This window comes from Sorex araneus, chromosome X (assembly GCF_027595985.1).
Source record: "Sorex araneus isolate mSorAra2 chromosome X, mSorAra2.pri, whole genome shotgun sequence".
In the NCBI taxonomy this organism is placed as follows: domain Eukaryota; kingdom Metazoa; phylum Chordata; class Mammalia; order Eulipotyphla; family Soricidae; genus Sorex; species Sorex araneus.
In genome coordinates this window covers 121,855,595-121,999,773 of record NC_073313.1, presented here as the reverse complement: position 1 = coordinate 121,999,773, position 144,179 = coordinate 121,855,595, and the positions used below count along the sequence as shown (strand labels likewise).

The 144,179-nt window shown below is 40.9% G+C and overlaps 1 protein-coding gene across 3 annotated transcripts; it reads right to left on the bottom strand.

The window, feature by feature from the left end:
- Window positions 1-25,605: 25,605 nt before the first annotated feature.
- Window positions 25,606-115,068, bottom strand: LOC101554047 (nuclear RNA export factor 2-like). 3 transcript variants are annotated; one of them, XM_055122024.1, is made up of 22 exons: window positions 114,901-115,068; window positions 41,659-41,750; window positions 36,582-36,762; window positions 36,197-36,347; window positions 35,469-35,552; window positions 35,256-35,360; window positions 35,062-35,142; window positions 34,886-34,955; window positions 34,288-34,376; window positions 34,071-34,178; window positions 33,767-33,876; window positions 32,201-32,237; window positions 31,778-31,840; window positions 31,642-31,694; window positions 31,396-31,503; window positions 31,217-31,275; window positions 30,986-31,101; window positions 30,848-30,890; window positions 30,170-30,242; window positions 29,464-29,646; window positions 25,992-26,052; window positions 25,606-25,855 (listed from the first exon to the last, which is right to left on the bottom strand). In XM_055122024.1, the coding sequence occupies exons 2-22, from the start codon at window positions 41,723-41,725 to the stop codon at window positions 25,811-25,813; spliced, it is 1,887 nt and encodes a 628-aa protein (XP_054977999.1). In that variant the 5' UTR covers window positions 41,726-41,750; window positions 114,901-115,068; the 3' UTR covers window positions 25,606-25,810. The 3 variants fall into 3 exon arrangements, with proteins under 3 accessions (XP_054977999.1, XP_054977998.1, XP_054978000.1); XM_055122023.1 differs by lacking the exon at window positions 114,901-115,068 and adding an exon at window positions 84,339-84,395; XM_055122025.1 differs by lacking the exon at window positions 114,901-115,068 and adding an exon at window positions 66,097-66,175.
- Window positions 115,069-144,179: the final 29,111 nt, after the last annotated feature.

The following is a 144,179-nucleotide window of genomic DNA, read 5'->3' as shown; positions in this document are numbered from 1 at the left end:
AATAAAATTATGAATTTATGTCTATTATTGAGGCCCTTAATTCACTTTGAATAGACTTTTTGGTTCATGGTCTGAGGTAAGAGTTTGAGATCAGTTTTTTACATGTGACTGACCAGTTTTTCCTAACATATTGGTTGAAGAACCTTCTCTTTGCTCTTCAACTTTACAGTTTTAATTGAAGATTAGCTGTCCATATACCCGAATATTTGTCTCTGGGCTTTTAATTCTATTCCACTGATCTGGGAGTCTATCTTTTCCAGTATCACATTGTCTTGAGTATTATATCTTTGTAGTATAATTTGAAGTTGGGGAAAGAGAAGCCTCCCACCATCTATTTTTCCCTAGTATTGCTTTGACTGTTTGGAGGTTTTAATTACTCCACATAAATTTAAATACCATTTGTTCTACATCTGTAAAGTCTTTATGGGTATTTTTATAGAAATTGCACTAAATCTGTATTATAATTTGGGTAAGATTTTTGTTCTGAGAATACTTATCATTCTAATTCATAAAAAGGGATGAGTTTCCATTTTCTTCTGTCTTATTCCTTTCAAAAGTGTTTATAGCATTCTTTGTACAAGTCTTTAATTTCTTTTGTTAAGTAGATTCCAGGTAATTTATTTAAAAATAATTTTAACACCATGGTTTACAAAGTTGTTCATAATCCAGTTGCTTCAGGCATTCAATATTCCAACACCAATCCCACCACCAGTTTAATGTTCCCTCCACCATTGTCCCACGCTTCCCACTCACTTTTGAACCCTGCCCCCTTGGCAGTCACAACTTTACTTCGTATTGCTTGTTAAAACAAACAAAAATGGAATTATGAAAAATAGTTCAATAAAAGTCAATTTGTGATAATTGTTATATTTCACAGTGGTGTTATTAAAATCATTGTTTAAAGATTTACTGATCTACTTAGTGCAAGTTGAGCTTTCTTTGTTATTGTTTGCACTCACTGATCTTGGCAGGCTGTGCTCCTACTGGGATATCAGTACCATGAAATTTGGAAGTGTCATGCAGCCACATGTGCCATGTTCTCCTGGAACTGTAGAGCTGGAATGATTTGGTGGCTTGACAGTTTGATGAGGGTCAGTTTTGGAGCTGGGCAAGTTATATGCTGGAGGATGTCGGGTGTGGGTGTGGAGTGCTCGATCTTTCCAGCAGGAGGGGAATTTTTCCACCTTCATTTCAAGAATGCCCCAGAATTCTCAGCCAGATCAGTCTCTTTCCCTTGATTATTTGAGTTGCAATTGTGAATGCGGTTTTAGTAATTTATTTTCTATTTCATTATTTGCCACAGAAATTCCTGCAGGGTGCACTGAGCACAGCAGGATGAAGCCCAAAACTCAAATAAACTGTTTTTCCAAAGCTGAATTAAGAGGAAACAGTGCACCTGAACTAATCAAATATTTGCCAGGAAATTAAAGCAGTAACCAAAAGTCTCCCCTCAAAACAAAGGCCTCAGCGAAGATTTATGATTACAATACAAGTTTTCCAATCCTTTCAAGAATAACTGTTTCTAAACCTTCCTGGGCTCTTCCAGAAGTCAAAGACAGAGGAATTCTCTCAGTTACTATGAGACAAACATTAGACAGAGATATCACTTAAAAGAAAACTAAGAAAACTATAGATCTCTTATTTACATAAGACAAAAAGATCCTCAATAAAATTTTAGCAAACTGAATCCAACAATACATTAAAAAGTCATACAGCAGTCAGTTCACTTGCCTTAGGCAAACCCAGGTTTGATCTCTGGTATCCCATCTGGTCCAGCGAGCACTACCACGAGTGATCCCTGAGAGCAAAGCCAAGAGTAATCCCCAAGCACCACTGGGCATGACCTAAAAACCAATTAACAAGTGAACAAACTCATTTGGGACTGATAAATGTTGTATATTTTACTACCTGGTATAGAATTTTGACAGCAAATTCCATAAGTACATGCCTTCATGGGAAGCTGATAAAATGATGCCTGAGGCCAAGAAATAAATATTCTGTGTTTGGGGAAAGTGGGCATATTGGAAGTAAGCCCAGCTGTCCTCAGGGCTTAAACCTAGCTCTGTGATCAGGAATCACTCCTGGCGGTATCCAAGGACCAGAAGCAGTGCCAGGGATGGAACCCAAGTCAGTTGCATAAGGCAAGTGCCTTAATTCGATTACTATCTCTTAGGTCAAAAGATACATGTTCTTAATGTGAAAAGCCTCATGGGAGTAGCTCTGAACCCGCTGAATAGAGTAACTTGAGAACCAGGTCAGATATCAGTGCCTTAGCTCATATTTCAGATCCTCTAGACCTGCCATGTCTAATTCCTTTCTTTCTATTATAATCTGCCACCATACTGCCCACAAGCCTCTTGGGCATGGCTCCCTTCCTTGAACACACACACGTGCATGCGCACCCACCTACCCCCACATCACATCATTTTTTGAATAGCCTTTGTCACATGTAAAATTATTACCCATCATTACAAAAATGTCACACACGTCAACCAATAGGGATTTATCCCAGGGATGCAAAGATGGTAAGCATACATAAATCGGTCAACATAATATATAAAGACAAAGATGATAAAAATCATGACTATATTAATAGTTGCAGAGAAAAAATTTGACAAGATCAAGCACCCATTCATAATAAAAATCTTATACAATGAAGATAGAAGGAATTTTCCTCAATATAATTAAAGCTGTATACCACTAACCCACAGGCAGCATCATATTTAACGGTGAAAACTCAAAGTACTCTCCTTAAGACTAGGTACAAGACAAAATTTCCTACTCTCACCACTTTTATTCAACATAGTATTGGAAATTCTTGCCACAGGAATTAGAGGTAGAAGATATTAAGGAAATCCAGAAATCAAATTGTCATTATTTGCAGATGATGTAACACTATACGTAGAAAACATAAAGACTCTACAAAAATCTTCTAGAAATAATAAACTTGTACAGAAAGTTGCAGGCTGAGAAATCAACACACAGAAGTCTATGGCATTTCTTTTCATTAATTTTTTTCTTTGGAGGAACACACACAGCTGTACTCAGGGGTCACTTATGGTGGGCTCAGGGTACTCCATTGGGGTGCTAGGGATTGACTCTCGGTTAGCTTTGTGCAAGGCAATCACATTATCCTCTGTACTAACTCTTCTGGCCCTAAGACTTGGAGGGCTTTAACTGTCCAAAAATGTATCCACTTCTAGGTACTCCAGCTTTGTGGCATAATGATTTTCATTGCAATCCTTAATGATCCTTCAAATTATGAAGTATCTGATGATATATATCTGCTTTCATTTCTGATTCAGTTTACTAGATTTTTCTCTTTGTGAGTCTTGATAGTGGTTTGTCAATATTGTTTGTTTTTATTGAATCACCATGAGATACAGTTACAAAGCTTTCATGTTTGAGTTTCAATCACACAATGATCAAACACCCATCCCTCCACTGGTGCACATTCTCCACTACCAATGTCCCCAGTATATCCCCCCTTTTCAACTCTCCCCCTGCCTCCATTGTGGACAATTTCCCCCATACTCTCTCTACTTTGGAGCATTATAGTTTGCAATACAGATACCAAGAGGTTATTATTACATTTGGTCCTTTATCTTTCTACACACATCTCCCATCCCGAACGATTTCTCCAACCATCACTGTCTTTTTTTTTTTTTTGCTTTTTGGGTTACACCCGTCAATGCACAGGCATTATTCCTGGCTCATGCACTCAGGAATTACTCCTGCTGGTGCTCGGGGGACCATATGGGATGCTGGGAATCGAATCTGGGTAAGCCGGGTGCAAGGCAAACACGCCCTACTTGCTGAGCTATTACAAGTGTACTTGAGATGCCTGTCCTATGTTACTCCATTATTTCCCTTTCTCATAGTCTTCCTTCCCCTTTTGATTTCATTCTTTCTCTGTCCTCTCTATACTCTAGGGTCAAGGATGATCTAAGTATCCGCATTTTACTACATTGTCAATGCATATACTTTGCTGCAACTTCTGGTTCATTTATTTATTTACTAAGGACCAATTATTCACCATGTATCTGCAATACAGGCTGAAAATATTTTATATGCTTTATATACTTTACATAAAGTATGAACATACACTTTATACTTCCATATACTTTATACTTTAATTTTTATTGGACATGTTACCACATTCACCCACTTTCCTCCCCTTTGCTGTTATTGTTGTTGCCATGACAGGGTGGGGACTGGGTACACGTGTACACACTTGGTTATGGTGCTCACACATTTAATTATGGTCCTTGTATATTTTTTTACAAGTGTTTACACGTCCTTAGCTGTGGTACTCATGAATATTCTGGTTGTAGTGTTCCTAGTTGTGGTGTTTGTGTATCTTAAATTGTGCTTCTGAGGGCCTTGTGCTATACTTTCAGTGCTCTGGGGAATCACAAATCTGTTATGACACCCAGGCGATTGGCATATGTTAGCAGCATTGGGTATTTGGCTTGTGGCTTCACAATTGCACTGCAAAAGCTTTTGTTACTGAGCCACTCTCTGGGCCCTGTACTATGTATTTTTAAATTTTGCTATGTAAATAGTGGTTTTAACCATTAATATACCATATAGACGGATATCTATTTATTCGTTGTGTATTTACAATATATACATATATTTTGCATGATACACATGCTCAGACATGTATTCAGGCATATGATTATACATATATTTAAATAAAAATGTTAAGAAACAGAGCAAAAAAGAGTGATTTTTAAAAGAAACTGGATGGTTTCAGTAAGGAAAAAAAATGGAAGGAATACACTTATTTTATTGACTTCTTGCTCACACAACAGAGCAGAAGATATCGGCACTCCGTGTAATTCCAGATTTTGTGTTCCTGAACATTAATTTACAAGATTCTTTATCCTGGGGAAAGTTATCTAACATCTCATAAATCCTGTGACCTTACCTGGATGATGTTAACAATGAACATAAGATTGAATAGCTGTAAGAACTAAATTAAAGCATAACATATGACTGATTAAAGTCATTGTGCAAATTTCAATGACCTTTTCTCAGACAATCCTCCAGAGAGAAGCAGCTCTGCTTTTAATACAGTCTTGTTTTACACCTCAGGGATTGTCATGACTGTGTGGTGTCTACAGACTTCCTTATTGGAACAAGGTTTCTTCTCTAAAATCAGTTGAGTTACAGACCTGATGAACAATTTGGAAGTCTATCCTTGAAAAGGTAAACCATACATTGAAGACAAGGTAGGCAAAACCCTCCAGGATATTGGAGATAAAGGTATCTTCAAAGATGACACGGAACTAAGCAATCTAGTAAAAACAGAGATCAACAAATGGGACTACATTAAACTAAAAAGCTTCTGCACAGCAAAAGAAACAGCGACCAGAATACAAAGACTATCTACAGAATGGGAAAGGATATTTACACAATACACATCAGATAAGGGGTTGATATCAAGGGTATATAAAGCACTGGTTGAACTCTACAAGAAGAAAACATCCAACCCCATCAAAAAATGGGGCGAAGAAATGAACAGAAACTTTACCAAGGAAGAGATACGAATGGCCAAAAGACACATGAAAAAGTGCTCTACATCACTAATCATCAGAGAGATGCAGATCAAAACAACTTTGAGATACCACCTCACACCACAGAGGCTAGCACACATCCAAAAGAACAAAAGCAACCGCTGTTGGAGAGGATGTGGGGAGAAAGGGACCCTTCTACACTGCTGGTGGGAATGCCGGCTAGTTCAGCCCTTTTGGAAAACAGTATGGACAATTCTCAAAAAACTTGAGGTTGAGCTCCCATTTGACCCAGCAATACCGCTGCTGGGAATATATCCCAGAAAAGCCAAAAAGTATAGTCGAAGTGACATCTGCACTTATATGTTCATCGCAGCACTGTTTACAATAGCCAGAATCTGGAAAAAACCCGAGTGCCCTAGAACAGATGACTGGTTGAAGAAACTCTGGTACATATATACAATGGAATACTATGCAGCTGTTAGAAAAAATGAGGTCATGACGTTTGCATATAAGTGGATCTACATGGAAAGTATCATGCTAAGTGAAATGAGTCAGAAAGAGAGAGACAGACATAGAAAGATTGCACTCATCTGTGGAATATAGAATAATAGACTATAAGACGAACACCCAAGAATAGTAGAAATAAGTACCAGGAGGTTGTCACCATGGCTTGGAGGCTGTTCTCTCATCCTGGGCAACTCAGAGAAGGGAACAGCAAGTAAAATGTGGTTGTTGGTCATGTGGGGGAAAGATGATGCGGGCCAAATATAGACTAGAGACTGAACGCAATGGCCACTCAACACCTTTATTGCAAACCACAACACCTAATCAGAGAGAAAGAACAAAAGGGAATACCCTGCCATAGTGGCAGTGTGGGGTGGGGGGAGACGGGACTGGGAAGGGGGGGTGGGATGTTGGGTTTACTGGTGGTGGAGAATGGGCACTGGTGAAGGGATGGGTTATCAAACTTTGTAAGGGAGAAACATGAGCACAAAAATGTATAAATCTGTAACTGTACCCTCACGTTGACTCACTAATTAAAAATAAACTATAATAAAAAAAAAAAAAAAAAAAAAGAAAAGGTAAACCAATGCGTATATTGTGAGGAAAGAAAAAGAATTCCTTTATTTATTCTGATTTAATGCATGACCTTGGAAAATAGGGCATTCTGTGGCTTATTTTTAATCATCCATTAAGTAATAATAGTGATATAAATGTTCTGATCACAACCATTTCCTTTCCTTGAAAGATATGACTTTTATTTATTTATTTTCATATATTTTTTGCTTTTTGGGTCACACCCAGAGATTCATAGGGGTTACTCCTGGCTTTGCACTCAGGAATTACCCATGGCGGAACTTGGGGGACCATAAGGGATGCTGGGAATCAAATCTGGGTCAGCCATGTGCAAGGAAAACACCCTACCCACTGTACTATTGCTCCAGCCCTGAAAGAGATGACTTTTTGAAGAACATACTTGCCATAGTGAATAACCAAAAATATAGCCACGAAATACAGATATGAGCTCTAGTGTGATTTCTATGATATGGGATGAACTAAGCAAGGGATTTTGAGAAGGGGAAGAAAAATAATTTGGTATTATTACACGTGATTATTTACTTTTTCCTTTATCTTCTATTTTAATACTGGAGGAACAGTTTCCAACCAATTCCAAGAAAAAGAGAAAATATACGACAAAAGCAGCAAATGATCCATTGCACACTTAAACCACAGGGCATTGAATGAGACTGGTCCCTGGTTCTGACCACAGTCCTTACACACACACAGGCTCAATTAATTTTGGTATATATAGACACAATGGAATCTTATTTTTCACCATTGAGTATGACACTATCAGTGGGTTAGAGAGTTAGTAAATGGCTTTATATTGAGAAAATTTCCTTTTATCTCCACCTTATTAAGAATTTTTATTATGAATGGGTGCTGGATCTTGTCAAATGTTTTCTCTAGTCTATTGACATGAACATACAGTTTTTTTTTATTCCCTTGTATTTATGTAGCATATTATGTTGATTGGCTTCGGAATGTCAAACAATCCTTTCATCCTGTGATAAACTCTGCTTTCTCAGGGTTAGAATATTTTGATGTATTGTTGTATTAGGTTCCCTAATATTTTGTTGAGGATCTTTGCATCTATGTTCATCAGAGATCTAGGTCTATAGTTTTCTTTTTAGTGATATCTATGTCTGTTTTTGGTTTTAGGGAATGTTTGCCCCATAGTAACTGTGAGATTGCCTGTTTTTTCACCTTTCACTTCCATAAGAGACTGAGAAAGTTTGGAAGCAGGTCTTCTTGTTTTATTTTTTAAATATTTATTTATTTATTGGTTGGGGGGTCACACCAAGCAATGTTCAGGTGTTACTTTTGGCTTTGAACTGAGGGATTACTTTTGTCAGTCTTGGGAGACTATATAGGACACTGGAAATTGAACCTGGGAATCGATCCTGGGTTGGCCATGTACTATTTCTCCAGTCCCACAGGTCTTTAAAGGTATGGAAGAACTCTCTTGTAAACGTCCGTGAGCCCAGGTTCTGTTTGGAGGGAGACTTTTGCTTACCATTCCTTGATTTGTCCAAGCACTTTGTTTCCTCTTTGCATAGCCTTGGAAGGTTTAAGGCATCCAAAAATTTATCAGTTTCTCAAATTTCATAGCAAGATGATTAGATGTTGAACCCCAACAAGGTAATGAGAGAAAACCAGGCAGGTGGGATTGGGTTAGGGTGGGCCTTCTAGCCTGGACTGGGGGAGACAGACTAGAAGGTTTAAAAGCTGAAGACATGGGGATCCAGAGACTAGGAAGCAGAATTCTAGCACAATGTCTGGTGACCCTCTAACCTAGATAGGTCTTAAACATGGTGGGTGGTACAGAAGCCTAAATCGACAGAGTTCTGGGGGCAACTAGGTGACTGGGAAGGTGAGAAGAAATTAAGATTTCAAGGTTTAAATCTATGTGTAGATTTCTAACCTACACTGGCTGTTGGGTTTTCAAGTCAGAACTCAAGAAGATCCTAAGTTGATTCTATATCTTAACTATTGTACTGAATGCGGCAATAAATAATGGTGTGCTTATGTCCTTTTTCAGAGTGTTTTCATGTCCTGGGGATAGGCGCTAAAGATGCGGGTACGGCGTTTGCCTTGCATGTAGCCGACCCGGGTTCGATTCCTCTGTACCTCTCGGAGAGCCCGGCAAGCTACCAAGAGTATTCTGCCCACATGGCAGAGCCTAGCAAGCTACCCATGGTGTATTCGATATGCCCAAAACAATAACAACAAGTCTCACCATGGAGACGTTACTGGTGCCCGCTCAAGCAAATCGATGTACAATGGGACGACAGTGCTACAGTGTTACAGAATTCTATGTGTTGTGGAAAAGTTTTTCCCAAAGTGCCCAGACACGTTGCACACTGGGTCCAGGCAGACATGTGTCGAAGGATAACATGTGCACAGAGAAAGCATTCTGGGAAACAGCCAATGGCCATTCACTTTATTGCCAAATATACACAGAGGGTCTTCACTTATGAGGATGGTCCAATCACATAAAGTTTAGCATTACTGGCCTATCACCTTTCCAATTCTGCTTTTCCCCAGCCCAGTCCCAAATACCGCTAGATGCTGCAGTTAGGAATGACTTGCTAAGAGTAGGTGACAATTCTTGGGGGTTGGGTGAGACTGAAGGCCTGATACCTGGTGCTTGTAAAATGCGTGTAAAAAACTCTCTACTGGGTCACTATGAAGGGACAGGTCTTATCTGCTCTGGTGCCTGTTGACTCTCTCCACAACTATGCAGCTGCAAGCAACAACGAAATCATGCAATTTGTTGCAATCTGGTTGGAACTGTAAGAAAACATGTTGAGTGAAGTAAGCCAGAAAAAGAAAGACAAACAGGATGATCTTACTTATCTGTGGTATAACGAATTCTGGATGAGGACATGTACTGTAGTAAAATGGGAGTGCATAGATCACCCTTGATCCCAGCATTTAGAGAGGACAGAAAAGGAAATAAATCAAGGGGTAAGTAGAGAATAGGAGCAATGTGTGAACAGACATCAGGGATTCAGTTATACTGGTGATATGGGTGAGTGGTATAGTCATATATCCAAAACACAGACTCATGAACATTCAAAATATGAGATTTTAGCTACAACTACTGGAACGTTGTCATATGTGTCAAATTGACAGGAGAGGATGCTTATGGGGGTGAGGTGAAAGACTATATGCTAACACTGGTGGAGGAAAGTTGACACTGGTGGTAGGATTGGAGTTAAAATATTATGTACCTAAAACTCAACTATCAGCAAAAACCAAAAATGGCAGACATGTATCCAGACGCCTCGCCAGGCTTAACCTCATTTCCGGGGCACCCAGGTGGGAGCAGGACAGCCCAACACCAGCCCCAATAGAGCCCCAGAAGCCAAAAAACCTCCAGAACGCAATTGCCACTATGCTCACGACCGATTGCCACAGGCTCGGGATGAGCCCCTCACACATGAGAATGAATCTATTGAGAAAGTCAGGTATGTAGCTTTGGTGACCAAAATCTTCAGGCTCTTGAGAAGTTGGGAATGGTTGACCTCCCACCATTTCCCTGTCTTTCCAGGAGCCTGGCAGTCATGCCCACAAACTGACTCTGGTGCCATATGAGCTCATAAATGGCCATTACTCACAAATAAATCTCAGAAGAGAGTAACAAGCTGCAGAGATGCTTCTGCATCCCAAAGTCACCTCCAGTTGTATCACCCTATTTAAAATTTTAGAATCCCTAGAGCACGCGGCTGTTCATACTCTACTCCACTGATGTATCAAGAGTGGCACACTACATTTGTTAGCATTAAGGTAGAAGGTAATTGATCTCTATCCAAAAAAAAATATTAGAACACAAGGCTGAACATCTAGGGTGAGATACAACAATCTTCACACATTTTCCTCTAGAGAAACTTTTTTCGATCATTTTTAGTGCATTATTTATAACAAGCCATACAAAATAAATAATTTAGAACCTGGTTTGGGGGCAGGCTTGGATGGTGGTGAGAAAATTTGAAATAATGGTGGTGGGAAGGTGTTATGGTGGTGGGATTGGCGTTGGAATATTGAATTTAATAAATTATCTGAACAACTTTTAAAAAGAAAATAAAATTGGGGAGAATAAAGATAAAAATAGAAAGGAAAATCCTAGGACCTGAAGTCAGATGGAGATATGGGCCAAGCTCATGCTGGGCCTTCTAACTTGGACAAGACAAAAGCCTAGAAATCAGAAATGATGCACATACAGGGATCAAGAGGTCTCCAGGAAGTAAAGCTAGGATACAGTGGAGTTTTCATCCTGGATAGGTCCGACGTTTGGTGGGAAAATTTAGAAACATAGCTGATGAGGACCCTTGAACCACAAAGGAGCAGGGATAGTGGGCAAGGTCACCATGGGCACTCTACTTTAAAATTGTGAAGCCTAGTCGGAAGGTTTAGAAACCAAAACCAATTAATAAATGGACCAAGATGCAGACAGTGAGATGGAGAAAGGTCAGGATGCGTCCTTTATCATGGGTGGGATAGAAGAGTGGAAGAGATGTTTAGAAACCAGAACAATAGAGATCCAAGGACCAGGGAGCAGCTGGCAAGATGGGCGAAGGTGGAAATTGAATGGGGTAGAAGCCAGTTTAGAATCCTAACCAATGAAAATCTTGAGAACACAAGAAAGTAGGGGTGATGGGCAAGGTCACAGGGGACCCTCTAAACTGAATGGGACAAAAGCCTGACAAGTGGTTTTAGAAGCTGGAACCAACAGGGATACAGGGAACTAGTGGCATCCCAGGAGATAGGATGAGGTCATAGTGTAATCAGGAGATGAATGGATAGGTCCAAATGAATGGATGGGTCCAAATGAATGGATGGGGCCAAACTTCCAGTGCGCAAGGTCAGGGTGGGCCTTCTAACCTGGGCGGGGTCAAAATATGAAAGGTGGTTTTAGAAGTCAATATTGCCAGAGATCTATGAATCCTGAGGCAGCTAGAGAGACAGGGTCAGGTCAAAGTGGGCCCTCTACTCTGAATGGGGCGGGAGATTGGAAAGGGACTTTTAAAGCCAGAACCAGCAAAGACCTGGGAACCAGAGAGTAGCAGGTGGGCTAGGACATGGTCAAGGCTGAATCCTGGTGTGCACATTTAGAAACATTACTTACGAAGATCTGGGGACTATGAGGCATCAGTGTGGGTAAGCAAAATCATAGTGGGCCATCAAAACTTTTCAGAGCAGAAGCTCAACAGGCAATTTTTTTAAAATTTATTTATTTTTTAATTAATGAGTCACCGTGAGGGTACAGTTACAAATTTACACATTTTCGTGCTGGTGTTTCCCTCATACAATGTTCAAGAGCCCATCCCTCCACCAGTCTCCATTCTCCACCACCAATGGACCCAGTATCCCTCCCACAACCCGATCCCATCCCCCCACCCCACCCCGCCTCTGTGGCAATTTTTGAAGCAGGAGTTGATAAAGATCCAGGGATCATATGCGTCCTGGGAGATGGGCTTATGTCACGGTGGGCCCTCTAATAGGGATGGGGTCAAACTCCCGTGCGCAGAGTCAGAAGCTAAAATTTGGTGATTTGGGGAGCAGCAGGCAGTCACAGAAGTGGAGTGAGGTCATGGTGGACCTTCTAAACTGGATGGGGTAGAAATACAGGCATATTTAGAAGCTGGAAACAATAGAGACCAGGAACTAGGAGGCAGCTAGGGTGGAATAATTAGAAAAGATGGGCCCTCTAACCTGGATAGGGATGAAACCTTGCAAGCAGATTGAACAGACAGCTCCAAAGGATATCTGGGAACTAAGAGACATCCAGGGAAGTAGGCAAAGATCAGATTGGGCCCTCTAACATGGATGGGGCAGAAGCCCAGTGGGTAGGTTTAGAAGCTTGAAACCAAAAAAGATCCATGGACTACAAATCAGTCAGGGAGGTAGGGTGTAAAAACTAAAGCACGCCGAGTGGCGCGTGTACTCAGCACGTGTACTCTCGGGCTCTCAGGGGCGGCTCTGTCTCACCGCCCGCGTCCAGTGCTCCGGAACCGCTGTGTGTGCTGTCGGTCAAGGGCAGGCAACGGAAGGAAGAAGGCCAAACTGGTTGCTAGATCAGTTTATTTTGTTCTCTCTGCTTCTCCTGAGTCTGCCCCCCCCCCTTTGCCCCACAGTCTCAGTTTATATAGAAATTACATAGGGCGGTAGCAAAAAGGTGGGTTTAACATCAACAAATCAACAAAGTAAGGTAAGACCATTTCTTGAGGATTTTAACAAAATCTCATCTAAGGAAATCTCATCTAAGGAGATCCACTCAAGGGAGTGATTCCAAACAAGGGTGTGTCAGGGTGTGAGCTAGTAATCTGCTTAAATAGTTACAGTAAATCTACTTCTAATATTTCTAATATTTCTAGCAATGTCATTCTGTATGAGCACAGTAAAAGATATAAAGTTTGGTTCTTCCTGAGGACATCTCACTATACAGTCCTCAGGCCAGGTTAGTCTTCCTAACCCCAGCAGGGTCCTAGTCTCGTTGTTACCTTTGGATCATGACAGCATTGTCCATGATCATGCCCTCAAATTATAGTTGAGTATTGTGGCGCTTTGGCCTGGCCTATCTCATGCCAAGGTAGCACATAACTCACTGCTTGCCCTGGATCCATCCTGTCCCTCGTCGGGACTCTGCTTTTGGGGTGCTAGGAACTGAGGGCAACTGAGGCTTAAGTGGAGAAAGCAGATGCCCGGGAATGAATAATATTCAAAGCCAATTAAATCCCAAGTTACAAAAGCATAATATTGTCTTCTTGTGTCCATACAGAAAGGCCATTGCTTTAAGGTAAACTATGCAAAAGGCACTAATTTACAGGATCCTTAGAAGAATCTAATCTTACAGAATCTGATTAGGAAAAGGTGATTAACTGGTTGGGGAGGATGCAGAGAAGAGTTTACAGATAAACAAAGGAATGGGAGAGTCTCCAGAGCACTTAAACCTAAACTCCTTGTGGCAAGGAAGGAGGGACAAACCAATGTTATCCTACAGTAGGGCAAGGTCAGTGTGGGCCCTTTAAAATGGATGGGACTGACACCCAGCCTGCAGGTTAGAATTTTAACTGAGGAAGACCTAGGAACTGGGAATCAGATGGGATGTTGAGGCTGGGCCTAGATATACCTTTGAATCACAGTGAGGTTAAAGGGTCACTGAGATTAAAGGTTAGCAAACCTCTAATCCTCTCTGGATCTCTTCGGTTAGAAGCCTGAACCATAGAGATGCAGGGAGCAGGCCAGTGACCTTTGGTGAGGTCAATGTGAACCCTCTAAACTGATGGTGTAGAAGCTCAGCAGCAGCTATAAAAGCAGGAACCAGCTGAGATCCAAGGATCAGGGGAAAGCATGGCAGGTCAGGTGAGATGAAGATGGGGAACCTGGATGAAGCTGAAGCAGGTTGAAGAAGCCAGAACCTATGGAGATCTTGGGACCAGAAGGTATATGAGCCAGTTGAGTGAGGCTAAGGTGAGTACTCTAACCTGTCTGAGGCAGGAGCCTGGGGTTAGGTTTAGGAGCTGGGTCTGCTGGAGGCCTTGGGATTAGGATACAGGCAGCTGGGAAAGAGGGCCAAGGTCAGAGTGGAGCCTCTAGGACTGCACTCATTTGTGGAGTATAAAATAACATCACATGAGGCTGACACCCAAGGACAGTAGATACAAGGTCCAGGAGGATTGCCCCATAGCTGGAAGACTGCTTCATGAGCGGAGGGGAGAAGGCAGAAGGAATCACTAAGAAAATGATGGCTAGAGGAAGCAGTTGGGATGGGAGATGTTTGCCGAAAGTAGATAATGGAACAAACATGATGACCTCTCAGTGTCTGTGTTGCAAATCATAATGCCCAAAAGTAGAGAGAGAGTATGGGGAATATTGTCTGCCATGGAGGCAGGGGGAGGGTGGTAAAGAGGGGGGGTATACCCAGGATATTGGTGGTGGGGAATGTACACTGGTGGAGGGATGGATGTTTGATTATTGTGAGATTGTAACCCAAACATGAAAGCTTGTAACTATCCACGGTGATTCAATCAAATTTTTAAAAAATTTTTAAAAAGATTGGAGCCTCTCCTATTGAAGTGTGGTTTTAGTAAGTCATCTACAAAGAGACTAGCTTATTTCTGTGGAGAAGGGGGTTTGGGAGAAATAATAGGTTACTGAAGACTGACTCTCAATATGGGAATGACTGCATTATTTTGAATTGGGAAGATTAAATTTTATATTATTCACTGCCTCGAGGAGTTGATGGATAAATTAGATACAGTTAAGGAGAAAGGAAGAAAGTTACATTTTTTCGGGTGATATGACAGTTTAATTATTTTTAATAAAATACATTTTAAACACATTCATTATTTACAGGCTTTCTATAATGACTACTCTAAACAGTGAAAGGTAGTCTCAGAAGTTTTCTAATTTCTAGGGAAATATTTGCGAATTATACTTTAAAATCACTATTTAAAAAAATACTCATGTTCTGTGGCTGTGAATTTAATATCCACTACTTTTTTTTCTTAAACAGTTTTATTGTTCATAATTAACTGACATATACACATCGATGATTCTTAAATACTTCATTTGAAGATTATAGTGAAAAAACTTATTAAACAGCTCACAGAAAAAAAATGTCAATGGCAATACTTTCTACACTGAATTTTTATCAAATAATCTAATAAATTACTTGGATTTGTTAATATGTTCCTTCCAAATATCAAATATTATTAAATATTGAATTGAACCTTAATGAGTTACAACTACATAAATTAATGTCTCCAAATATGAATATTATAATGCAACTTATATTTATACAATAAAACCTGTAAAGTAATTGCTTTTTTTAAATAATTTATTTATTTTTAATTAGAGAATCACCGTGAGGGTACAGTTACAGATTTATACACTTTTGTGCTTATACTTCCCTCATACAAAGTTCGGGAACCCATTCCTTCACCAGTGCCCATTCTCCACCACCCGTAAACCCAGCGTCCCTCCCACCCTCCCAATCCCATCTCCCCCCCAACCCACCCTGCCACTGTGGCAGGGCATTCCCTTCTGTTCTCTCTCTCTAATTAGCTGTTGTGGTTTGCAATAAAGGTGTTCAGTGGCCGCTGTGCTCAGTCTCTAGCCCTCATTCAGCCCGCAACTCCCTTCCCCCACATGGCCTTCGACTACAATGTAGTTGGTGATCGCTTCTCTGAGTTGCCCTTTCCCCGGAACGTGAGGCCAGCCTCGAAGCCATGGGGTCAACCTCCTGGTACTTATTTCTACAGTTCTTGGGTATTAGTCTCCCACTCTGATATTCTATATACCATAGATGAGTGCAGTCTTTCTATGTCTGTCTCTCTCTTTCTGACTAATTTCACTCAGCATGAAACTTTTCATGCCCATCCACTTAACTACAAAATTCTTGACTTCCTTTTTTCTAACAGCTGCATAGTATTCCATTGTATAGATGTACCAAAGTTTCCTCAACCAGTCATCCGTTTTGGGGCATTCGGGTTTTTTCCAGATTCTGGCTATTGTAAACAGTGCTGCGATGAAAATACATGTGCAGATGTTGTTTCGATTGTACTTTTTTGCCTCTCTGGGAATATCCACTACTTTTGTGCAGAGAAGTTCACATGTCCTTATTTTATGTAAGAAAGTCTGTTATTGGACGGATTGCTGGCAGGATATCTTTATCCTCTCTGTCTTTGTCTCTTTCTCTCACTCTCACTTATGGGGTCTCTGAATTAGCTCCACCTCTGGTCCATGTATTCTTAATATTTGAGTCAATATGCTATATTTTTTTTCTTTTAGCAAATCATGCAAGTCTTGTATTTACAAGGGTGGTTGGTGGAAATAAGCCCTGTTTGGAATAACATTTTTTGGTGAGTAAGTTTGGAAGGGATTTTGAAAAATTTAAATTCTATTCACATTTCTCTACATAGGTGCTCAATTGTTTATGATGGTATATGTACAATTGTTTCTTAAACATTATTGAAAACTCTGTGCTTAATTATGTAAAGATTTGTAGTAAAATATTGGAAGCAATCTTAGTGTCTGTGGAGAAAAAAAGCATTAAATAAAATATGATACAGATGCAAAAAAAAAAAAAGATTGGAGCCTCTAACCTGGATGGGGCTGAACCAGGTGGGTTTCGAAGCCAGAACAGGTCTGGTTACCAGGAGGTAGTCAAGGATATAGGGCAAGTTCAGCCTTGGACATCTTACCTCTACAGGAAAAAAGATCAGTGGGAGAGTTTAGAAGCCAGAAACAATAGAAATGTGGTGTTGAGATGTTGTGTGAAGTTAGTGTGAGACCTCTAACATTGATGAAGGAAATAAATCCAATGATTGGGTTTAGAAGTAGAAACGGAAGAGATCCAAGACCAGTAGACAGCTGGTAGTCAGGGAGATATCAGGGTGGTTCTTCTAACATGGCCTGGCAGATTTGTTTAGAAGTTGGAACCTAAGGAGATCAATGGACCAGAAATCAGATGGGGAGTTTGGGTGAGATCAGAGTGAACCCTTTAGTCCTTTGAGATCTCAGCTGGTAGAGTGAGGGCTATAGAGGGACACAGAGTGAACCCTTTAACTTGGATGAAGCAGAAGAATTACTGGCAGTCCAGAAGCTTGAATAGAAGAGATCCTAGGATCAGTAGGCAGATGGGTAGGTTTAGTGAGGTCGGGCGGGTGGGGGGCTTCCAATCCGGAAGAGGCCGAAACTCTGTGGGAAGGTTCAGAAGCTGGAACACTTGGAGATGTGAGACTAACAGAGTGTCAGGGAACTGGGGCGAGACCAAGACTTGATGTCTAATCTGGACAGGGAAAGATGGGAGGGAGAATTTAAGAAGTAGATTTTTTTTTAATTTTTAAAATGTTATTGAATCACCGTGAGATAGTTACAAGCTTTCATGTTTGGGTTACAATCTCACAATGATCAAACACCCATCCCTCCACCAGTGCACATTCCCCACCACCAATATCCCCGGTATATCCCCCTTTGCCCACCCTCCTCCTGCCTCTATGGCAACAATATTCCCCATACTCTCTCTCTACTTTTGAGCAATATAACTTGCAACACAGACACTGAGAGGTCATCATGTTTGGTCCATTGTCTACTTTTGGCATGCATCTCCAATCTCAACTGGTTCCTTTAGCCATCATTTTCTTAGTGATCCCTTCTCTATTCCATCTGCCTTCTCCCCTCCACTCATGAAGCAGTTAAGAAGTAGAATAGCCTGAGTCCAGGGACCTAGAAATGTCAGGGGGTTGGGTTATTTCAGGTTGGTCCCTCTAACCTGGAAGAAGCCAAAGCCCAGTGAGCACATTTAGATGCCTTAAATAATGGAGATCCAGAGAAAAGAGGGCAGCTTGTAGATGGAGCAAAGTATGGGTAGGACCCTCTAACCTGCAAGGGATGGACACCAGGCAGGCAGGGTTTGAAGTCAGAACCAATGTAGATCTAGGTACCAGCCAGCAGCCAGGGAAGAGTCCAGGGTGGTCCCCTTATCATAAATGGGGCCAGCACCTGACTTGCTGATTTAAAATAATAACCCAAGACAGCTCAGGGATAGATAAGGAATCATCTGGGGAGATGTGTTAAAATATTGTGGACCCTTCAACGCGGATGAAACAGAAGCTGGTAGGCGGATTTAAAACCTAGAACTGAAAGATCCAGAGAAAAGTAGGCAGCTGATGAGGTGGGTTGATGTTTGGTGGGCCCGCTAAGCAGGATAAGACCAAACCTGGTGGGAAGGTTCAGAAGCAATAATTGTCAGAGATGCGTGGACTGTGAGGCAATCAAGGAGGTGGTGTGAAATCAGAATGGGCCCTCTAATTTGGCCTGAGCAGAACACTAATTGGAGGGCTTAGAAGCTGAACCTGATGGCTATCTGGGGTTCAAGTGGCAGTCTTCAAGGTCAGAGGAAGCAAAGTGGGTTTTCTAACCTGTACAGGTCTCAAAGAATGCAGACAATATCAAAGCCGGGGTTAATGGAGATCTGGGCAGGTTGTGATGAGCTATGGCAAAGTCAGACTGGGCCCTAAAGCCCAAGAAGGGCAGAAACCTGTTAGTCGATGTTTGAAGTTTGAACCAAAGAAGATCCTGGGACTAGACAGCAAGCTGAAAGGTGGGGGTAATGTCAGGTGTTGTACAAATATTCGTTCAGTAGGAGTTGATAAGACAAGGAACGCGAGAGAAATTATTTTTCACAGAGGACTCGTTCAGATTCTATGACAAAGGTAGAACGTCCTGAGATCTCCTATTATTACCATCTTACCATACACACCTCTAAAGGGCTTAATACAGTGACGTCATCAATAAAGAAGTTATAGGAAAAACATTGAGGCATTAAGGCTTACATTTATGTTCCCAAGCCAGTTAGTTTCAACCTCTGGAAAGAAATGCAAAGCCGAAAGCGTTCAGGTGCCACAAGCACCTGGGGTTTGCATATCAAAGACAAGCTGGGTCTTGGATCCACAAGAAGAGGAAGACTGACTTTCAGTATACTAAGATTTAGGTTATTTACTGAAGGCAGCTTAAAGTAAGAGATGTTCAGCCTCATCCAAACTAGTCTGGACACACAAGTCATGGTTCCCCATTTTCATGGGTCCCTGTGTTCCTGCCCGTTTGTGGGTCTGTCTCTACAGTCTCATCCTGACATTCTAGTCTGGTTCCAACACTCAGGATAGGCCATCTAATCAGGACAGAGCTGAAGCCTGGTCAACAGGTGAAATAGCAGGAACTGCAAAAAAAAAAAAAGATCTGGCATCAGAAGGCATCTAGGGATATGAGGTGAGGTAAGAGTAGATGCCTAACAAGAGTGGGGCTGAAGGCTGGTTTAGAAACAAAACTTAAGATCTAGGTGTCACAAGGGAGTGGAGGAGGTGGCAAGGTTACAGTGGACCCCCTAAATCTCACGGGTCAGAATGGCTTGTTAAATAGCTGGAACTTAAGGAAGTCTGATACCAGGAGGCAACCAAGGGATGGAGCGAGCCAGGGTAGACCCACTAATCTTAATGGGGCCAAATTCTTGTGGGCAGGTTTAGATCTGAAGAGGTCTGGGGACCAGTATGTAGTCATACTGGGTGAATACTTTAACCTGAATGGGACTGAAGCTCTGTGGCTGAGTTTAGAAACCAGAACCAACAGAGTTCCTGGGACTAGGAAGCATTCGGGGAGGTTGGTAAAGGTCAGATTAATACCTCTTACCTGATAAAGTAGAAATCCAGCAGGTGGGTTTAGAGTCAGGAACTAATGAGTTAAGGGATAAAGCGCTAGTTGGGGCAAGGTCAGTGTGGGCCTTCTAAGTTTGACTGGCCCAAACCTGGCAGATGGTGTTAGAAGCTGGCACTGACTGGAATTCAGAGACTAAGAGATGGGCAGGGAGTTAAGGAAAAGTCATACTGGGCCCCTCTCACGTTGAACAAGCCTGAAAAAAGGGGGAGGATTTAGAAGTTGAAACAAATGGGGAATTGAGACCAGGCATGTAGATAGGTGTTGTAACGGCATGATGGATCCTTAGGTTTAAAACTGTGTTCCAAGAAGATCCAGGTTTGACAAAACAGTAGGGCAGGTGGGGGAGGTGGAAGAAGGCCTTCTAATCTGGACAGTTTAGGAGTCCAGTGGAGGGGTTTAGAAGCAAACGATCAATGCAGATCCAGAGACCAGGAGACAGCTGGGAGAAGAAGAGGTCTGGTTGGCCCCTCTAATCTGCAAAGGGCTAAAGCCAGGTCAGAAGGTTTTGAAGCAAGAACCAGTGGATTCAGGTACCAAGAGGTGGCTTGGGAGACAGGACAAGGTCAAGGGGGGCCCTGCAATCTGGCCAAGACTAAGCCCAGTGAATGGGTTCATAAAATGGACCCAAAGTGATTCTAGGAGAAGTAGGCAGCTGAGTAGATTGCATGATGTGGGTTCACCTTCTACCCTGGACAGGGAGAATAGTAGAATGATTTAGAAGCCAAAACAGATGGAGAGCTGGGGACCAAGAGGGAGCGAGGGATGTGAGGCAATGTCAGGGTGGGGGCACATAAACTGAAAATAGTTGAAGCTTGGGTTTAGAAGCTGAAGAGATTAAAATCCTCTTGAGATCAGGAAGCAGCCAGGGTGTTAGGATGAATTCAGGTGGACCCTCTTACCTGAGCAGCACTTAATTCGTATTTTTAAGAATTCAGAACTTCCACTGACTTGAATCCCTAATATATGTATATAAACAACTTTGAAGAGGCCAGTGGTAGTAACTTGTGCTACTTGTAAAAAATGTAGGCATAATCATTTTGGCTAAAACTTCGTGATATTATTTGTAATAAAAAATTAACACTACTCGCCTTCTCCAAATGGAGCCCTGACGAAACTGAGCAGCAACTAACACGGCTCTGGGTTGCGGGACTGGAACACATCCGAGCCGCGGGGGGGGGGGGCACTGGAGTGGGGCAGCGCCAGCCCAAACTCCAAATGGCCCCGGCCGCCGGAAGTCACGCCCTCGACCCACCCTCGGCTCCATCTTGCCACATTGAACAGAGAAGAGGCCAGAGGTGAGCAACTCGGCCAGAGAAATGCTCCGGACCGGAATCCGGGCCAACAACACCAGGTATCCAGACGGAGGAGGTACAGCTGGGACGCCTTCTCCAAATGGAGCCCTGGCGACACTGAGCAGCAACTAAGTGGCCGCACGACCTTTTCTAAAAACTGAAAACATACAATCTTTTAATGGAAAACCAATTATCAAATGCTTCCTTAGTAAGGCTGTCTTTCTTGGGGGGGAACTCTAACAACAATAGTGAGTTTTGTTTTGCAATATGGAACATAATCAAGGTAAAGAGAAAATGAAGTGAAATTCATCAGTTATACAGTGGGGGGTGGGGGGCGGGGGGTATACTGGGGATTCTGGTGGTGGAATATGGGCACTGGTGAAGGGATGGTGTTTGAATATTGTATAACTGAGACATAAACCTGAAAACTGTGTATCTTTCCACATGGTGATATAATAAAAATTTTTTTAAAAAATTAACACAACTATTTTAATTTTAAAGTTCATGCCTGCTTGTTGTCTGAAGTGCAAGCATTGTGCTGAAGAGCTAATTCAACGGGCTGCACACATTTTTCATATGTTGGAGACCCGGGTGCAGTTCAGTATGGTCCATGAACACTGCCAAAAATCAGTGTAAGCGGCTCCTGGTTTTCTTCTCTCCCACGTCAGTGAATTGGACCCAGGCCACCATTTCTCCTGCGCCTGTGCTGCAGGCATCCTCTCTGACCCTGTGACGCTCAACCTCCCTCTCTGACCCTGAGCACCATCCCGTCTGCCCCTGCTCCATCCTCCAGGGTCGCTCCCGGTTTTCTCCCTCTCCCAGGTTTGTGGGCCCCCCCCACACCTGGCACCTCACCCACATCGTGATAGGGGACATGGCCTCCGCAGAAGTGGGCGTGCCCCTCCACCCCCGCAGCCACTCACGTGACCACAGTTATTTTCCCCTTTCCTGGCACTCTGGACTCACATCTTCATTTCCATCACCTAATTCTGTGGAGAATATCATGGCTATCTCAAAACCATTAGGCCAATAGTCCAGTAGCATATTCCAATTGCACCGTAATACTGGCATCACAAGAAGCTCTACAAATCCAATATAAAAGAACACATCCTCCGAAGCTTCACTAGAGACCTCACCTAAGCTGCTGTGGAGCACCTGAGAGGAAGGTGAAACTCTAGAATGGGGAAAAGGTGAACACCATCAACCGAGCTCATCCAGAATCCTTTCTCGCAACTAGAGGGGAATACTTATAATGAACTGGAAGCTTCCACCACCATACTACAACAAAACATTAAGAAACAACGAAAATCCCCACCATAAGGAGAAGATGATCAAAAGCGTCCAGACGCCTCAACAAGCATTACCCACAAATACGATCCCTCCAATAAAGAATTCAGAGATGAAATGTTGAAGATGTTCAATAAACTCAAAGAAATGGTTCAACAGATGTCCAGTAAATAAAAGGACATGAAAGAAACAGGACAGCTGAGAAAATACAGAAAGAAATGAGAGCAGAAATAAAAAACTACAAAAAGAAGTTTCATGAATAAAGGATTCTGTAGATGAAATTGAAAACTCAGTCGGTGCTCTCAATAGTAGAATGGCTGCAGCCGAAGACAGAATCAGCAAGCTTGAAGATGAGCTGCAGGAAGCTTACAGGCAACAACAAGCAATGGGAAAAGACCTCAAAATAGCTCATTGGCGAATCAGAGTCCTACGGGATGATTTCAAGAAGAATAACACTAGAATCATCGGAGTACCAGAAGGACAGGAAGACAACCCCAATGAAAAAGTCACAGTTAAAAATATCATTGCTGAAAAGTTCCCAGAGCTGTAGAATGCAGGCAACCAGATCCAAGGAGCCCAAATAGTGCCAGCTAGAAGAGGCCCTAGTAAAAAGACTCCAAGACATATCATAGAATATGATGCCATGGATAGAGACACAATATTGCAAACATTAAGGTCAAAGAAGGAAAGCACATACAAAGGATCACCCATTAGATTTATGGCAGACCTATCAAAGGAAACTCTCCAAGCCGGAAGACAATGGTGGGATATAGTGAAAAAACTCAATGAAATGAATGCCTCACCAAGAATATTTTATCTGGCTAAACTCTCACTCAAACTCGAAGGAACGATACACTATTTCATAGATAAACAACAGCTCAGGATCTTCATAGACTCAAAACCAAACTTAAAAGAGGACTAAAGGGGCTACTGTAAGACAAGAAAAAAAACCCACAAGCACAATAGACCCCTAAAGAAAGATGGCACAAAACCCAATGAGTATAATGTCTCTTAATGTCAATGGTCTAAATGCACCAATTAAGAGACACAAAGTGGCAAAATGGTTTAGGAAACCAAACCCAACATTCTGCTGCCTATAAGAAATATATCTCGGGGCTGGAGTGGTAGCAGAGCGGGTAGGGTGTTTGCCTTGCAAGCGGCCGACCCGGGTTCGATTCCCAGCATCCCATATGGTCCCCCAAGCACCGCCAGGAGTAATTCCTGAGTGCAAAAGACAGGAGTAACCCCTGAGCGTAGCCGGGTGTGACCCAAAAAGCAAAAAAAAAATAAATATATCTGAACAGTCAGAGAAAACAAAAACTCAAAGTCAAAGGATGGAAAACAATCCTGCAAACAAACAACTCCCTCAAAAAAAGTCGGGATGGCCATACTAGTATCCGACAACATAGATTTCAGGTTGAAAAATATTAGAAGGGACAGTGAAGGCAATTTTTTTATTAATCAAGGGATGTGTACAGCAGGAAGAAATAACACTCCTAAACATGTATGCATCTAATGAGGGACCAGCTAAATACTTAAGACAACTGCTAAGAGATGTTAACAAGGACATTGCTAGCAATACAATAGTAGTTGGAGACTTGGACACTGCCCTATCACCTCTAGGAAGATCAACAAGATTAAAACTCAACAAGGAAACACTGGCTTTGAAGAGATAGAAGAGAGAGGGCAAATAGATCTGTACAGGGCTTTGCATCCCCTCCCCAAAAAATACACATTTTTTTCAGTGCACATGGAATCTTTTCCAAAAATGACATCTGCACTTGTATGTTCATTGCAGTACTGTTTACAATAGCCCGAATCTGGAAAAAACCCGAATATCAAAAAAAAAAAAAACCGACTGGTTAAAGAAATTTTGGTATATCTACAGAATGGACTACTACGCAGCTGTTAGAAAAGATGAAGTCATGAAATTTGCATATAATAAACATGGGGATTATCATATTAAGTGAAATGAGTCAGAAAGAGATGGACAAACATAGAAAGATTATACTCATTTATGGAATATAAAGTAACAGAATGGGAGACTAACACCCAAGAACAGTAGAGATAAGTACCAGGAGGATTACTCCACAGCTTAGAAGCCGGCCTCAAATGCTGGGGGAAAAGGCAGCTCAGACAGAGAAGAGACCACCAAGTAAAGGGTTCTAGGAGGGCCCACTCAGGATGGTGGATGCGGGGTGAAAGTAGACTATAGACCAAACATGATGGCCACTTAATACCTCTACTGCAAACCACAACACCCAAAAGGAGAGAGAGCAAAAGGGAATATCCTGGCACAGAGGCGGGGTGGGGCAGAGGGGACAGGGTGGGGGTGGTGGGAGGGATGCTGGGACCATTGGTGGTGGAAAATGGGCACTGGTGGAGGGATGGGTACTCTACCATTGTATGACTGAAATGCAAGCACAAACGCTTGTAAGTCTGTAACTGTACCTCACAGTGATTCACTAATAAATTTTTTTAAAAAGTCAGTGTAAGCATCATAGAAGCATGGATAATAAATGGTGCAAGCGTTTCTTTCAGCTCTTGTCCACAATTCTGAATTGGATTTTTTCTTTTAGCAGTCATTGAAAACGGTACCAGAGAAGTGGCTGTAATGCAAGATTTCAAGTTACTGATATTTTGGAAATAAAAATTCATACCCCTCCAAGCACATAGAAGTGGAGTACAAAGTATCAGATTTCTGAAAAGTACAGGGGACAAACAAGCTGACTCGTCACTCAGGTGCTAACTTAAGAACCACCCCACATGACACCTTCACAAAAGGGTTGGGGTGAACTGTACAGGGAATGGATAAGAAGGCAAGATGAAGCATTATACTCTGAAAAATTATAAATTTGCTCAAAGTATGGCCTTTGAAAAAATTCAAATGACTGGAAATAAGAAGTAAAATAAGTGATTGTTCATCTTCCTTTATTCCACAGTTTGAACTTACTCCTATAGAAATCCCTGTTGTCCAGAACTTCAGTTATAATAAGATCGTACCACAATGTCTCCAATGGTCAGCCCTTGGAATCTGCGTATATAATTTCTTATCAGAATATATTGGGACACCCTACCCAAGAAGTCAAGCATGTGTTGTCTTCTAAATATTGTTGAATTAATGGGGATCTAGGGAGGGTCTTTAAACACTGAACCCACTGACTCCTACTTGGGGAAGGGTAAGAACAACCCAGTACACACAATTTACATCATGCAGCATCTCTTTATTTTGAAAATAAAACGTAAACATGTTTGGGGAAAAATACAGAGAAAAAAGCATTATTTCAGCTGTTATGCTACTTGGCTTATAAAATAACTCAGGCTTCTTGGTCAGTCAGACCTTCAACCCCAGGCATGGATTTGAGCAAAAGCTGGAGAAAATAAATCATATATGCTGTAGATAAAAATAACATCCAAAGGCTCCCGTTAGGGAGTTTCTTGAAAGGCCTCTTCTGGGATCTTTCCTTCATTCTGGAAAGAAGGAAATTATAAGTCAGAAAAGATAGATTCCTGGATTACATTCCCAGGCCTCTTGGCCTCTGTCTTCCTGCCCTTCTCAAAGACCCAAAAGCTTTCACTTTTAATCTACTTGGTTCTCAGGCCTCACCTTCATCCTAATGAAGTTCTGAAAAGCTATTCTGTAGTTCCAATTGTTGTCCTCAAGGCACCTGGAGTGGGAGGAGAAGAGGTAATCTCCATTAATACCACAATACTGACATGCTAACCATACAACATCATGTGACACACTAGCTGGGACACTGGTACCAGTATGAGCACTATGTGCAATGATGAAAGAAACTTTTATAATTAGCATCCATGCCCACTAACATTCAAAATAAAACTGTTCAAAAAACAAAGGCTACAACCAGAATGAGCACGCAAATCACAACTAATGGAGTGTGCCAAGCATGTGCAATCCCAAACATCACAATGATTATTATAGAAGAAAAGGAAAGGGGTTAAAAAGAACCAGGAAACAAAGTATACATTAATGAATGTGTTCAAGAAAATATACCAAATGAAAAGTTTAGGGGCTGGAGTGATAGCACAGCGGGAAGGGCGTTTGCCTTGCATGCGGCCAACCCAAGTTTGAGTCCCAGCATCCCATATGGTCCCCTGAGCACCACCAGAGTTAATTCCTGAGTGCAGAGCCAGGAATGACCTCTGTGCATCGCCAGGTATGACCCAAAAAGCAAAAAAAAAAAGTTTAGTACAATTTTTAATCCTTTGTATTGGTGTACTACCCATACCTTTGTGTGTGTATGTGTGTGTGTGTGTGTGTGTGTGTTGGGGGCAGAAGGGCACACTAGACAGTGCTTAGCGCTTACTCTTGGGTCTGTGCTCAGGGATTATTCCTGGAAGTGTTACACCAGGGACTGAAAATAGGTTGGCCCTGAAAATAGGTTGGCCACATGGAAAGCAAGTGCCCTACAAACTGTACTATTTCTCTGGTCCCTGCACTACCACTAGAAAGTGTACAACTGAGCACTTTTTGTATATTCACAAGATAGTGCAATGACTACAACTATATGTATCCAAAATATTTTTATTACCTCCCAAAGAAACTATTTGTGTTAGTTATCTCATCTACTCCTTCTCTCTCCCACTCCTTTTTTCTCCCATATCCAGAAAAATAACAATATGATTTTACTTCCAGTAGATTTACCTATTCTGGACATTTCAGAACAATAAAATCATGTAGCCAGTAGCTTTTTATTGCTGAATTATTTTTTAATTATTTTTACATTTTTATTAAATCACTGTGAGATAGACCCTTACAAAGCTGTTTATGATTTTATTTCAGTCATATAGTATTCCAACACACATCACTCCACCAGTGTACATTTCCCAGCAACAGTGTCCCCAGGTTCCCTCCCATCACCCCACCCTACCCCCTGCTTGCCTCTATGGCAGGCGCTTTTCTTCTTCTTCTTCTTCTTATTATTATTATTATCATTATTATTATTATTATTATTCTCTCTATGTCTCATATTGATACTGAAAGGTTATCAAGAATATCTCTTTACCTACTTTTAACACTCAGATCATGACTAGACATAATGTTCTCAAGTTTCATCCATGTCACTGTATATCAGATATTATTTTTGTGACTAAATACCCTAAAATGTATGAATTCATCATATTTATCAATTCATCGGGTAAAAAGCATTTGTTCCTACATTTTTACCATTATGAATAATGCTGCTATACATATTCATGTATAAGTTTTAGAATGAATATGCTTTTTTGGTATGTATGTAGGAATGGGACTAGGGTTAGGGTTACTGGCTCCTATGATAACTCCATGTTTAGCAATTTGAAAAATTGAAGAACATTTTTTATAGCCTCTGCTCCGTTTTACATTCAAATCTTTTATATGAGTTCTAATTTTTCCCTACCCTCACCTACATTTATCTTTCCATTTTATAAATTACTATCACATTTTTTTACTGGAGCGATAGCACAGCGGGTAGGGTGTTTGCCTTGCACACGGCCGACCCAGGTTCGATTTCCAAAATTGATAAAATTCACATCGAAATTCAGTTATGTATTAAGGTTCAAAATTAAATCTTTTTTGCATGTTGATATCAACATATCTCCCCACCATTTATTTAAAAGGCTTGTTCTTCTCCATTAACTTTTTTGGAAACAGTTGAAAATCAATTGATTATGCAGTTAAATGTGTATTTCTGTACTCTCTGTACTACTGAACTGATCTATACTGACCTGTATGTCTGTCTATATGTCTATATCATACACCAGTATTGATCATAATACTTTTGTAATGAGTCTTAAATTGTGAAGATGGGAGATTTTAAGTCCTTTACCTATTGTCTTGTCTTTCAATATTGTTTCACCTATTTTAAGTCCACTGAATTTCGATGTGAATTTTATCAATTTTGGAAATTTGATTCATCTGCTTTTAGAAAGGAGTCAGATGGAATTTTTTAAATTTTGAATCTATTGCTTTAAGCAGTATTAGCATCTTTACAATATTGTTTCTAGTCAACACAGCATGTCTTTCCACTATTTGTCTTCTTTATTTCAAAAACGTTCTGAAGATATTAAAATGCATTTTTAATTCTTTAGTCATATTGTTTCCTAAATATTTTTCTGATGCTATTGCAAATGGAATTACTTTCTTAATTTCAGTTTAGTAATATTAAATGTAAGTAGATGCAAATAATTTATGTATGCTAACTTGCACCCAGAAACATCGCTGAAATTGTTTACCTAGTCTAATAGTTTCTTAAGGGGTTACTTGAGGTTTTTCCAGGGATACTATCATGTTATATAAGCATTATTGGTTTTAAAAAATCTTTACATAAATCTTGAAAAAATTATATTACATGAAGTCATGAAATTTGCATATAAATGGATCAACATGGAAAGTATCATGTTGAGTGAAATGAGTCAGAAAGAAAAAGACAGACATAGAAAGATTGCACTCATATGTGGAATATAATGTAACTGAGAAGTACAAGTTGGCAACGATGCAACTTCTGGCAGATATCTCTCTGGACTTAGTTACTAAAATACTAAAATACAGAAACCCAAACCCGAGAGGCCGCTAAGTGTGGTCACTCGACTTCATACCTCTTCATCCTCAGCAATGGAAAACAAATTATCTAATGCTTCCTTTTCAGCAGGTCTGACTTTAGGGGAGAGACTCTCCAAACAATAATAGTGAGTTTTGTTGAAATATTGTATGCAATCAAAGTGAAAGTAAAGTGAAATTTATTAGTTACACAGGCGGGGGGCCTAAGGGTGGGGGGGCTAGGGGCGTGGGGGATTAGGGGTGTGGGGGTGCGGGGTGGAGCTATACTGGGATTCTTGGTGGTGGAATATGTGCACTGGTGAAGGGATGGGTATTCGAGCATTATATAACTGAGATTTAAACCTGAAAACTTTGTAACTTTCCACATGGTGACTCAATAAAAAATTTAAAACAAAATTATATTTTCATTGACTCTACTTTTTAGCTAGGTAAAATAATCATCTTTCCCAAATTTCCTGTGCATTCCAATTTTTCACTTCTCCAAACCACTAGCTCACAGCCATGGACATCTAAAACTCACTTATGAGACGACTGAACGTTCATCCCAGAGTGGATAGAGAATGTGCGAATCATATCCTTCTGGTCCTTGGATAAAATGGGCACAGAACTGGAGGAAAGTGTGTACAGTCGGATAGAAAATGCACTCTTGAGCAAACTCGGAGTGGAGATCCTCACAAAAAATTCATCATTCATGATGCACAGGCTGTAAGAAAATTGTATACTAAGACATTTTGTAGATGTATAATCCAAAACCCACAATAATCATCCTTCTTCCATTGCCACTTAGTAACCAGATTCCTGTCACTCTTGCTGTGCCTACCCCCCATATCCCTTGCATAGTATTTGCATCCACCCCCTTAAGAAATCCTTTGCCGAGAATGTCTGCCAATTCATTATACTTTTAGTTTTAATCTCATTGTGTTAATTTGTAAATCAGTTCAAGGTAATGGAGAGTCAAACCCCACTTTCCAGTAAGCACTGGAGTCACGGAGAGGTCATATGATTTAACTAGGGTCACATACCTAGCAAACGTTGGTTGGCATCAAGATGAGAAGTCAGTATTCAGATGCCAAAGCTCATGCTTTTAACACCTAGGCTACACTGCTCATTGAATCTAACTGTTGATCTTCCACAACGTTGAGAAAATCCCCAGGAATCACCTCCACACTTCTGCACTGCTGGCCCAAAACTGAGATGAGTGTGCACACCCACAAAACAGTACTCACCTGGGATTTCTGGCAGGGACAGTGATGAAGGTCCGGGTAAAGGTACAAAGAGAATCCTGATAGTTTTTGTCCACTTCAAAAATAAAAAAACAACAATACCGCTTTAGAGTCACATATGCTTTACATGCTCATACACTGTACCCGAATCAGGGTCTAACTTGCTATTCATGATAAATGGGACAACTGTTCTCTGGAAGTTAGAATGTCAGAAATGGGAAGGGCAATGATAGGACAATCTTCTTCCACTGATGGACCACACTAATGTGCCAGTCCCTAAACATCTTAGTTCCACTATATAAACCTCTTTACAAGTTAGATTTATTTCTTTGTGAAGTGACAACCATTTTACAAGCCTCTTTTATTTTTTCGTAGCTTCCCCAAAGATAGGTAGTATCAGCCCACTTTACAAATAAGGAAACTGAGAACTTAAATTACTGACCCATTTTCTCAGTAAGAATTTTGGTGAAAATCATCAAACCATACAGTCTATGTCCCTAACTCCCCAGCTGTATGAGGCAGACAGGCACATGCCAAGGGTGGTTTGGGGGTAGATATGGTGTAAGAACACAGATGGAAGGGAGAGAGAATGGAAGGGATGAGGGAAGCTGGGGATTGTGAGAGGGAGTTCAGCCAGGAGAAAACAGTGAGGGATCTTTGGATGAGGCTCTACATACTCACCTTCTCTGAACACCCCATGGACAGAAAAGCAGATCATGGTTCCCTGTAAGGGAAGAGTCCAGGTGCTCAATCACCACCTAAACGCCCTACACACCTTTGGTTTTCTAGGTATGCCTGAGGAAGGAAACAGGTGCTTACCGACTGCATCCACATGTCTATCATAATGCTATCGATGTCATGCTGTGTCTGAGGCAATACGCAGAGGAAACGCACAATGTCATGCTTTGTATGCTTTAGCAGCTGTGCCCGCAGATCTGGGTAGTGGTGGAGAGATACAATCATAAATCAGTGATTGCGACATCCTGAGCCCTATGAATTGACTCCATAACATCCCCCTTATCTGCCTCATCTTTCCCACAACACACTTACCAGGATCCTTGAGTATCTTCATATTCTTATTGTCCTTTAAATACTCACACAAGTGGCTTCTAAGATATAAAGAGGAACAGAAGGTGGTGGTCTGGCTAGCATGGGCATTTCCAGAAATTAACCTGTGTCTTCTGGTGAGCCACGAGGCTCAGGACTAGAAACTAAGCTGCTATACTCACGAAGATGGATCTTCATCGTTGAAGGGAATAGACAGAGAGAAGCAGGCATCATCATGGTAAGCATCCAGGAGACCCCGCCGGTCTCCACAATCATAGATCCAGTAATACCTGCAAGGAAGCAATGAAGACAGCTTGTGTAATATGAGCTGCATTCCAAACTTGAATATCTCTGTAAGCAGACCCGTGCTGATATGGCTCAGCATGTCCCAGTCTTCCCCTTTTTTGTGTGTTTCTAGGGGCACTTACTGCTTAAGGAAATGCATAATCATATTCTTCAGTGAGTGTGAGTCTTTCTTTTCCTGTAATTAAAAGACATTTGAGACTACATGGCAGGCAAAGCCATCTTGAAATATCATGGTTTCTTTTGATTTTTCTTCCTCACCTTGCAAAGGTTCATCGGGAGGGAAACATTGTCATTAACTGGCTGGCATAACTTCAGGCCATCCTGGGGAAATAAAGTAGTCAGTAGTAGGTAATAAGTTTGAACAACAAAAAGAATGGGTCCAGAAGCATATGATGGTCAGAGATAGGATGGGAAGTGCACTGGATATTACATGGACAAGATTACAATGGGCATCATTATCATGATGTCGTGAAATCTCTACCATTTAATTGCATCCCTGTGGATATTTGTGGGGGGTGAGGGATAAATTTTCCCAGACAGTATGTTCTAGGTGTCCATGTCCCCTAAAGTTGAACAAGAGTTTGAAGCAAGCATGTAAGGGAAGTAAGACCCAAAGGTTTAGAAAATAGGTAGGGAGGTTGAAAATGTTCAAAAGAGACAATGATGGGTACAGATACTTACCAGACACAATAATGTGGGAAAATAATCCTGGATAGCACTGTCCAAATCCAAACATAGAAAGAAGTTATCGAATGCTCAGGGTTTCAGAGACACTCTCACCATCTTTCCTCTCCTCTCTTTTCCTTCTGAGTAGCAGCATATACTTTCTATTGCTCCACGTCCCTTTTCCAGTGCCACAAGTGGCAGCAATTAGAACCCAGACTTAAGGGATTTCTCTGTCTCTGGCTACTCCACATAACCACCGAAGGCTCCAGAAAGAAGATGGTGTGAAGTGGAAATCCATGCCTTTGCTATGTAAAGGGTGTGGAGATTTTGCCAGGACCAAGATAAACCTAAGGGGCGGCCCCTGGAACCCCAGTAATGAATGAAACACATGCATCTGTTGGGATGTTGTTTGACCCTTGGCCACCTTGTGAGTTCAGTCTGAACTAGATTTCAGAAACAGAGAAGCCAGAAAAAGAAACAGAGAAGCCATGGGGACAAAAACCCTTCCCAAGAGGGAGTAAAGATAGGCCCTAGACCTCAGTTCCCTCACCTGATCAACACTTTCTCTCCTGATGACCTCACAGGGTTAATACAGAACCTGTGTCTGTATTAATTTGTTCCTGACCTGAGGAGTCGCATCTGTGTCAGGCAGGCTACCTGGAGCTACTCTGAAGAGTTTTGCGGATGATATGGCATGTGTATGGAGGAAGAAGTAGAGGCCCTGATGCGCCTGTTCTTTATTCCTCAAGTTCTGATCTGTATTCCATTCCTGCCTGATATAGTCCTTTTGCTCACAATCAGTGGTCCATTTTTAGCTCCTCTGTTTATGGAACCCAGTTTCTCCAATAGAGGTCCAAGTTCCTGGCTTAGGGCCAGAGTAAAAACATCCAGAGGGTCATTTAGGGCCTTGCCTCTCAGCATGGGGCAGGTAAGCCCCATGTTAACCTAGGTTTGAAGTGAGAACTAACTTTTGGAGGAAAAGACGGCTTCTCTCAGAACACCGAAGGAAATCCCAACCTAAGCATACTATATGAAGGAGGTCCTGAACTGGAGAACCCTTCTCAGTCTAGGGAAGCAGCATCTGGCCCAAGGATGGCCACATCTGATACTAGTTCTGAGAGGGATTCCTGATTCACGGAGCACAATTTTGGAGGGAACACTAGAGAAATCTGGATGCAGAATCAGCAAACAGACCATAGACTAGGGCAATAGATGACATGTCTGTGAAGGAAATATTTTCTTTTGGTCTTGGGGCTGCACCCTGATGTCCTCAAGGTTTATTTGTGGCTCTGTGCTCAAAGTTCACTCATGGCAGGGTTCAGAGGACTATATGTGGTGCCAGGGATCGAACGTGGGCAGAATTCGTGCAAGGAAAGCATCTTACCCACTGTACTATCTCTCTGACCCCTGAGGAAGAAAATTCTTTACAGGTGATGGACACAGAAATAAGAGACTTGGCACTATGCTCTTTCCAGGGGATCAGGGTCATAGCTTTGTGCATTCCATTCATTCTAATGGGAAAGATATCTCATGCTCTGAGAGGCAAGAGTCCCAGTAAGCATGACAGGAGATCACACTGACCTTATGTAGGAGGAACTGTCTGGAAAGGTTTCACACAGGGGGTTCCCTTTCAGGCACAACTCTTCAAGATTCAGTGTTTTGATCTTGCTCAGCTCCCACATCGACTTCAGCTAAGAAATATAGGGGAAAAACGTAAAACTAGTCCCAGAGAAAGAGAGATATCAGAGCATCTGCACCTCCAGTCCTTCCCCTCCCTTACATACACTTTTGTCTGCCTGCTGTAATTTCTCTGAAGGCACCATCCTCCTCCCCCTACACACTCACACACACCCAACCCTACTTAGAACTGGCTGCCTCTTCTCACTTCATTTTTGGAGAGGTCCAGGATTTTGATTGTAGTGACCTTCTGTGTAATATCAGACAAGCCATCAAGCTGGTGCAGTTTGTTGTTGCGCAAGTTCAAAGATAACAGCTTTTCGGAAGAAGTATTAGAGTAATGGTTACTATCAAGAATCTGAGAGAAAAATATGCCCTCCATCCCTTTAATTACCATTATAGTAGCCCTGCAAATAAGACCTCACCTCAGGGAAACTCCTTTCTATGATCTGCAGGACAGCAAACATGCAGTTTCTTCGATTCAGGACTATATCAATAGCATGGTTCACCAAGTCTTCAAGAAGACGAGAGAAAGGAATCAGAAGGCTGAGAAGGGTCCAGGGTAAGCAACAACCCCTCCCCAAGTTACCATCCCTATATCTTCCTCCTAAACAGATACTTTAAAAAAATTTTTATTTTTATAAAGTTGTTCATAATAATTGATTACATTTAATATTCAAACACCAATCTCGCCACTATTACATATTCCCACCACCATATTATGAATGTTTCCATCCCGAACCCCAAACCCTGCCCCCAAAGCAGAACCAAAGTAATTTAATTTGTATTGCTTGTTATGAATAATCTGCTAAAAATTATCCAAAAAGTTTTCTTAGAGGAAAGTGTGTGAAGATTGTTGTATTTCACCCAGGAGCCAGTGAGCCCTTCTATAAGAGATTAGTAACATGTTGTTAAAGGTTGAGTCTTGTGTGCAAATATATTAATAAATACATACATATATCCTAAACAGACACTTGTGTGCCTGTGCCCTTATTCACCCTAGATACACTGCTTCAACTTTACCTGGGTCATAGCGGAGCTTTTGGAGATCAAGAGATTTCTGGGAATCGTCGTACCTTTTTATCATGGTCAGCTGCAGAGAGAGATCGAGAGATAAGCACTATGGTTGTAGTGATGGAGAAATCTCGGTTGAGAAAGAAGCAGTACGTGATCCCATAGGTGCAATGAGTCTGCATTACCTCTAGCTGCTCCATTTCTTCTGGCTTCAATTTATTCCGCACAGAGAAGGGCTCAAAAGATTGACTGACAAAGATACAAATCTGCAGGAAAGAGAGGAGAGGTAAAGTAAGCCCCAGGAACTCAATTTACATAGAAACAATCATCCTCTTGGCTGTCCTCCTATCTTAGGACTTAGTGCAAGTAATGCCCTCACCTTTCGGTTCTCCTCATCAAGAATCTTACAGCTGACATCCCTCAATGCACAGGCAACACGAGGATCCTGGGTGAAAAACCTAGCCCGGCTCTTCACATAGTGAAACTGCAGAAGGGGAGAAACAATAATTTTAAAGGCAGTTTCCCTGCTCAATACGCTGAACATACCACCCTTCCTTGGTCCCACTCATCTGGCTTCACCATCTTCTCTTACATCCACTGGAGTAAAGGACACACTGCAATGGCTTTGGATGGTGGTGATGAGCCACATCTTGTCATACTTTCTCCCATAGGGAATCTAAGTGTGGAAAGAAAACATGGGTGAGATCAGAGAATACAGAATTAGGCGGATTAGGAGAGATATGACACAGTATTATTTCCCAACCCTCTGCTAAGATTAAAGAGCTTCTAATGAAAGCACTGTTGATGAATATTATATTTTGAAGCCAAATATGGATTCCTAAATACTTCTCTTTCATTCACAGTTCTCAAAATCATCAATTGCAGCTGTTAGTATGAGTTTCCGTTTACAAAGCTCCAGGAGATTCTACCTAGTACAAACTTTGCTTGCACTTCAGGCAAGATTCCCAAAGACAATTTGAACCGTATCTTCCACCCTCAGATTGAGTCAAATTGAGACATCCTGTGTGGAACTGTTCCATGGCATCAATTTCCACTTTTGCTTTTAGACAATCTCCCACATTCTCCACAAAAGAGGAGGCTGCAGCCATCCCTCGGACCATTATATTGCTTCTCTAAATTTGCCCTATTTGAATAATGATGTTAATTTAAGTAATAAAAAGAAACAACAAAACATCCATAATGAAATACCTAGTGTCTCTCCATGAGACCAAAACAACTTCTATTGAACTTTCTCTGCTGCAAATTTCACAAATTTTTGCCCCCCTCCCCAAGAAAAAAAAACACACCCAGGACACTCACTGTGATCTTGAACCATTTCCCCAGGCTTTCATTTTGTGAATTATCTCCTGTTCCAATTTCTGGAGATTTTTTATCTGCCCACACAGTAACACTGATATTGCCTTCGCATTGCCATCTCACTCTCCTCTTGTTTCTGACGGTGTAGGGTTTGCTACAGGGTGACATGGAGAGGAGGGTAGTCATAAATCCTAATAAAGTGTTTCACATGCTCATACCTCTCAGACACCACGGCTACAATTAGCATAGCTCAATTATAATTCCACTTGTTGTTTTCTTCAGTTTTCAAAAGAGAAGAAAAAGACCATGGAGACTGAAAGAGTTAAATAGTCCCACAATCACAGTCCTGTGGGTTTCTATCCACAAACAAAGATGCCTTGTCACTTACTATCTTACGCGGAAGTTCCTGTGGCTATTCTTCCGTTTCTTCTTTCTATTCTCCTTAAGTTGTGAAGGATTAGATTCATATTCATCATGATAATATTGACCAAGGTTTTTCTTCCAATAATTATCTTGGAAGGAACTCAAACCTTTTCTTCTTTGAGATGAGCTATAATCATCATCATATTCTGAAAAGGAAAAAATGTAAATTTGAGACAAAGTGACTTTTCATGTACCCAGTCTTAGGCTAACACTCTGACAGGGGGGATGCAAGTACCAATATGCCAATATGCCTACCAGGAAATATCTCTACCTGTCCAAAGAGGAAAATCTTCTCTGACAGATGGATCAGAGAAGAAAGCTTGAGAAAAGGGGGAAGGCAGGAAGAGGTAGTGCAAGAGTCCTGAAACACCTTTAAAAATGGAACTGGAGTGCTCAGATAGTATGGGGGTACAGCGCTTGCCTTGAACGTGGTCAACCCAGGTTTGATCCCTGGTATCCTATATGGTCTCCCAAGCACCGCCAGGAGTGATCCTTGAGTGCAGAGCCTTGGATTAAGTCCTGAGCACTGCCAGATGTGGCCCCCAAACACACAAAATGGCAAGCACTCTATCACATACATCTCCAGCCTTGTTTCTCTGCCTTTCCCTCCCCCTCGCTCCTTTCTTTGTTTCTTTTATTCTGTTACATCCTTATCCTTGTCTGTCTCTCTTTATTTCATTTCGGTCACACCCAACTATTTACAGGGCTTACTCCAGACTCTGTGAGGTACTGGGGATCAAACTTGGGCTCCCTAGCACGCCTTACCCACTGTACTCTTTCTCCAGTCCGAGTCTTATAAAAACCATTTGGTTCATAAAAACCATTACTTGTGATCATACAAGCGAGACAGTTTTTTTCGAGGACACGAGTGGGCCTTCTTCCAAGCTACCAGCATATTGCCAATAAAACTTTTTCTCAATCAATAAGTGTCTCTTTTCTTGTTGGCCCTTAAGAGGCAATAGAGCTAGACCGACAAGACTACAGGAATGAAGAATAATCCACTGAAATTTGAAGACTGTATATAAGCATAGCATAACCAAGCATGTCTTGATTTATATACCTCATCTAAAAAGACATCTTTTTATGAGTTTCCTTAGGATTAAATGAAATTACTTATATGACAGAGATTGATATATAATAGGAACTAACAAAATGGCAGCTGTGTAATCAAATATCACTGTATCACTGTCATCCCATTGCTCATCAATTTGCTCGAGCGGACACCAGTAACGTCTCTATTGTGAGACTTGTTGTTACTGTTTTTGGCATATCAAATGCGCCATGGGTAGTTTGCCAGGCTCTGCCATGTGGACGAGATACTCTCGGTACTTTGCCCGACTCTCCGAGAGGGGCAGAGGAATCAAGCCCGGATCGGCCGTGTGCAAGGCAAACGCCATACCCACTGTGCTATTGCTCCAGCCCCGTAATCAAATAATGAAAGCAATTGTTTTTTTAAGTGTGATTAATTGGTATTAATTAAAATGCAACACTAGGGATGTGGCTTATCTGTAGAATGTATACCTCAAGTATGTGAGGCCCTTGGTTTCAATCCTTAGCACCACAAAAACGAAAAAGAACAAATTACTCTAACTTCACATTCCCTCAAGCCCCAAGTAATGCTAAAAATGAAAGAGACTTAATTTTATGCTCATTTTTTTTTTACTTTTTGGGTCACACCTGGCGATGCACAGGGGTTACTCCTGGCTCTACACTCAGGAATCACCCCTGGCGGTGCTCAGGGGACCATATGGGATGCTGGGATTCGAACCTGGGTCGGCCGCGTGCAAGGCAAATGCCCTACCCGCTGTGCTATTCCTCTAGCCCCTTTTATGCTCATTCTTAAGGTAGTTTGTATACTGCTCTCCAAGCAAGGCACTTTATTTTCCCTGTAGGTAGGATTTCTTAATGACTATTACTTCTGCACTTATTTCTTACAATCATGCTATAAGATAAATAAATTGGTGGCACCTGTGAAGAACTAAAAGTGGAACATTTAAAACAAGAGAGGCTGATTAATAAAATAAGAAATAATAACAACATCTCTTAATGAGAATAGATTATAATTATTAGTAAACATACATTACATTGTTCTTAATAAACAAAAGTGCAATGTATTAATATGGATGAAATTTATCTTGACAATGGTTCTCAAAACAAAATAGTAGTCTCACAAATGATCTACAGAAAATGTTCCATTTCCATATAAATTAAGGATACTTTCTACAATATGATTGTTTATATTCCAACCTAATCTCCAGTGTGCTGCTTTACAAGGGAATTGAGAGGTACACCTTCATGAGCGGGATTAGGGCCATTATTAAAAAGAGAGCTTCCCAGAGACTATTCTTACCCTTCCTTTCCTCCATGTTAAGACAAAGCAAGAACACAGCTGTTTATGAATCAGGAGCAGGTTTTTCATCAGACATTTACCTTCCTGATAACTTGTATTTGGACCTCCCAATCTCCCAAACCGTGAGTAATAAATTTCTGTTGTTTATGCCACCCAGCCCCAAGGCATTCAGTTACAGTGGCCTGAAAGAAGAAAGATACTCTCTCTCTCTGTTTTGAGATGCAAGAGGGTGTTAAAATATCATCTAAAAAACAATCCAAAATGCTACAGCCAATTTAAAAATCTTCACAAAGACACTCAAGTTCTAATTAAAAGATGTCCTAATGTGAGAAATTATTTTCACACAAAACTTCAGATAAAGTGTTGATAACCAAGGTCTAAAAAGCATTCACAAAAATCACTATCAAAAATTCCAGTGACCCACCACAGAGACTAGCACACATCCAAAAGAACAAAAGCAACCGCTGTTGGAGAGGATGTGGGGAGAAAGGGACCCTTCTTCACTGCTGGTGGGAATGCCGACTGGTTCAGCCCTTCTGGAAAACAATTTGGACGACTCTCAAAAAATTAGATATTGAATTCCCATTTGACCCAGCAATACCACTGCTGGGAATATATCCCAGAGAGGCAAAAAAGTACAATCGAAACAACATCTGCACATGTATGTTCATCACAGCACTGTTTACAATAGCCAGAATCTGGAAAAAACCCGAATGCCCCAGAACGGATGACTGGTTGAGGAAACTTTGGTACATCTATACAATGGAATACTATGCAGCTGTTAGAAAAAAGGAGGTCAAGAATTTTGTAGTCAAGTGGATGGGCATGAAAAGTTTCATGCTGAGTGAAATGAGTCAGAAAGAGAGAGACAGACATAGAAAGATTGCACTCATCTATGGTATATAGAATAACAGAGTGGGAGACTAACACTCAAGAACTGTAGAAATAAGTACCAGGAGGTTGACTCCATGGCTTCGAGGCTGGCCTCACGTTCCGGGGAAAGGTCAACTCAGAGAAGCGATCACCAACTACATTGTAGTCGAAGGCCATGTGGGGGAAGGGAGTTGCGGGCTGAATGAGGGCTAGAGACTGAGCACAGCGGCCACTCAACACCTTTATTGCAAACCACAACAGCTAATTAGAGAGAGAAAACAGAAGGGAATGCCTTGCCACAGTGGCAGGGTGGGGTGGGGGGGAGATGGGATTGGGGAGGGTGGGAGGGACACTGGGTTTACGGGTGGTGGAGAATGGGCACTGGTGAAGGGATGGGTTCCAAACTTTGTATGAGGGAAGTATAAGCACAAAAGTGTATAAATCTGTAACTGTACCCTCACGGTGATTCTCTAATTAAAAATAAATAAATTTAAAATAAATAAATAAATAAATATTACATCTAAAAAAAAAAATTCCAGTGACCGGACGTTAGCTCCATAATTTGGAAGCTGGTCTCACATGCTGGGGGAAAAAGGCAGCTCAGATAGAGAAGGGAACACCAAGTAAAATGTGGTTGGAGATCCCGAGCGGGAAGGGAGATGCGTGCTGAAAGTAGACTAGGGACTGAACACAATGGCCACTCAATATCCCTATTGCAAACCACAACACCCAATTGGAGAGAGATCAAAAGGAAATGTCCTGCCACAGAGGCAGGGTGGGGTGGGGGGAGATAGGATTGGGGGGTGGGAGGGATACTGGGTTTATTGGTGGTGGAGAATGGCACTGGTGGAGGGATGTGTTTGCGAACATTGTATGAGGGAAAAACAAGCTTGAAAATGTGCAAATCTGTATCTGTACCCTCATGGTGACTCACTAATTAAAGAATAATTTTTTAATTAAAATATTCCAGTTACCCTATCTATAAATGGGGTAAGGGGATAAGCAGACATTTCCCCAAAGAAGACATGTGGATGTCCAACAGGCATATGTCCAAGTGCTCATCGTTAGTCATCATTAGAGAAATGAAAATCAAAACAATGAAATATCTCACACCTGTGAGAATGGCACATGCAAAAGTCTGGAAATAGCTACTGTTGGTGGAGTCGTGGTGAGAAAAGGTATATAGTCTGGGTCAGTTTCTATGGAAAGCAATGTGGAGATCTCTCAGAAAATAAGAAAAGAACTCCTATGTGACCCAGTGATACCAGTTCTTGGGCTCTATCTCCAAAATACAAAAACTATAATTTGCATGGGTATAAGTACACCTGTTTATTGATGCACTTAGCACAAAAGCCAAGATATGGAAACAACCCAAATGCCTAAATATGGATGAATAGATCAAGAAGATGTGGTATAGATACACAATGGAACAGTATGTGTCTCTAAGAAAAAACAATATTATACAATTTTCAGCAACTTGCAAGAACTAAAGAATATTATGCTGAATGAAGTCAGTCAGAAGGAAAGGGACAGACATAGCATTATATCTCTTATACATGGAACTTAAAGATACATAGGGAGGTAGCAACAAAGGTCCAAAGGCAATATAGTGGGAGAATTGATCCACACAATTCAGTTGGGTGAAATGAAAAGGACTGGTGTTAGAGTCCTCAGGGAAGGGAGATAGGTATAGTGGTTATGGGTATGGTGTTGGAATTATGTTCATGAGAAAGCATTATTAATAGTATCACAAACCACAGGATCTCAGTAAAAATTAAAATATAAAAATGAAAACAGTCTCAAATGAAAATTATTTCACCTTCATCTCCGCCTGTCCAGTAGTTATTGTAGGGCAGAACAAACTTTCCTTTTTTTCTCTCAGACATGTTTTGTAGAACAAACCTGGGAGTGCTGAAATGATAAAAAAAAAGAATAAAATGTATAAATAATCACTTCATATGGGAAGATAGTATGAAGGTTTGAAACACAAAAATATGGCAGATCCCAAATTTAATCCCTGGCCCACAAAGTCCTAAGTACTGTCAGATGTAGCCCTCGTGGATTCTGAGCACAACTGAGTGTGGCCCAGGTGGCATCCAGCAACTCTAGGTCCAAGAGCTTAGCATCACCTTCTTCTTGGAGCAGTGAAACTGCCAACGGTGTGCCACTATTCCTTGGAGTGGCTTCCCAGATACTGCTGGGGAAGACCCTAAAATATATATCACATGTTATATATGTGATTAAAAATCTCACTATAAATACAAACACTGCCCTTTGTCTGCTTACGTTTATTCATTCAGTAATTATTTTAAGGCATCACCTATAATTCTACCTAACATTTTCTTAAATTCTTTCATTAGCTTTTCCACAAAGAAAAGGAGATTGAAATGTAAACTGGTACAGTCATTTTGGGAACAATAAGGAGTCTCTTGAAGAAGGTAAACATAAAGCTATCATATGTGATCCAGCAATCCCAATTCTCAGAATCTATCTGAGTAATATTAAAAAGTTAACACAAAAACTTACAATTACATAGCTCAATTTTATTGCAGAATTATGTACATTAGCTAAGATAAGGAAACACCCTAAATGTCCACCTAAATGCGCAACCTAGGGGCTGGAGAGATAGTCCAGTTGTCTTAGTGCAAGCCTAGTCTGGAGGTGACTCAGGCACAGTGAGATCTCCAGAAGCACAGCTGGCTGCATTCACCTCCAAACAAAGCATCGGAATTTCTAGATTAGATAAAACTGACAAATCTTTAGGCAGATTAAAGAAAATGAAAGATTCATTTAAATTCGAAAGAGACTAACACCTGACATCAGAGAAATATAAAGGATCATAAGAGACTCCGAACAGTCACATAAAAAAAATTGGATAACTAAGAAGAAATGAGTTCTTAAAATCATAACCCACTAAGTCTGAATCCAGATAAAACAGAAAAATTTGAAGAGACCAAGATAAGCAGACTGAAATTAAAATCAAATTCTTCCAACAATAACTTCAAAACTACACGGGTTCATAGGGTCAAGCGATAATACAGTGGGTAGGGTATTTGCCTTGACTCAGGTTCGATCCTGAAACCCCATATGGTTTCTCAAGGCCACCAGGAGTGATCCCTGAGTGCAGACATAGGAATAAGCTCTGAGCACCATTGGTTGCATCCCCCAAATAAACGTACAAAAAACCCCAAACAACAGCCCCCCAAAAAAACCCCAAAACATAGATGGGTTCACTGGTGAGTTACACCAAGCATTTAAAAAGAATTAACACTGGCGCATATGCTGCCTGAGCCCATGTGCTGCTTGCGCCCACGTGGCCGAGCACATGTGTCGCCCGCATCTCCCCCCTTGAGATGTGTACTTTCATGCTTTTGTGTCCAGTGCTAGGATGTGTGTAGAGCTTCCTCCACCCTTGGAGAAGCCCGAGTTCTCTCTTGAGAGCGTTATTTTCACTATTCTCTCTCCCATTTATCCCTTCCTCCTTCCCTCAGAAACCTCTAAATAAAATCTACTTACTACAAAAAAATAAAATAAAAAGAATTAACACCAATCCTGGGGCTGGAGCAATAGCACAGCGGGTAGGGCATTTGCTTTGCACTCGGCTGACCCGGGTTCGAATCCCAGCATCCCATATGGCCCCCTGAGCACCGCCAGGGGGAATTCCTGAGTGCAGAGCCAGGAGTAACCCCTGTGCATCACCAGGTGTAACCCAAAAAGCCATAAAAAAGGGAAAAAAGAATTAACACCAATCCTGTAACAATTTAAAAAACTGAAGAGGAAACAACCACAAAGTCATTTTAAAGAGGCCAGAATTGAGACCCTCTGCTCGTACAGACTATGATTCAAGAGGTCTTCTAACCCATGTTGGCACCCAGAGCGGCTTACAGACATGCATCTAGACTGTGAACTGAACTAAAATACAAGAAATCCCAAACCAAAGCTCATAGAATCTTCATTCTCAGCAATGAAAAGAAATTATTAAATGATGCCTTTTCAGCAGACCTGACTGTTGGGGGAAAATTCCAAACAGTAATAGTGAGTTCTCTATTGAAATATTGAATATATTCAAAGTATAGAGAATAAAATGAAGATCATTAGCTACTTAGGTGGGGGCTGGGTGGGAGGGGGTATATTGGGGTTCTTGGTGGTGGAACATGTGTACTGGTGAAGGGATGAGGGTTCAATCATTTATGACTGAGACTTAAAAAAAAAGAAAGTAGATAATGGACCAAAAAAAAAAAGAAGCCAGAATTACCAAAGCCAGGTTAGGAAACTACAGGCAAATATCCCTGATATTAATGAAAACTTTGGCAAAATTCTAGTAAAATGAATTCAGCAGCACGTTAATTATCATCCATTATGATCAGGTGGGATTTATTCCTGAATTTCAATGATGGTTAAATATATGCAAACCAATAAATGTGACACACTATATTAATAGAATGAAAATTTAAAAATAACATACTCAGAAAATGAGTACAAATGTGCATTTTCAGCAAGTTTAAGAAGCAATGCTTAAAAACCAAGAAATGGTAGGAGAGCATTGTCTGGACAGAACTCCTGTAGTGCAAAGCCTGTAGTGGCCTGGAAACAGGAAAGAAAAGGGGGGAGAGGAGGGAACTAAAGGGAGAAACCAGAGGAGTATGAAGGAGCCATATTATATCCTCTAAGAGCTGTGTGGAGAATCTAGCATGGGCACTACTGGGTAGGTCCCCTCACCCATCACCTCCCCCCCTCACCCGCACCGCACCTCACAATCCGGCCAAAAAAATCAAGAGGAAAAAAAGATGCAAACACTGTCTGGACTAGATTACACCAAGGCGAATCCAAACACAAAAAGCTGATGGCATCACACTTCATGAATATGGAAAAACTGCCATTTTGTTGTTGTTGCTTTCTTTTTCATTCGGTTTTGGGTCACACGCGGTGGTGCTCAAGGCTTACTCCTGGCAGGGTTCTGGTGACCATATAGGATGAAGAGACTGAACTCAGGTTGACTGCGTGTAAGGCAAGTGCCCTACCCCCTGTCCTATCGCTCCACCCCCAAACTACTGAATTCTGAAGTAAACTTCAGAAATAAATCGTAAATCTTCACATGATAGCTACCTTCACACTTTCATATAAAAATTTCAAATAATTGAGGTTCAAAAGGAAGCAGAGGCTCCCGGAGTTCAATCCACAAGGCCCCCTAAAAGCAGCAGGGCGGAGGACCCATTACTGCCTGGCCTAAGCAGTACCACAGCGCCACCCCATAGAGGACAACTTCCTCACAGAAGACCGCTTCCTCACAGAAAGCAAACCTAGGACAGTGATTTCCCGCCATAATGGCAATTCGTCGCGATGCCAGGGCGCCACAGCGCTCTCCAAGATGGCACCAAGCAACGCCCTCCCACTAGTGCAAGCCCGTCACAGAATGCCCTCTCCACAGAACCTCCCTGACACAGCCCGGAGGGCCATGGCGCCTTCCCACCACACGGAAGCTGTGACCGCGAGCACCCAAGGACCCTCCCTGCACACCGCTTCAGAAGCCCGCTATTAAAAATGTTCAAAGTTCTTCAAAAAGAAGTTTCCGTTCCTCTTTCTACAGAAAAAAAAATAGGAGACAGAAAAGAGAGTTAGCATACGTAGACTCGAATTCTTCGTTTAATTTGCATAAAATTTCCTTTAATGTGTATGAAATCTATACCAATTTGCGTCTAAGAACTTTCTGGCTTCCTTGGGACGGATGAGGGGGCGAGAGCGATAGTACAGTAAGTAGGGCATTTGCCGTGAACACGGGGGGCCCGGGTTCCACCCCTGACACCCTGAAGCTTGCCAGTAGTGATCCCTGAGTAGAGAGAAAGGATTACGCTCTCAGCACTGCCAGCGTGACCCCAACCACTCTCCCGTTCCTCCCCTCAAAAAGACGGACGACGGCTAGGGACGGCCACCTTCCTGCAAACAGAAAAAACGGGGGGGGGGCAATTCTGAAAGGGGACAACTTTGGTCTAAGGAAACACGTAATGGAGGAGAACGCGGAGATGAATGTCCCCGCTCAGGGTTTACGAAGCCGCAAAGGGGCTCCGAAACCTTACCCTTAGGTCTTCGATTCTTTAAGGACAACTTTGTTCTAAGAAAACGCGCGTTGAAGGGGAACGTGGTGATGAGTTTCTCTCAGGGTTCACGAAACTGCAAAAGGGCTCTGAAACCTTACCCTTGGGTCTTCGATTCTCTGACTGAACTTCTAGTACACGCTTGTGCCCTCCCAATAGAACCACCCACAGAGGTTGGACCCCCCCCAAAAAAAAAGGCCAAATTTCTCAAAAATTGACCAAAAAAAATTGGGATCTGAGAGAATCTCTTCAATAACTTTTACTTCAGAACAGGACAACTAATTTCAAAGGTCTTTTTTTTTTTTTTTTGCTTTTTGGGTCACACCCGGCGATGCACAGGGGTTACTCCTGGCTCTGCACTCAGGAATTACCCCTGGCGGAGCTCAGGGGACCATATGGGATGCTGGGAGTCGAACCCGGGTCGGCCGTGTGAAAGACACACACCCTACCCGCTGTGCTATCGCTCCAGCCCCTCAAAGGTCTTCTGAAGCCATTAGTCCAATTCTGTTTTCTTTTCTTTTCTTTTGGCTTTTTTAGGTCACAAAAAAGCAGTGCTCAGGGGTAATTCCTCGCTCTGCACTCAGAAATTACTCCTGGCGGCCTGCGACGACAGGATGCCAAGATGGAGCCCTAGTTGGCGTCGAGCAAGGCAAATGCCCCACACACTGCACTATCGCTCTGGCCCCCAGTCCCGCTCCTTAAATCTAGCACAAAACACGAACTCTTGACACATTTAAACTGTGGACCTTTGTACACAAGTAAGGGGGTGTTTCACGACCAAAGGATCCATATAACTGGAAATTGGGGGCCCTTACCTAACTCCTAAGTCTGTCTGTCACAGGAGCGAGGAAATAAGTGACTGACCTGAGCTCGCGTCTGCAGCCGACTCGCTACTTGTTCCCGAGAGGGCCAAGTCTCGCGAGATTATGAAGCATTCACGTGAGCACAGCGAAGCTGTCAATCATTGCGTGGTATATCCCACGTAAGCGTTGCATAGTGCATGGTCATAGGATCTATGTGAACAACGTCCGCCATGATTGCAGGGTTTTCTGAGACTGGCCCTGTGATCTGTGGACTTTCCTCATAATTTTCACAAGATATAAATCTATGAGCTTGATCCATGGCTATAGGAAATATGTGGTAATACTAACAATATTATCTGAGATCACATGAACCATGAGCCATGTGAACATAATAACGATATGATCTTCAGAAGCAGTTCCCTTAACATGACTTCCCAGAGCTGAGGCTTGTACGTGACAGAAACTGACAGGACTATATTAGATGAAGAAATCATGTGATGTACAGGGTTTTGGACTCATGATGCTCTAAAGACTTGATCTGGATCTGCTACATAGCCACAGTCATAATGGCAGCAGGTCCTAATAGACATTGTGAGCTCAGAGTTTAAGAGCCCATGGTACTGAAAGGACCAGTAGATCTGGGCCTGACACATAGCTTTAGTGTCCTCATAATGGCAACAGGTCCATGATCACAGCCTTAAGAACCTGCAACACTCACAAGCTGGGTCAGCTGTGTGCAGTAAATTGCAGGGCAATCCTCATCTGCTCATTTAAGAAAACTATTTTTATTATGAAACCTGAAAATCTGAGATTGTATTCTTGTGCTCCCTCGTAAACGTGACATCTTTGGGTGAATTTTCTAAGTACACAAGATTAGGTATTACTTGCCCTCACCCTTTCTTTGTTATTCTATTTTTTCTAATAACACATATGACTTAATACATAACATTGATAAAAATAGGTCCACCATAAAATCATAATCATTGTTATATTTTAGGGGCTATTTTAATGGTTTACTTAGCTTGAGTGGGACTCAATGCCATTGACTCCATGCCAGCTTTTTTCCCTTGAGGTGCCCCAGAGGGGAGCGGGTGAGAAACCTCTTAAAAGAATCTCTTCAATAACTTTTACTTCGGAACTGGACAACTAATTTCAAAAATCTTTTTTTTCTTTTTGGGTCACACCCGACGATGCACAGGGGTTACTCCTGGCTCTGCACTCAGGAATTACTCCTGGCGGTGTTCAGGGACCATATGGGATGCTGGGAATCGAACCCGGGTTGGCTGCATGCAAAGCAAACGCCCCTAGAATCCTCCAGGTCCCAAGAGACCCAGCCCCGGCAGCTCACCTCCACTACCCAACCACTGCCACACTCTAGGAGGCTTTCCGGACACATTATAAGATACTTCCTACCCATTTTTTATAATTACCACACCATATTTGATGGAGTTCAGACAGTAGGCAACAAATCATATATATATATATGTGTGTGTGTACACATATATATATATATATATGTACACACACACACACACACACACTTAAACGCCCTACCCACTGTGCTATCGCTCCAGCCCCTCAAAGGTCTTCTGAAGCCATTAGTCCAATTCATTTTCTTTTCTTTTCTTTTGGCTTTTTGGGTCACAAAAAAGCAAAAAGCAGTGCTCAGGGGTAATTCCTCGCTCTGCACTCAGAAATATACATACCTCTTGGAGAGCTAGCAAGCTACGGAGAGTATCCCGCCCACACGGGCAGAGCCTGGCAAGTTACCTGTGGCGTATTGGATATTCCAAAAACAGTAACTATAGGTCTTATTCCCCTGACCCTGAAAAAGCATCCAATCATCGGTAAAGACAAGTTAGGAGAGAGTGCTAAAATATCAGAGCTGGGAGGAATAGAGACTTTACTGGTGCCCTCTCGAGTAAATCGATGAACAACGGGATGACAGTGACAGTAACTTAGTTTGGGTAAAAGTGTGTTTTGTCATTGAATTTTATGTAATTCTAAAGCAAATTGGGAAGCCTATGATCCCTGTTCCTCCTTTCAGGGAGTAGTACAAGGTGGTTGCAATGAAAAGGAGTTCACGGCTCTGATAGCAAAGTTTGAAGTCTATTCAAGGGAGGGAGCAGCAGTCGAGAAGAAACTCCTGCAGCCAGTCCTCAGACAATTCCTGCTGACCTCTGTGTGACATACTCGTTGCCATTGTTGGTTGGTGCCTTTGACAATGTGCAGCAAAGAAAATGGTCATATAGAAGCCCAGCCTGGCGTGTGTACAAAGGAAGTTTATGAAGCAATATTATAATTCACTGAATAAACCCCCAGAATATTTACAAATAAGTTCTCTGGCAAAAATTTTTTGTATGTTCATGTTGGTGCAACTGCTGCTGGAAAGCTATAGGAAGCGCTTTGTACCCAAAATGATATACACCACAAAGCATGATCACTGAACTTCAGTGAACGCTATGCTAAAATTTGTTGTGGCAGGGTGCTTGCCTTGCGTGTATTCCATTCCCAGCAGTGCACATAGTCCCCAGAGTATAGGGATGGCTGGCGGTTCAACATATTTCTCCCCTTTTCTTTGTCTTATTTCTTTCTTCAGACTGTAGGCAATGAATTTTTTCTTCATTGTGCTTGTTCTCTGGTATTACAATAGGCGTAATACTCCCTCCCATTAATAAATCATTGCAGTTTTACTGGTAATTTTGTACAGTATGTTGTATGAATTACTGCACTGAAAAGGCAAACATGTAAAATGTTGAGAGATTGTTGAAGTGTAGGGTTGGGAGGGCTGGAGCAATAGCACAGCGGTAGGGCGTTTGCATTGCACGCGGCAGACCCGGGTTCGATTTCTCCACCGCTCATAGAGAGCCCGGCAAGCTACCGAGAATATCTTGCCCGCACGGCAGAGCCTGGCAAGCTACCCGTGGCATATTTAATATGCCAAAAACAGTAACAAGTCTCAAGATGCAGACGTTACTGGTGCCCACTCGAGCTAATCGATGAGCAATGGGATAACAGATAACAGTGACAGTGACAGTAGGGTTGGGAGATAGTGCAGGAATTAGAACACATGCCTAGCAAACACTTAATCCAGGTTTGATATGTAACACCATATAATCCCCTAACCACCTCAGGATACATCCCTGAGACCTCCAGCACCACATAGGTTGCTCTGGTATTCCGGGCACATTAGTGCCTTTGCATTAAATTGCCATCTGGTTTACTGGTGGTGCCCTGGACCTCCTGAGCACCACTTGGGAGTAACCACCAAATAATTCAGGTGTATAAAACAGTAATATCTTTAAAATTAAGAAAGTTGACTAGCATGTTATTTACCTTGTTAGAAATTGAAGCAAATGAGTGCCTAGCGAGATAGTACACTGGGTAAGGCACTTGCCTGGCATGAGGCTGATGTCCAATCCCAGGCACCCCATATGGTCCCATGAGCTCCACCAAAAGTGATCCCTGATAACAGACCCAAAAGTAAGCCCCAAGTGCACCGCCAGGAGTAAGCCTGAACATCACTGGGTGTGGCCCAAAACCAACAAAAAAACTGAAGTGAACACAATATTAGGGAGCTTTAATATTTAAAAAGATGTACATAATTATTATGTAAATACTTAAGGTATTAGTTCATTTAATGGTGACAATTCTATGAAGTAAGTACTGTTAGTATTATTACTCCATTTTTTTAATTAAGGAAGTTAAAGCACAGATGTGTTACGTCACATAGTTGTGGTAGCAAGCAAGGCACTCTGGATTCAGGGTTTTTATTTTAAGAAAATAAATATTAATTCTTTTCGCCACATCCCGCCATCACAGATTATTGTTGGTGGGAACTTGGTAAAAAATAACTCTCATCCACTGCTGCTGGGAATGTTGTCTGGTTTATTCCCTGTGGATAACAGTATAGAGGGTTTTCAGTAAACTTAGAATGAGCTGCTATATGATCCAGCAAGTCCACTTTTGTGTTTTTACCCCAAGGACAGAAAAAGTTCATTTGAAAGGACATATTCACACTATTATTCATTTCAGCACACACATCTTTTTGAAGTAGTACTTGTGGGCCCTTGGAGTACAAACCAAGAGTGAAACTGCTAGGTCATATGGAAGCTCAATTCTCATTTCTTGAGAATTGTCCATATTCTTTTCCAAAAAGATTGAGCCATATGATAGTTCTACCAACATCCCCACATCCACACCAGCACTGGGAGTTTCTGTTCTTTTTGACACGTTCCTCTCTCTGGTGTGAGTGCTATTTCATTATTGTTTTGATTTGCATTTCCCTGATGATAAGTGACTGAGTGTATTTTCACATAACTATTGACTATTCTCATGTCTTCTTTGAGGAATGGTCTGTTACTCTCTTATCACCGTAATTTGAATGGGGTTGTTTGTTTTTTGTTGTTAAGTTTTTTAGGTGGGTGCTTTATGTATCTTGGATATTAACCCATTGTCAGATGAGTGATGGGAAACTATTTTCTTCCAATTTTGGGGGTGTCTTTTTCATCTTGATATGATTATTATGTAGAGGAAGCTTCTAAATTTGATGCAATCCCATTTATTTATCTTTGTGTCTCTTTGCTTAGCCATAGAATTCGAGTCCTTAAAGACGCCTTTAGAGTCTTATGGGTTTATGTCTGACACAGAGGCCTTAATCTATTTTGAACTGACTTTTATGCATGATATAAAGTACAGGTTTGGGCTGATTTTTCACCCTTGAATAACAGTTTTTCTCAACACTATTTGTTGAAGAAGCATTCCTTGCTCCATGTCATACCCTTTGCTCCTTTGTTGAAGAAGAGCTGCCCATATATCTGACTATGTTTCTGGGCTTATTTCTATTCCATTGGTCTGAAAGTCTTTCTCTATTCTGGCATTACACTTTTGATTACTACAGCTTTATAATATGATTTAAAGTTGGGGAAAGATCCAGAGACTATAAAACAAAGCTCCCTGAAGAGAGCAACAGAGTCTCCTGCCTGCCCCCGCGCCTGGCTGTTTTTATACATATATGTCACATTTTACTTACACTCAGGCTTATTACTGAAAACCATTGAATGGGCTTAAGAAAACTTCTTGCCATAGGGCCAAGCAATAGTACAACGGGTAGAGCGCTTGACTTGCATGCGGTTAATCTGGGTTCAGTTGACCCGAGCTCGATACCCAGAATCCCATATGGTCCCTGGTGCACCCCCAGGAGTAATTCCTGAGTGCAGAGCCAGGAGTATAACCCCTGAGCACTGCTGGATATGGCCCCAAAAAGAAAAAATGAGAGAAGACTACCATAGTTTTTTTTTTTGCAAAGTAATTTTTTACTGAAAAATATATATAAGGAGAGAGAAAGATACATACATGTTCAAGACAGAATATGGGCTTCTCCAGAGGGCAAAAGGTGTAAGTGTTCTTGAGCCCTGTGAGAGTCACCCTGCAATGATCATCGTTTACAAACAAAATATTCTTCTGATAGGATTTCTCCTTGCTGACTTCCAAGGCTTCCTGCGAAATGATATTCAAACCAACATCTGAATCTTATTATTAAACGCCTCTTCTTGCAACTTCTGATTTTCCTCAATGAATATACTATTTGGAAAACTGTGATGTTTATTACAAATTATTTCCCATTGTGAGTGATGAAAATGTATGTAAAGTGATATCATGATTAAATTCCTTTACTTAGCAACTTTCTTCCTTCCTACAGTATGACAGATGTAAATTGTAATACAGGCCTTTATTACAGGCCCGGAGTCAGATATCCTAGGGCAGAAGGGTTCAGATACTTCCTGCAATTGTGCTGCTAAGTTTCAAGCTTTTGATACATGCCCACATGCCCGTATTGAATTTCTACACACAGGATTTCCCCAGTACTTCCTGCCAATTATATTTTGCTACGGTCTCAGCTTATGCACACACCTCTTCCCCTTGCTATTATCTCCTTGTACCCATCATGTCTTAATTTAAAAATCATTTTCTGTAGGAAATTATAGGATTACATAGTCTCAGGTAGTTTAGGTTTATTGAGTTACTCCCATTACAGTGCTCCCACTCCTCTGTGTTTATTTGTAGCTTCTTTCTTAGTGTTCTGTTGACTTGTAAACATTGTTTTTCTCTTCTCCTTTAGTCCTTTGCATAGTTTATTCAGAGCCATGTCCTTTCTGTATGGACACAGGAAGACTTAGTAAATATTATGCTTTTGTAACCTTATGTCATTTGACTCTACATCATATTTTCCTCCTGGGCATCTGTTCTCTCAACCTAAGCCTCAGCTGCCCTTACTTCCTAGCACTCCCAAAAGCAGGGTCCCGAAGAGGGACGAGACAGACCCAGGGCAAGCGGTGAGTTGTGTGCTACCCTGGCATCGAGATGGGCCTGGCCAAAGTGCCTAATGCTTAACTATAAGTTAAGAACTTGATCATGGACAAATGTCATGATCCAAACAGTGATAACTAGATTTGGACCCTGCTAGGGTTAGGAGTGATTAATCTGGCCTGTGTGCTGTAGTCTGAGCTTGTGGCAAGATGTTGCCAGGAGAGCTGCCTTGCAAGCCTCAATGTATCTCTTGCTTTGTCCATACAAAAATAACTAATATTAAGATGTTAATGAGTGTTTGATATAAGGAGAGGAAAAAAAATCCCTTAAGAGGTATTTTGCCTACTGGCAGTCAGGAAGGGCTTTGGAAGGCCCCTAGGTTGTGTTTCCTTTGAACCTGACAGCCCTCAGGAAGGGCTTTCTTATGTTGATTTTGCTACCTGGCAGTGTGTAACCTAGGGGCAAGGTCAAGAGAGGAAAAAGGGAGGAGAGAGATGGAGAGAGGCTGCAGTAGATCCAGAAAGAGGATGGAGCGAGAAGTGCAGGAGATGGGAAAGATGGAAGATTGAATAAAGGGTAACTAATCAGCAACCAGCTTGGTCCTCATTCTTCCTTCGCCTGCCCTTGGTCAACGGCCGTCCTGATCCAGCCCATACACAGCGGTTCCAGAGCACCGAACGCAGGCGGTGAGGCAGAGCCGCCCGGAGAGCCTGCAAGTGCACACGCCCCTCGGAGTACTTTTCTTTTTTACAGGAAATCAGTGAACTGATGTATACTTATCTAAAAGATCTCAAGAGAATTAAGAAATGGATATCTCTTTCTCTCTAGCAGACAGTTTCACATGATATGGACCGCATAAACCTTCTAGAAATAGAATTACACAATTAAAAGTTTTAAATCGGGTACAGTAGGTAGGGCATTTGCCTTGCATGCGGCCAACCCAGGTTCAGTCCCCGGCATCCCATACGCCCCCCCCAAGCACCGCCAGGAGTAACTCCTGAGCATTACTGGGTGTGACCCAAAACAAAAGCGAAAGTTTTAAATCACATATTTTGTATGATGCTCTTCTTAATCTATTTGCAAATTATTATTTAAATACATTTGAAAATAGGGAAAGAGCCAAAGGAATCAAAAAAGTAACTGTTGATTTAATATAATCATTATGAGATTTTTTCATTAAGTATGTACATTACATGACAACTTTAATCTTTTAATCTACATAATAGAGCTTAATCTCCTTGATTTAATTGCTAAGTTAACATGGTGTCTCCTTCTTTACATAATATGAGCTTGAGCATCACATCCTAGATATGACTGAGACCTGTGTAATCACCACTGCCTTGTGATTTCATCAAATACCAAAACAGATATATGAGAGATGGCACTCTCTATCCTTGAAGGAGGAGACTGGAACTCTGGTAGCTTATGTTCTACCCTGCCATATATCGTTGGCCCAGCTCAGACTAGAACCTACACTTTTCTGAACACAAAACTCTTCCCATTGGATATACTATTATGGAATTTGTTCCTATCAGTATCAGGAGTTGGTACTTACTCTATAAAATGTGGAAATACATATTTAGGAATAAAGGAGGAAAATTAAAATATCCATCCATTCTACAACACACCAAGAAAGAGTTTTTTTTTTCAGGGTTCCCATTTTGATATTGGAAAACAATTTGAATTATAGCATCAATTGAGTGGGATCATATGTGGCAACTGTTTTTTGTTTCTATAACTGTGAACCATATTTGAATGGCAGTAATTCCAATAGAGTAAGAAAATTAGGTATAATTTATCCTTTCAAGTTTATATTGAAGAAAATGACTGATAAAAATCTGAAAAAAATGGTCAAAGAAGAGAATCTCTTTCTTTAAAGTGTTTCAATTTAAACCAAATTACAATTAAAGACAAAATCAACATATTTTATAGTAGAAATGCAAATCCCAGGAAGAATAAATAGAGAACAACATTAAGTTGCTTTCACACAGAGTCATGATTAATTTGGACAAAGCCCTTGCATCTAATTAATTTGGTAATACACCAAGACTTAAATTAAGCACCGCCCATTTACAGTGTCAAAACTGACATGGTTGAATAGAAAGCAAGCTTTTCATGAGTACAGAGGTAAATGCCTACAGTGAAAGATAAATTGATTTCCTACATGAAAAAAAAATGCATGACATGATTATTCTTCAGTGTACTGAGCATTTAACTAAGCATGAGAAGATACTTGAAAATTTGACTCATGACCAAATTTCCCCTGTAGAATCCTAGAAGTATGCACTATATGAGCAAAGACATCCACGCTCACTTATGCCAACCTGGTCCTCACCTTTCACATATTATCTCAGTTCCTTTTACAAAAATGACCACCTCCTGCTGCCCTCGGATAAACTAAGACCCTTCTCCTGTGCTGGTCAAAGAGTATAGCACCCAACCACAATAGTTTGGAGTGTATGTATGGGAAGGAGGCAGATGTGAGTTGAAGTCCTGGTTCCATTTAGTTTTCAGCACAATGGTGTTTGAGATTGCCCGTCATCTGCTTAGATTATTTGACCAAACTTTGTAATTTACCTATACATAAATGGTCCAGTGTCCTCATTGACTCCACTGAACCTAGACTCATCAACTTTAGCATTCTTTGTGCCCTGAGAATATCCATAGACTTTCAGGTTTACCTTGCCCTCCACGTGACCTTCTCCATCACACGGTCACCTGGAGCTCAGAGCTGGGTCGTGATGTTTTCCTCTTCAATGTATCTCAGCTCACAGAATAGAAATACCAGATAAAATCACTCTCACTTTAATGAAATGAAAAACAAACATAACTAAAGCCACAGTGAAAACCACCAGAGCTTTAGAACTAGTACAGGGACCAAGGTCTTGCAAATGGCCAATCCTAATTCAGTCCCCAGCACCACAAGTAGTCCCCTGAGTACCACCACCACTGGAGGTATCTCCAGAGTACAAAGCCAAGAGTAGTTCCTGTGTATTTTTCAGGGTAGCCCAAAAAACAAACAAAAAATTGCAATTTTAGTTTTTTCTTTTCTCCCCTTCCTGGAAAAAAATATCAATATGCCCAATCCCAAAGTATTCTCACATATTGAGAGTTCAAATGCAGAGAAATAGCCCATTTTCTTCTACAAATCACCTAACACATGCCAAATCCTACAAAACTGCATTCTCAATGCTCCCTTTCCTTGTAAGGGCTCCCAAGTGGTGCTCAGGGGCCTAGAGACTTTTTTTTAGGATTCTAACCAACCAGGTTGGAAGATGCTAGGGCTCAAGGATTCAGTGCTGCTCTAGTAACCCAGTGCTGCTCAGGTCCAAGATGCCAGGGACCACCACCAGTGCCAGCCCAGCAGTACTTGGGGACCATGATGTCCTGGGATACAACTGAGGTAAACAATTTTTTAACAACAAATCTGTACTATCTCCTGCCCTCTAATAACCTTCTTTTCGAGATACCTCATGTGTGTCTATTGTGTGTATTTTACCTCAACAAAGTCAAAAATCACCAGAATTTGTTACAGTTCCTAGTAGTCTTTGTCTAGACGAGAACACTGACAAAGAGATGGCCTGAATTGGTTGACAGTAGCACTGTTGTCCCTTTGTTCATCAATTTGCTCGAGCGGGCATCAGTAATGTCTCCATTGTGAGACTTGTTACTGTTTTTAGCATATCAAATACGCCACGGGTAGCCTGCCAGGCTCTACTGTGCGGGAGGGATAATCTCTGGTAGAAATTCAGAGTGGTGGAGACTCAGTAAACATAAGTATGACTATGCAGAGGAAGGATCTACCCCAAGAATGGATCAAACTGTAACACTGAAAGAGCTACATTCCTGGGGCTGAGGCGATAGCACAGCGGGTAGGGCATTTCCCTTGCATGCGGCTGACCCCGGTTCGAATCCCAGCATCCCATATGTTCCCCTGAGCACCGCCAGGGGTGATTCCTGAGTGCATGAGCCAGGAGTAACCCCTGTGCATCGCCGGGTGTGACCCAAAAAGCAAAAAAAAAAAAAAAAAGAAAGAGCTACATTCTTCCTAGGGGTGTAGGAAGAGCACCGCTTCCAGATCAGTCTCCTTTAATCCAACTGATTTTAGAAGAAGGCTGTTGCTTAATAGCAAAAGCTCAGAGACAAATGTAGACCTGAAAGGAACAGCAGTTCTGGGTGTGATTAGGACAATAGATAAACATATTCAGACCTCAACACAGCCCCCCTTTTCATTCTGTGAAGACCTCAACCCCTGGAACCACTATGTATCTCTATCCCTTGTGCAAAGCACTCTGTTAGGGGCAATTTATACTGTTGGTTGTTCTATTTTCTGATCATCACAGTGTCTTATTAACAAAAAGATGCTCTATTTGCACTGGAGTATTTATACACACAAAGGATGGCGCTATATATTCAAGACTATCCAGTAAGGGGGCAGTATCAGAGTAGTATCCATGCCACTTTTTGTGCTGGAGAGATTACAGGGGTTAAGACCCTTAAGTCCTTGCACTAGGGTAGTCCTGGTGAGTTTTTAACCACTGTATATGGTTCTCTGAGTATAGTGAGAAGAGACCCCTGAGCACAGAGCCAGGGGCAGGCCCTGAGTACTGCCAGATGTGGTCCACCCAAATTCCAAAATTGAAAAAAGAAAATGGAAAAAGGGAATCCTTCCTTTCCTCTGAAAATCAGTTTTGCAGTATTCATGAAGAGAATACTCCTGAGGAGCAAGGATTCAGCTTTAGCAGACCTGAGTTCTAGATCAAGTATATGAAAATGAAAAGTACTCAAAAGTTTCCATGCAAGATTCTCGCTCAGATGGTAAAAATCTCCATTTTATTCACAAGTGTTTCTTCTTTCAGAAACGTCCGCTAAAATTATGAATACGGTATGACTACTTTAAGGAATGATTCTATTCTTTTATTTAATAGAAATACCACAGAGGAATAGAAGATGTGACTCTATAAGTTTAACATAATTAGAGAGAACTCCCTCACGGGGGCTTCCCAGGAATGTGAGCAGACTAGATGGCAGAACACAACAGCTGTTACTAGTTGGTGTTGTTGAAATTATAGAAAGTGCACTCCCACACACTCTTGATGCCAAATGTGTTTGCTCATTTTCTGAGCCCATATTATCAGGGCTTTATTAGCAAGTTTATGAGTCTTTTACACATAAGTTCTATCTCAAACAATTAGTGGGTGTCAGATGAGTGTTAGGAAGAGAATTGCCTGGGTCATATGAAATCTCAGTCCTTAGGTTTTTGAGAAAGATCCATGTCGTTTTCCGAAAAGGCTGGATCAATCCACATTTCCCCAACAGTGAATGAGAGTCCCTTTTCCCCCTGTATCTAAAACAATATGGGTTTTTGTAGTTCTTTTTGATGCATATACCAGTCTCTGTGATGTGAGGTGACATCTTATTGTTGTTTTAATTTGAATTTCCCTGATGATTAGTGATATAGAGCATCTTGTTATATGCCTTTTGGCCATTTTTATTTCTTCTTTGAGGAAATCTCTTCTCCCTATTTTATAGGGTTGGATATTTAGAATATACCCCAAGGGCCCCAAAACACAATTCAAAAAAGACATCTGCACTCCTATATTCATTGCAGCACTATTCACAATAGCTAAAAATTGAAACAACCCAAGTGCCCAAGAACAGGTGATTGAATAAAGAAACTATGGTACATATACACAATGGAATTCTAATATCCATAATAAAATATGGAGTCATGCAATTTGCTGATGATATGGATAGATCTTGAGAGAATCATGCTTAGTGAAATGAGTCAGAAGGAGAAGGAGAAACACAGAATGATCTCAATCATATGCAGGAGGGATATAAACATAGTAGGGGAAATATCAATGCCCAAAGACCTTAGAAATGAAGAACAGGAGAACTGGTCCTTAGTAGGAACCTTGTCAGAGGGCTGGGGTGGGGAAGACAGAAAGATCAGAGAAGTATTGTAAAAAACACTATGACAATGATAGAGGGAAGCATTCACTCTGAATGAGGAATGGGTGCTAAAAAAAGGTAAAGTGAGATGCTTGATACCTTATCAGTAACAGTATTGTAAACCAAAGTGTCTAAAAGGTAATAAAAAGAAAAAAAGAAAGAAGTGTCTGCCATAGGAGCAGACTGGGATGGGGGTGGGGGTGGGAGGAAAACTAGGGACATTAGTGCAGGTAAGTGGACACTGGCAAAGGGATTGGTTTTGGAACATTGTACACCAGAAACTTGAAACTCAACTATAAATAACTTTGCTTCTTGAAAAATCATAGTGATTCAATAAAAATAAATGAACAGATGAGGGGGCTGGAGAGATAGCACAGCGGGTAGGGCGTTTGCCTTGCACGCGGCCGACCCGGGTTCAAATCCCAGCATCCCATATGGTCCCCTGAGCACGGCCAGGGGTAATTCCTGAGTGCAGAGCCAGGAGTAACCCCTGTGCATCGCCGGGTGTGACCCAAAAAGAAAAATAAATAAATAAATGAACAGATGAGAATTAGCAAAGTGATTCTGACATATCACATTAAAGGCCTTGTGTGCGTTTCCATTAAAAAATGCAGACAGAGATCCCAGAACATTTCTCTGATTAAGGGAGTTTAGCCATCTAGAAAATTTGAGCAGAAAGTTTACAGGGATCCATGTCCATGTTAATTCACTTAGTGACTGTATACAGTCATTATGATGTTAATAAGGTACTGCTAACAGTTATTTATGGATTTCTTTGACAGATTTTGGCAGAAAAGAAATTTTTCCTTGTGTCCATTTCCAGGAACGAGGACTGGAAACATAAGAACTGTTAGGAGGGACTCCTTTAATTGCTTATGACAGATATGTAGCAAGGATATTGGAACACATACTGCTGAGGTGGCTAATATCTTCTCCTTGTGTTTACTCTCCAGCAGCAGGAATCCAGACTTGGCACCTCTTTTCCCTACGTAGAAGAGGTGTGTTGATGGGGTTAGGAGCAGAAGCTGCGTGAAATCTGTTTCTTCTATCATTTATGAAAAGTAATATTTAAGGAAACAATTTGGCTCCTTGTACCTGGTAGTCCTCTGAGGACACAAGATAGGGTAAGTTAGGAGGTCTAAGCTCCCTTCAATGAGTTGGCACCTGAGCTCCAAGTCAGCTCTTACGGTGGTTCAGTTCATATTCCATCGAGTCTGGGAATATAGTTGTAAGGTCAATTGTTCTGTCTGGATGAAACTATAGATGATGCACAGGCAGTGTCCTTGAAGCATAGAGCCATCTAGTCCAATGTTCAGCTCAGACCTGAGAAGGGTTAATAGAGGAGTGATTTTAGCAGCTGCATCTACAATAAAAATGTGTTCAACTGGGACCAATTTTTCAAAGAATGTGAAGACTTAACATTTTAATTCTTACTCTCTGGTTAAAATTTATTGTCCCTTTAACTAACAAATATCTAAATCAACTAAAGTATAAGGGCACATATTTTCTAACTCTATGCCAAGTAATGGGTTTTCTAACATCACAAGTATTTAGTAATATGATATGCTGCTGGGAAAAAGTTTGAATACTCTTCATTTTCTCTTATTTTGAGTCCCTGTTAATGATATGTTTCATATTTGCATTTACAAATGCTTACCAATGGTTCAATTTTATTTCTCATTTCAAGTAGTATGTAGAATATAGCCTGTGGTTATTCTAGAGTTTAAAGCAAAAGTCAATCAATGCATTTGTATTTGTACAGCTTGTCATTTAAATGGAAAATGAGGGACCAGGAACACTGTACATATAAGGAGAGGTGTATGACTAACTGCAGCCAACTCTTTGTGCTGATATTTGATAACATATATAAGAGAAGAGTTTGAGGCTATGTCACCTGGTACACTCAATTCTGACTGACAGTTTCTCAGGCATACACACCCCAGGAAATGGATGCATTTGTTCACATGATACAGAATTTATATCATAAGAAACCCACAATCAGCTTACTAGAAAAATCTTAGGAATATTGTTTTCAGGAGGGTAAAAGTTGCCAAAGTGTTTTGCTTATGGAATCACTCTATTTTGATAGCTAAAACATGTAAACAGTGATATATTTATTATTACTTTTTAAAACCCTGTGTGAAACAAATCATTATTTCAGCCTGACAGATGACAAACACAGATTCCCAAATGTAAAATTAATATTTCAGATTTATCTAGTGGGGAACAGAATAGTAAACTTTTGCCTCCTATAGTTAGGATGCCTAACTATCACCTTGATAGATGATGACCTTCAAACTAATAATTTGAGATATTGTAATTAACATGTTTATACTAACTTGTCCACCTGAATATTAACTCCCCAACACCTCTTTGAAGAAGCTTATGCTACAGATGAAAGACTAGTGCATCATCTGGTAGAAGGTAATGAGACTAGAATCATGACCAAAATATATAATTCATTTTTGTCTCCTCTTTATGTGCATTTTTTCTTCATGCAACCTTTACCTGAACATAGTTTGGAAGCTCAGTTGGAAAGTAATTTTCAATATTAACATACAAGGAAAATTAGAGCACATAAAATGACGAGGAATTAAAAAAAAGTGATTGATCATCTCCTCTCTATTTTCTGCTCCCTTAGCAAACAAGAAATGATTTGTGAACCAAATAACCCATTATGTGAACGTGGGTGTATATTATTTCTTACTGGCACATTTCCAGGTGTTATCTCTAGAATTTGTTGTGGTAGGAAGATTAAACATCACCAGGACTCATGTGTGTTAAAGTCCTACTATGCACCATCTCTTCTCTAGATATTTCCCATTAGCTCCTATCTATGATCTGCAAGGAAGGTTTCATGAGTCCTCTTTTACAGATGTGTGAGACAGGCAAAACAAGGTTACTCCAGTGTTCACACCATGTAAGGGATATGTATGTGGTTCTATTCTGTTTCCTTATCACAATATTCAATGTATTCTCGATAGAGGTGATGCCATTCATCCTTTAAGGGGCCAAAAATTGATTATTGAAAGTAATTGAGTGGTAGAAATGGCAATGATCTATGTTTATACAAAAGGACATAAAACATCATTAACTTATAAGCTGTGGTATGACAATTTCACATTATAGAAAGAATGGTTGATAAGGAAATTGTCGAGAATCTCTCACTGTTCGGGATGGAGCAATAGCACAGCGGATAGGGCATTTGCCTTGCACGCAGCCAACCCAGGTTCGATTCCCAGCATCCTATATGGTCCCCTGAGCACCGCCAGGAGTGATTCCTGAGTGCAGAATCAGGAGTAACCCCTGTGCATTGCTGGGTGCGACCCAAAAAGCAAAAAACAAAACCAAACCAATAATGGCTACTTCTGGTGATGACTATAAATAAATGAAACTTTTAAAAAAAGAATCTCTCACTATTAGAGCAATAAGAAAGATGAGGACTATTTCGTATATCCAGCTACCATTATATATGTAATCTTCCACCAGATTTATGGACTGGTTGGTTGTTTTAATATATTGTTTTTATATTTCCCATGGGTACTCACGTTAACTTAAAGTCACTTTAATTTATAGTAATGCCTCACATGCAACAAATCCCAACTTCATCCCTACCTAACACCACATGATACCCCAAACACCTCTAGGTGAGGTACCCTACACCACCACAGACTCCAAGGAACAGCAACAAGTCCTCTTGCCCTCTGAGAATCACTAGGATGGGTCTCCAGGCCTCCTGAAAACCACTTAGGAGGCCCACAAACAAGGTATATAAGTGAATACATTATAATACTTAAGATGTTTGAATTAATAAATGAATGAATAAAAAAATGTGTGTGAAGAGTCTACTTATTACCCGAGGAAAAATACATATACCTGGATAAAATTAAGTACACAAATTAACAAATCATCACCATGCATTATTGTCCCACAATTTAAATAGGCCAGTGAAATAGTCCAAATAGAGGAATTACAAGAGAAAATGTGGCAGATTCATATAAGAGAATTTTATTCAGTCATAAAAGTAATGGTCTTCTTATATATGGTGCAATATTCACAAACTTTGACAACAAAGTGAAAAAACACAACATGTTTTATGACATCATTTATGTGAAATTTTCAGAATAGGCAAAACTGTCTCTATGGTACTTTGGGAACTGGAATGGGGATGAAAATTCAATGACTATTCAAGAATGTGGGATTTTGGGGGGACTAATAAAAATGTCTAAAATTCTATTATGTGATTGCACAGCTTCATTGTTAAAGGTTCAGAAATATAAAAAAATAAAATAAAACCAATAGAGACTGGAGCGGTAGCACAGCGCGTAGAGCATTTGCTTTGCTCCCGGCCAACCCGGGTTTGATTCCTAGCATCCCACATGGCCCCTAAGCACCACCAGGAGTAATTCCTGAGTGCAGAGCCAGGAGTAACCCCTGTGCATCGCAGGGTGTGACCACCACCCTGGAACAAAAGCAAAAAACAAACAAAGAAAACCCTGAAATACTACACGATCTTAAAATTCTTTCATAGAAATATGTTTCTATTGAAAACTGATCAGAATCGCGGCAGAGGCAGGTTTTAAAAACTTTTGGCTTGGGGGTCACACCAGGCAAAGATCAGGGGAATTCCTGGAACTACACTCAGAAATTCCTTCTGGCGGTGCTCAGGGAATCAAACCCGGGTCAGCTGCAGGCAAGGCGAGCACCCTCTCCGCTGTACTATAGCTCTGGGACCACGTTTTTAAATTGAAAAGTGAGGTAGATCCACTTTTGCCATGGAGGTTTCTATTTATCAAAAGATCTCAAAAGACAAAACATAGCCTTATCACTCAAACATTAGCATTCGCCTCAGTGTAGAAAAATTGCTGGTATCCCTCTCCCTATCCCTAGAGTATGCTTTTCTAAGGTCTCTGTCTCAGAAAATTCCAGAAAGCTCAGGGCTGGTATCTCTCCCTCCCACTCTCCTAAGATGTCAACATGCAATATATACATTTGCCACTAGGTGGCAGAAACACAGTAGCATAAATTTTTTTTCCTGCGCAGTTTTTGTCAAATCTCCATCATCTTCTACCGGCCCCCGACCCTATATAAAGTATTACTCTAATTATGCCAGGAAAATCAGATCGGTGGGAAATATTGTGATAACAGATGCTGCGGCCCTCCGGACCCACAGGATGTGACAGCACCAAGAGACAAATAACACAGGGTGGGAGGGGACTGAGAGGAAGGGGCATCAGAGGGCCTCAAGCCAGCTGTTCCATGCAAGGGACAGAGAGGGAGGAAATGACAGGGAAGCCTCTCAGGGAGAGGCTAATGCAGAAAGTACACAGTTAAAGCCACAGCCAACGTGGAGGGGATAATGGACAATTATGCACATTGCCTGTGTCCAGATTACACAGATTTGGGGAAATAAATATCAAAGCAACACTGAGATCCCATACCACACCAATGACAGTGTCTCGTATAAAAAAAATCTTGATGGGTTTGTGGTGAGAATGAATCTTCATCCGCTGTTGGTGGAAATGTCGTCTGCTTCAACCTCTAGGAAAATAGTACTAAGAGAAGTCAAGAAAAAAACCTAGAATTTGGGGGTCGGAGTGATAGTACACTTTCTCTCCACATTGGCTGGTCCAGGTTTGATCCCAAGCACACCGTATGACTCCTGGAGTACGCAGGGAGTGATCTCTCAGTGCAGAGCCAAAAGTAAACCCTAAGCACCGAGGGTTGTGAAACACAGAAACAAAAGACAATTCCATACAATTCAGGGAACTTCTTGGCATCTAGACACAAAACACAAAAACATTGAACATTAATTCAAAGGATCCTCCCTATATCTGTTGTCACAATAAGTCCCATAGACAAAAGATGGAAGCAACCCCAAAGAGCTGCAGCTGATGAATGAATCAAGATGCTGCGAATATATACATGATGGATTAAGTAGCTAATAAAGTAAGTAAGTAGCTCTAATAAAAAATAAACTTACAATTTGCAGCACCATGGATGCAACTAGAGAAAAATAGGCTGGTCAAGACAGTCAGAAAGGAAAGGACAGGAACAGAATGACCACTCTCTCACATTGGGACTTCAACATACACAGCAAGATAGCAAGAAAAATTGAAAGGCAAAATAAGTTGATAAATAAGCAGCACAATTGTATTGGGGTAGAGCAAGTTTGTGGACTTGTGAAGGTTCTAGAATCATGTTTGTGAGAAACCATATTAATAGCATTATAAACCACAGATTCTACCTTTTAAAAAATAATGACACACTAAATTCCAAGTTACATTGGATTGCCACAATTGCATATATCATCTCAATGGCTAGAAGTATAGTCAGGGGTCTAATAAAACAGTTACAATGAAAATAATTAGATGATGAAATATTGATTTTAAATGGATCAGATTAGCAGCACTAAACTTTATATTCTAATTATGGTGAAATGTACACATTAATAGTATTTTTAAGAAGGTATATTAGTTACATTATTTAAATTCGATTTCATAATGAACAATGATATAAATTTCATGGTTTTAAAATATACTTTCAGACATTGAAAAGAGAGGCTTCCACTGTTTTTTTTTCATATATGTAGATAAATTTGATAACTGCAATGTTTGGAGAATAAAACAGTAATGGAACTAAAGTTTCATCACTTGGATACAATGAAATACCAGGACATTAAAAATGTTAAAATGGTTTACAAACTTAAATTTCTTTTATACAAATGAATTTCTATGGAAAACTTTCAGAATAAGGTCTGAAGTATGTTTTAAAGTCTTTTAGCTTTGGTGCACGCCAGCCAATACTCTGAAGTAACTCCTGCCACCACACTCAGAAATTTCCTCCGTGGTGCTAAGAGATCATATGGTTGTCTGGGGATCAAATCAAGGGTGATCTCAGGCAATGCAAGCACCGGACCCACGGTACTGTAGCTCTGATGCCAGGTTTTTGAGTTCTTAAGTGAGCTAGACCTACTTTTACTAGGATGGTTTCTAGCTATTTATCTAAAGATCTCAAAAGACAAAGCATAGACTTTGCATTTCAATATACAGCATTCTCCTCAGTACAGAAAAAGAGCTGGTATCCCTACCCCTGTACCTTTAGGATGCTTTTCTATGCTCTTCCGTTTCAGAGATTCCAGAAAGCTCCATCCAGGCTGGTGACTGACATCTCTCCCTCCCACTTTCCTCTCAGACGTCAACATGCAATGCATACGTTCGCCACTAGGTGGATGTAATACATGATGGATCATAAATTTTTTCCTGCGCAGTTTTTATCAAATCGCCATTTCTTCTTCCAGGCCCGACCCTTTGTAAACATTCATCCTAAATATGTTTGGGAAACCTGAAAACTGTGAAAGTCTTTTATGACATATACTGCGCCCCTACGTAGCTACAGGGGGGACAGCACCAATAGACAAATAAAATAGGGTGGGAGGTGTCATCCCTTGCATGAAACAGAGGTCCTCAAGTCAGCTGTTCCATACAAGGGATGACAGAGTGTGGAAGCGACAGAGAAGCCTTTTAGGGATAAGCTAATGGAGAACGTATCCTTTTATAAGTCACAGCAGGGGCTGGAGCAATAGCACAGCGGGTAGGGCTTTTGCCTTGCACGCAGCCAACCCGGGTTTGATTCTCAGCAACCCACATAGTCCCCTAAGTACCTCGGGGTAATTCCTGAGTGCAGAGCCAGGAGTAACTCCTGTGCATTGCCGGATGTGACCCAAAAAAGCAAAAAAAAAAAAAAGAAATCACAGCAAATATGTAGATAGTGTGCAATTATCCACATTACCTGTGTCCAGGGTACACAGAGATTTGGGAAATAAAAATAAAAAACAACAGTAGATATCATCTCACACTAATGAGAGTGGCGTGTATCTAAAACTGCTGATGGGTTTGTGGGGAGAAAGGAATCCTCATCCAGTGTTGGTGGAAATGGAGCCTAATTCAACCTCTATGGAAAACAGTATGAAGAGTCACTGTCACTGATACTGTCACTGTCATCCCATTGTTCATCGATTTGCATGACTGAGCACCAGTAACGTCTCCATTGTGAGACTTGTTGTTACTGTTTTTGGCATATCGAATACACAACAGGTAGCTTGCCAGGCTCTGCCATGAGTGCAGGATAATCTCAGTAACTTGCCAGGCTCTCTGAGAGGGACGGAGGAATCAATCCCGGGTCGGCCACGTGCCAGGCAAACGTCCTACCCGCTGTGCTATCGCTCCAGTCGGTATGGAGAGTACTCAAGAAAAAATAGAATTAGGGGATTGGAGAGCTAGTACACTTGCTATGCCCATTGACTAACGCAGATTCAATCCTCAGCACCCCACATGGCTCCGTGAGCATGCAAGGAGTGATCCCTGAGTGCAGAGCTAGAAGTAAAACCTGATCACTGAGGGTTGTGAAACACAACAAAGAATAACAAAGGAATAAGAAATTCCATAAAACCTAGTGATGTCACTTCTTGGCATCTAGCCACAAAATACAAAACCATTCATTCGAATGGCTAATGGCACACCTTGGCAAATGTTTATTGCCGCACTATGTACAACATCCATAATATGGAAGCAATCCAAATGCCCAGTTTTGGATGAATGAATCAGCATGCTTTGGGCTATATACACAATGGCTCTGTACACAACGCAGATCTAAAAAAGAATAAAATCTTGCAATCTGCATCACCATAGATGGAATTAGAGCATATTCAGCTGAGTGAAGGCAGTCGTAAGGAAAGACAGGAACAGAATGACCTCTCTCTCCTATGTGGGACTTCAACATACACAGCAAAGTAGAAAGAACAATAGATAGGCAAAATTACAGGAGAAATGAACAATACAATTGAAATTGGGCACCAACTGCATATACTGATCAAAGGTTTGGTGTTAGAATTATGTTTGTGAGAAACCACATTAATAGCATTATATAAGCCACAGAATCAATTTTTTAAAAAACACATTGAATGCCAAATAAGGTTTGATTGACATAGTAATGTCACTGTATAGGATGAAAGGATAGTTAGGCATCTTATAAACAGTTGTAGTGAAAGAGAGAAGAGGCCAGGCAGTCTGGTGAGCAACGCGGCCGGAGAAATGCTCCGGACCCGAATCCGGGCCAACAACACCAGGGATCCAGAAGGAAGAGGTACAGCTGGCACACCTTCTCCGGATAGAGCCCTGGCGACACTGAGAAGCAACTAACACGGCTCCGGGTTGCGGGACTGGAACCCATCCGAGCCGCGGGGCCGCTAATGCAGCCGCGTGACCTTTTCTAAAAACTGAAAACATACAATCTTTTAATGACAAACCAATTATCAAATGCTTCCTTAGTAGGGCTGTCTTCCTTGGGGGGAAACTCCAACAACAATAGTGAGTTTTGTTTTGCAATATGGAATGTAATCAAAGTAGAGAGAAAATGAAGTGAAATTCATCAGTTATACAGTTGGGACGGGGGGCTGTGGCGGGGGGTATACTGGGCATTTTGGTGGTGGAATATGGGCACTGGTGAAGGGATGGTGTTTGACTATTGTATAACTGAGACATAAACCTGAAAACTTTGTAACTTTCCACATGGTGATATAATAAAAATTAAAAAAAAACAGTTGCAGTGAAAATAATTAGATGATGAGAAAGATGACTTGTTATAACCAGATTAGATTTACGTAACCCTATATTCTACCATGTATTAGAATTGTGACGAAATTTACATATTAACTACCCTTTAAGAAGATACACTTGTACTGGTATTCTAGAAATTCTATATTAATGCATAATGATATATATTTAATGGTTGTAAATGAATAGTTTCAGAAATGGAAAGGAGAAGCTACAGTGATATTTTCATATATATATTTATGTTCATTAATTGGGCTGGAGCGATAGCACAGCTGGTAGGGCCTTTGCTTGCACACAGCTGACCCAGGTTCGATTCCTACGTCCCTCTCAGAGAGCCCAGCAAGCAAGCTACCGAGAGTATTTCACCACACGGCAGAGCCTGGCAAGCTACCCCTGGCATATCCGATATGCCAAGAACAGTAACCACAAGTCTCACAGAAAATATGGTGCCAGCTCGAGCAAATCGTTGAGCAACAAGATGACAGTGATACAGTGATTCACCGATTGAAAATTGTACTCTTTGTAAGAGAAAAATGGTAAAGGAAGTACATTTTCATCACTAGGATAAAATGAAATACCAGGAAAATAACTAAAATTCTGCACAATATTAAAATTCCTTTATATATATAGGTTTCTATGGTAAACTAGTCAGAAAAAGGGCAGAGGTATGTTTTAAAATCTTTGGGCTTGGGTGCCACAAATGGAAATGCTCAGGGTAACTCCTGGCTCTACACTCAGAAATTCCTTCTAGCTGTGCTCAGGGCACCCTAAGTGAAGCCAAGAATCAAACCTAGGTCGGCTATGGACAAGGAAAGCATCCTCCCCTCTGTACTATATAGGTCTGGACCCACGTTTTTAGTTCATAGTGAGGTAGATCCATTTTGCTATGAAGGTTTCTAGCAGTTTATCAAAAGTTCTTAATAGACAAAACACACCCTATTCATTCTAGCACATAGTATTCTCTTCAGTATAGGGAAAAGCTGGTAGCCCTGTCCATATAACTATAGGACGTTTTTCTTTGCTGTTCCATTTCAGAAAATTCCAGAAAGCTCCAAACTCCCACTTCGCTCAGTTGGCAACATGCAATGTAAACTTTAGCCACTACATGGCAGTAATTCATGACTCCCGTAAACTTTTTACTGTGCAGTTTTTATCAAATCGCCATTTTCTTCTTTCAGGCCCGGCCCTATGGAAAGAATCATTCTATGCCTGGAAAATCTAATCAGTATGAGAAACTGCAATAATATATGCTGCGGCCCTCCATACCCACAGGACGTGACAGCACCAAGAGACAAACAACACAGGGTGGGAGGGGACAGAGAGGAAGAGGCATCAGAGGGCCTCATCCAGATGTTCCATGCAAGGGACAGAGAGGGAGGAAATGCCAAGGAATCCTCTCAGGGAGAGGCTAATGCAGAATGTATGCACTTAAAGACACAGTCAACGTGGAGGGGAGACTGGACAGATATCCACATTGTCTGTGTGCAGATTACAGATTTGGGGAAATGACTATCAAAGCAACACTGAGATACCATACCACACCAATGACAGGGTCTCCTATAAAAAAAATCTTGAAGGGTTTGTGGTGAGAATGAATCTTCATCCACTGTTGGTGGAAATGTCGCTTGCTTCAACTTCTAGGAAAATAGTACTAAGAGAAGTCAAGAAAAAAACTGAATTTGGGGATTGGAGTGATAGTACACTTTCTCTCCACATTGGCTGGTCCAGGTTTGATCCCAAGCACACAGTATGACTCCTGGAGTACGAAGAGAGTGATCTCTGAGTGCAGAGCCAAAAGTAAACCCTAAGCACTAAGGGTTGCAAAACACAGAAACAAAAGACAATTCCATACAATTCAGGGAACTTCTTGGCATCTAGACAAAAAACACAAAAACATTAAACATTAATTCATAGGGTTCCAGGCCTCCCTATATCTGTTTTCACAATAAGTCCCATAGCCAAAATATGGACCGAGATGCTGCAAATATATACAGGATGCAATAAGTAGCTACTAAAGTAATAAATAGCTCTAATAAAGGATAAACTTGGAATTTGCAGCACCATGGATGCAACTAGAGAAAAATAGGCTAGTCAAGACAGTCAGAAAGAAAAGGACAGGAACAGAATGACCACTCTCTCCCATTGGGACTTCAACATACACAGCAAGATAGCAAGAAAAATTGAAAGGCAAAATAAACTGATAAATAAGCAGCACAATTGTATTGGGGTAAAGCAAGTTTGTTGACTGGTGAAGGTTCTAGAATCATGTTTGTGAGAAACCATATTAATAGCATTAAAAACCACAGATTCTATCCTTTTAAAAAATAATAACACACTAAAATCCAAGTTTCATGGATTGCCAAAATTGCATATATCATCTCAATGGCTAGAAGTATAGTCAGGGGTCTAATAAAACAGTTACAATGAAAATAATTAAATGATGAATCATTGATTTTTAATGGATCAGATTAGCATCACTACACTTTATATTCTAATTATGGTGAAATGTACACATTAATAGTATTTTTAAGGGGCTGGAGAGATAGCACAGCGGGTAGGGCGTTTGCCTTGCACGCGGCCGACCCGGTTTCAAATCCCAGCATCCCATATGGTCCCCTGAGCACGGCCAGGGGTAATTCCTGAGTGCAGAGCCAGGAGTAACCCCTGTGCATCGCCAGGTGTGACCCAAAAAGCAAAAAAAAAAAAATAGTATTTTTAAGAAGGTATATTAGTAAGATTATTCTGGATTCGCTTTCTTAATGAACAATAATAAAAATTTCATGGTTTTAAAATATGCTTTCAGACATTGAAAAGAGAGGCTTACACTGATTTTTTCATATATGTAGATAAATTTGATAACTGCAATGTTTGGAGAATAAAACAGTAATGGAACTAAAGTTTCATCACTTGGATACAATGAAATGCCAGCACATTAAAAATGCTAAAATGCTTTACAAACTTAAATTTGTTATACAAATGAATTTCTATGGAAAACTTTCAGAATAAGGTCTGAAGTATGTTTTAAAGTCTTTTAGCTTTGGTGCACGCCAGGCAATACTCTGAAGTAACTCCTGCCACCACACTCAGAAATTTGCTCCGTGGTGCTAAGTGATCATATGGTTGTCTGGGGATCAAATCAAGGGTGATCTCAGGCAATGCAAGCACCTGACCCACGGTACTGTAGCTCTGATGCCAGGTTTTTGAGTTCTTAAGTGAGCTAGACCTACTTTTACTAGGATGGTTTCTAGCTATTTATCTAAAGATCTCAAAAGACAAAGCAGAGCCTTTGCATTTCAATATACAGCATTCTCCTCAGTACAGAAAAAGAGCTGGTATCCCTATCGCTGTACCTTTAGGATGCTTTTCTATGCTCTTCCGTTTCAGAGATTCCAGAAAGCTCCATCCAGGCTGGTGACTGACATCTCTCCCTCCCACTTTCCTCTCAGACGTCAACATGCAATGCATACGTTCGCCACTAGGTGGCTGTAATACATGATGGATCATAAATTGTTTCCTGTGCAGTTTTTATCAAATCGCCATTTCTTCTTCCAGGCCCGACGCTTTGTAAACATTCATTCTAAATATGTTTGGGAAACCTGAAAACTGTGAAAGACTTTTATAACATATACTGCGCCCCTACATAGCTACAGGGGGGACAGCACCAATAGACAAATAAAATAGGGTGGGAGGTGACATCCCTTGCATGAAACAGAGGGCCTCAAGTCAGCTGTTCCATACAAGGGATGACAGAGTGTGGAAACGACAGAGAAGCCTTTTAGGGATAAGGTAATGGAGAAGGTATCCTATTAAAATTCACAGCAGGGGCTGGAGCAATAGCATAATGGGTAGGGAATTTGCCTTCCACGCAGCCAACCCGGGTTCCATTCTCAGCAACCCACATAGTCCCCTAAGCACCTCGGGGTAATTCCTGAGTGCAGAGCCAGGAGTAACTCTTGTGCATTCCCGGATGTGACCCAAAAAAAATCAAAAAAGAAATCACAGCAAATATGTAGATAGTGTGCAATTATCCACAATACCTGTGTCCAGGGTACACAGAGATTTGGGAAATAAAAATAAAAAAAAACAGTAGATATCATCTCACACTAATGAGAGTGGCGTGTATCTAAAAGTTCTGATGGGTTTGTGGGGAGAAAGGAATCCTCATCCAGTGTTGGTGGAAATGGAGCCTTATTCAACCTCTATGGAAAACAGTATGAAGAGTCGCTGTCACTGATACTGTCACTGTCATCCCATTGTTCATCGATTTGTGTGAGTGGGCACCAGTAACGTCTCCATTGTGAGACTTGTTGTTACTGTTTTTGGCATATTGAATACGCCACAGGTAGCTTGCCAGGCTCTGTCATGAGTGCAGGATAATCTCGGTCGCTTGCCAGGCTCTCTGAGAGGGACGGAGGAATCAATCCCGGGTCGGCCACGTGCCAGGCAAACGTCCTACCCGCTGTGCTATCGCTCCAATCGGTATGGAGAGTACTCAAGAAAAAATAGGATTAGGGGATTGGAGAGCTAGTACACTTGCTATGCCCATTGACTAACGCAGATTCAATCCTCAGCACCCCACACGGTTCCGTGAGCACGCAAAAAGTGATCCCTGAATGCAGAGATAGAAGTAAAACCTGATCACTGAGGGCTGTGAAATGTTGGGGTCTCAGCAGCCAGTCTGAGACCCTGGCCAAATCCCCTGCCCTTAGAGACAGAAACAGGCTCTCTTCAAACAGGGCCCCAAGGCCCTGTGCCAGCACTCCACCCAGAAGGGCTCCCTGGTCAAGGAGATAGTGGGATAAAACTTGAAAGTCACCCCTTGTCTGAGCTAAGCATACCCGGCCTTGGAAGGAGGGAACATAAATCATCAATTAACATCTGTAAAGGGCCTAGCAAAATGTTTTCTTCAGAGCTGATAACCAGGTGTCCATCCCACCCACGCCTCCCTAAAATTTCTTCTTTAAATATTGGTATGTGAGCTCAATAAAATGAGAATTACTTGACTTCCAACTCTCCCCCCTTTGCGTGGCTCTTTCTCGATGGCGGCGATAGGGTGGCCGCGGTGCGCAGGGGGGCAGGGCAGAGGCTTCTTCCCTTCCCACTCCCTCTCCTATAGGGAGTAAGTCCGGTGGCTGGGTGATCAATCTCTAGTTTGCCGGGGTCTAATGGCCAGGACCCTGACATCTGGCGCCACAAACAGGGACGGTGTGGACGTGGACAGCAAGGGCATCGCTGGAGCAAGGTATGATCCCCTGACCACCCCGAATCCATGCAGTAAAATAGGCGACTGCATGGAGAAACCAGGCTGGGAATTCTGGAAGGGGAATGCAACGGAGCTAAAGCTCTGTCCCCTGATAGGCAGGCTATCAGAAGAGTCCTCCTTGGGACAGGACTGTTTCAGTCAATTCTCACTTTGTTTTCGCTTCTCCCCCTGCCTATGGGGTGCCTAGCATCTGTTCTGTATTGTCTCATTCTTGCTGTGTATTTTCAAAAGGCCAGCAGCAACCACCTTTCTCCCCGCGGGCACGGGTCGAGCACTTAAATGCCACAGGGCGCTCGCCGCTAGAAAAGACACCCGTGATAGGATGAGGGGGTCACAGCCTCGGGTTCCAGATAAACTCGAGTCCCCCGCAGAAGAAAAACTGTGCAACGGGCAGGAACTCGTAAATAAGCATTCCATCCGTCACCATTTATTGCGGGCGCTGCTGAGTCTCTCTCCTCCGTATTCTTTCCTTTGCCTCAGTGGTCTCCTAGAGGGGCCATCATCTATCCTGACCTTTTTGACACTACTAGATTCCCTAACATCATGGGCAACTCCATTCAGAAGGTGCATCACCCGGCTCTGAAAGCCCTATGTTATCTGCTAAAGAGTCGGGGGCTAGAATTCTCTGAAGATGGGGCAGCTAAGATCTGGGGCACTATCCTTGAGGTGGCTCCGTGGGTTCCCACTGGGGACCTCTTCTCCTGGGACACCTGGATCAGGTAGAAAAGCTTGTTAGGGGACAGACAGAAAAAACAGGCAAAAGTCCCCCACCAGGTTTGCGTGCAACAGTAGCAGATCTAAAAGCATGCTTCCAGGAGTGGCCTGGAGAGTGGGCCTCTCCAGATACTAAACAAGCAGCTGTCTCAGGGCCGCCCCTTACTGATCAGGACATAGAAGATGAGTAGCTGAAGAAATTCTTGGGGGAGATAGACCTGAGCCTGTTCGCCCCACTGCCCCTCCAGAAGGAGCTTCTACTCCTTTTTTCGACCCAAGACTGGAGAAGGACTGTTGGAAACCCCTCTGGGCCTTCCCGGTTCAACCCGGGGGGAGCCTGGCCTGCAGTTTGATATGGGCGCTTTCTTTAAGGAAGAATGCCACACGCAGGCAGACCACAATGCTGCTGCCCAACCCCCCATCCCCATAACATACAGGCAGCAGATCAGTGGAGCGCAGGCCCCCAGCAGGCAGCCATCCCGGACCCTTATCAAGATCAGGTTCGAGCCTTGGCGTTATCAGCCTGGAGGCGGCTTGAGGAAGCCCCTCTGAGGCTCCCCGGGGTGGAATGCAACAAACTACAGAGCATAGGGCCGCTTGTACGGGCATGAAAACCAGCCCTATAGATAATTGGATATGTGCTACCCAAGATTCAGGGTCCCCTACGCAGACCCAGGTTCTAACTGCAACCTTGAAGAATCAGAATAAACTACAGAAGGAGCAACCCCCAGGCTTGTCAATAAAAGGGGGAAAAGAGACCAGTGTGCATGTTAGCATCCCCATTGTCAGCGGGGCACCACCAAAGATACCCATACTGCTGGCGGCAAGGAGTTCAAAGGACAGCTAGACTCAGCTGCAGATAGAACTATGATTAGGATTGAGGATCCCCTTCCAGAATGGAAAGAAGTGTGTCACTAAGGCAGCCTATCCCCATGTCTGATAAGAAGATACTAGTTCCCTGCCTCAAACTAGTCTTGGCCAAGAAAGAAAAATGCTAGCATCTGACCACCTTAGGTTTCAACAACTTTGAAAAGGTTTTGCCGGCTTATATCAACAAAAGCGCTTTTTTGATCCATTTCTAACAAGCAGGAAACTGGCTGATCAGGTTGGGAAACGGGGGAGCAATGTTCCCAATCGGCCGACAGGGCTCACTTTGCCCTGGGGACTGCCCCCTCCTTTCTCAGTCTATCAGTTTTCTCCCTGCCCTTTCTGAAGGATCAGATCGATCAATCAACTGCTGATGTGTGCACATGTACATGTAGTGATTTTAGTCAGTTTATTGTCCATCTGTCTGTCTGTCTGTCTGTGGAACACTCGAGTGTTAGAGTCAGTTTAAAGTCAGCAATTCTTAGACCTGGGCAAATAAAATCAAGGGAGGTCAGAGTGATATGAAGCCCAGCAATTTAAAAGATCTAGGTATCTTTGGAACTTGTTAGATCAGGATTAAACAAAGATTTCTAATCAGAATGTGGCGCCTACAAAGAAATTAAAATTTTCAATCTAAATTTCTTATTGGAAGAACATTAATAGTTGAAATTATTTTGAATTCCAGTATCTGTACTATCTAAGAAAAGCTACAGGATTAGAGCCAGAAACTAAAGTGAAATAGGAGTTCAGAGAATACAAGGCTTTATCCTACAAGCTTCAGCCAATTTAATAATAATAATAAGAAGAAGCCATTTTATAAACAATAGAGGTACAGAAGACATTAAAATTAAGTTTCTTCATGTTTTCATAAACAGTGGCTGTTCAAGTATTTTCTTACGCTAATACCAAAGTTTGGTAAGAACCAAAGGCCTTTTTCTGTGTCTGAAAGCATGTTTGTATTATTGTAAAGTATCTGATATAGAAAATTCATGATTTGAAATAACTAAGGCAGAAGAACTATTGTCTAAATGTGTATATTTGTTTGCATCTGAATTGGATTGTTAGAACAACTGACCCAGGGGCATCTCAGGCAGTCAACTAGCCCCTGGACCATCCCTGTGTTTGTCATCTGAAAAGCCTCAGGGAAGTGGAGAATGCTTCAGGACCTTAGGAAGGTAAATGAGCGAATGAGAATCCAGGGGATCCCATTGAGGGAAATGCCTTGGATCCCTGCCATCGATTGTAGCCTCTTCCTAACTGTTCTTGATATAAAAGACTGTTTTTTTTTTTATCCCCCTACACCCAAATGATTGTGAAAAATTTGCCTTCTCAATCCCCAGCACCAATTTTTCAGGCCCAGATGAGAGATATGAATGGACAGTACTGCCCCAAGGTATGGCAAATAGCCCCTCTTTTGCCAACAGTATGTAGCATCCTTGTTGACACCCATACAAGAAATGACTAATGTAATTCTTTATATTTATATGAATGATGTTATAATAGGGAGCCCCAACGAGGCTGTTGTCAGCCAAGCATATCAGAAACTCCAGGAGCTCTTGAAAGAAGGTTTAGACATTGCCTCTGATAAATTTCAAAAGTTGGCACCTTTTTCCATCCTTGGCACTACCCTCTGGCTCGACCATGCCACCCCTCTAAAACCCCAGCTCAGTGTACAGGAAGCCTATTCTCTCCCTAGGTTGCAAAGACTCTTAGGAGAGATTAACTGGCTCCGGGTGTGGATCCCTATCTCCTCAGGACAGCTTGCCCCCTTGTCCTCAGCACTGAGAGGACGAGAGCTGGCAGATGTTATTGAACTAGGGCTGCGGAAAGAGCTGCGCTAGGAGAAGTTCAGAGAGCTTTAAACAGGGCTTCTCTGAGCAGGTTTGACTCCAAAAGAACTGCAGCTCTGGATAATAGCAGGCAAAGGAACTCTGTTAGCAGTAATCATCCAGGAAGGAGACCCCCTGCGGTGGGTACACCTGTCACTTGGGGGATGTCCCAGAGTTTATTCCCCTAGGGATCAGATGGCTGACCTAGCACCCTGGCATTATGCCCAAGAGCCACATACAATCATTGTCCCCTCCCGGCTTGGAGACCTGCAATGGGTAATGCGTAACAACGATAGGGTGGCAGTAGCCCTTGAAGGGTTCCAAGGAAAGATTGATTGTCATTATGGGCCATATAAATGGGTATCCGCCTTTTCCCGCCTAGATTGGAAAGAACCTATTTTATTTCAAAATAAACCCATTAAGGGTGGTACAGAAGTGTACACTGATGGCGGGCAGAGAGGAACAGCTGTTATCATTAGAGGGGCTGAGGTTATCTCTTACATGAGTGCACTGCTCAGCACAACTCAAAGAGCTCTCCGCTATGGTCATAGCCTTACAGAAAAGTTCTGCAGCCTAATAATTGGTTTACAGGTTCTTTAAAACAAAAAGGGGGAGCCAGCCCCCACCAGCAGTTAGGACTTGCACTCTTCACATTAAATATATTAAATTTTTCAAAAGTATGCCTTTTCACCGGCACTGGCAACTAAAAATTTTAGAGCTACTTAGCAAAGGGCTATAAGGGGTTAATTTCAGATGTCAGCCCTATAGTCTGAAGCCACAGCATTGTACATTCCCAGCTCAGCCAGCCCTGCCTCAGTTGAAGACTGTATTTCAGACCCTCCCTAACCTCAACAGTAAATTCTAATCACACTTTCGCCCAGCAGATAAGACTTGCTAATTTAGTTTGTTAACTCTTCTTCCAGGTATCTGGTTCTTGCAACTTTATAAATGAGAAAGGGCTTGGGAAACAATTGATTCTTATATTTGCATTAAAATCTGACAGACACACAAAAAAGAAATAGTGGGAAACCTCCTTGTAGGAGGAAAAGTCTATGCTTATATTTTGACAGATAAACACCTACTAATGTACTTTGGGTCCTGCTATGGCTTCATCTGGAGTAAACTTCATCCTCCTGGTATAGACCTCAAACCACCTGAGACTCCACAACCCTCCAAACTTCAACCTCAAACAGATCTCAGCTGGAAATCACAAGCAAATCTGAGGAAGAGTCATCGACAAAGGACCCCCATAGGGAAGGACAGGCTGAATTGGCTGGAGGACTTAGTCTGGGATTTACGGTACCAACCTAATCCTGAACCTCAGAGAATTTTGTACACAAGTGTAAAATCCTTACTGTTTCATGGTAATCTATGAGTGTTTTAATCCTTAAAAAGTGTTTTCCTAGAAATCAGAATTCTAAAAATGTCTCCAGGTTAATACATGTTGTAAGAACTTTAGTTGTGAGCATCTTTAAATCCATAAGAACTGATATAATGTTTGTGACTGCAGAGTAGTTTTGCCATGTTAAATAAGATGATTGCCAACTTGTGTCCAAACTTGTGATATCATTTTGTACCAGTTTCACTGAGTTTAAACTTGTGGGATGACTACAGATGTATGTCTTAAGTCAGAAAGATAATGTATGGAGATATCATCAGTGAAAAGTAGAAAAGCAAAGTGTAGTTGGCTTTGAAATGGAAAAGTTATAGGATATAATGGATGTAAAGGAGGTTTGAGGTTGTGTTTTGAGGAAAAGAAACAGTAATCAATTCATATTGTTGTAAAAACTCTTTAAAGTATATCTGCAGAATTGTTCTAGTATCCAGACTCCTGTTACAGTGCTCTTGGATCATTGCCCTGAATCCTTTACTATAAAGGAGACTCTTTACCCCCACAGGTAACCCATCAGCCCATTCAGAAGAGGGAGGTGATATCCACTCTAACCATAGTCACGCTGTTTGGAATTGGACTGGCAGGAGCCGGGACCGGTATCGCTTCACTTGCGACCCAGCAGAGTGGATTCTCATCCCTCAGAGCGGCATCGATGAAGACTTGGAGAGGATCGAGACCTCCATCAGTCATCTTGAGAAATCCCTGACGTCCCTGTCAGAAGTGGTGTTGCAGAATAGGAGAGGACTGGACTTATTAATGTTGCAGCAGGGGGGGTTGTGTGCCGCATTAGGGGAAGAGTGTTGTTTTTATGCTGACCACACTGGAGCTGTACGTGATTCTATGGCTAAGCTGAGAGATGGGATAGCTAAGCGAAAAAGGGAGCGTGAGGCACAAGAAGGAAGGTTTGAGAGATGGTTTAGAATGTCACCTTGGCTTACGACACTTGTGTCTGCCCTGGTTGGGCCGGTCATTTTGCTGTTGTTACTTCTAACTCTTGGACCATGTATTGTAAACCGCCTTGTTCAGATGATAAGAACCCGATTCGGGGCTGTGGTAATGCTTACCCACGCAATAGATAAACTTGCAGACCCTCGGCCAGGAGATGCAGCCTGGGTGCATGTGGCCATGGAAGGAGCGCGTGAGTGTGCCACCTAGCCACCACGCTGGGAACAACGCTGGGTCGGAGAGCCAGAGACGGGTAAGACCTCAGAGGAGGCAACCTAAGACAGGCCCGACCCCTAAGGCCCCAGCGTGAGGCTGTCGGGTGGCCCCCGGCAGCTGGCTCTTATAAAACAAAAAGGGGGAGATGTTGGGGTCTCAGCAGCCAGTCTGAGACCCTGGCCAAATCCCCTGCCCTTAGAGACAGAAACAGGCTCTCTTCAAACAGGGCCCCAAGGCCCTGTGCCAGCACTCCACCCAGAAGGGCTCCCTGGTCAAGGAGATAGTGGGATAAAATTTGAAAGTCACCGCTTGTCTGAGCTAAGCATACCCGGCCTTGGAAGGAGGGAACATAAATCATCAATTAACATCTGTAAAGGGCCTAGCAAAATGTTTTCTTCAGAGCTGATAACCAGGTGTACATCCCACCCACTCCTCCCTAAAATTTCTTCATTAAATATTGGTATGTGAGCTCAATAAAATGAGAGTTACTTGACTTCCAACTCTCCCCCCTTTGCGTGGTTCTTTCTTGATGGCGGCGATAGGGTGGCCGCGGTGTGTAGGGGGGCAGGGCAGAGGCTTCTTCCCTTCCCACTCCCTCTCCTATAGGGAGTAAGTCCGGTGGCTGGGGGATCATACTCCAGTTTGCCGGGGTCTAATGGCCAGGACCCTGACAGTGAAACACAACAAAGAACAACAAAGGAAAAAATTCCATACAACCATACAACCTAGTGATGCCACTTCTTGGCATCTAGCCACAAAATACAAAACCATTCATTCGAATGGCTATTGGCACAACTTGGCAAATGTTTATTGCCCCACTAAGTACAACATCCATAATATGGAAGCAATCCAAATGCCCAGTTTTGGATGAATGAATCAACATGCTTTGGGCTATATACACAATGGCTATATACACAATGCAAATCTGAGAAAGAATAAAATCATGCAATCTGCAGCAACATATATGGAATTAGAGCATATTCAGCTGAGTGAAGGCAGTCGTAAGGAAAGACAGGAACAGAATGACCTCTCTCTCCTATGTGGGACTTCAACATACACAGAAAAGTAGAAAGAACAATAGGCAAGTTTACAGGAGAAATGAACAATACAATTAAAATTGGGCACCAACTGCATATACTGATTAAAGGTTTGGTGTTAGAATTATGTTTTTGAGAAACCACAATAATAGCATTATAAGCCACAGAATGAATTTTTTAAAAAAACACATTGAATGCCAAATAAGGTTTGATTGATATAGTTATCTCACTGCATAGGATGAAAGGATAGGCGTTATATAAACAGTTGCAGTGAAAATGATTAGATGATGAGAAAGATGACTTGTTATAATCAGATTAGATTTACATAACACTATATTCTACCATATATTAGAATTGTGATGAAATTTACATATTAACTTCTGTTTAAGAAGATACACTTGTATGGGTATTCTAGAAATTCTATATTAATGCATAATGATATATATTTAATGGTTGTAAATGAATAGTTTCAGAAATTGAAAGGAGAAGCTACAGTGATATTTTCATATATATATTTATATACACTAATTGGTCTGGAGTGATAGCACAGCGGGTAGGGCCTTTGCCGTGCACGAGCTGACCCAGGTTCGATTCCTACGTCCCTCTGAGAGAGCCCAGCATGCTACCGAGAGTATTCTGCCAAACGGCAGAGCCTGGCAAGCTACCCGTGGCATATCAGATATGCCAAGAACAGTGACAACAAGTCTCACAGCAAATGTCGCGCCCGCTCAAGCAAATCGTTAAGCAACGAGATGACAGTGATACAGTGATTCACCGATTGAAAACTGTACTCTTTGTAAGAGAAAAATGGTAAAGGAAGAACATTTTCATCACTAGGATAAAATGAAATACCAGGAAAATAACTAAAATTCTGCACAATATTAAAATTCCTTTATATATATATATATATATATATATATATATATATAGGTTTCTATGGTAAACTACTCAGAAAAAAGGCAGAGGTATGTTTTAAAATCTTTGGCCATGGGTGCCTCAAATGGAAATGCTCAGGGTAACTCCTGACTCTACACTCAGATATTCCTTCTGGCTGTGCTCAGGGGACCCTAAGTGAGGCCAAGAATCAAACCTAGGTCAGCTATGGGCATGGAAAGCATCCTCCCCACTGTACTATATAGGTCTGGACCCACGTTCTTAGTTCATAGTGAGGTAGATCCATTTTTGCTATGAATATTTCTAGCAGTTTATCAAAAGATCTTAATAGACAAAACAAACCCTATTCATTCTAGCACATAGTATTCTCTTCAGTATAGGGAAAATCTGGTAACCCTGTCCATGTAACTATAGGATGCTATTCTCTGCTCTTCCATTTCAGAAAATTCCAAAATCTTGAAGTCCCACTTTACTCAGTCATCAACATGCGATGTAAACTTTAGCCACTACATGGCCGTAATTCATGACTCCCGTAAACTTTTTCCTGTGCAGTTTTTATCAAATCGCCATTTTCTTCTTTCAGGCGGGGCCCTATGCAAAGAATCATTCTATGCCTGGAAAACCTAATCAGTATGAGAAACTGCAATAACATATACTGCGGCCCTCCATACCCACAGGAAGTGACAGCACCAAGAGACAAACAACACAGGGTGGGAAGGGACTGAGAGGAAGGGGCATCAGAGGGCCTCAAGCCAGCTGTTCCATGCAAGGGACAGAGAGGGAGGAGATGACAGGGAAGCCTCTCAGAGAGAGGCTAATGCAGAAAGTACAAAGTTAAAGCCACAGTCAACGTAGAGGGGAGACTGGACAGTTATCCACATTGTCTGTGTGCAGATTACAGATTTGGGGAAATAACTATCAAGCAACACTGAGATACCATACCACACCAATGAGAGGGTCTCGTATAAAAAAATCTTGATGGGTTTGTGGTGAGAATGAATCTTCATCCACTGTTGGTGGAACTGTCGCTTGCTTCAATCTCTAGGAAAATAGTACTAAGAGAAGTCAAGAATAAAAGTGAATTTGGGGATTGGAGTGATAGTACACTTTCTCTGCACATTGGCTGGTCCAGGTTTGATCCCAAGCACACCGTGTGACTCCGGGAGTACACAGGGAGTGATCTCTGAGTGCAGAGCCCAAAGTAAACCCTATGCACCGTGGGTTGTGAAACACAGAAACAAAAGACAATTCCATACAATTCAGGGAACTTCTTGGCATCTAGACACAAAACACAAAAACATTAAACATTAATTCAAAGTGTTGCAGGCCTACCTATATCTGTTTTCACAATAAATCACATAGCCAAAATAAGGATTGAGATGCTGCAAATATATACACAATGCAATAAGTAGCTAATAAAGTAAGTCAGTAGCACTAATAAAGGATACACTTGCAATTTGCAGCACCATGGATGCAACTAGAGAAAAATAGGCTGGTCAAGACAGTCAGAAAGGAAAGGACAGGAACAGAATGACCACTCTCTCACATTGGGACTTCAACATACACAGCAAGATAGGAAGAAAAATTGAAAGGCAAAATAAATTGATAAATAAGCAGAATAATTGTATTGCGGTAGAGCAAGTTTGTGGACTGGTGAAGGTTCTAGAATCATGTTTGTGAGAAACCATATTAATAGCATTATAAACCACAGATTCTTTCTTTTTAAAAAATAATAACACACTAAAATCCAAGTTTCATTGGATTGCCAAAATTGCATATATCATCTCAATGGCTAGAAGTATAGTCAGGGGTCTAATAAAACAGTTACAATGAAAATAATTAGATGATGAAATATTGATTTTTAATGGATCAGATTAGCAGCACTACACTTTATATTCTAATTATGGTGAAATATACACATTAATAGTATTTTTAAGAAGGTATATTAGTAAGATTATTCTGGATTTGCTTTCCTAATGAACAATAATATAAAATTCATGGTTTTAAAATCTACTTTCAGGCATTGACAGAGAGGTTTTCACTTATCTTTTCATATATGTAGATAAATTTGATAACTGCAATGTTTGGTATAATAAAATGGGAAAGGAACTAAAGTTTCATCACTTGGATACAATGAAATACCAGTACATTAAAAATGCTAAAATGGTTTACAAACTTAAATTTCTTTTATACAAATGAATTTCTATGGAAAACTTTCAGAATAAGGTCTGAAGTATGTTTTAAAGTCTTTTAGCTTTGGTGCACGCCAGGCAATACTCTGAAGTAACTCCTGCCACCACACTCAGAAATTTCCTCCGTGGTGCTAAGAGATCATATGGTTGTCTGGGGATCAAATCAAGGGTGATCTCAGGCAATGCAAGCACCTGACCCACGGTACTGTAGCTCTGATGCCAGGTTTTTGAGGTCTTAAATGAGCTAGACCTACTTTTACTAGGATGGTTTCTAGCTATTTATCTACGATCTCAAAAGACAAAGCAGAGCCTTTGCATATTAACATACAGCATTCTCCTAAGTACAGAAAAAGAGCTGGTAACCCTATCGCTGTACCTTTTGAATGCTTTTCTATGCTCTTCCGTTTCAGAGATTCCAGAAAGCTCCATCCAGGCTGGTGACTGACATCTCTCCCTCCCACTTTCCTCTCAGACGTCAACATGCAATGCATACGTTCGCCACTAGGTGGCTGTAATACATGATGGATCATAAATTGTTTCCTGCGCAGTTTTTATCAAATCGCCATTTCTTCTTCCAGGCCCGACCCTTTGTAAACATTCATTCTAAATATGTTTGGGAAACCTGAAAACTGTGAAAGACTTTTATGACATATACTGCGCCCCTACATGGCTACAGGAGGTAACAGGACCAATACACAAATAAAATAGCCTGCGAGGGGACTGAGAGGATGGAGCATCAGAGGGCCTCAAGTCAGCTGTTTCATACAAGGGATGACAGAGTGTGGAAACGACACAGAAGCCTTTTAGGGCTAAGCTAATAGAGAAGATATCTGATTAAAAGTTATAGCAGGGACTTGAGAAATAGCACATTGGGTAGGGTGTTTGCCTTGCACGCAGCCAACTCCGGTTCAATTCCCGAAACCCACATAGTCCCCTAAGCACCTTGGGGTAATTCCTGAGTGCAGAGCCAGAAGTAACCCCTGTGCATTGCCAGGTGTGACCTAAAGAAGCGAAGCAAAATAAACCTCAGAGCAAATATGTAGATAGTGCAATTATCCACATTTCTTGTGTCCAGGATACACAGAGATTTGAGAAATAAAAATAAAAAACAACAGTGAGATATCATCTCACACCAATGAGAGTGGCGTGTATCTAAAAGGGCTGATGGGTTTGTGGGTAGAAAGGAATCCTCATCCAGTGTTGGCGGAAATGGCGTCTAATTCAACCTCTATGGAAAACAGTATGAAGAGTCACTGTCACTGATACTGTCACTGTAATCCCATTGTTCATCGATTTGCATGACTGAGCACCAGTAACGTCTCCATTGTGAGAATTTTGTTACTGTTTTTGGCATATCGAATATGCCACAGGTAGCTTGCCAGGCTCTGTCATGAGTGCAGGATAATCTCGGTAGCTTGCCGGCTCTCTGAGAGGGACTGAGGAATCAATCCCGGGTCGGCCACGTGCCAGGCAAATGTCTTACCTGCTGTGCTATCGCTCCAGTCGGTATGGAGAGTACTCAAGAAAAAATAGAATTAGGGGACTGGAGAGCTTGTACACTTGCTAAGCCCATTGACTAACGCAGATTCAATCCTCAGCACCCAAATGGCTCCGTGAGCACGCAAGGAGTGATCCCTGAGTGCAGAGCCAGAAGTAAAACCTGATCAATGAGGGTTGTGAAACACAACAAAGAACAACAAAGGAAAAAGTAATACCATATAACACAGTGATGTAACTTCTTGGCATCTAGCCACAAAATACAAACCATTCATTCGAATGGCTATTGGCACACATTGGCAAATGTTTATTGCCGCACTAAGTACAACATCCATAACATGGAAGCAATCCAAATGCCCAGTTTTGGATGAATGAATCAACATGCTTTGGGCTATAAACACAATGGCAATATACACGATGAAGATCTAAGAAAGAATAAAATCATGCAATCTGCAGCACCATAGATGGAATTAGAGCATATTCAGCTGAGTGAAGGCAGTCGAAAGGAAAGACAGGAACAAAATGACCTCTCTCTCGTATGTGGGACTTCAACATACACAGCAAAGTAGAAAGAACATTTGATAGGCAAAATAACATGAGAAATGAACAATACAATTGAAATTGGGCACCAACTGCATATACTGATCACAGGTTTGGTGTTAGAATTATGTTTGTGAGAAACCAGATTAACAGCATTATAAGCCACAAAATCAATTTTTTAAGGAACACACTGAATGCCAAATAAAGTTTGATTGACATAGTTATGTCACTGCATAGGAAGAAAGGATAGTTAGGCGTTTTATAGACAGGTGCAGTGAAAATAATTAGATGATGAGAAAGATGACTTATAATCAGATTAGATTTACTTAACCTTATATTCTACTTAACCTATGTATTTGAATTGTGATAAAATGTACATATTAACTACTGTTGAAGAAGATACACTTGTAAGGGCATTCTAGAAATTCTGTATTAATGCAAAATGTAATATATTTCATGTTGTATATGAATAGTTTCCGAAATTGAAAGGAGAAGTTACAGTGATATTTTCATATATATATTTATATTCACCATTGGGCAGGAGCGATTGCACAGGGGTAGGGCGTTTGCCTTGCACCCAGCCAACCTAGGTTCTATTCTGTCATCCCTCTCGGAGAGCCCAGCCAGCAACCTACCAAGAGTATTCCACCCACAAGGCAGAGCCTGGCAAGCTACCCGTGGCATACCCGATATGCCAAGAACAGTAACAGCAAGTCTCACAGCAAATATTACGCCCGTTCGAGCAAATCGATGAAGAACGTGATGACAGTGATACAGTGATACACCGATTGATAACTGTACTCTTTGTAAGAGGAAATGGTAGAGAAAGTACATTTTAATCACTAGGATAAAATGAAATACCAGGAAAAAAAACCTAAAATTCCGCACAATATTAAAATTCCTTCATATATATAGGTTTCTATGGAAAACTAGTAAGAAAAAAGGCAGAGGTGTGTTTTAAAATGTTTTGGCTTGGGTGCCACAATTGGCAATGCTCAGGGTAACTCCTGGCTCTACACTCAGAAATTCCTTCTGGCTGTGCTCAGGGGAACCTAAGTGAAGCCAAGAATCAAACCTAGGTCGGCTATGGGCAAGGAAAGCATCCTCCCCTCTGTACTATATAGGTCTGGACCCACGTTTTTAGTTCATAGTGAGGTAGATCCATTTTTGCTATGAATATTTCTAGCAGTTTATCAAAAGATCTTAATAGACAAAACACACCCTATTCATTCTAGCACATAGTATTCTCTTCACTTTAGGGAAATGCTGGTAGCCCTGTTCCTATAACTGTAGGATGCTTTTCTCTGCTGTTCCATTTCAGAAAATTCCAGAAAGCTCCAAAGCTCCCACGTCTCTCAGTCGGCACCATGCAATGTAAACGTTAGCCACTACATAGCAGTACTTCATGACCCCATAAACTTTTTCCTGTGCAGTTTTTATCAAATCGCCATTTTCTTCTTTCAGGCCCGGCCCTATGCAAAGAATCATTTTATGCCTAGAAAACCTAATAAGTATGAGAAACTGCAATAACATATACTGTGGCCCTCCATACCCACAGGACGTGACAGCACCAAGAGACAAACAACACAGGGTGTAGGGGACAGAGAGGAAGGGGCATCAGAGGGCCTCAAGCCAGCTGTTCCATGCAAGGGACAGTGAGGGAGGAAATGACAGGGAAGCCTCTCAGGGAGAATCTAATGCAGAAAGTACGTGGTTAAAGTCAGAGCGAAGAAGGAGGGAAGACTGGGGACTTATCCACATTGTCTGTGTGCAGATTACAGATTTGGGGAAATAACTATCGAAGCAACACTGAGATCTCATACCACACCAATGAGAGGGTCTCGTATAAAAAAAATCTTGATGGGTTTGTGGTGAAAATGAATATTCATCCACTGTTGATGGAAATGTTGCTTGCTTCATCCTCTAGGAAAATAGTACTAAGAGAAGTCAAGAAAAAAAAACTGAATTTGGGGATCGGAGTGATAGTACACTTTCTCTCCACAATGGCTGGTCCAGGTTTGATCCCAATCACACCGTATAACTCCTGGAGTACGCAGGGAGTGATCTCTGAGTGCAGAGCCAAAAGTAAACCCTAAGCACCGAGGGTTGTGAAACACAGAAACAAAAGACAATTCCATACAATTCAGCGAACTTCTTGGCATCTAGACACAAAACACAAAAACAGTGAACATTAATTCAAAGGGTTGCAGGCCTCCCTATATCTGTTTTCACATTAAGTCCCATAGGCAAAAGATGGAAGCAACCCCAAAGACCTGCAGCTGATGAATGAATCAAGATGCTGCAAATATATACACGATGCTATAAGTAGCTAATAAAGTAAGTAAGTAGCTCTAATAAAGGATAAACTTGCAATTTGCAACACCATGGATGCAAGTAGAGAAAAATAGGCTAGTCAAGACAGTCAGAAAGGAAAGGACAGGAACAGAATGTCCACTCTCTCCCATTGGGACTTCAACATACATAGCAAGATAGCAAGAAAAATTGAAAGGCAAAATAAATTGATAAATTAGCAGCACAATTGTATTGCGGTAGAGCAAGTTTGTGGCCTGGTAAACGTTCTAGAATCATGTTTGTGAGAAACCATATAAATAGCATTATAAACCACAGATCATATCTTTTAAAAAAATAATAACACACTAAATTCCAAGTTACATTGGATTGCCACAATTGCATATATCATCTAATGGCTAGAAGTATAGTCAGGGGTCTAATAAAACAGTTACAATGAAAATAATTAGATGATGAATTGATTTTTAATGGATCAGATTAGCAGCACTATACTTTATATTCTAATTATGGTGAAAAGTACACGTTAATAGTATTTTTAAGAAGGTATATTAGTAATATTATTCTGGATTTGCTTTCTTAATGAACAATGATATAAATTTCATGGTTTTAAAATCTACTTTCAGACATTGAAAAGAGAGGCTTCCACTGACTTTTTATATATGTAGATAAATTTGATAACTGCAATGTTTGGAGAATAAACCTGTAAAGGAACTAAAGTTTCATCACTTGGATACAATGAAATACCAGGACATTAAAAATGCTAAAATGGTTTTCAAACTTAAATTTCTTTTATACAAATGAATTTCTATGGAAAACGTTCAGAATAAGGTCTGAAGTACATTTTAACATCTTTTAGCTTTGGTGCACGCCAGGCAATACTCTGAAGTAACTCCTGCCACCACACTCAGAAATTTCCTCCGTGGTGCTAAGAGATCATATGGTTGTCTGGGGATCAAATCAAGGGTGATCTCAGGCAATGCAAGCACCTGACCCACGGTACTGTAGCTCTGATGCCAGGTTTTTGAGTTCTTAAGTGAGCTAGACCTACTTTTACTAGGATGGTTTCTAGCTATTTAAGATCAAAAGACAAAGCAGAGCCTTTGCATTTTAACATACAGCATTCTCCTCAGTACAGAGAAAGAGCTGGTATCCCTATCGCTGTACCTTTTGGATGCTTTTCTATGTTCCTCCATTTCAGAGATTCCAGAAAGCTCTATCCAGGCTGGTGACTGACATCTCTCCCTCCCACTTTCCCCTCAGACGTCAACATGCAATGCAGACGTTCGCCACTAGGTGGCTGTAATACATGATGGATCATAAATTTTTTCCTGCGCAATTTTTTATCAAATCGCCATTTCTTCTTCCAGGCCCGACCCTTTGTAAACATTCATTTTAAAATGTTTGGGAATCCTGATAACTGTGGAAGACTTTTATGACATATACTGAGCCCCTACATATCTACAGGAGGGGACAGCACCAATAGACAAATAAAATAGGATGGGAGGTGACATCCCTTGCATGAAACAGAGGGCCTCAAGTCAGCTGTTCCATACAAGGGATGACAGAGTGTGAAAACTACAGAGAAGCCTTTTAGGGATAGGTAATGGAGAACGTATCCTACTAAAAGTCACAGCAGGGGCTGTAGCAATAACACAGCGGGTAGGGTATTTGCCTTGCATGCAGACAACACGGGTTCGATTCCCAGCAACCCACATAGTCCCCTAAGCACCTCGGGGTAATTCCTGAGTGCAGAGGGTTACTCCTGAGTAACCCCTGTGCATTCTCATTGTGACCCAAAAAAGAAAAAAAAAAGAAATCACAGCAAATATGTAGATAGTGTGCAATTATCCACATTAGCTGTTTCCAGGGTACACAGAGATTTGGGAAATGAAAATAAAAAACAACAGTGAGGGGGCTGGAGCAATAGCACAGCAGGTAGGGCGTTTGCCTTGCAATTGTCCGACCCGGGTTCGATTCACAGCATCCCATATGGTCCCCTGAGCACAGCCAGGGGTAATTCCTGAGTGCAGAGCCAGGAGTATCCCCTATGCATCGCCGGGCGTGACCCAAAAAGCAAAAAAAAAAAAAACAGTGAGATATCATCTCACACTAATGAGAGTGGCGTGTATCTAAAAGTGCTGATGGGTTTGTGGGGAAAAAGGAATCCTCATCCAGTATTGGTGGAAATGGAGCCTTATTCAACCTCTATGGAAAACAGTATGAAGAGTCACTGTCAGTGATACTGTCACTGTCGTCCTATTGTTCATCAATTTCCGTGAGTGAGCACCAGTAATGTCTCCATTGTGAGACTTGTTGTCACTGTTTTTGGCATATCAAATACGCCACAGGTAGCTTGCCAGGCTCTGACATGAGTGTAGCATAATCTCTGGAGCTTGCCAGGCTCTCCAAGAGGGACGAAGGAATCAATCCCAGGTATACCATGTGCAAGGCAAACGTCCTACCCGCTGAGCTATCACTCCAGTCGGTATGGAGAGTACTCAAGAAAAAATAGAATTAGGGGATTGGAGAGCTTGTACACTTGCTATGCCCATTGACTAACGCAGATTCAATCCTCAGCACCCCACATGGCTCCGTGAGCACGCAAGGAGTGATCCCTGAGTGCAGAGCCAGAAATAAAACCTGATCACTGAGGGTTGTGAAACACAACAAAGAACAACAAAGGAAAAAGTAATTCAATACAACCTAGTGATGCCACTTCATGTCATCTAGCCACAAAACACAAAAACATTAATTCGAATGGCTATTGGCACACCTTGGCAAATGTTTATTGCCGCACTAAGTACAACATCCATAATATGGAAGCAATCCAAATGCCCAGTTTTAGATGAATGAATCAGCATGCTTTGGGCTATATACACAATGGCTCTATACACAACGCAGATCTAAGAAAGAATAAAATCTTGCAATCTGCATCACCATAGATGGAATTAGAGCATATTCAGCTGAGTCAAGGAATCGTAAGAAAAGACAGGAACAGAATGACCTCTCTCTCCTATGTGGGACTTCAACATACACAGCAAAGTAGAAAGAACAATTGATAGGCAAAATAACAGGAGAAATGATCAATACAATTGAAATTGAGCAGCAAGTGCGTATACTGATTCCAGGTTTGGTGTTAAAATTATGTTTGAGAGAAACCAGATTAATAGCATTATAAGCCACAGAATCAATTTTTTAAAGAACACACTGAATGCCAAATAAGTTTTGATTGACATAGTTATGTCACTGTATAGGATGAAAGGATAGTTAGGCATCTTGTAAACAGTTGCAGTGAAAATAATTAGATGATGATAAAGATGACTTATTATTATAAGATTAAATTTACTTAACCTTATATTCTACCATGTATTCAAATTATGATGAAATGTAACTATTAACTACTGTTTAAGAAGATTGACTTGTAAGTGCATTCTAGAAATTCTATATTTATGCAAAATGTAATATATTTCATGGTTGTAAATGAATAGTTTCAGAAATTGAAAGGAGAAGCTACAGTGATATTTTCATATATATATTTATATTCACCATCGGGCTGGAGTGATTGCACAGGGGTAGGGCGTTTGCCTTGCACCCAGCCAACCTAGGTTCAATTCTGTTATCCCTCTCGGAGAGCCCAGCCAGCAACCTACCAAGAGTATTCCACCCACAAGGCAGAGCCTGGCAAGCTACCCATGGCATACCCGATATGCCAAGAACAGTAACAACAAGTCTCACAGCAAATATGGTGCCAGCTCGAGCAAATCGATGAGCAACGGGATGACAGTTATACAGTGATTCACCAATTGATAATTGTAATCTTTGTAAGAGAAAATGGTAAAGAAAGTACATTTTCATCACTAGCATAAAATGAAATACCAGGAAAAAAAATAAAATTCTGCACAATATTAAAATTCCTTCATATATATAGGTTTCTATGGAAAACTAGTAAGAAAAAGGCAGAGGTGTGTTTTAAAATGTTTTGGCTTGGGTGCCACAATTGGCAATGCTCAGGGTAACTCCTGGCTCTACAATCAGAAATTCCTTCTGGCGGTGCTCAGGGGACCCTAAGTGAAGCCAAGAATCAAACCTAGGTTGGTTATGGGCAAGGAAAGCATCCTCCCCACTGTACTACATAGGTCTGGACCCATGTTTTTAGTTCATAGTGAGGTAGATCCATTTTTGCTATGAAGGTCTCTAGCAGTTTATCAAAAGATCTTGATAGACAAAACACACCCTATTCATTCTAGCACATAGTATTCTCTTCACTTTAGGGAAATGCTGGTAACCCTATCCCTATAACTATAGGATGTTTTTCTCTGCTGTTCCATTTCAGAAAATTCCAGAAATCTCCAAAGCTCCCAGGTCTCTCAGTCAGCAACATGCAATGTAAACCTTCGTCACTAGATGGCAGTACTTCATGACTCCCGTAAATTTTTTCCTGTGCAGTTTTTATCAAATCGCCATTTTCTTCTTTCAGGCCTGGCCCTATGCAAAGAATCATTCTATGCCTGGAAAACCTAATCAGTATGAGAAACTGCAATAACATATGCTGCGGCCCTCCATTCCCACAGGACGTGACAGCACCAAGAGACAAACAACAGGGTGGGTGGGGACTGAGAGGAAGGGGCATCAGTGGGCCTCAAGCCAGCTGTTCCATGCAAGGGACAGAGAGGGAGGAAATGACAGGGAAGCCTCTCAGGGAGAAGCAAATGCAGAAAGTACACAGTTAAAGCCACAGTCAACGTGGAGGGGACACTGGACAGTTATCCACATTGCCTGTGTCCAGATTACAGATTTGGGGAAATAACTATCTCTGAGTTACAACACTGAGATACCATACCATACCAATGACAGTGTCTCGTATAAAAAAAATCTTGATGTGTTTGTGGTGAGAATGAATCTTCATCCACTGTTGGAGGAAATGTCTGTTGCTTCAACCTCTAGGAAAATAGTACTAAGAGAAGTTAAGAAAAAAACTGAATTTGGGGGTCGGAGTGACAGTACACTTTCTCTCCACAATGGCTGGTCCAGGTTTGATCCCAATCACACCTTATAACTCCTGGAGTACGCAGGGAGTGATCTCTGAGTGCAGAGCCAAAAGTAAACCCTAAACACCGAGGGTTGTGAAACACAGAAACAAAAGACAATTCCATACAATTCAGGGAACTTCTTGGCATCTAGACACAAAACACAAAAACTTTAAACAATAATTAAAAAGGTTGCAGGCCTACCTATATCTGTTGTCACAATAAGTCCCATAGGCAAAAGATGGAAGCAACCCCAAAGACCTGCAGCTGATGAATGAATCAAGATGCTGCAAATATATACACGATGCTATAAGTAGCTAATAAAGTAAGTCAGTAGCTCTAGTAAAGGATAAACTTGCAATTTGCAGCACCATGGATGCAACTGGAGAAAAATAGGCTACTCAGAAAGAATAGGACAGTAACAGAGTGACACTCTCTCCCATTGGGACTTCAACATACACAGCAAGATAGGAAGAAAAATTGAAAGGCAAAATAAGTTGATAAATAACAACATAATTGTATTGAGGTCGAGCAAGTTTGTGGACTGGTGAAGGTTCTAGAATCATGTTTTTCAGAAACCATATTAACAGCATTATAACCCACAGATTCTATCTTATTAAAAAATAATAGCACACTAAATTTCAAGTTACATTGGATTGCCTCAATTGTATATATCATCTCAATGGCTAGAAGTATAGTCAGGGGTCTAATAAAACAGTTACAATGAAAATATTTAGATGATGAAATATTGATTTTTAATGGATCAGATTAGCAGCACTATACTTTATATTCTAATTATGGTGAAATGTACACATTTATAATATTTTAAGAAGGTATATTAGTAATATTATTCTGGATTTGCTTTCTTAATGAACAATGATATAAATTTCATGGTTTTAAAATATAATTTCTGACATTGAAAAGATAGGCTTCCACTGATCTTTTCATATATGTAGGTAAATTTGATAACTGCAATGTTTGGAAGAATAAAACGGTAAAGGAACTAAAGTTTCATCACTTGGATACAATGAAATACCAGCACATTAAAAATGCTAAAATGCTTTACAAACTTAAATTTCTTTTATACAAATGAATTTCTATGGAAAACGTTCAGAATAAGGTCTGAAGTATGTTTTAAAGTCTTTCAGCTTTGGGTTCACGCCAGGCAATACTCTGAAGTAACTCCTGCCACCACACTCAGAAATAACCTCCGTGGTGCTAAGAGATCATATGGTTGTCTGGGGATCAAATCAAGGGTGATCTCAGGCAATGCAAGCACCTGACCCACGGTACTGTAGCTCTGATGCCAGGTTTTTGAGTCCTTAAGTGAGCTAGACCTACTTTTACTAGGATGGTTTCTAGCTATTTATCTAAAGATCTCAAAAGAAAAAGCAGCCTTTGCATTTTAACATACAGCATTCTCCTCAGTACAGAGAAAGAGCTGGTATCCCTATCGCTATACCTTTAGGATGCTTTTCTATGCTCTTCCGTTTCAGAGATTCCAGAAAGCTCCATCCAGGCTGGTGACTGACATCTCTCCCTCCCTCTTTCCCCTCAGACGTCAACATGCAATGCATACGTTCGCCACTAGGTGGCTGTAATACATGATGGATCATAAATTTTTTCCTGCGCAATTTTTTATCAAATCGCCATTTCTTCTTCCAGGCCCGACCCTTTGTAAACATTCATTCTAAATATGTTTGGGAAACCTGATAACTGTGGAAGACTTTTATAACATATACTGCGCCCCTACATAGCTACAGGTGGGGACAGCACCAATAGACAAATAAAATAGGGTGGGAGGTGACATCCCTTGCATGAAACAGAGGGCCTCAAGTCAGCTGTTCCATATAGGGGATGATAGACTGTGGAAACGACAGAGAAGCCTTTTAGGGACAAGGTAATGGAGAAGGTATCCTATTAAAAGTCACAGCAGGGGCTGGAGCAATCGCACAATGGGTAGAGCATTTGCCTTGCACATGGCCAACCCGGGTTCGATTCCCAGCACCCCATATGGTCCCCTGAGCACTGCCAGGGGTAATTCCTGAGTGCAGAGCCAGGAGTAACCCCTGTGCATTGAAGGGTGTGACCCAAAAAAGAAGAAATAAAGTCACAGCAAATATGTAGATAGTGTGCAATTATCCACATTACCTGTGTCCAGGGTACACTGAGATTTGGGAAATGAAAATAAAAAACAACAGTGAGATATCATTGTAATACCATATGCTGCGGCCCTCCATACCCACAGGACGTGACATCACCCAGAGACAAACAACACAGCGTGGGAGGGGACTGAGAGGAAGGGGCATCAGAAGGCCTCAAGCCAGCTGTTCCATGCAAGGGACAGAGAGGGAGGAAATGACAGGGAAGCCTCTCAGGGAGAGGCTAATGCAGAAAGTACGCAGTTAAAGGCAGAGTGTAGTTGGAGGGGAGACTGGGCAATTATCCACATTGTCTGTGTGCACGTTACACAGGGATTTGGGAAATCAAAATCCAAACAACCCTGAGATCCCACATCACACCAATGAGAATGTCACGTATGAAAAAAAAACGTTGATGAGTTTGTGGTGAGAAAGGAATCTTCATCCACTGTTGTTGGGGATGTCTCTTGGGACAACCTCTAGGGAAACAGTGTGAAGGGAAATCAAGAAAAAACATAGAATTTGGGTGTGGGAGTGGCAGTACATTTGCTTTCCACATTGGCTGGCCGAGGTCCAATCCACAACACCCCATATGCTTCATCAAGTAGGCAAGGAGTGATCCCAGATTGCAGAGCTAGAAGTAAAGCCTGAGCACTGACGGTTGTGAAACACAGCAACAAAAGAAGTAGGAATCCCATACCGCCCAGCAAGTTTCTTGGCATCTCATCCTAAAACACAAAAAAACATTAATTCAAAGGCTTGCCAGCCTACCTATATTCGTTGGCACAATAAGTCACGTAGCCAAAACATGGAAGCAACCCCAACGCCCTTCAGCTGATGGACGGATTAAGATGCTTTGTATTCATGATGGAATACTAAGTATTTCTAATAAAGGAGGAAATTGCAATGTGCAGCATCATGTATGAAACAAAAGCAAAAGCGGCTAAGTGCTGGCCCTCAGAAAGAGAAAGACAGGGACAGTCTGACCGCTCTCTCATATGCAATCACATACAACCCAGCAATGCCCCTTCTTGGTATCTAGCTTCGAAACAGAAAAACATTAATTCCAATGGGTTTTGGCACACCTTTCTTATTGCCACACTATGTGCCAGAGTCAAAATAGAAGGCAATCCAAAGGCCCAACTACACATGAAGGAATCAAGACGCTGTGGGATATACACACAATGGAATACGATGCATTTCTAAGAAAGAATAAAGGCATGGAGTTTGCAGCACCACGGATGGCACTAGAGCATATCAGGCCGAGTGAAGGAAGCCAGAAAGAAAGGGACAGAAAGAAAATGGCCATTCTCCCCCATGTGGGACTTCAAAATGCATGCAAGGTAGCAAGAAAAATGGAAAGGCAAAATAACAGGAGAAATGAACAACAGAGTTGAGCTGAGGGAAAGCAAGTGTGTACACTGGTAAATATGCTAGATTCATGTTCGCGAGGAACTATACTAACAGTGTTATAAACCTCAGAATGAATCTTTTTAAAAAAATCAAAATATACTGATTGCCAAATAAGGTGGGTTGCCACAATTGATTATGTTACCCCAATGAATGAAAGGATAGTCAGGAGTCTAATAAAACAGTTGCAATGAAAATAATCAGATGATGATAAAATTGAGTGCTATAGATCAGATTAGCAGAGCTACTTCTTATATTCTAATTATGGCAAAATATACACATTAATACAACTTTTTAAGAAGACACATTAGTAAGACTATTCTGGATGTGCAGCACTGTCGTTATGTTGTTCATCCATTTGCTCGAGCGGGCACCAGTAACGTCTCCATTGTGAGACTTGTTACTGTTTTTGGCATATTAAATATGCCATGGGTAGCTTGCCAGGCTCTGCATTAATACACTATGATATAAATTTCATTGTTTTAAAAGTATAGCTTCAAATGTTGAAAACTGAGGCTTACAGTGATATTTTCATCTATGTTGGCAAATCTGGTAATTGTACTGTTTGTAAGAGAAAAATAGTAAGTGATCAAAATTTAAATCACTAAGATACAATAAAATATCAAGACATTATAAATACTGAAATGTTATACAATCTTAAAATTCTTTTATAGAAATACGTTTCTATGGAAAATGGGTCAGAATAAGAGTAAAGATAGGTTTTAAAGTCTCTTAGCTTTGCGTCTATAGTAGGCTATGCTGGGGGTAACTCCTGCCTCCACACTCAGTAATTACTTCTGGTGGTGCTCAGAGGACCACATGGAAAGCTGGGGATCACACCAAGTGCGGTTATGGCCATGGCAAGAATCCTACCCACTGTGCTATAGCTGTGACGCCACGTTTTAAATTTCATAAGTGAGGCTCAAATAATTTTGCTATGTGGTTTCTATCTATCAAAATATTTCAAAAGACAAAACATAGCCTTTGCACTCTAGCATATAGAATTCTCCTCGGTACAGAGAAAACGTTGGTATTCCTTTCCCTAAAACTTTAGGATGCTTTTCTCTGTCCTTCCGTTTCAGAATATTCCAGAAAGTTACAGGTTGGTGACTGACATCTCTCCCTCCCACTTTCCTCACAGGCGTCAACATGCAATGTCTGCTTTCGCCACTAGGTGGCTGTGACACACGACTATCTTAACTTTTTTGCTGCGTAGTTTTTGACAAATCGCCATTTTCTTCTTCCAGCCACCGACCCTATGTAAATAATCACTCTAAATATGTCTGGGAAACCTGACCATTGTGAAAGACTGCGATAACATATACTCCAGCCCTACATACCTGCAGGACGTGACAGCACTAAGAGACAAAACAGGGTGGGAGGTGACTGAGAGGAAGGGGCATCAGAGGGCCTCTAGTCAGCTGTTCCATGCAAGAGACAAAAGAAAGTGTGGAAATGACCGGGAAGACTCTCAGGGATAGGCTACGGATGAATGAATCAAGATGCTGTGGGATATATGCACAGTGGAATACAATGCATCGTAAAACAGAACAAAATAATGCAATTTGCAGCACCATGAATATAATTGCCTTCATACAGCATATTTTGCTGAATGAAGGCAATTCAAAGAAAAGGACAAAAAAGAAAAGAAAAGGACAGAAGCAGAATGACCACGCTCTCCTATGTGGGAGTTCAACATACACAGCAGGGTAGCAAGAAATATAGAAAGGCAAAATAGCAGGAGAAATGAACAATACAATTGAAATTGGGCACCAAGTGCATATACTGATCACAGGTTTGGTGTTAGAATTATGTTTGTGAGAAACCAGATTAACAGCATTATAAGCCTATCCCTATCCCTCTAGGCTGCTTTTCTACGCCCTTCCATTTTAGAAAATTCCAGAAAGCTCCAAGCTTACTTGACTCTTACGTCAGCGTGCAATGCATACTTTTGCCACTAGGTGGCGGCAAGTGAGGACTATCATAGATTTTTTTCCTGCGCAATTTTTTACAAATCGCCATTTTCTTCTTCCACCACCCCCCCCCCCCGATCCTGTGTAAAGAATGATTTCAGATATGTCTGGAAACCCTGCTAGTGGGGAAAGACTGCGGTAACCCACCCTGCGGCCCTCCGTACTTCCAGGACGTGACGGCACCAATAGCACAGTGTGGGAGGTGACAGAGGATGGGGCCTCACAGGGGCTCAAGTCAGCTGTTCCATGCAAGGGACAGAAAGTGAGGAAATGACAGGGAAGCCTCTCAGGGAGAGGCGACCGCAGAAAGGAGTCTGTAAGGGGCTGGAGTGATAGCATAGCGGGTAGGGCGTTTGCCTTGCACATGGCAGACCCGGGTTCAAATCCCAGCATCCCATATAGTCCCCTGAGCACGGCTAGGAGTAATTCCTGAGTGCAGAGCCAGGAGTAAATAACCCCTGAGCATCGCCAGGTGTGACCCAAAAAGGAAAAAAAGAGGATTCTGTAAAGGACACACTGAACATTTACATGCGTCAACCTAGACTTTTCATCCAAAGGACAAAGCGTCAAGGACACTTATGATAAATAGCAAATAGAGCGGGTCTGATACACAAACTTACTCTGTTTCTTTTTGGTGTTTGTTTGTGTGGCGGCCATGCCCAGCTCTGTTTAGGGTGTACTCCTGGCTCTGCTCTCAGAGATCACTATGGGCAGGGCTTAGGGGACCGTATGGTTTGCTAGTGTTTGAGCACGCAAGAGAAGCAACGTCTCTGCATGCAAGAGAAGCAACCACGTTTCCCCAACTATTAAGCCTCTGGGCCCCCGCAGCTGATTTTCAAACAAAATTGATCATAGTATCTGTTGCCCCCCTTTTTTTTTTAAATAAAATGAATGCCTCTTCTTGAAAATGGAGAAGAAAAATGGAGATTTTTACCCAATGACAAGCTAGCGAATGGAAAGTGGAATCTCTCAGGGCGGGGGTTTAGTAACAGGAAGGGAGGGATAGAGATTGGAATCTTGGTCAATGGCCTTATATGAAGTTCTGTAGAACTTTTAAATTTTCGTGTATGTAATATGATTACAAGTATTTTAAGTTTTAATATTGATACCTAAGGTTAAGGTACACTACCATCACATAAGTACGTATGACCCTCCACCACTGAACTTATGCCACCTCTGTTCCTATCTTTCTCCTCTTACCCATTCAAACTGTTGATTGACAATTACTGTTTAGGTTCATACTGATTCTTTAGTACCACCAACGTGCTCTAGACCCTCTATTGATGCCTGAGTTTTACTTCCTGTCCTCATTGTTTCCCTTCTCCCCTTACTACACCATGCTAGTATTTTCAGTTCTGTAATTCAGTATTCAGGGTTATAATCAATTGATGTTGTCAGTACCCTTGATCTGTTTCTCTATATACCACAGATGAGTGAGATCATCTGGTATTTGTCCTTCTGTCTCTCACTTACTTCCTTCAACATAATACCTTCGATTCCATCCAAGTTGCCTGGAACTGTATGGTTTTATTTTTCTTGTGGCTATATAATATTCCAGTGTGTTTCGGGGCTGAGACACTTGCCTGACTTTTATGGATTTTTTAAAAATGTCTGTGCATTAGTTCTTCTCTATCCATCATTTTCTGGGGTATCAATAAAACTGAAAGTAAATGAGGCTTGTATCTAGAACAATGAATTTAATTAGAAGAGTGACACTACATGTTAAATAGTCTTGTGTTTTGGGTTTACATTAAATAAAGTAAAGGTTTTTTACTTTATTTAAACACTGGTTTACAAAATTATTCATAACAGAGTTGTTAATGGGCATTTAATGTTCCAACACCAATCCCACCACCAGTGGAAACTTTCGTACACCATTGTCCCATTTTTCCAACCACCTCCCAATCCTGCCTCCTTAGCAAGCACAAAATAATTTATTTTTATGATGTTACAACTAAACGGCTAGTGGAATTATCAAAAAATGCTTAGGTAAAAAAAAATTGTAAAATTGTTTTATTTCACCATGGGAACAATGAGTCCTTGTCTGAGGGTTCACAACAACAATTCCCATTCCTAATATGAGAAGACCCCAAAGTTTTCAGCCTAAAATCCAGGGTACCTGGAATTTTCCTAAGTCTGGCATCTGAACAAGATTAATTATGAAGCACTGGAGTTGGGCCCAATGGCATGGCAGCAGCTGTGGGGTGTGGGTGTGCCTGTCAGCGGGGCTTTAGCCGGGCAGGGACTTGGCCCACAGCCCTCCAGAGGGAACCCCAGAGTTTTCAGCTGAGATACTGTTGTACCTGTGAATTTAAATGGCCTGTCTTGCATCTCCTCAGAGATTTAGTCATGAATCTGTAAAGCTGGACTAACAATGGATGAGTTTACATGTCAGAAGCTATGGGATCTGAATCTACTCCTCCAGTTTTTGGTATTCTTTAATTTATATCTCAACCACTTTTTCCAACAGTTATAAAAAAATATGGTTTTTGAACAATGTAATATCTAATAGTGTTATCCACATTCTTATCATTCACTCTTTGTATAAGCTGTGGGAATAATATATGATGATAATTATGTTATTAAAATAATAATTGAAAAATAATTATCAGTTATTGAGCACCAATAGATAATTATATTAAACATTTATGCAGAATTATGCAACCAAAAATAGTGGTTCATGGTACCAAAATTGGATACATTAACCCAAAATTCCACATCCCTGACACATGATTCTACACTAATTGTTCTTCTATGGAAGACCATGGGTCAACATAGGGGAAGTTATTCATCCAACGTCTGGTGGTCAGTTAATGAATTTGTTTAATGTTTAATGATGAAAACTCTCTTCTATCAAACTGATTGTTATTCTATACTCTTTTGTTTTATTTCTTCTTTCTAGAGCTCAATAAAGTTATTTCTTGTTTTCACAGTTAAAAAGAAAACAGAGAAACATAAAAGGAAGTGGAAAAAAAGAAAATTGTTGAGGGGACCAGGAGTCGGAGAGATAGTACAGCTTGAAGCGTATTTGCTTTGCACAGGGCCTAGCCAGGTTTGATCCTCCGCATCCAATATGGTCCCCTGAGCACTGCCAGGAATAATTTCTGAGTGCTGAGCCAGGAGTAACCCCTGAGCATTACATGGTATGATCCAAAGAGCAAAAAAATTTAAATGCACCAAAGATTGCTTATTGGTGTAAATGTTCTAGATGTGTTCTATTTAAAATATTTTATTTTATGAGACAGGAGGCAGTATGGATTTGAAGTGAAAGATATAAAGTCCTTACATGTGACAAACATTTTCAGCTTTCTCCATATCTTCTTACAAGTCTGTGAAGAGGGCCTGTGAGTCCTACGGATAATTGTGTTCTCTGATTGACAGGAGCTATGTAAATGTTTCTGGGTCAAAGGTAAACTCTTACCCTCCGATAGGTCAACCAGCAACCTTCACTTTAGTTGACATATTTCCAAGACTTAAGAACTGATAGTGGAAATCTCGCTGGATATGAAATCTGGGTTGTGCCAGGGACAGAGATAATAGTGGAAATGAAATATTGTCCTGAAGGCAAAGATGTTTGGGGGTGGGGGCACAGAAACTGACTGAAGCCTAAGATGATCTGAACCAAGGGAGCGCCTCAAGTCATTGCTATTTGATAAGGGAAACCGAATAATAGGATATTAACAACATAATACTATATAAAGGATATTTTACAGATCATCTTATTCAATAATAAAAGCTATGTTTATGAAGGCCCAATAGTTATCTCTATTCTACAGATAAGAGAAATGAAGTTAAAAGTTAAATACTTGAGGGACCGGAGCGATAGTACAGCGGGTAGGGTGTTTGCCTTGCATGCAGCCGACCCGGGTTTGATTCCCAGCATCCCATATGGTCCTCTGAGCACTGCCAGGAGTAATTCCTGAACTCGAAGCCAGGAGTAACCACTGTGCATTGTCAGGTGTGACCCAAAAGGCAAAAAAAAAGTTAAATACTTGAACATGTCCTTATAGGTGGCCAGTAAAGCAGAAATAGTTTCCTTTACAGAGGACTCATCAGCATTCAAAAGAAAGGAACAAAAGTTTATGCTATGGCCATCATTTTCTTGTTTTGAAAGAAACACTGCCCTCCTTAGATCAGGGAAAGCTTTTCTATTCTAGACCCTACTAAAAATAAAAATTTTTGTTTAATCTATCTGATTTCTCAATTTCAGGCTGACAATTCTGAATAATTGGATGGCCCAAAAAATAATTGGATGGGCCGTCTTAATACCAAGTTTGTATGAGATTACGCTCATTTACATGTGAGGGCTGTGCCTTTTCTCAGCAGGAAGAAATTGCATAAGATAGTCCTTCATCCTTTTACCCCTTAAAGATTTATGGGAGTGAACTCTCCAGGGGAGGATTGCAGGCAGATAGATAGGAAGGCCTGCTGAGGAGTGTTTGGGAAATAGTGAAACAAAAAATGCTTAGCCCTGAAGTAGCCTGTAGGTATGAGAAACAAATACCTTTGAGATGAAAATCCTAAGCTTTTTGGATATGGAGAAACCAAGGCACTACCCAGTTGCAAAAACTGAAGCATCACCTAGAGAAAGGTGAACTCCCTCAGGAAAGGAGAGGCTATAGGGAAGCTAAAGGCCGTGATCAGTGAGAATCGCACATATCAAAAATACTAGAAACAATCTTTGTTGGCAGGGATGTGGCCAACGCAGATTGTTCTCATCCACTGCTGGTAGGAATGCTCATGGGGTCAAATCCGAACGAAAACAATAATGGAGAGTTCTCAGGAAACTAAGAGTTGAGTTGTCATATGACCCAGCTAGTCCACTTCTGGGATTCTACCTCCAGGGCACAAACACACTTATTCAAAAGGACATAGGACATATGCACACCATTTTTCATTGTAACACTCAGTTACAGTAGCTAAGATATGGAATTAACCTAGGTGTCAAATGATATATCAGTGGATTACCAAGATGTGGTATACATATACACAATGGAATGCTATGCAGCTGCAAGGATTGCTGAAGTCATGCAATTCACTGCAATGTGGATGATACTGGAGGATTAAGTGAAGTAAGCCAGAAAAAGGACGAAACAAAAGATGATCTCACTCATCTGTGATGTATGGGATAACTGGGCAAGAGAATGCAATGCATTAAACGGGACATGCCTAGATCACCCCTGACCCCAGAGTATAGGAAGGAGAAGGATAGAGATAGAAATAAATACAGAAGGGAAGTAAGAAGAGGCTAACAGGAAATAGTGGAGGAAGTAGGGGTCTCAAGTACATCAATATTGTAGAAGAGTGGTGGAGCTATATATACAAACCACAGAGTCAGCACACTGAAGACATGAGATCTAAACTACAACAACCAAATTAAATAAAGTGCCTGTCAAGGTGAGAGGATGTGGGGGTAAAAAGCAACCTGGGAAAACTGGTGGAGGAAAGTCAACACTGGTGGGGGACTTGGTGCCATAACACTGTACGCCTGAAACTCAACTATGAGTAACTTTGTAAATCATTTTGTGCTTCAATAAAAATAAAGTCCTTGATAAAAACATAAATAGGATATCAGAAGTCCAAGGATTTCTTTGTGACAACATTGAGATTAATTGTTATGTGTGCAGAAAAACAAGGACAAGAAAATTCAGAGAAAATGTAGATAACCTTCTCCTCAAAGCTATTTTCTTTTTTCACTCTGGAGAAACTCACTTTCTCTCTTAACACGTATTTCTTTCTTTTTCTCTCCCCTCACATTTACCTAAGTACATTTCTTTAAATAAAAACTATTTTCTTTTTTTTTCTTTTTTTTAATTAATTTATTTATTTTTAATTCGTGAATCACCCTGAGGGCACATTTACAGATTTATACACTTTTGTGCTTATGCTTCCCTCATACAAACTTCGGGAACCCATCCCTTCACCAGTGCCCATTCTCCACCACCAGTAAACCCAGCATCCCTCCCACCCTCCCCGATCCCATCTCCCCCCACCCCACCCTGCCACTGTGGCAGGGCATTCCCTTCTGTTCTCTCTCTCTAATTAGCTGTTGTGGTTTGCAATAAAGGTGTTGAGTGGCCACTGTGCTCAGTCTCTAGCCCTCATTCAGCCCGCAACTCCCTTCCCCCATATGGCCTTCGACTACATTATAGTTGGTGATCCCTTCTCTGAGTTGCCCTTTCCCCAGAATGTGAGGCCAGCCTCCAAGCCATGGAGTCAACCTCCTAGTACTTATTTCTACAATTCTTGGGTGTTAGTCTCCCACTCTGTTATTCTATATACCCTAGATGAGTGCAATCTTTCTATGTCTGTCTCTCTCTTTCTGACTCATTTCACTCAGCATGAAACTTTTCATGCCCATCCACTTAAATACAAAATTCATGACCTCCTTTTTTCTGACAGCTGCATAGTATTCCATTGTATAGATGTACCAAAGTTTCCTCAGCCAGTCATCCGTTCTAGGACATTCGGGTTTTTTCCAGATTCTGGCTATTGTAAATAGTGCTGCGATGAACATACATGTGCAGATGTTGTTTCGATTATACTTTTTTGCCTCTCTGGGATATATTCCCAGCAGTGGTATTGCTGGGTCAAATGGGAGCTCAACCTCTAATTTATAAAAACTATTTTCTTTCATTACAAAGTTAAGTACCTGATTCACAGAAACAGTCATATTAGCTCTTCTCTAAGACCCAAAAGTGAAGTGACATAAAACACTAAACTTCTGTATCTCTATCCTGAATTAAATTTAGTATACTTCAGTGCAATACTAAGCAGTTGCTGTTTGTTTTATTGTATCTTTTTACCCATTTTATTTTTATTTTTGGGCTATTTTTCCTATTTGCGTTTGTTGGATGACAAAGGTAATATGTGACAGAATTTTTCCTATTTTTAAGTTGTGCAATTAATTAATACAGTCCTGGAAATATGCTTATTTATTTTTAAACTTTTGAAAGATAGATACAAATATCCAAACCACAGACTCAACAAGACTAAAATCAAGAGACCCAAACTTCAACAACCAAACTTAGAAAAGTGCCTGTCAAGAGGGCAGGCTGGGGGCTGGAGCGATAGCACAGCGGGGAGGGCATTTGCCTTGCAGGAGGCCAACCCGTGTTCGATTCCCAGCATCCCATACGGTCCCCTGAGCACCACCAGGGGTAATTCCTGAGTGCAGAGCCAGGAGTAACCCCTATGCATCGCCAGGTGTGACCCAGAAAGCTTAAAAAAAGAGGGCAGGCTGGAGGGGGTTGTATGGGAGGGAACCTGGGAATATTGATGGGGTAGAGGGAAGATGACACTGGTGGTAGAATTAGTGCTGCAATATTTTATGTCTAAAACTCAACTATGCATAACTTTGTAAACCACAGTAGTTTAATAAAAAAGTGAAAAAAGAAAAAAGAATCAATTGCCGTTTTGAAAATAATGGGTTGATATAAACTTTAAATATAGGAACTACAAAATGCAAAATGGCATTAGTAAGATAGAGTGACTACTTTTGTTTTCTATAAATAAGATTCTACAATATATTCAATATAAAAACTGTTTCATAAAATGCTGAAAAAATAAACCTGTGAAATTAATGGGTATGTTTTTTCTGTATCTCAATCATTCATACTTGCAAGTCATGGAGCTTTCTGTTTAATTTAACAAATGGCAGGATGTCCAGCTATAGTAACTAAAGATGTCAGACTGGACCTGACCATTTCAGTCTAAAAAATTTCAAAATAATTTGGCTTATGTACTCACCCTTCTCAGTATCACAAAATCTACCTTAAACAAACCCCTTAATATTTTTACACCATCAATATAGACTTTAATGTTTACCCATTTTCTATAGATTATAAACTAATCTGTTAAAAGCACTGTTTTTATAAATAGAAACACATTTTACACATTTCCCCCTTAAATAAAATTCTTAAACAATAAATTTAAGAGATTCCCCACTCTGAAAAATTCTTGCCAGTAAAAAGACTAAAAAACATAGACAGGATTTCCTTTTCTCTTTATTCTTATTCGTGCATCTTATTTATTTATTGACACATATTGGTCATCTATTGTGTGTCAGGCCAATTTTATATTTGCATCCCTAGTGTTGATGAGATGATAAGGCAATTCAAACATTGATCTAAACTTTGATTCAAATGTGTAGGATACATAGAGGTATAGTGTTGGGGACTGAACAAAACTATACCTGGACCCTGAACAAAAGAGGACCCCAAAACCTTTACCCTGGACAAACTGGAAAATTCCATTACCAGCTTTGATGACCTGAGGCAAAGGTGCCCTTGTGACAAAGGAAATAGCCAAACTCAAGAGGTAAAAGTAGCCCAGGGCAGTTAACTAAGAGCCGCCATAAAGCCCTAAAGTAGAATACCTTCCTCTACACTATAAGCCTTGTGCATTCCTCCTGCCAGATGCTCCTGCCAGATGAACCCTTGCCTTCCCCTCCCCACTATTTCTCTATCTACTCTTGGAGAATGTTGTAAGCCCACCTAATACACCCCGAACCTTTCCTTATTCGGTCTGAGAAGACACTTCCCTGATGATTGACAACTTATGTACCAACCCCCTGCTAAGAAAAGTATAAAACCAGCATGGCAGTAAATAAAGTTGCCCTTGATCAGCATGTGTCGTCTTGGGCCCCCTATTTATTATCCTCACTAATTTTATTTCAGGTCGGAACCGCTCACAGAACCCACCCAATTAGGAGCGCTTTCCACTGTTGTCTCTCCGCGGGCCGGAGAGATCTCTGGGGGAACGCGCAGTATAGAGGCTGCTTTCTTAAAGAGAAGTCCACAGTTAGGACCCCATTTCTAATCATCCCAATGCAGTGGAACATTTTTAATGGATTAACCACATTCATTTTTTTTACCTCCCCTATAGTCCGTAAGAAACAAGCATTTTTATTTCATTGTTGGAGGTAAAAAAAAAATTTGTTTGTCTTTGTTGAGTCCCTTGTCCATTTTTGGATTCCAAGGACTATAGAGTATCTCAGCAACTCAACTTGCCTAGCATGAGTTGCCATAGGTTCAAAATCTGCCATTTAGAGAAAAATTGCCTATTACTAAAAACTCTTCCAAAGAAACTATTCAAAAATACTAAAAAAGCATAAGTACAAGATAATTTCCTGGAGACTAACTTATAATACCATAAGACAAGACACAGAGTAGAAAACTGTTTGATATATGGTATATCTACATACTGGAAAATTGTGCACATATAAATATGAAATGTCCCCTTTCTATACTATGTGCTCTCCAGTACATATTACTTAGTGAAATAGGCAAGAGGCCTGAACATGTAGAGTTACTATTGTAGAAAAGAGTAACCAGTGACCACAGTGGCTATTAAGACTAAAACATTTTAATAGTATTAGATATTCTATTCTTCAGAAGCATTTACCACATTCCAGGTGCTCTATGCCCACAGGTAGCTAGTGATTAGCATGTCATTTAGCACAACAACAGAACATTTTCTTCTCTACAGAAAATTCCCTCAGAGGCCAATGGTGTAGAAAATGCCAACTCCTACCTACAAATATAGGAGAAAACAAGCATAAAATATTTTAACTGAAAGGTTAAAAGAGTTTATGACTTGAACTTTGCATATAAGTGGATCAACATGAAAAGTATCATGCTAAGTGAAATAAGTCAGAAAGAGAGAGACAGACATAGAAAGATTGCACTCATCTGTGGAATATAAAATAGCAGAGTAGGAGACTAATATCTAAGAATAGTAGAAATAAGTACCAGGAGGTTGGCTCCATGGCTTGGAAGCTGGTCTCACATGCTGGGGAAAAGGGCAGCTCAGATAGAGAAGGGAACACCAAGTAAAATGTGGTTAGAGATCCCGAGCGGGAAGGGAGATCCGTGCTGAAAGTAGATTAGAGACTGAACACAATGGCCACTCAATGCCCCTATTGCAAGCCACAACACCCAATTGGAGAGAGAGATCAAAAGGGAATACCCTGCCACAGAGGCAGGGTGGGGTGGGGGGAGATGGGATTGGGGAGTGGGAGGGATACTGGGTTTATTGGTGGTGGAGAATGGGCATTGGTGGAGGGATGTGTTTTCGAACATTATATGAGGGAAAAACATGCTCGAAAATGTGTAAATCTGTATCTGTACCCTCATGGTGACTCACTAATTAACAAATAAAAAATATAAATAAAAAATGCAGATACAATAAAAATAAATAAAACAGTTTATGACAAAAACTCTTTTTGTCACTAAGTATGTGCTATTATTTATAGAGATAAAATGCAGAAGGTGCAAATCATTTTAATGGAGAAGCAAGACACCTGAAAAAACATCTAGAACATTAGATCAAATCAAGGGCCTATGTGTACCATCACCCTTTCCAGTGTAATCAAGTGGGAAAGGGGGTACATCTAATGATCGATGAACTGAACACCAAAAGTCACTTAAGAATGTTGCTGACTTCTAAGATGTACTTAGCAACTCCATTAGATGCTTCATTGGCCTCAAAAGGAATATTAATGCCACAAAAACTGCCTACAAACTCTCTCCCCTGGACAAAAATTCTTGTTTGCAAAATATGGGTCACATCACAGAGCCTGTGACAAAAGACCCATTCAGGCCTGGCTTCTCATTGTTTAGGACACAACCCAATGTCACTTGCACAATTTCATTGGCAATCCCATTTATAAAATCTACTCTATTTAGGTGAGCTGGAGCTATAGCACAGCGGTAGGGCGTTTGCCTTTCACACAGTCAACCTGTGTTGGATTCCTTCGCCCCTCTCAGAGAGCTCGGCAAGCGACCGAGAGTATCGCGCCCACCCGGCAGAGCCTGGCAAGCTACCTGTAGCATATTGGATATGCCAAAAACAGTAACAATAAGTCTCACAATAAGAGACGTTACTGGTGCCCGCTCGAACAAATCCGTGAGCAACGGGATGGCAGTGATCAAAGAATTTAACTGGAGATAAGTATATCTTTTTTTTTTTAGTTTTTTTGGGTCACACCCGGCAATACACTGGAGTTACTCCTGGCTCTGCACTCAAGAATTATTCGTGGCAGTGCTCAGGGGACCATATGAGATGCTGGTAATCGAACCCAGGTTGGCTGTGTGCAAGGCAAATGCCCTACCCGCTGTGCTATTGCTCCAGCCCTGATAGGTATATCTTGAGTGATAACTACAGTTATTTCAGATACTCACTTCAAGTTTAAAAAACATACTACAGATACTAGAGGGAAAGTATTCTGAAATTTTTGAAGCCTTTTGTGTCATCTTTCTTTGTATTTTTCACCTGATATTTAGTTCTAAATACCTGTCTGTGGTATGTTAAGTAAATAACAAACCCTAAACCTAGTAACATTTATTCACTGACTTATAATAAAGACACTGAACTGGGCAGTGGCAATACACATGAAGAACAGGACAGCCAGGGTCTCTGGAGCTTCCGTTCTAATTTGGGAAAACTGGTAACAAACAGGCTAACCATGAGGAATTATTATGACCTTATATGAACACGAGGGTTTTTTAAAGTAAATGAATACCTAAATAGAGTCACTGTCATCCCATTGCTCATCGATTTGCTCAAGCAGGCACCAGTACCGTCTCCATTGGGAGACTTATTGTTACTGTTTTTGGCATATCCAATACACCACGGGTAGCTTGCCAGGCTCTGCCATGCGGGCGGGATACTCTCGGTAGCTTGCCGGCTCCCAGTCCCAGTGCCTTACTCTCTGTACTATCACTGTGATTCAAGATCAGTATTTTTCTAAGTGTTGTCCAAGTGGAAGTACCAGTTCAATACCATTGTTTTTTATTCCGGTAACTTCAGATGGACCCAGGAATCTGAAGTTTTAACAAGTACACCCTGAAGATTTCAATGAATGAACAACACTTAGAAAAATACTGATCACAGTGATAGTACAGAGCGTAAGGCACTTGCCTTGCATGCAGCTGATCTGTGTTTGATCCATGGCATCCCATATGGGCCCCTTAACACTACCAGGAGCAATTACTGAGTGCAGAGCCAGGAATAACCCCAAAGAATAGCCATATTTGACCCCCCCAAAAAACAAAAAAAATCCTGATCTAAAAATTTAGCATTTGTGTGGTTCTAACGTAGCATTCTAATGTAGACATCTATGATATAAGGGTTGTCTTGGTTCATATACTTACTGAAAGTGCACTGGTTTCCCCCTCATACCTACAACCACAGCAATTCCCACAAGTTCTAGTCTTTCTGAGTTGTTTGGTGTTTTGGGTATTGATATACTTCTGCATAGATGAAGCTAGTGGAAGGATTTTGACTTATCTAAATCTAAAGTGCTCTCTGCACTTGTTCCAGAAAAGTGTACTCTCAACACCATCCTTTGTTCTCTGTTTTCTGGATCTCTGATTCCACACCATTTTCTTATATGCCAGTAGAGAAACAGAGAGGATGTACTACAGATGATGGAATAGAAAGGAATATAAGAGGCAGGAAATGGACATTTAACACTGGGGAACTACTTGAGCATGTTTTTCGCCAGTACTCACTCACTTAATTGAAAGCTGTGCAATGATGTTTTGTGTCTTACATAAATCAAATTCCTTCCTGCCCAGAACAGGTATTACAGAAATGTAATCATATAATGCCTGCTTGTTGTTATATGTGCAGTATTCCTTCTGGTAGCCATGCTAGTATATCAGTATCAGAGGCATCACTTTGACAGAACACAGCAGGAAAATTAGGAGGAAACACCTAACTTTGCAGCAAGACTTCTAGTTGTCACACACCATATATAGGTTATTATTTTCAGATTGTGTCATTTAATTTTTTTTAAGTTTTGTGAGTTTTTTAAAATTTTTTTTTTTTTATTGAATCACCATGTGGAAAGTTACAAAGCTTTCAGGCTTAAGTCTCTGTTACACAATGTTCAAACACCCATCCCTTCACCAGTGCACATATTCCACCACCAAGAACCACAGTAAACCTCCCCCCAACCCCCCAGCCCCCCACCCCGCCTGTGTAGCTGATAACTTTCACTTTACTTTCTCTTTACTTTGATTACATTCAATATTTCAACAAAAAACTCACTATTATTGTTTGGAGGTAGTTCTGCAAGGTGGGCACCATTACTTTATTACTTTATTACATCATTACTTTATTCATGCACATGGTGAGATACTCAGGCTCAGAGAGAGCCTATGGTCTATGAATACTAAAAAGACATCAAATGGACATAGCCAACAACTCTCAAGGGATTTGTACAGGATGATTCTCAGACAATTTGAGCATCCAACTATATTGTTATTGTTAACAATAATGTTAACAGACTAATACTTCCTTCATAATTGGAATCTATGAAAGTGGGGATAAAACTACATGAATATAAACATGAATAAACAACAGGAGAAGGGAAATCTCTCTCCTAAGTTTAATGCCAATTAACAAATATAAAGGGAATGAAGAATCAAAACTAACACTCAACAGCTATCACATCAATAAGCTACTCAGGTAAGAAGAATCCTGAATAGATTTTCAGACTGCATCAACGCCCACAGTAGTTACTGTGTCACCATGGTAACCATGCTGGTCAGGGAAAGCAGGGGAAAAGCAAACAATAACTGCCTTGGACTGGTTCCTAACCCATGGGACTAAATAGGATTAATGCAATTCACAGCAATTAAACTAAGAATTTTCACAATAAATATTCTTGGCAGATATGGTAATACACAAATATATCTCACATACATGCATGTCATCTTTTCACTCTCATTTACTAAGAGCCTGAGAATGCATAGAGGCAAATTTATTGCCAGATAAACAAGAAAAAACTCACAATTTAACAGATTCAATTCCAAACCACACGATTTCATTTGGAAGCTAATAGCTACATTCTTTTATGATGAATTTTTCTGGAGACTACTTAGAGAATTATGTATTGATACTTCTCATTTCAGGAGATTTTCAGTAAAAAATAAGAGCTGATCCTAGAATTCAGACAAATGCATGTTATGCATAACAAACCTTTTCCATCCTAGCCCTTGTTTGCAAATAAAAACACCTTTTGTTATACACTTGGGTGCTGACAGTTCAGTAAAAATATAACAATTAAAAATTGCAATTAAGGATAATTTCAGTTTTATAGCCTCAAAAAGCATGAGCATTTAGAGATAATCTGTCCTCAGATACACATTACATCCTTTAAAACCTTGCTGGAAACATTTTAAAAAACAGCAGGTTTTTAAATTTTATATCTTATATCTATCATATATCTCTTGTTCATGGGTGAATATTTGGTATTATAAATATGTTTTTCCTTCTCAAACAGGTCATATATTTAGTAAAATTTCAATAAAGATTTTATAAACTCTATTTAAAGGAAATTAGTGGATGATTATAAAATTCATTTTGAAATGAAATGGACCTAGACAGTAAAAGGCAACTTTGCAAAAAAATCACAATTGTAATAAAACAATAAATAAATAAATAAATATAGAGCTCATAAATGTACCAACACATGTATATATATATTTATAAAGATTGCTTACATAACTGCAAGACAATGCAATTGAAAACCAATAAATGGTTCTGGATCAGTGAATATTATTATGTAGATAAATCGTCTCTGATCCATTCATTACAACATATACAAACTATAGATATATAACCTAAGCTATAACTTTTCTTTTTTGTGTTTGAAGCAAGATAATTTTTATTGAATGGAATTTTGACATGAGGGGAGAGAGAGGAGTGCACATTGGGGAGAGAATGTGGGCCTCTCCAGAATGGAAAAACCCACAAGTAAAATTACATAGATACAAGCAAGCAAGGTATGTGCTCAAAGAACACAGCTTGAAAGAGAAAGCCTAAGACTATAACATTTCTAAGATAAGATACCTGTGCCCTTAAATTAGGTAAACATATTCCAAGTAGGACACCAAAATCGAAAGGCAAACCATCAGTGAGAATATCTGATAAGTAAAATCTCTTCAAAAATAAAAATCTTTTCTAAGAACATCATTGAGAGAATAACTTGGAAAATGTTCTCAAATTATATATCTAACGTATTATTTGTATTCAAAGTATTGTAATTCTTGTAGAAAATCAACAACAAATTGCCAGATAGACAAATGATTTGAACATAAACCAAAGAATGTACACGAATATAAAGCAATTATGTGAAGATGTGCTCAACATCATTAATCATTAAGAAAACATAAGTGACAAGTTCACTGAGATCAGGAGAAAAGTTATCACTTGTCTGCTTTTGTGACAGTAACCCATTTCTAAATATTTAGGGAAAAGTTGACACATATTTCCATCTGTCACACATAAATAAAAACGTTAGCACTTGGTAGTAGTCATAATGATATTTAAGAAAATCTGAGAGTGAAAATATGACTCAGTGGTAGAGTCAGTAAAATGTGAGGCCCTGGGTTTAGAATACTAGAACTGCAATAAAAATCCATTTATTTTAGGAAACATAACTGTGTGTTATTATAATATAAGTAGATCAGGGCAAATATTTTTGAAAAATTATTTTAAATATTTTTTAAACTAACACTAAGAATATTCCAACTTTTAAAACATGCTACCCAGGAAGAATCCATATTGCAATTTCTTTGCAAAAAATACATCATCGTTGATCTGATGTTTATGAGAATAATTCATTTTTATTTTATAATCAAAACAATGCATACAAATTTATATTGACTGTATGTGACATATCAATTTATTTCCTCAAATTAAATAATGCAATAATGCATTGCTTTCACAAATACGCATCTCTATGATGAGCCTCTGGCTGCTACAAGGCCTGCAACAATTACTGATGAAATTACATTATTAAACCTCCTCTCAGGGCTTATTCATGGCGAGGGAAACATGTAGGGTACTGGGGGGTCACACACATGTCAGCCACATGCAAGGCAAGCTCCCTACCCACTATACTATCTCTCCAGCCCCATTATTCATGTGTTATCATTGAATGTTCACAGTGAGCCTTTGGTATAATAATTCTTATCCCAAGCAACAGAGGAAAGCTGGGTTTCAGAGATAGTTGTTATCTGTCTTACCTCCCACACCTCTGCCTCAGAAGGAAAGTAGCTCTAGGACATTCCGAAGCAAGACGCCACACTCACTGGGACCAGGAGGGACTCCAGTGGCTTTCCCTATGAGAGAGCAGGGATACAGGGTCCTAAAGAGGCAAAGATGTTATTCAGGTCTGGATCTTCTGCTTTTACACAGAGATCAGGGAGGTTCAGTCCCCACCATGGGTCGCCACGCCCTAAGCTGTTTACCTGAAAGCGGGGATCTGCTCTTGCAAGGTCAAATCTGTCCCTACAGTTGTCAAGGTTACCAGATGATGCCAGGTTTCTATGGCAACCATGTTGCGCATGCAGGTTCTCCAACTGCAAATATTACCACATAGTCCACCTTCCACTTTCCCTTCGCCAAAGGCACAAATACATTTGATTTTTAGACCACTAATGAGAAAGCATACTAATTAGGGACACTGGGAGCCAAGCAAATGGTATGAATATGCCCAGTATTTTTTTAACGTTGCATGCCCCTGTCATAAAAAAATGTTTTTTTTTAAAGTGATATCTAAGGAGTACTCTTAGTATATAGTGACCCAGGGAGACATATTAGGGTTTTTTTTTTGAGGTGAACTAGCGTTTAGGGAGTGAACATACAAAAATCACACCATGCTAAACAGCAAGCCATGTGGTAGAAAACTAAAACATGTCACGTGCTGTAGAAAACTGAGATGTCATCTGTGCTGAGGAAGCATATGTTTTTCTTAGTTCTCTGGCATGAGTTCTGTAATGGGGGAATCACAGTTTCTCTCTCCTTCTTTGTTTAACAACTGTTTCTCGAGCCTTCTGGGGCTCAGCTGAAGCTGTTGACATAAGCACCGTTGTTTTCCACATACACTACCATTTGTAGGCTTGCAGAACAAAACATAGAACACCAAATGAAGTTTGAATTGCAAGTTAAAAGCAAGTAACATTTTAGTGTAAGTATGCAACATGCAATATTACTTGTTTAATTCAAACTAAACTGTTAATCTACAATTTTATTTGCTAAATCTGATTACCATAAAGGAGAGCCTGTAAATTTGTAATTTTATGACCACCCAAAAGAATGTTTTTAGTGGATTTGGTATGATAAAAATGCGATAATCATATGGAAAATAAATATAAAGGCAGGTAATAAGGCAGAAAATTGAAAGAAACAAATTTGGGTTGCTAGAAAGGAACTCAAATGGACACATAACTAAACTGTTGGCACCCAACTGTTATATCTCTTTTCTAAAGGACGTATTAGTCTAAATTTAGTTGCAACTTATAGAAATCATGTTTCACTAATTATGGAGTTCCATGTTATGGATGGGCTGGAGCGATAGCAGAGCGAGTAGGGCATTTGCCTTGCACGTAGCCAACCTGGGTTTGATTCCTCCACTCCTCTCGGAGAGCCTGGCAAACTACCGAGAGTCTCTCACCTGCATGGCAGAGCCTGGCAAGCTACCCGTGACGTATTCGATATGCCAAAAACAGTGACAACGAGTCTCACAATGGACACATTACTGGTGCCCGCTCAAGCAAATCGATGAACAACGGAATGACAGTGACAGTGATGTTATGGATCATCAGGTTAATTCTGAGTCACATCCAGATCAAGATGCTCTGTTGTAGAGGAGGCAGGCCAAGTTGCCACATGAATTCCACATTCTATGGGACAAAGACAGATGCTATTTATTGAAAAGACACGTTAACCAGTACTTAGTCTATGTTTTTCACTCTGTGGCTGGATTTCATATTTACAACACTCCTGGAGGAGAGAGACGGCCATCCACTCTTCATGGACGTATGGATCCACAAAGCACATGCTCCTGAGCACCAAGACTAGTAGAAAAGAAATTGCTCCTCATTTCTATTTTCAGAGCCAGGAATGGGACCTGGCATTTGGAGCTCCTTTAATTGCTGGTGGCCAAGTTTTAGCAAAAGTATGATGAAACACACTGCTGAGGTGGTTAATGTCTTCTCTACCAGTATTTATCCTCCAAGAACAGGAAGCCAAGTTCATTGGGCCTCTCCCACTCTTACAGAGATTTGTGACAGGGATGGATGCAGAAGCTATCTGAAGCACACATTTCTTTTAACCTTTGTGAAAAGTTAAACTTAAGGAAGAGGGTTTGGGATCCTTGTACCTGATGAGTTGTGGTGGGTGTCTGAGAACACGGGATGCACGAAAGAAGGGAGTTTTCTCCTAGATGGTGATGAATTAGGAAGTCTAATCTCTCCCTGTGAGTTGGCATATCAGCATGGCATAGTCTTTGCATCCCAGTGCAGCATCTTTAGCAGTGAAAAAAGACATTGTGGAGTTGTAGAGATGCTGTTGAATTCCACACATGGCAGTTTAAAGCCTTTCTCAAATCAAATTAGAAAATAAGTACCAAGTGGTCACAAATTATCTGTGAAAAAAATCATGTTTATTTTTCAAAAACTATAAAATAGGAGAAATAGTTTTTTGCTTTTTATTTCTATTTATTTATTTATTTGCTTTTTGGGTCACACATGGCGATGCACAGAGGTTACTCCTGGCTCTTCACTTAGAAATTACTCCTGGCGGTGCTCAGGGGACCATATGGGATGCTGGGAATCGAACCTGGGTCAGCTGCGTGCAAGACAAACGCCCTACCTGCTGTGCTATTGCTCCAGCCCCAGTTTTCTGCTTTTTATAACTAATTCTCATTACAGTACTAATGCATAGTGGATATTTACTGTAAATCAGCCACTGTCAGTGTAACTCCATATCTACAGCACACACATTCCCTTTATTTGTCTTCATAGCCACATAAATGGGAATGCACACAGGCAACAGCATGCATGTTAGTTTTCAACCATAAAGAATAATCCAGACAGACTCCATACCATGCATGTATAGTTCAAGTTTTCCCTTGAATTCTATAAAACCATTATCTAAACAGAAAATGATACAATTGAATAGTAGGGGGAAACTAAGTGAAACTAAGTAACATTTGTAACTACCTCCTCTGTCTTCTTGCAAACTGCATATTGCTGATGAAACCTCAGTCAAGGAGAGAGAAGAGCAAGGTAACCCTTGTATGTTTTCACTATTGGTTATTATCATGGATACAGGTTTACTTTTTCCATTTCCCCTCACTATATTAGTATAGTAGGTTTCTTAACAGGTTTTGAGTCTTCCTTATCCCTAGAATGGTGGTTCCTTCCATTCCACTGTCTGGATGATCCATTTCAAGTAAAACAGAGTTTCTGCTTCATGCAAAAACTGGAAATCTCTCTACTTCTTCACTGAGGTCTGAACCAGAGATATTCAGGAGAAAATCTAGAGGAGAGGAACATTTCTAAGAGGGAAAGAGGACTCTAGAACATGTTCTTAAGGTCACATGAAGGCTGTCCTGTTCACCAGTTCACTGGTGTTCATCCATGTTCACTGGTGAGTTCTAGCAAACCTTCAAAGAAGATTTGCTGTCTATACTACTTACGCTCTTCAATAATATGGAAGACACAGGAATTCTTCCTAATACTTTCTATGAGGCTAACTTTACACTAATACCCAAAGCAGACAGTGGAAATTCCAGAAAAGAATATTTCAGATCAATATCCCTGATTAATATTGATGCAAACATCCTTTAAAAAACTTAGCTCGGGGCTGGGATGATATCACAGCGGGTAGGACGTTTGCCTTGCATGCAGCCGACCCGGGTTCAATTCCCAGCATCCTATATGGTCCCCTGAGCACTTCCAGAGAGTAATTCCTGAATGAGCCAGGAGTAACCCCTGTGCATCGCTGGGTGTGACCCAAAAAGCAAATAAATAAAAAATAGATAGATAGATAGATAAATAAAAACTTAGCTAACTGAATACAACAACATATTACAAAAATTATACACCCTGATCAAGTGGGATTAATCCCATGGATGCAAGGATGGTTTAATATTCACAAATAAAATAATATAATACAGCACATTAATAAAAGGAAAGATTAAAATCATATGACCATATCAATTGATGCAGAGAAAGACTTTGACAAGATACAACATCGATTCATGATTAAAAAAAACACTCAACAAAATAGGAGTAGAAGGAACCTTCCTCAAAATAATAATGGCCATATGTTCAAGCCAACAGCCAGTATTATACCTAATGATGAAAAACTAAAAGAATTTTCTCTGAGATCAGGTAATGGAAAGGATGGTCCCTCTATCCACTTCTAGTCAACATAGTATTAGAAGTTCTGGCTACCAAAACCAATACACATATGGGAAGTTAATTTTCAATAAAGGAGCTGAGAACATGAAATGGAGTAAAGATATTCTCTTCAACAAATGGGAAAATTGGCATGGGAAAATTGGAAAACTACATGTAAGAAACTAAGGCTTGACCCATATTTTACACATCACACAAAAAAGTCAATTCAAAGTGGATCAAAGACCTTAAGATCCAACCAGAAACTGTACAGTACATTGTGGGAAATATAGGCAGAACACTTTGAGATTTGGACTTCAAAGTTGGTCTAAGTGATCTGATACTACTGGCAAAGACAGCAAAATCAAAAATAAACAAATGTGACTACATGAAGTTAAAGAGCTTCTGCTTGTCAACAACAACAAAATACCATGGGCTAAAGCTAAAAGACAACTAACTAAATGAGGATGTGGTGAAAAGGGAAGTCTTATCCACATTGGGTGGGAATGTTGTCTGGTAGAACCCCTGTGGAAAAGATTATGAAAAGTTCTCAGTTAATTTAGAATTTAACTGTCGTATGACCAAGCAATTCTAAGGGCTGGAGCGATAGCGCAGCGGTAGGGCATTCGCTTTTCACGCAGCCGACCCATGTTCGATTCCTCCGCCCCTCTCGGAGAGCCTGGCAAGCTACTGATAGTATTGCACCCGTAAGGCAGAGCCTGACAAGCTACCCATGCGTATTGGATATGCCAAACACAGTAACAATAAGTCTCACAATGAGAGACGTTACTGGTGCCCGCTCGAACAAATCGATGAGCAACAGGGTGACAGTGATGATCAAGCAATTCCACTTTTGGGCATCTATCCCTAAGACATGAAAACATCCTCTCAAAAGGACATATACACACCATTATTTGTTGCTGCACTCAGTAAAATAGCTAAGATATGGAGTCAACTTAGGTGTCCAGCAACAGATGAATGGATTATGAAGATGTGGTATATAATAACAATGGAATACTATGCAGCTATAAGGAACGATGAAATCATGCAATTTGCTACAACATGATTGGAACTGAAGATATAAGTAAGCATGTGAAGTAAGCCAGAAAGAGAAAGACAAACACAGAATGATCTCACTTATCTGTGGAATATAGAATACTAGATGAGGAAATGTGACCCCAGTGTTTAGAGAGGAGACAGAGAAGGAAAGAAATCAAGGGGTAGAGGAAGAAGAGAGCAAGAAGTAATGGGTTAACAGGCAGCAGGGCCTCAGTTATATCAGTGATATGAGTGAGGGATATAGCCATATATCACAAACTCAAATTCAACAAAACTGAAAATATGAGATCTAAGTGGCAACTACTGGAACTTTGTAATGTGCCTGTCAGGTTGACAGGTAGGGATGGACTAAGGGTTGGGTTGGGGAGGGAATCTAGTAACACTGGTAGAGGGAAGTTGAAAATGGTGGGAGGATTGGTGTTGAATTACCGTATTCCTAAAATTTAACTATCAATAACTTTCTAAGTCATGGTTCTTTAATTAAAAAATAAAAATATTTTTAAATGTTGGACATGAAAAAGACCCCTGAATGAATATCTAATTTTCCTAATTTAGTTAATAAATTTTACACATTTATTACATGATCGGCTGGAGCGATACACAGCAGTAGGGCATTCTCCTTCCATGTGGCTGACCTGTGTTTGATTCCTCCGCGCCTCTCGGAGAGCCTGGGAAGCTACCAAGAGTATCTCACCCGCACGGCAGAGCCTGGCAAGCTACCCGTGGTGTATTCAATATGCCAAAAACAGCAACAATAAGTTTCACAACGAGAGACGTTACTGGTGCCCGCTCAAACAAATTGATGAGCAACGGGATGACAGTGACAGTGATTATTACATGATGCTGTCTACTTTCCTGCAATATTTTTAAAAATAGTATATTAGAAAATAAGTAATGCCATGCATTACCAAAGACAATATGAAATGGTAAATCTTTGTGGAGAAAATAAGATACGAATTTTTTTAATTACTTAGGTATTTATTATTGAAATTATCACTTGCGGTTTTAAGAATATATTCCAATGGTATTAAGAATATATTCCATGTCTATTTGTACATGGGCACATGGCTATCCAAGAATAAGAATTCATTAAAAAAATAAGAATTCATTTTACTGAAAGTGGAGGAAAGGAGATTGGAGAGATAGTAGAGTAGATAAGGTGCTTATCTTGCATTCGTCTGACCAGAGTATGATCCCTAGTACCCCATGGGCTTTGGTAAGAGTGATCACTGAACTCAGAGCCAGGAGTAAGCCCTGATCACAGCCAGATGTATCCTTCACACCCAAATACTAAAACCAGGCAGATGTCCACCATAGGAGAAATGTTGAATAATAGAAAGTATATCTAGGGTCTGGAGCAATAGCACAGCGGGTAGGGTGCTTGCCTTTCACGTGGCCGACCCGGGTTCGATTCCCAGCATCCCATATGGTCCACCGAGCACTGCCAGGAGCAATTCCTGAGTGCATGAGACGGGAGTAATCCCTGAGCATTGCTGGGTGTGACCCAAAATGCGAAAAATAAAAGAGAAAGTATATCTACATCGTATAATACAATGCAGATATAAAAGATAAAAGGAATCTATATTGCTATGGAGCGATCTCCAGGATGTTTGGTAAAATGAAGAATTCAAGGTGCAAAAAATTTATAGTATCATTGTTCAATATGATAACCATGAGTCACATGTCACTATTTAATTCTAATAAATGTATTACCTTAAACGTAGTGAATTTTATTTTGGCAATACTTGGCATTGCTCAGGCTTCTTCGTAGCTCTGCACTTAGGAATCACTCCTGGTGTGTTCAAGGGACCATATGGGATGCCAGTATTGAACCCGGAAGAGCTGTGTTCAAGAGTCCTACCCACTGTACTCTCTGGCCCCTAATTTTTTTTTTTATTTTATTGAATCACCATGTGGAGGGTTACATAGTTCTCAGGATTATGTCAGTTATACAATACTCAAACACCCTTCCCTTCACCAGTGCCCATCTTCCATCACCAACCCCCCCAGTATACCTGCCGCCCCCTCCCACCTCCCCAGTCCCCACCCTTGTAAGTGATAAGTTTCACTTCGTTTACGCTTTATCTCGATTACATTCCATGTTTCAACACACAACTCACTACCGTTGCTGGGGTTTCCCCCCAAAAAGAAAAAGACAGTCCTATTGCCAAGGAAGCATTTGATAGTTCTCCATTGCTAAGAAAATAGAGATATTAAGTCCCGCTGTTTGTTACATAGCTTTTCTTTTTCCTCCTTGCCCCGCGCCACTGAGTTCATGCCTGTTTAGTAATCACCACGCTGTCTGATAAAGGGAAAAAAACTGAAAAGGATGGTTATTTCCCGTCATCAGCCGGCGTGGGGCTCTGGCTTAGTTGATAGTCTAGTAGAGTGTCTGCAAGCAGTTTCTGGAACCAAAGGTCTTGCGCTGGTATCGGCTCCGGCTCGAGATTCCACCAGCGTCCCGCTGTTCTATGTACATAATTTTTCCCCTTATATCCCATTCCCACGCCACCAGGTCTGTTTGCTTAATGGACATCACACTATGGTTGACGCCACGCCGCGTTTCTTCCCTAGAAAGAAGGATGTTTCTGCTCAACCGGCGTGGGGATATAGCTTAGTTCAGTCTAGAGAGATGGCTACCACTTTGATTGCTTTCAATATTTTAGCAAAAGACTTACTATTCTTGTTAGGATCTCCCACAAAAGTCCGACCCATTAAAAAGGAACCATTACATATTGCTGATGCTAAGATGACATTAGGTCACGCGGCCGCGGCAGCGGCCGCACGGTTTTGGGTTTCTGTATAAAGTCCAGGGAAAGTACAACCAGAAATAATATCACTACAAACTTTTACCCTTTTATGGTGTTCATAAGATGGAGAAACCTAGAGAGAGGCTCGACGTCTCCATTTTGCGCTCAGAAAGCCGTGGACCCTGTGCTGTGCTCGGGAGGAAGGGGTTGAGAGAGAGAGGTTAAAAGAATTGGGGAATGCCCGGTTTCCACTCTCGCAGCCCGCCATGGGGTCTCCGATCCCATGCTGGAATTAGTTCAGTGCGCTGCTTGGAGTCCAAGGGCGCTCTTTTGGGCTCTTCCATCATGCTCGATCCACAGCAGGGCCAAAAGGCGCCCCTAATTTTTTTTAAATAAATTATTTATTTTTAATTAGTGAATCAACGTGAGGGTACAGTTACAGATTTATACATTTTTGTGCTCATGTTTCCCCCATACAAAGTTCAAGAACCCATCCCTTAACCAGTGCCCATTCTCTACCACCAGTAAACCCAGCATCTCTCCCGCCCTCCCCAGTCCCGTCTCCCCCCACCCCACACTGCCACTATGGCAGGGTATTCCCTTTTGATCTCTCTCTCTCTCTCTCTCTCTCTCTGATTAGGTGTTGTGGTTTGCAATAAAGGTGTTGAGTGGCCATTGTGTTCAGTCTCTAGTCTCTATTCGGCCCGCATCACCCTTCCCCCGCATGACCTCCGACCACATTTTACTTGGTGTTCCCTTCTCTGAGTTGCCCAGAATGAGAGACCAGCCTCCAAGCCATGGAGACAACCTCCTGGTACTTATTTCTACTAATCCTGGGTGTGAGTCTTATAGTCTATTATTCTATATTCCACAGATGAGTGCAATCTTTCTATGTCTGTCTCTCTCTTTCTGACTCATTTCACTTAGCATGATACTTTCCATGCTGATCCACTTATATGCAAATGTCATGACTTCACTTTTTCTAACAGCCGCGTAGTATTCCATTGTATAGATGTACCATAGTTTCTTCAACCAGTCATCTGTTCTAGGGCACTCGGGTTTTTTCCATATTCTGGCTATTGTAAACAGTGCTGCGATGAACATATAAGTGCAGATGTCATTTAGACTATACTTTCTGGCTTTTCTGGGATATATTCCCAGCAGTGCTATTGCTGGGTTAAATGGGAGCTCAACCTCTAATTTTTTGAGAATCGTCCATATTGTTTTCCAAAAGGGCTGAACTAGTTGGCATTCCCAGCAGTGTAGAAGGGTCCCTTTCTCCCAACATCCTCTCCAACAGCGGTTGCTTTTGTTCTTTTGGATGTGTGCTAGCCTCTGTGGTGGGAGGTAGTATCTCGTGGTTGTTTTGATCTGCATCTCTCTGATGATTAGTGATGTAGAGCACTTTTTCATGTGCCTTTTGGTCTGGCCCCTAATTTTTAATAAAATTTAAATAAATTTCTAAACTTAGCTCCTCAGTAGCACTCATTATGTCTTGGATGCTAAACATTCACAAGTAGCTAGTGGTTATTTATCATGTTGCTTAGTGCAAACAGAGAACATTTTTATCAACATATAAATTCTATTAGACAACTATGGCATAGAATGTTTCTTCTTACCTGACAGTTAAGAAAGAAATGAATATGCATATTATATTTGATTCTTTAAAAAAAAAACTGGAATGTTGTAAAAGATGAAATGGTTACTTTTCACGGGACGAAGGAGTAAGACAGGAAGGAAGCAAATAATACACATTCTAATAAAAAACATAATACATATTTGCAGACCTTATGCATTGAAAATAACAAGATACAATAAGCAACCCAATAATAATGTGAAGTTCTAATACCTAGATCAAATTTTCTAAAATCATTTTCTACTAAAAAGAACCAGGTTTCCTTGGAGAAATTCCTACGTCCAAGTTTGCATACTGATTGTAGAGAGCAGTCTCTATTGAATTCTGATACTAGAAATCATGTCAAAAAAAGTAAAAATTACTTTAAAGAGCTCTTATGTGTCAGAGATAGAATAATTTTACCATTAAACAAAACAACGACTACAAATGTACAAATATTTATGAATGATGAGGACTACGAAAGAAAAACAAAATGCAAGCTCACTACTCACCTTTGGAGTATCGTATCAAAGAAACAAATTAATTTAAAAGTAGAAACTGTGCAAAAGAATTAAATATTCATCCTTCCCTTCCGTTGTGTGCGATACTTATTACTTTTTACCCAAAACATGTATATCCATCTATAGAAGAAAAAGTTTCATTTATAGAAAATATCCAGGTTGAGTCTCGGGCCGGTGCCGGTACTGACTCGCACTCCGCCGAGATTCGACCTGGGCGGCCATGCCTTTGCACAGCCACTGTGCTGCTGAATGACCAGGATCCAGAGCCAGCTATATTACTTCTGGTCCCAGCAAGTGCTTGCAGCCATGTCTCCATACTGTGAACTAAGCTTTTGCTCCATGCTGCTCCAGGAAGGGAAATGATGCAATTTCCAACTTAAATCTCCCTGGGCTTAGTTACTAAAATACAGAAATCCTAAAATACAGAAATCCTCAGAGTCACTCTACTGTGGCCGCGCGACTCTTCGTTCTCATAAGTGGAAAACTAATTATCAAATGTTTCCTTGTCAATAGGGCCGTATTTTGAGGGGATAAACTCCAACAAGAATAGTGAGTTTTGTCTTGAAATATGGAATGTAATCAAGGTAAAGAGAAAATGAAGTGAAATTTCTCAGTTATGCAGGTGGGGGTGGGGGTGGGGGGTGGGATGTATACTGCGTGTTTTTTAAAATTTTTTATTTTTTGGTGGTGGAATATGGGCAATGGTGAAAGGACGGGTGTTTGAGCATTGTATAACTGAGACATAAGCCTGAGAACTTTGTAACTTTCCACATGGTGATTCAATGAAATAAATTTTTTTAAAAAAGAAAATATCCAGGTTATAAATATAGAAAAAACTGTGTAACTAGAACATTAAAAACTATGTATTTTATTAGAAGCTATAAAATTTTCAAATTAAAATTCAACCTTTAATAGAAAACAAATATAGGCAATGATATTTAGAAGCTGCAAAATTGCTTAAAATGAAAAGCAGATATGAAATTTAATAGTGGCTGAATCAGTCCAACATCTGACCAGTCTTAACCTCAAATAAAAGAGACAAGATTCTACAACATTTCACAAGACAAGACTCTCTGTGAAATTAAATATGTTTATATAAACTGTTTATAAAATGCTTATATAAAGCATTTATATAATTGTATCGCTGTCACCCCATTGATCATCGATTTGCTCAAGCAGGCGCCAGTAATGTCTACATTTGTCCTAGCCCTGAGATTTTAGCACCCTCTCTTTACTCGTTCTTCCCAGCAGTGCTGGAATGAAGGCTCTTTCAGGGTAAGGGGAATGAGACCCATCATTGTTACTGTAGTTGGCATATTGATATACCACAGAGAGCTTGCCAGGCTCTGCCATGTGGGCAGGATGCTCTCGGTACCTTGCCAGGTTCTCTGAGAGGGAGAACTAGGCTATAAGAGGTCTCGATGCCACAAATACAGCTGTGTGCACTTTCCTGAGCTTTGTTTTATACTCTCTGGATCTTGGCTCTTGGTGGGATTACACAGTACAGGGGGCAGTTTGTGGGTGTGGCTGCCAAGCTACTGGAAAATGGGGAATCTCGGTGGAGGCGTCCCAGGCCTGATCCGAGCAGGCTTGGATATCTCATCCGCAGGTCCTGCATACCCGGTTTCCTCTGCCATCTCCTTGAGGCTTGTCCGAACATATGGAGAGTGGCCTTGAGCATGACTCTCGCTGGGTTCTGGAGGTCTTCGGCTACTAAGTCTCTGCTTAGGGCAGGGAGCGAATCTCAACCCTCCCCACTCCGAGGGGCCCCAGTGAAGACAGACAGGAGCAGGGGCAAGAGTCTCTGCTATAAAAACTGGTATAAATGGAAAAGTGACAGGAATCTGGGCCATATTGAGTTTGCAAAGATGAGAAGGATTCTGTGTAAGAGCTGGAAGTATGACTGGTCAATTTGAAGGAAAACTAAAAACCTCAGTGTCTTGTCAACCAAATGAAATGTGTGAGACCAGCAAAAAAAGGTGATCATTGGTATCAAATGCTGCGGAAATGTAGACAGGTTGTCAAGGCTTACTAGAGCAATTTAAAGGCTCTGGGAGACTAGTACTCTGAGGTGAGTGGAGGGGACAAAAATCTAATTAAAATGGACATAGAAAATAAATGGAGGCTACAGCCATAGGCAAGTTTTACACTTTTAGAAGATAATTACTGATGGAAAGAACACAAAACTTGTTGAAACTTCCCCTCAATCTCCAGTATTAGGTACTATGTCATGCATGCTGATAAATGAAGTCTAATTTAACTGTTAGACAACCCGGGGGAAGAGGAGTGCTATTTATCTCCAGTTTTGAAACTGAAGGAGAAAAACAAAGGCCAGGAGGGCTTCCTTGCCTGTTTCTGCAGGGAGCTGTAAGTTTAGTTTATACAGTTCTAAAGCTGATCAACAGTTGGTTTTCAAATTAAAAAGCACATCAAAGGAATGATGAAGAGGATCTGCCATCCACTTCCGAGCTTCGGACACTAGCGCAGTTTAAATGCCTGCCACACGCTTTCTGACTGCAATTTAAGTGCCTGACATTAAGCCTTTTTTTATGCAAATTTCCAATATACTTTCTTTTTTTTATTAGTTTATTTTTAATTAGAGAGTCATCGTGAGGGTACAGTTACAGATCCATACATCTTTGTGCTCATGTTTCCCCCATACAAAGTTCGATAACCCATCCCTTCACCAGTGCCCATTCTCCACCACCAGTAAACTCAACATCCCTCCCCACCTCCCCTTCCCGTCTCCCCCCACCCCACCCTGCCACTATGGCAGGGAATTCCCTTTTGTTCTCTCTCTCTCTGATTAGGTGTTGTGGTTTGCAATAAAGGTGTTGAGTGGCCATTGTGTTCAGTCTCTAGTCTCTATTCGGCCCGCATCACCCTTCCCCCACATGACCTCCAACCACATTTTACTTGGTGGCCCCTTCCCTGAGTTACCCAGAATGAGAGACCAGCCTCCAAGACATTAAGCCTTTGATGGCTGATGCACTCATTTCAAATCCAGCTATTTTGAATAAACATGTTGCTAGCTGTATGAAATAGCTACTGGCATACCACCCAGCGAAGCAAGACACCAGGCTGCCAAGCACCCAGAAGGCTCCCCTTCAGAAAGCCCAAGGTGACCTAGGTCAGAGAGCACCTGTGGGAACTTCATTTCCATTCCTCAGCCCCAGAGTCATGCTATTATTTTTCTAATGTGCCAAGAGAGGGAAGCCCTCAAGCCCTGGGGACCTTGGGCCTGAATAAAGACAGAATTAATAGGCCCCTAGTATCTAGCTCAGTCCCTGACCTTGCCACAGGGTCTGCAGGCAGGCTGAGTCCAAGGCCTTCTGAGTAATAAATCGTGTTTATCGCCAAGCCCGGGATGCCTGTTGCTAGGGTCTGTTCTGCAATCCTAACAACCACCAGACCGCTCCAATCACAACACTGGCTCTGGTCAAGGAAAGGTCTTGCTGGCTTTCCGCCGCTGGCCTGAGCCCAGTAAATGAGGACTTTGTAACATGCCGGGGCTGGTCATTACTGCCAACACAGGCGATTTCCTTTAGGATCTCAGTCCTAGTGTTCTTATTAAAATTTCAAGCTTTTATTATGCTATTAAATTAGGTACTTTTCAAGCAAATCTACTTAACATAAATGCCTACAGGGACCAGAGAAGGAAGGTGAATGAACAAAGGTTCCCGATTATGGCAAGCTTGAGGATATAAATATGCTAAATTCCAAGAGAAAGAACTGGTATCAAGCTTTCCAGTTACAGGGTGACCAGGCCATCAGATGCTGCTTTGAGACATACCCAGCATTGCGCAGAGATTACCTTGGTTTCCATGGCAATTTTTCTTTCTTTTCATCCAAAATTACATGGCAATGTCAGATGGAGATTTCATTTCAAGAGCTAAATTTTATTGGATTTTCTTCCACTGATTAAATACATGACACAATTTTTTTTAAATTTATTTATTAATGAGTCACAGTGAGGGTACAGTTACAGATTTATACATTTTCGTGCTCATGTTTCCCTCATACAAAGTTCGAGAACCCATCCCTTCACCAGTGCCCATTCTCCACCACAAATAAACCCAGCATCCCTCCCACCCACCCAATCCCATCTCCCCCCACCCTCCCCTGCCACTGTGGTAGGGTATTCCCTTTTGTTCTCTCTCACTAATTAGGTGTTGTGGATTGCAATAAAGGTGTTGAGTGGCCATTGTGTTCAGTCTCTAGTCTACATTTACCATACTTCACCCTTCCCCCGCGTGGCCTCCAACCACATTTTGCTTGGTGTTCCCTTCTCTATCTGAGCTGCCTTTTTCCCAGAATGTGAGGCAAGCTTCCAAGCCATGGAATCAACCTCCTGATACTTATTTCTACTGTTCTTGGGTGTTAGTCTCCTACTCTGTTATTCTATATTCCACATATGAGTGCAATCCTTCTATGTCTGTCTCTCTCTTTCTTTTTTCTTTTGCTTTTTGGGTCAGACCCAGCGATGCACAGGGGTAACTCGTGGCTCTGCACTCAGGAATCACCCCTGGCGGTGCTCAGGGGACCATATGGAATGCTGGGAACCGAACCTGGGTTAGCTGCGTGCAAGGCAAACACCCTACCTGCTGTGCTATCGCTCCAGCCCCTCTCTCTTTCTGACTCATTTCACTTAGCATTATATTTTCCATGCCAATCCACTTATATGCAAAATTCATGACCTCCTTTTTTCTAACAGCTGCATAGTATTCCATTGTACACATGTACCAAAGTTTCTTCAACCAGCATGACACCATTTTTGAACGTATTCATTTCCCCCTGCATCTCCCAAACTCAGTGTTTCCTCTCTCTCTCTGCTGTGGCAGTAACATTTTCTGCTTTGTAATGGCACATTATAGAGATATCGCTTGCCTTTCTCTGACTGGACCTGTTTCTGTAAAGGAGGTACTATGACCCTGTCATCTTTGTAACTCTTCTAAAATTTTATTTATCTATCTATTTATTTACTTTGGTTTCAGGTTACACTCAGCGGTGCTCAGGTCTTATTGCTGACTTTGTGCTCAGTCCTGGTGGTATTTGTGGGGAGCTTTCTGTGATGTTGGGGACCGAACCACAATAAGGCATTTGGGTGCAAGGCAAGTGTCGTAGCCCCTGCATCATCTCTCTGGTCCCTTGACTTTGTACTTAACAGTGTCATCTGAGCTCCACTTGTCAGTAGTCCCTGAGAAGCAATAGATATGGAACAGTTTTTTCCCCAGCTTATTCAAAATTTTTGCAGTTAGTAAGACAGGACGTTACTATTTGAACAGAGGGCTTGGTATGGTATGAAGGCAAGTGCTTAGAAGGAGAGAACAGTTGAGGCTTGAAAGCTCTCACCCAAAGAAATGGCATCCCAAGCCCGTGAGTGGCCTATAGATGGTTTCAGTTGATTCACTGTCAGTACTTACAACATGTGGTGATATCCTATGGGAAACGTGGACTTCTGGCTTTTTGTAAAAATATCAGATGGGAGGCTGGAGAGACAGTACAGCGGGTAGGGTACTCTCCTTGCCGTCACTCTGTAGGGTCCCTGGACCCTGCCTTGAGTGATCTTTGCTTGTGGAGTCTGGGGTAAAAGCACTTATATACATAGAATATATATAAATATATAGGATTATAGAAATATATATAAAGTTTTGTCAAAAATATGAGTTGGATAAAATCTCTAGCTCTAAGGTATTAATTTAATGAAAAGAGGTTAGATCAGAGGAACATAACGACAAAATAAGGATGCAATCAGAAAAATATACATTCTACAACTGTCCTTCTCCTTCTAACTCATTCCATTCAGCATGATACTCTCCATGTTCATTCACTTATAAGAAAATTATATGTCTTCATTTTCCTAACAGCTCAAATATTCTGTTTCCTCTTTGTTTAATCTTGAGAATTTGTTTGATTCTAAGAATTTTTTCATTTCTTTTAGGCTCTTGGTCCTGGTGGCATAAAGTTGTTTATAATAACGTCTTATGGTCTTTTGTATTTCTGGGTGTCTGTTGTGATGTTCCCTCTATCATCTCTAATCCTATTTGTTTTGCTAATTTCTCTTCCTTTCTTAGGATAACCAAGGGTTTGGAAAACTTTTTACTCTTTCAAAGAATCAACTCCTAGTTTTGCTGAGCCTTTGTATTATTTTCTACATCATTGCATTCTGCGCTATGTGTATTATCTCCTTCATTTGCTTTGGGATTAATTTGTTGTTATTTTTCTAGTTTCTCTAGCGAACAGCTTATATACATTTGTAAAATAATTTTAATTTTATTAAGCATTGTGATTTTAAAAATTATTCATATTTAAGTTTTAGACCTATAACATTGCAGCACCAATCCCACAAGCAGTGTCAACCTTCCTCTTCCAATGTTTCCAGGTTCCTTGCCATATATCTCCCTACAAGCTGCCCTCTTGAGGAACATTCTTTTTTTTTTTGAGAAAAAGCAGTCTTTTATTTTTTTATTTTTTTAATTAATAGTTTATTTTTAATTAGTGAGTCAACGTGAGGGTACAGTTACAGATTTATACATTTTTGTGCTCATGTTTCTCCCTTACAAAGTTTGATAACCCATCCCTTCACCAGTGCCCATTCTCCACCACCAGTAAACCCAATATCCCTCCCCCCCTCCCCAGTCCCGTCTCCCCCCACCCCACACTGCCACTATGGCAGGGTATTCCCTTTTGTTCTCTCTCTCTGATTAGGTGTTGTGGTTTGCAATAAAGGTGTTGAGTGGCCATTGTGTTGTCTCTAGTCTATATTCGGCCCGCATCATCTTTCCCCCACATGACCAACAACCACATTTTACTTGGTGTTCCCTTCTCTGAGTTGCCCAGAATGAGAGAACATCCTCCAAGCCATGGTGACAACCTCCTGGTACTTATTTCTACTATTCTTGGGTGTTAGTCTTATAGTCTATTATTCTATATTCCACAGATGAGTGCAATCTTTCTATGACCTCTTGACAAACATTCTTTTAAGTATTTTATTTTTAAAATTTTTTTAATGAATCACCATAAGGTACAGTTACAGACTTACAAACTTTCGTGTTTATGTTTCAGTCATACAATGGTTGAGTACCCACCCCTCCACCAGTGACCATTCTCTACCAACAATGTTCCCAATATCCCTCCCACCACCTCCAGCCCATTCCCCCCAGCCTCTATGGAAGGCACATTCCCTTTACTCTCTCTCTCTCCTTTGGGATGTTATGGTTTGCAATGAAGGTAGTAAATGGCCATCATATTTGGTCTATAGTCTACTTTCAGCATGCATCTCCTATCCCTAGCGAGCCCTCCAAGCATCCTTTACTTGGTGGTCCTTTCTCTATCTGAGCTGCCTTTCCCCCCAGCATATGAGGCCAGCTTCCAAGCCATGGAGCAATCCTCTTGGTCCTTATCTCTACTATTCTTGGGTGTTAGTCTCTCATTATGTTACTTTATATTCCACAAATGAGTGCAGTCATTCTATGTCTGACCCTCTCTCTCTGACTTATTTCACTTAGCATGATATTCTCCATGTCCATCTGCTTATATGCAAATTTCATGACTTCATCTTTTCTAACAGCTGCATATTATTCCATTGTGTAGATGTACCAGAGTTTCTTTAACCAGTCATCTGTTCTCGGGCACACAGGTTTTTCCAGATTCTGGCTATTGTAAACAGTGCTTCAATAAACATACAAGTGCAGATATCATTTCTACTGTATTTTTTTGCATCTCTGGGATATATTCCAAGAATTGGTATTGCTGGGTCACACGGGAACTCAATTTCTAATTTTTTGAGAAATGTCCATATTGTTTTCCAAGACTGGACTAGTCAGCATTCCCACCAGCAATGAAGGAGAGTCCCCTCCCTACATCCTCTCTGACAGTTTCCTTTTGTTCTTTTGAGTGTCTACCAGGATCTGTGGTGTGAGATGATATCTCATTGTTGTTTTGATCTGCATCTCCCTGAAGATTAGTGATAAAGAGCATTTTTTTCATGTGCCTTTTATCCATTCGGATTTCTTCTTTGAGAAGGTTCCTGTTCATTTCATCGCTCAATTTTTTATGGGATTGGATGTTTTCTTCTTGTACAGTTCAACCAGTGCCTTATATATCCACAATATTAACTCCTTTTCAGGTGTGTATCGGGTGAATATCCTTTCCCATTCTGTATACTGTCTTTGTATTCTGGTCACTATTTCTTTTGAGCTACGGAAGTTTCTTGATTTAATATAGTCCAATTTTTTATCTCTGTTTCCAGTTGCTTGGTCAGTAGCATGTCATCTTTGAAGATACCTTTAGCTTCAATGCTGTGGAGGGTTTTCCCAACCTTTTCTTCAATGAACCTTATGGATTCTTGTCTGATGTTGATATCTTTAATACACTTTGTTCTTATTTTTGTGTATGGTGTTAGGTAGAGGTCTGAGCCCATTTTTTTGCATGTAGCTGACCAGTTTTGCCAGCACTATTTGTTAAAGAGGATTTCCTTGCTCCACTTCACATTTTTTGCTCCCTTTTCAAAGATTAGATGATCATATATTTGAGGATGTGTGTAAAGATATTCAGCCCTGTTCCATTGGTCTATGGATCTGCCTTTGTTCCAGTACTATGCTGTTTTATTTTTTATGCTTTTTTTGGGTCACACCCACCAATGCTCAGGGATTACTCCTGGTACTATACTCAGGAATTACTCCTGGTATTATACTCAGGAATTACTCCTGGCGGTGTCTGGGGGACCATATGGGGTGCCGGGAATTGAACCCGGGTCCGCCTCGTGCAAGGCAAACGCCCTACCCGTTGTGCTATCTCTCCAGCCCCTATGCTGTTTTAATTATTACCACTTTGTAGTAGAGTTTGAGATTGGGAAAGGTGATGCCTCCCAACTTTTTTACTCCAAAGAATTGCTTTAGCTATTCATGGAGTTTGTTGTTCCATATAAATTTTGGGAGTGTTTGATCAATTTCTTTGAAGAATGTCATGGGTATCCTTATAGGGATCGCATTGAATCTTCATAGTGCTTTGGGGACTATAGCCACTTTACAATGTTAGTTCTCCAGTCTGGGCTGGAGAGACAGCACAGCGGTAGGGCGTTTGCCTTGCACGCTGTCGACCGGGGTTCCTCAGTCCCTCTCAGAGAGTCCGGCAAGCTACCCAGAGTATCTAGCCTGCACAGCAGAGGCTGGCAAGCTACCCATTGCACTTTCGATATGCCAAAAACAGTAACAACAAGTCTCACAGTGGAGATGTTACTGGTGCCCGCTTGAGCAAATCAGTGAGCAACAGGATGACAGTGACACTGACAGTGACAGTTCTCTCAGTCCATGAGCAGGGGATATGTTTCCATTTCCTCGTGTCCTCTTTTATTTCTTGAAGTAGCGTTTTTATTTTTCTTTATACAGGTCCTTTACCTCCTTAGTTAAGCTGACTCCGAGGTACTTGATTTTCTGAAGCATGGTTGTGTATGGGATTGCTTTTTGATATCCCTTTCTTCTCTCTCATTATTGTGTATAGGAAATCCATGGACTTTTGGGTATTGATTTTATAGCCTGCGACATTTCTATACAAGTTTCTAGAATGTTCTGGGCAGAGGCTTTAGGGTTATCTAGATATAGCATCATATCATCTTCAAATAATGAGAGCTTGATTTCTTCCTTTCCTATCCGGATGACTTGTTAAAGAATTTTAAAGAGTATTTTCAAGTATACAAATTCACTTTTTGTCTTCTTCCATATTGATCCTAAAGCTTCTAAATGAATTCTAAGTTCTATTACATTTATTCAGATAACTTCTTTCATTCCTTCCTATCAAACTATTTTAAATTTGTTGATTCTTGCTAGACCAGCATTTTCAGTTTATTGAGCATTGTTATGATTATTGTCCTAAAGCTTTTTTTGAACAAATTACAGAGGTCTGATGGCACTGGTGATCCCCCCGGATTTTTGTTTTTTTCTTTTGGTATTTTGATATTCTTATGTTTTCTCACTGCTTTAGAAGTTACATTTGTCCTTGATGAGGTTTTGACCATATTGGTGTTGTTTAATGATGTTGTTTATGTCCAGAGGGTATTCTTTGGTTTGAAGCTGGGAGTGGGTAAATGTCTAGATTATCCTGGTGCCTTTGCTCCCACATTAGGTACACTTAGGTCCTACATTTTAATGGTATTGTTTCAGTGTAGCCATGTGGCACAATGTTTCTGATTCCAGCAGCCACACGGGAACACTTCCCTCTTTCCAAACCTATTCATACTGAGCCAAGGTGTGTGCTGTCAGTGGGCCATGGAGAACTACTTTCAAGGTAGCTAGGTAATATCAGGAGACATTCTTGTTCCAAGTGACATGCCTACTCCAGTGACAGACCCCTAATCTCAGTAATCATAACTTGAGGTTGCCTTAAATCTTCACATCTCATCTGATTTCATCTGACCTCATCTGTCTGAAGGAATCTGATAGTCCATTCTCCAAAACACAAAGCACAGAATAATCTGATCCTGATTTAGAAATAGTGAGTTCCTCAAAGGGGAAAAATTTACCATGTAATATCAATGAATTATCTTAAAGGTCAACTTTTCTAATGAAGAGTAACTGTGATACATGAGGCTGACACCCAAGGACAGTAGATACAAGGGCCCCATAGCTGAAAGACTGCTTCATGAGCATAGGAGAGAAGGCAGATGAATAGAGAAGGGATCACTAAGAAAATGATGGCTGGAGGAAGCAATTGGGATGGGAGATGCATGCTGAAAGTAGATAATGGACCAAATATGATGACCTCTCAGTGTCTGTGTCACAAGCCATAGTGCCCAAAAGTAGAGTGAGAGTATGGGGAATACTGTCTGCCATAGAAGCAGGGGGGAGGTGGGAAAGGGGTGGTATACCCGGAATATTGGTGGTGGGGAATGTGCACTGGTGGAGGGATGGGTGTTTTTTCATTGTGAGATTGTAACCCAAACATGAAAGCTTGTAACTATCTCACGGTGATTCAATAAAATTTAAAAAATTATTTTTTTTTCTTTTTGGTTCACACCCGGTGATGCACAGGGGTTACTCCTGGCTCATGCACTCAGGAATTATTCCTGGCGGTGCTCGGGGGACCATATGGGATGCTGGGAACCGAACCCAGGTTGGCCGCGTGCAAGGCAAACGCCCTCCCAGCTGTGCTATTGCTCCAGCCCAAAAAATTTTTAAAAAAGAGTGACTGTGATGTTTGTTACTAATTTTATTTTTTAGTTATTATGTTTTTCTTGAAAGTACATTCTGCATCTAGCATAAGAACAATGAAAGATATTTACCACATGATATATGACCTCCATCCAGTATCAACTATTACAGGCTGACATAGTTAAACCAATTCACTTTTTCTTTTCCTATCATACTGATAAAGGATGGGGGTTTGGGTGAAAGATTGTGTCCCCACTCCTAGTTCTAACAACTCAAAACGGTAACATTGAAGATTAAAAGTATTGTTCTCTAAAGAACACTTCACTGGGGCTGGAGAGATAGCACGGTGGGTAGGGCGTTTGCCTTCCACATGGCCGACCCGGGTTCAATTTCCAGAATCCCATATGGTCCCCTGAGCACCACCAGGAGTAATTCCTGAGTGCAGAGCCAGGAGTGACCCCTGTGCATCGCCGGGTGTGACCCAAAAAAGAAAAAAAAAGAACACTTCACCTTATAGACATGTAATTGTATCATCTACAGAAATAAAATTCTGACAATGGAAAACAAAAACTTTACAAATATGGTCTTGTGTCTTGTTTTTTAAAAGACAAGTGGTCAGAGATCATATTAGAAATTTTAAATGCAGAGCTGTTACGCCAGCAGAGTCTCTGTGACATTGGGAGTGTGAAAATGTGTGAGTGCTGCATTTTCTTCTGTGAAATGAAAAACAATGAACTTCAGTGTTGATTACGTGTGCTTTTAAGAATTATGTGTGGTTCTAAGAATTAACACATGAAAGCATTAGAATGGTGGTAGGCACACAGTGATGTAGACCCCAAGGTTCTTTGGCTTTCAGTGTAAAAAGAAATGTACACAAGGCCGAAGAGAGATTTAATCTGTTTGTTTGAGAGTTTGTGTACAAAGGAAACAGTTCAAGTTCTCCCCAGAAAAAGGTCAAGGAAAGTTTTAAAGGGTCAGAAAGTAGTGACAGCTAAGCAATTATGGGTGGGAAATACAGAAAGTTTGGTATGCAGGCTCATACAACACCTCCTCATGGGACTCATGTTTCATTTTCATGCTAAATCACCACTTTGAAAATAAATTTTAGCATAACTTGGCACTAGCTGTTTAATTCCACTTCATTCTGTCAGATAGAAGATCCCCCTGGGGCTGGAGCCATAGCACAGCAGGAAGGGCGTTTGCTTTGCACATGGCCAACCCGGGTTCAAATCTCAGCATCCAATATGGTCCCCTGAGCACTGCCAGGAGTAATTCCTGAGTGCAGGGCCAGGAGTAACCCCTGTGCATTGTCGGGTGTGACCCAAAAAGCCAAAAAAAAGATCCTCCTGAATTTCTATGAAAGGTGTTGGACTGGGGAAGTAGCTCAAAGTGATAGGAGAAGTGTATATGCCATGCATGCAAGAGGCTCAGGTTCAATGCCCAGGCACGGTCCCCTGAGGACTGCAAGGAATGTCCCAAGCAATGAATCAGGGCACCGCCAACTGTCCCCAAACCCAAACATTAATAACTAAACAAACAGAAAAAAAACCTGAGATATGCTGCTCAGTGATTTATATTTTAGCCTTTCCTTTTGAGGTGATAATCAAAGCAACCAGCTTTGTGTTATACAGGGGAGTGGAATAGTCCTGAACATATTTCCTCTTATAGCTCAGTAATGTTTCAATAAATTCAAGATGTCTTTAAAATATATACAAGTTCATATTCTTAAAGTTGTTAGTTTTATATTTGGCATGACATTAAAGCTTATTAATCTTGCATCAGAATCCTTCTCATCAACTGATATATATGATAAATAACTAATTCTTATTATAACCACTTTGGATAACTTACTAATTAATTTCCTACGGTATTTCATAGATGTTTAAGACAACTGATATCAGTACAAATAGTAACTCCATTTCTGCATTTTGTCAAGCAGAAAGCCGAGGAGTCTCCTGTATCCTACCTTTCTTCACACACTCCCCAGGCACTAAAATGACATCCTGGAGCATAATAGAGAGGTATATCTATAGTTGAGGGTCAGGAGTGATTGAGAATGCAATTAGGTACCAAAGACTTCAGAAGCTTAGGTATTTGATAGAAAATGACAAGAGTGGTTTTTTAAAAATTTATTTCTAGAGGGGCGTGCCTCTCATGCAGTACAGAGAAGGCCAGAGGTCTCATTGGAGATTGTTCACCAATCAGGTTGGTGGTTCAATATGCTGTGATACCCTGTAGTGCGGGTGATACCCAAGCCACACCGGCAGTGCTAGGGGCCTCCAGGGCACCCATAAATACCTGGGGTACTATGCATTACCAGGAGTCAAACATAGGTGGGGTACATGCTAGGTCACTGTCACTGTCATCTCCTTGCTCATCGATTTGCTCGAGCGGGCACCAGTAACGTCTCCATTGTGAGACTCGTTACTGTTTTTTAGCATATCGAATACACCACGGGGAGCTTGCTAGGCTCTGCAGTGCGGGCGAATACTCTTGGTAGCTTGCCTGGCTCTCAGAGATGAGCAGAGGAATCGAACCCGGGTCAGCCGTGCGCAAGGCGAATGCCCTATGTTCCCTAATCACTGTACTATAAGTGCACTGTACTATAACTGTACTATAACTGCAGCAGTTGTTTTAAAACTTAGATGAATATGGCTGGAAAGATAGTGCAGTGGATAGAATGCTAGCCTTGCATGTAGTTAGCTGGGATTTGATTACGAGCATCCCAATATGGTCCTTAGAGCTCCAACAGAAGTAATCTTTGAAAGCAGAGTCACTTGAGAACCATTGGTTGTGACCTTAAGACAAAAAATATATGAGTAAGCCCACAGCCTGTATTTATACTATGATTATGCATTTAGTAGTCTTCATATTCCTTTTATACTTTGTTAGGGGATACATGGAGAGAGGGGGAAAAACCTTCAGGTGATAAGCCCATTATAATCATGGCCCCATTGTATCAGTGTCATTGTCATCACCTCAGTGTCTAGGATGGTATGAACACATAGCTATTTCACTAAAGCATAGTGAAGTATGCTTTTTGTCTTCACTTATGCAAATCTTCATGATGATGGCTGAGCTCCGATCTGTAAGCAGTAGCTTCTTAGGATGCATGCCCTGATGAGTGTTGAAACTTCATCTACTTTATACCCCAGGGCAGCAGTCCTCAGGGTTTATCACCTCCTTGATAGGATCTGATGTGTAATTCAAGTGGATTTATCAAACCTACCCAAAACAGGTTTGAAACAGCATGTCTGAGGTATACAAACTCACCTAAAATAAGGGAAATTGCTTTGATTTAAGCATGGGATGAGTACCAGAAGCAAGTCAACATGTTAGTAAAAATGAAAAATCCTTTCGATGTTTAATCAGGCTGACCAAGGATGGTCACAGGAATAGAAAAAGTTTGACAATCACTACCCGGTGGTTTAAATGAAGGGCTCTAGAACCTCTCAGAAAAATACTGACAAGAACCTCACGTTGGTGTCATACTCATTAAATATAAAAATATTGATAACACCTCAAATTGGCATACTACTAATGTAATATCTACTCTGCAGAGCTCTAACATATCAGTGGAATCACTCCTAATGTAATTCACAAATCTCGAATCACGAAATCTCGTTGATCGTCGAGTTGCTCAAGCGGTCTCAGTAACCTCTACATTTGTCCTATCCCTGAGATCTTAGAAGTCTCTCTTCTTGGCCTTCCCAACGATGCCACATTGGAGGCTCTTTCAGGGTCAGGGGAATGAGATTCAGCTGGTTACTGGCTTTGGCATATGGATACACCATGGGAAGCTTGGGAGGCTGTCCCATGTGGGCAGGAAACTCTCAGTAGCTTGCTAGTTTCTCCCAGAGGGAAAAGTAGATTATAAGATATCGCACGACCGCAAAGCGGCTGCGCTCTTCTGGGAGCTTGCTTTTAAGTCTCTGGATGTTGGCTGTTGATGGGATTACACACACCTGGGTTCCTCTGCCGGTACCTTCATGCAGGAGGCCTGTCCGAACGTGTGGAGAGGGGCCTTGAGCGTGGCTGTGGCTAGGTTCCGGTGGTCTTCGGCCGCCGGGAGCTCTGCTTGGGGTGGGGAGGAGAGCTGGAGCCCATGCCCTCCGAGGGGCCCCCGGGGAAGACAGCCAAGCATGCGGGCAAGAGACTCTCTGCCCTTAATGTAATTACTGATGATAATTACAGAGCACTGGTTCTACCTATAATCACAGAAATTCCCACATGGGATCACACTTAGATTCCAGAGTCTTCCTGGTTAATCAAGAGCATTGGGCATTAATATTCTCCTGCATAGATGAAGCTAGTGGAGGGGCACTGACTGACCTAAGATACCCAGTAATTAAACCCGAATTTCTTCTATGCTCTAGAAACCTGCATAGCATACTCAGTATCACACTTGTTTCTTCTCTATGAGCCTTTGCTTCTGGGGCTCATACTATCCATTGGAGGAATAGTCAGGGTATAATACAGCATAGGAGAGGAAAATAAAGTAGTTAACCAGAAGAACTGCATGAAGATGTACTTGGCTATCCTCAATCACTTAGCCAGAAGCTGTGCACTCTTGCTTTATCTCTTTCCCAGTCCCATCATATAGACCTTCCTCCTGCACACAGCAGTGGTATTGATATTCACGCATCACAGAAATGTGGAGTAATCGCTGCTAGAGGCAGCATACTGCCAGAATGTAGGTGGCAAACTTTGAATGGGCCACTAACATTCATGGAAAGCCTAACAGATCCCACAGTTTCATTTCCCTTTCCATTTTTCATTTTGGTAGTATGATGTGCAATATTGATAATAATAGAATTTCTGGCATACACACAATGTTCTAACTCCACACCTACCACCAATGCCTATGTCCCGCCAACATTGTTTCCAGTTCCTCTCCCACCTACACCCAACTCCCTTGGCAAAATAGTTTCTAAAGATTATGGTTTGGGTCACATGTTTATTACCCTGTTAATACTTATGGTTTTTATATACACTATTGCTGTTCTTTGCCACCACCAAAGTGTTTAAGTTACTCTACCTTAAACACTTTTGTTATGTACAGCCCCCCTGATATTCCCTCCACCTACTTCCCTCAGTAGCATTCTCAGTTTGGTAATTCGGGGACATAGTCTTGGCTTTATTTGTTATCTTTCATTTCCTTGTCTTATATCTTAACTAATCACAGATGAGTAAGATTATTTAGGTTCCGTCCTTTTTCTGATTAACTTCACTTATCATGATACATTTCAGTAGGTTGCTATTGTTTTTATTTTTCAACTCTCAAAGCAGATCTCTGAGGTAAGCATCACTGCTTCTTTTCAACAAATGAGTTATATTAGTGAGGCTCAGAGAAAAATGCGTTTGCTCAAAGAAGTCTAGAATGTTGCGAATCAGACACAGACATCAATCTGGAAGCCCAAAACTGGTCAGTTTGGAGATAATTTCAGTACTAAATTACAAAATAAATGAAAAACTTTTTGTGTAAATTCAAGAATATGATTGTGCTAATGTAAATGAAAACTATAATTGTAGGAGGAAAGGGACGACTTATTCTAAACTCAAATATTGGCTATAATTCTAAAAGGAATGATAATATTAGAAATGCAATGTGATGGAAACCATAGCAACGAATGATTCAGGCATGAATCATAAATAGATATTCAGACTGCATCAGGTCCCATAGCAGTCATTGCATCACCATGGTAACAGTGTTAGCCAAGAAAAACAGGGAAAAAACAAGAAATACTCACCTTAGGTTCTATTATATGCTAGGAATTGTGCAAATTGCATAACATACAGAAATTAATCTAAAATTTTATTTACAGAAAAGATTATTGAAAAATTTCACAATGTAAATATACATATCGCATGCATGTGTATAGATATTATATGTACATACATAAATACATATGGATATGCATATATATGTATATGCAAATACCCTATTCACCTACAGGTGCTCACGGGATACAGTGCTCAGTGGACCATATGCAGTGTTGGGGATCAAACTGTGATCAGCTTCACAAGTCAAATGCTTTAACCCCTGGACTTTCCATCAGCCTTCCACAAGGAATTCAGCATGTAGAATCTCTAGATTGTAAGGAAGAAAGCCAAAATTCCAGATTCAATTTTGATCACATACATACATTTCAAAAATATTAAATTATTTTAGAGGTGGACTTTATTGCAATCAGCTCTAGAGTAATTTCTGGTGACATATTTCTTTTTAGTTTTAACGAATTGTCAATAGTATCTAATGGATGATGTTGAAATATAAGAAAATGCATTTTATATATTGCCTCTTTCTCACAATAGCTGGAACTTCAAATAGAATGATTTTCAGCAGCTACTGTTAAACATTTGCTACTAATAGTTCAGTAAAAACAAGACATGTGGGAGAACACGACAGTTTACAATCATAAGAAGGATGAGATAACTTATAATCTATTTATGTGCAATATCTCACATTGAACACTACAAAGTATTTCTTAGAAGTGTTAAAAATGTCTAAATGCACTGACATACTGACTCCATAAGCATAAATAAAGCATTGTTATTTTTAAGGATAGTTTTACATTTTGGGGCCACATCTGGTTATGTCTGGAGATTACTACTGAGTTTGCACTCAGGGATCACTCCTGGTGGGCTTGTGGGACTACATGGGGTGATGGCCAGATGTGTGCAAGGCAAGCACCTAAGGCATTGTACTAACTCTCTAGCCCCTGGAGATCTATTACATATTCATTGAGATTGTTAATAAGTATTTAAAATTTTATGCCATTATAAATATTGTTTCATTTTTTTCAGATAATTGACTACAAGAATATAGAAATGCTGCTAATTTTTATATTTCTTTTTTTGTCATACTCATCGGTGCTCAGGGTTTACTCCCGGCTCTGCACTGAGGGATCATTTCTGGCGGTGCTCAGGAGACCAAATAGGGTGTTTGGGATAGAACGCAGGTTGGCTGCATGAAAAGCAAGTGCCCTACCCACTGTACTATGGCTCAGCTCCACCATATATTGATCTTCTAACTTGCAACTTTACCAAACTTATTGATTAGATGTACAGTTTGTTGTGGAGTCTATGACAATATATGCATATATATATAAACATAAACTATATATATAAACTATAGACCTGGTCCCTATGAAAACAGGAGGAGAACGCTATTAGGGTATCCCAAAGAAGAATAGAAAGAGCTATGCTTGGAGTATCATGTTTCACTCAAGTGAGAGAAGGAATCCAGAGTTCCAACCTCCATCGATGATCAAGAATCAGGGACGCTGTCTCATTTGCCAAGGCATCAAAGATCAGATGGGCCAGACACGTAATGCAATTCAGAGATGAACTAGACCTGTTACCGACTGGATTCCACGGGACGTCAAAAGACCGCATGGCCACCCACCTACAAGATGGTCAGACTTCTTTGTCAAAACCCTGAATGAATAGTTTGAGGCTCTTTCTGTTCCTGGAGCGAGCAGCTATCATTGGGCTACACTAGCACGTGACAGGGACGAATGGAGATGTTACTGGCACCCGCTCGAGCAAATCAATGGGATGACAAGTGATACAAGTGATATATAAACTATGTATACTATATCACTGTATCACTATATCACTGTCATCCCGTTGTTAATTGATTTACTCGAGGGGGCTCCAATAATGTCTCCATTCATCCCAGCCCTGAGAATTTAGCAGCCTCTCCTTACTCGTCTTTCCCAATGATTGGAGGCTCCTTTCAGGGTCAGGGGAATGAGACCTGTTATTGCTACTGTTTTTGGCATATTGAATACACCACAGGGAGCTTGCCAGGCTCTGCCGTGTGGGCGAGATACTCTCAGTCGCTTGCCAGGCTCTCCTAGAGGCGCATATATAAATATATATATAAATATATATATACACACATATATATGTACATATATATACATATATATATCCCTTTATGATTGTGGCTGTGCATTCCAGGTATATGTTCACTCATGTGTGAGGCTCGGCCCAAGCATGTGGAAAGTGGTCTGGAGCC

Coding starts and splice junctions, on each gene's coding strand:
- LOC101554047 (XM_055122023.1), bottom strand. CDS start 84,391: ATGGAGCTTTCTGGAATCTCTGAAACGGAAGAGCATAGAAAAGCATTC. Junction 32,238..33,766: donor GACAGTTCCTCCTACATAAG/GTCAGTGTGATC, acceptor GGATTTGGACAG/TGCTATCCAGGATTATTTTC. Junction 30,891..30,985: donor TAGACATGTGGATGCAGTCG/GTAAGCACCTGT, acceptor CTTCCCTTACAG/GGAACCATGATCTGCTTTTC.